The 102,552-nt window shown below is 39.5% G+C and overlaps 12 protein-coding genes and 1 non-coding gene across 19 annotated transcripts; 9 read left to right on the top strand and 4 right to left on the bottom strand.

Moving 5' to 3' along the window:
- The first annotated feature begins 3,405 nt into the window (after positions 1-3,405).
- Positions 3,406-8,010, top strand: LOC116247933 (transcription factor ILR3-like). Its single transcript, XM_031620395.2, has 5 exons — positions 3,406-4,226; positions 5,902-5,964; positions 6,456-6,533; positions 6,946-7,108; positions 7,545-8,010. The coding sequence occupies exons 1-5, from the start codon at positions 4,129-4,131 to the stop codon at positions 7,824-7,826; spliced, it is 684 nt and encodes a 227-aa protein (XP_031476255.1). The 5' UTR covers positions 3,406-4,128; the 3' UTR covers positions 7,827-8,010.
- Positions 8,011-9,687: 1,677 nt separating this feature from the next.
- On the top strand, positions 9,688-11,749 carry LOC116248545 (protein STRICTOSIDINE SYNTHASE-LIKE 13). The gene is made up of 4 exons (XM_031621393.2): positions 9,688-10,204; positions 10,342-10,626; positions 10,709-10,876; positions 11,193-11,749. The coding sequence occupies exons 1-4, from the start codon at positions 9,837-9,839 to the stop codon at positions 11,605-11,607; spliced, it is 1,236 nt and encodes a 411-aa protein (XP_031477253.1). The 5' UTR covers positions 9,688-9,836; the 3' UTR covers positions 11,608-11,749.
- Positions 11,750-12,665: 916 nt separating this feature from the next.
- LOC116248448 (transcription initiation factor TFIID subunit 15) lies at positions 12,666-23,233 on the bottom strand. Of its 3 annotated transcripts, none has more exons than XM_031621241.2 (8): positions 23,097-23,233; positions 16,584-16,744; positions 16,135-16,469; positions 15,811-16,005; positions 15,026-15,109; positions 14,540-14,621; positions 14,344-14,470; positions 12,666-13,267 (listed from the first exon to the last, which is right to left on the bottom strand). In XM_031621241.2, the coding sequence occupies exons 2-8, from the start codon at positions 16,701-16,703 to the stop codon at positions 13,002-13,004; spliced, it is 1,209 nt and encodes a 402-aa protein (XP_031477101.1). In that variant the 5' UTR covers positions 16,704-16,744; positions 23,097-23,233; the 3' UTR covers positions 12,666-13,001. The 3 variants fall into 3 exon arrangements, with proteins under 3 accessions (XP_031477101.1, XP_049932294.1, XP_031477100.1); XM_050076337.1 differs by lacking the exon at positions 23,097-23,233 and adding an exon at positions 17,869-18,064; XM_031621240.2 differs by lacking the exon at positions 23,097-23,233 and adding an exon at positions 17,899-18,064.
- Positions 19,367-21,142, top strand: LOC116248447 (pentatricopeptide repeat-containing protein At4g36680, mitochondrial-like). The gene has a single exon (XM_031621239.2). It carries the CDS (start codon positions 19,487-19,489, stop codon positions 20,741-20,743), a length of 1,257 nt encoding a protein of 418 aa, XP_031477099.1. The 5' UTR covers positions 19,367-19,486; the 3' UTR covers positions 20,744-21,142.
- On the bottom strand, positions 22,900-36,740 carry LOC116248445 (pre-mRNA-processing protein 40C). 4 transcript variants are annotated; one of them, XM_031621236.2, is made up of 17 exons: positions 36,583-36,740; positions 34,384-34,696; positions 34,142-34,306; positions 33,822-34,070; positions 33,079-33,733; positions 32,842-33,008; positions 32,710-32,747; positions 28,890-28,968; positions 27,471-27,944; positions 27,180-27,263; positions 26,257-26,397; positions 25,981-26,087; positions 25,761-25,884; positions 24,861-25,004; positions 24,608-24,754; positions 24,174-24,296; positions 22,900-23,556 (listed from the first exon to the last, which is right to left on the bottom strand). In XM_031621236.2, exons 2-17 carry the CDS (start codon positions 34,630-34,632, stop codon positions 23,242-23,244), a joined length of 3,261 nt encoding a protein of 1,086 aa, XP_031477096.1. In that variant the 5' UTR covers positions 34,633-34,696; positions 36,583-36,740; the 3' UTR covers positions 22,900-23,241. The 4 variants fall into 4 exon arrangements, with proteins under 4 accessions (XP_031477096.1, XP_031477098.1, XP_031477097.1 ...); XM_031621238.2 differs by having other exon boundaries at positions 34,160-34,306; XM_031621237.2 differs by having other exon boundaries at positions 34,384-34,634; positions 36,583-36,690.
- Positions 36,741-39,412: 2,672 nt separating this feature from the next.
- On the top strand, positions 39,413-54,303 carry LOC116247844 (synaptotagmin-2-like). Its single transcript, XM_031620207.2, has 9 exons — positions 39,413-41,111; positions 48,113-48,354; positions 49,571-49,589; positions 50,479-50,684; positions 51,193-51,302; positions 51,442-51,540; positions 52,740-53,190; positions 53,616-53,751; positions 54,125-54,303. The coding sequence occupies exons 1-8, from the start codon at positions 40,363-40,365 to the stop codon at positions 53,702-53,704; spliced, it is 1,965 nt and encodes a 654-aa protein (XP_031476067.1). The 5' UTR covers positions 39,413-40,362; the 3' UTR covers positions 53,705-53,751; positions 54,125-54,303.
- Positions 54,304-56,596: 2,293 nt separating this feature from the next.
- LOC116246771 (anamorsin homolog) lies at positions 56,597-61,102 on the top strand. Its single transcript, XM_031618633.2, has 8 exons — positions 56,597-56,801; positions 57,562-57,711; positions 59,094-59,257; positions 59,922-60,026; positions 60,147-60,297; positions 60,375-60,511; positions 60,604-60,678; positions 60,792-61,102. The coding sequence occupies exons 2-8, from the start codon at positions 57,579-57,581 to the stop codon at positions 60,828-60,830; spliced, it is 804 nt and encodes a 267-aa protein (XP_031474493.1). The 5' UTR covers positions 56,597-56,801; positions 57,562-57,578; the 3' UTR covers positions 60,831-61,102.
- Positions 61,103-63,979: 2,877 nt separating this feature from the next.
- Positions 63,980-70,220, top strand: LOC116248733 (protein S-acyltransferase 11). 2 transcript variants are annotated; one of them, XM_031621693.2, is made up of 5 exons: positions 63,981-64,182; positions 66,139-66,272; positions 66,451-66,679; positions 66,917-67,215; positions 69,128-70,220. In XM_031621693.2, the coding sequence occupies exons 2-5, from the start codon at positions 66,246-66,248 to the stop codon at positions 69,605-69,607; spliced, it is 1,035 nt and encodes a 344-aa protein (XP_031477553.1). In that variant the 5' UTR covers positions 63,981-64,182; positions 66,139-66,245; the 3' UTR covers positions 69,608-70,220. The 2 variants fall into 2 exon arrangements, with proteins under 2 accessions (XP_031477554.1, XP_031477553.1); XM_031621694.2 differs by lacking the exon at positions 66,139-66,272 and having other exon boundaries at positions 63,980-64,182.
- A 960-nt stretch (positions 70,221-71,180) lies between these two features.
- Positions 71,181-71,254, bottom strand: TRNAV-AAC (transfer RNA valine (anticodon AAC)). Its single transcript has one exon. It is a non-coding gene; the product is annotated as a tRNA-Val (tRNA).
- A 153-nt stretch (positions 71,255-71,407) lies between these two features.
- On the top strand, positions 71,408-73,162 carry LOC116247465 (pentatricopeptide repeat-containing protein At5g04780, mitochondrial-like). Its single transcript, XM_031619644.1, has one exon. It carries the CDS (start codon positions 71,408-71,410, stop codon positions 73,160-73,162), a length of 1,755 nt encoding a protein of 584 aa, XP_031475504.1.
- A 306-nt stretch (positions 73,163-73,468) lies between these two features.
- On the top strand, positions 73,469-79,035 carry LOC116248152 (probable metal-nicotianamine transporter YSL7). Its single transcript, XM_031620780.2, has 8 exons — positions 73,469-73,834; positions 74,852-75,418; positions 76,133-76,296; positions 76,487-76,584; positions 76,698-76,832; positions 77,088-77,277; positions 77,434-77,735; positions 78,057-79,035. Exons 2-8 carry the CDS (start codon positions 75,046-75,048, stop codon positions 78,868-78,870), a joined length of 2,076 nt encoding a protein of 691 aa, XP_031476640.1. The 5' UTR covers positions 73,469-73,834; positions 74,852-75,045; the 3' UTR covers positions 78,871-79,035.
- Positions 79,036-80,944: 1,909 nt separating this feature from the next.
- On the top strand, positions 80,945-84,976 carry LOC116247784 (glutamine synthetase nodule isozyme). The gene is made up of 13 exons (XM_031620097.2): positions 80,945-81,107; positions 81,264-81,303; positions 81,424-81,527; positions 81,636-81,684; positions 81,784-81,890; positions 82,152-82,239; positions 82,771-82,899; positions 82,991-83,065; positions 83,185-83,238; positions 83,628-83,665; positions 84,028-84,187; positions 84,369-84,429; positions 84,636-84,976. The coding sequence occupies exons 1-13, from the start codon at positions 81,034-81,036 to the stop codon at positions 84,725-84,727; spliced, it is 1,071 nt and encodes a 356-aa protein (XP_031475957.1). The 5' UTR covers positions 80,945-81,033; the 3' UTR covers positions 84,728-84,976.
- Positions 84,977-86,160: 1,184 nt separating this feature from the next.
- LOC116247783 (endoglucanase 5-like) lies at positions 86,161-97,877 on the bottom strand. The gene is made up of 11 exons (XM_031620096.2): positions 97,700-97,877; positions 91,873-92,024; positions 90,151-90,363; positions 89,608-89,808; positions 88,983-89,072; positions 88,510-88,674; positions 88,254-88,377; positions 87,873-88,036; positions 87,005-87,338; positions 86,808-86,867; positions 86,161-86,729 (listed from the first exon to the last, which is right to left on the bottom strand). The coding sequence occupies exons 1-11, from the start codon at positions 97,731-97,733 to the stop codon at positions 86,431-86,433; spliced, it is 1,836 nt and encodes a 611-aa protein (XP_031475956.1). The 5' UTR covers positions 97,734-97,877; the 3' UTR covers positions 86,161-86,430.
- Between the last annotated feature and the right edge of the window lie 4,675 nt (positions 97,878-102,552).

Here is a 102,552-nt window from a genome sequence, read left to right as displayed (position 1 = left end):
TTCTGTATTATTATTTCTTGTTCCTTTCTTTCCCTAATAAGGAAAATGTATAATCTCCTGCTTGTGTCATGGACACCCAAACTCTTACAAGCCTATCAACTAAGGGGTATTGGATGACCTTATACCTGGTATGGGGTGTAAACAATTTGGATTCAGATAATCTAAATACATTGCAAATCAGATGGTTTTGCAGATGTATAAACACCAAAATTCATAAAGGTGTTGAGTAAATCTACAAAGAGTCCTTGGCTAGTATGAGCATGGTTTGTCAACCAATGAAAGTACCAAAGCACTAGAGAGATCTTACAATGGGCCTCTTGTTGCTTGGTAAAGCTAGATGCATTCCATGAAGAGCCAAAGGACCGAAAAAAGTTCCCACAAAATATATTGTAGCCATACATTTTGTCAAAAAGTCAAATTATTGTCTTTTCCTTGTCGCCGACAGTCAAGAGAAAGCTGCTACTAGGTGCAAGGTAGACGCCTGGTAGATTATGTCAACCACCAAGTTCGATTCGAGTGGAGGAGAAACAAAGTCTTGTGACAACTTTTTCATAGACAAGTATCGTCAGTTTAAAAATATTTTATCTTTTTCCCTTTCCCAAGGTGCGGCAGAAAATGGGTTGCCCGTGCCATTCAGTGCCTTCGTTCCCTTGTCACTAACGCATGTCTGGCTATCTAACTAAACTTGGCAATGACAATCAAATAGATGATAAAAATTTTCTCGAACTTCTTTCACTGGGGAAGATACTCTTAAAAGGCACTAATTTAGGCAATCAAACACGTTCTAAGAATTTTAAGTCCAATCGATATGCACATCTTTGCTAACTGATCAAACTGTTTTTGTATTTTTATTTAAAATTTAACTATTTCAAAATATTAAAAAAAAGACTGAATTTTCATCCCCCAAGTTGACCAATCATTCCAGCACCGATATATGTGTTAAAGATTTGGGGGAATCAGGAATAAAGTGAGACCATCAATTTCCACTAGCGCAACATTTTAATGTTGTTTATTCATTTGAACTTTAGCTTTTGCGAAGAGTGGACATTAATTTAATTTTTGACGAATAGGACACCCCTTAACTTCATAATGAGCAAGACCTTTATCTAGATATTTAATCGTTATACATGCACGTTTCTCTTTAATTTATTTATTTTTTAAGCTCGAATTATTTGTTTTGATTGTGGGCATCCTCTTCACGGGTCTCCTTTTAAAGTATTTTATTGTAGACTCAAGAATAGTGCAACAACCAAGTATGCACGGAAGGTTTGAATCATGTGGTCATTGTCATGTTTTTAATGTATCTTTTAAGTCGAAGTCTCGAAACAAGTCAAAACCTAAGAAGCATAATGGGTTTAACCTTAAAAGGTTTTATGTTAAATATGGTTTCCTAAGTAAACATTAACAATATATATGTATATATATGTCTTACTGCGTTCTTCTTTTTTATAAAAGGATTTATACATAATACACAATTATATTACATTTCTACAAAGTCAGCCCATAAGGTCTGGTAATGGTAAGCTCCTTCATATATCGATACGATACGGGTCGATACGCCACGAGTACTTACGACCTTCAACTAGCAATTGGCGCACCTCGGTTTAACTTTGTGTTCTTGACATGAGATGAGAATTGGAAGCTATGGAAGATGTTGAAGTTTTGGAGAGGAGTGGTGGAGGAAGGGGGCCTTATCCCTTTTAACCCCATCCTTCTTGGACCTCATCAAATTTGGTCCACTAGAAGGGATTCTATGAGCTGTGCACATGGATATCTCCCAAATTCTCTCTCTCTCTCTTTCACTCAAAATTTGGAACTTGTTCCTTCTTTTCTTGGGGCTATACAAGCAAACCACTGGTTGGTGTGCCTCATTGATGGGACCCACTGTTTGCACTTGGTCCAGATCTGTTACTCTTAGGCCCATTTTGGATCCAAATCTGTTTCAACGAGATCCAAATACATTGCATGGATTAGATTTAGGGTGTCTTGTGGGGGTTTTGTTTTGGATTTGTTTCCCAATCATGGGATCCAGAACAGTTCTGGGTTAAAGTTTGGATTTGGAATAGGCTCCATTTGGTTGGATCAAATCTAGCTCACTTGGCCCTTGTTTTATGATGAAATTGATGTTGGTTCCCCTTCTATGAAAGTTTCGGATACCCCTGGGTTCGGGTCTGAGGGGTGTACTGAGCCCGTAGAAGGAAATTGGTACTGGATCAATTTGGATCCAAGCATTCTTGACCACAGTATCGGACTTTAGACGGGTCGAATAAACCTGATTCTGGATCTGACTTGACCTGGTTCCGGCATGTCCTTGAATGAACTTAGCATTAGAGTTGGCAATATTCAGATCTAGATCAGCCCAGTGTTGGTACGAATTGGCCCGAATCGGTCTACTCGAAACCGATTCAATTCCATGGTCGATTCAAGAATGCCAAGTGTCAAGTTTCTATTTTTTTTATTACTTTAATTGTTTTAATGTTTAATTTTTATACTTTTATTTCATTCATTTTCATTCTTTAATTACTTTTTAGATCATATTTCTCTGATTCACTAGCTATTATCTTGAATGGGTGGATCGGTTATTTCATGGAATTGGCAGCCTCGCCGCTTCGGTTCACAAACTGGTACTTTCTTTTCAACACAGGATCAGCCAATACATCAAAACTCAGATTCTCTGAGATTTTTTTTTTTTTTTTTTTAATAATGGCGACGGTGGCGGCAGCAGCGGCGGCGATGGCGGCGGCTGCAGCTGCAACCAATGGTCTAACATAAACAAAGCTGGACCATCATTTTCCAATATATGTTTGACTTTTCATATCTTCATTAAATCATTACGTTACTGAACATCATCATCAGTTACAATTTCGACGAAGGTAAGATCTAGTCTTCTTTCAATTAAAAAATAATAATAATGTGGATACAGGAAAAATGTCGTTATAAAGTTGTTGTCATTTCTTCTTTAGTAGATGTTCATGTTCTGATTTAGATATTTGTTTTGGAATCAAGTTAGTTAGATCAATTTGATATGTTAATTGGAAAGAACTCGAATACAATTTAGACCAAATTATCCAATAAAGTTGCATGTTAACACATTTGATTAACTAATTTGGATTTCTTTATTTTGTCAAATTTAATTTTCTAAACTAAAAAAAAGGAATTCAAAGATTAATTTTTGCAACATTGGATTTGAATAGATGATTTAACTTAAAATTGGTGAGCATACATGCGGTCCAACCCTGTGTTAGATTTGAGACAATTGGGCCGGAAGCCGACCCGAACCGATATGATCATTCGGAAGGACTTACAGGTCAAATGAATCGAATGATGAGGACAAGAAAGACTTTTTGGTTTTTGGCGATCAGTGAAATTTCTTAAAATAGAGAAAAAGATGAGAAAATCTTCCTTCCTTCTTGCAGGGAACGGTTAGGGCCTTGCTTCCTCCTAGAAGAGGATAGGGAAAGAAACCCTTGATAACGATCGGTCCCTGGTATTTCCTTCACCGCAGTCACCTGGAAATTAGATGTGCCGGGCTGAATCTTGATCGGTTCCGTGAACTTTCATGGTTGTTTGAAGGATTCGCGGGAGAAATTGGGGGAATTCCCGCGCTGCATCGAGATATTCCCTCGTTTTTTGTCAGTTTCGAGACGAAGGAAGGCTTCGGTGTATTCTGGTTTTTTCCTTCTTTTTTTTTTTTTTTTTTTTTCTCGGTGGAGGTTCTTGTTTGTTTTAATTGATAGCGAAGGGAAGAGGACCGTCGGCGTTCATTTGAGTCGTCGATCGAGAAGTACTCTGCCTCGGAAGGGTTCGGAAGAGTGGTTTGGGGAGAATCTGCGTACGTGCACCTTATCGAGGCTTTTCGGTGTTGAGGTTGTGCCTTAAAACGGTGAATTTTCTTCGTTTTCGGAGGATTTGAGATATCTGGAGCAAGGCTGGGATTGAAGCGGTGGGTCTCTAGTGGCTTTGTGGTTCTTGAAACAGATCGTTTTGGTGTGTGGAATTTGTAATTTTGGGGAGGAAGGTTGAAGAAGGTCCTTGGAGGTTGAGGATTTTAGGTACAGAAAAAACCGAGCAGTGGAAGTGGGTTGACTCTATATTTTAGATTTTTGTCTACGGCTTCTTATACGGAATATGGGTTCAAATCCGATATTTGACATATTTGACGTGGGGGGCATAGATAGTGGAATATATCTGAACTACGATGGGTTCAATGATCCATCAAACGCTGGGTATGCTAATGGCTTCTGGATCTTGCTAAACTATTTGTTATTTTATTTACTTTCAATTTCCGTGTGCTTCTCCTACTGGCTTATAAGACGGCGTGTGCTTGTTATTTTCTTTCTTTCTATTTCTCAAAAATGATGCATGGTGTCCGTGACACAGGAATAACGTGAATATTTTGATTTGGCGTTTAGGCCCATACAGATGTGGGTATCCTGTAAAATTTCTTTTATTTTGTCTGCTCTAAAGAATCGTCGAATTATTTCCCTGTTTACCTGTCTTTCTTTTCAACAATCGAGATAGAGGATTAAGGCCCTTGCTATATTAAGACTGGCAATTTAACTTCATTTTGGTCATGTTCATTGATTCATAATCTCGCAGCTCTCAGAAATGCTTTATCCTGGGTGTGTAGTTTTGCTATGTTTTCTCTAGATAAAGTCATTTTGAACTAATTTTGGAGGGTGTGCAGTTATCCTCTTGTAGATGGTCTCGTTTGATGTTTGTGAACCGAAATTGTAAAAGCTATCTTCACCAGATCTGCTTCCAGGTTGTTAAATGTACAAGGTCGTATCGTATTGATAGTGAAATGCATTGGTTCTCCTTAATAAAGAGTCCATCCTTATGGCTATGCAATAAAATTTTGTGCCATCAGGTTGCAATAATCGACTAGTATAATGAACGTGCTGTGTTTGAAGGTGTTGCTTTTGAGGGTTTTCATTTCACATTTGCAGTGTTAGTTTTCTGCAAGTTTCTTCCTTCAATGATTAGTTGATCATACAACTGGTGCTTGTTTCTTTTGTGTCTTTTCTTTAGCCCATTAAGTTCTTCTTGATTACTTTTTACTTTATATGTAATAGATCTTGTCTATTTAAGCTTGTTATTTATGGTGCACCCTCTCAGTCTGTGTAGTTGAATGATGAAGGAGTGATTTCATGCAATTTTTGTTATATCTCCTATATATTATGGCTCGTTGGACCTTTTCCATTAAGCTGCAGGCCTGTATGTAGATTATTTTTTTCCATGATTTGAAGGGTGCCTCTCATTCATATATATTTGTTACTTTGTTATTATGTTGACTTTTAGGTTATATAATCAGAAGACAATGTGGAACGACTGTAGTCAGTAGTTCCAAGTGTCTCTAAAAAACTGCAAACAACTCCTTTTATATCGTCTTGATATCCTGGTATAATGTTTATGATGTGATCGAGACTACTTTTTATTTTTTATTGCTGTGCAAGGGGAAGAATGTTTTCATGAACTGTTCCTTGTTAGAGTCATCTTTTAATCTCTTATTATTGATTTGGGACTTATTATGTAATATGTACACTAATGATCCTTATTTTAGCAGCGTTTTATCTTGAGCTAGCCAAGTCATGTCATATATTTTTTTCCCATGTGTTTAAGACTTTAAGTTGCTTTAGGCACTTGGATCTTGATAATATCTCATCATAAGATTCTTGGTTTTTGCATTTATGGGCATCATTTTTTCTTGCACCATTTCTCTAAATTTTGCATTAAAGTGTTTATCTATGCTTGGCCGTTTGCTCAAATAAAGGAAAAAGGATGTGCTATCTTTCTCCTGGGGAAATTTGCTATTGATCACTGGCACTTTTTTACCCCTTTTTTCTGCAAGTCTCTGCTTGTAATTGTTACTTATGTGGTGTTCCACGTGTACTGTGCCAGGCTGGAAATTGACGATTCATTTGCAGGTGCATCTGGTTCTGAGAGGATGGGTTCTAAGAAAAGGTAATACCCCAACAATACAACATATTTAGTGGTTGTTGGTTGTTGTGCATCTTCTCTATTATGAGTGGCTGAATCGTCCTTTTTCTGATTGTCTGCCTTACCTTTTCGGTCCTTCCTCCTGTTACTAATGATGTGGTTATGATGAATATCGGCATGTTGACTTGCTTGTTAAGTTTCTTTTTTTGAAATAAAGGGTATTTGTGATTTGTTACTGTGTGCATGGCATGTAACTGTCTCAGGATTTCAGCTTCTTTGTTCCCCATTTGATTTACCCATCTTACTATTACCTTGTAGAACTTCAAAAAGGATTTCGCAGCATAATGAAAAATAACAGGCTGTATCTGAGGCAACTTATCATACTACACATACTCTTTTTGGGTTTGAGTTATTGTACTTTCTGTCTGCAGTTGCTGTGTTTATGTGCTGTCTACAGGTTCAGTTTCCCTTTTGCTAAAAATAGCTAACAGAATGTGTGGTATAAATGCTGACAGGGCTAGGGATGAGTCATGCAGCAGGCCTGGATCCAAAGCTTGCCGAGAGAAAATGCGGAGGGACAAGTTGAATGACAGGCAAGCTGCTCTCTCCCTTCCCCTCCTCTCTGTGCATGCAGGCATGTGTACAAGTAGGAAACATGGAATTCCTCAACTCATACACATGTTGTAAGGGAAAGTGATGTTGGTGCCTGAAATTTTTCTCCTGCTTTAATTTGACCAAGGATGGCTAAGGCTGTATTGCATTTCTTTTCTGTAAAATACATGCGTGCATGTGTGTATAGTTTGTACAGAGTAAGCATGATTTGTGTTACCATCTCATGCGCTCCTATTTGGCATTTTATTTTGCTGATTGTTGTGCTGAATCTGAAATACCTGAAGCCTGTAACTGTTCATATTTCTAATTGTTGAAATGCCTGAATGTCTGCTTTTGTCTGAAAAAGAAACGTACCATTTTCAAAGTGCTTTTTTTTATTGATCATCAATGTAGGTTTGTGGAGTTGGGTTCAATCCTTGACCCTGGGAGGCCCGTCAAAGTTGACAAAGCTAGTATTTTAATTGATGCTGCTCGTACATTGAATCATTTACGAAGTGAGGCAGAAAAACTGAAGGAGGCTAATGAGAAGCTTCAGGAAACTATCAAAGATCTAAAGGTCTGGTCTCCTATCCCTGCTTCAAGTTTCTCTAGAGACTTGCAAGTTCAGTTTAGTTCCTCCTGCTTCTTTTGTCAACAGAACCTAGATCTCTAGAGGGCTGGCACAATAACCTATTTTTACCACTTTGAGGAGTCAGGTTCTCAAATCTATATGGGACAATTTTCTCAACAGTTGGCAGCATATTTGAGAAAACAATAGCTCCGTTCCTTTGACAATTTCAGTATGATTTCTCACACGTTCATGACCAGTGCTGTATTCAACTGTTCTCCTTTTTAGATGATTGGCACTCAAATTATTTCACTACCATTGTAGAATTTAATTTTACTTCTTGCATATAATTTGAGTCGTCTGCATAGAACGCTGGTTTTAGAATGCTGTGCATTATAGTACTGTTGGTGAAATTTCTGATTACTATAACCTGATCATTTTTCAGGCAGAGAAAAATGAACTCCGGGAAGAGAAAACCAAGTTGAAAGCAGAAAAAGAAAAACTCGAGCAACAACTAAATGCGATGAGCATGGCTCCTCCTGGATACATGCCACACCCAGCAGCTCTCCATGCCGCAGCTGCTGCAGCATTTGCTGCCCAAGCCTCTGCTGCTGGAAACAAGGGCATGCCTTTTGCTGGATATCCTGGAATTGCTATGTGGCAGTACATGCCTCCAGCTCATACTGATACCTCTCAAGACTCCAAATTGCGCCCACCGGCTGCCTGATCCAAAAGGTTGCAGCTTCACGGCTTCCAAATGCTAACAACGTGCAAGGGTTTCATCCTGCTGTTTTTCTTTCAAATTTTGTAATGTTGTGAATAGCAGATCCCTCTCAGTGCATGTTTAAGATCTCTATGTCTGCCCTCCTTAAGTCCTCATTAAATGGGAAAATCTGGAACCTGTTGATTTCTTTGTTGTCACCGTTACTGATTGTAGAGCCGCACTACATGGTTTGTTGATGTAGAATTTTTAAGTAATAAGTTTCGTGTGCTCGTAGCTTCACAACAGGTTTTGCAGCGGCATGTATGCTTGGCAGCAGAGGAGCTGTGCTCTTAAAACGAGCCATCTGAGATGAGACATACATGGCCAACAAACGATGACCTAAAACATTTAGATTGGCCTGTCTGCAGGTTTGTGGACGACCTACTCATTTTTGAGTGCGCTAGATTGCCTGTTAGCTGTGACATGGGCCAATCAAGCTGGCCGTGGAATCTTTTAAGAGCCCCACAAACAGCTGATAATTGTCTAACCTTGCTCTTTGGCTTGGGATTGCGCTTTGGAACTCATTGTCCGGTAGGCTCTTCTTGGTAGTGGGCTAGCATGATCCCCCGTCTCCTCCTCCAGATTTTGCCTAACTTTTTGTGTTAGGAGTCGAACAGGCTCATGTGAAGCCTATTGGTGCAGACATCACCCATAGGTGACCTTGTGAACGTGAAACCGTGGTAACCAGCGAATATCTTCCTGTTCTCAGAGTTCATGTCTTCGTTTTCGTCAAGTTTATGCTGATGTTATATTTTTCAAAATATTCTTCCTATTTTGAATTGTTTTCTGCATCCTCTTCATTGACTGATGTCCATGCGAGAAGCTTGTCCTTGACGGCCCTGGACGTCGCCCACTAGATAACTTGATCTCCACATGCTGGAGATGCTTTGGTTTATAAGAGAAGAAACGGGGCCCTCAGCTTACGTTGGGAGGGAAGGGGACATGGTTCGCCATAAAATAGTCTCTGAAAATTGAAACTAAAGGCGTTTAAGTGTAGTCAGGATGATGCGTCCGGAATTTGTTCAATCTGACACTGATATAAGAGAAGCATCCTTGAATGGAGTTGACATCTTCATTGTCCTATGCAAACATTTATCATATAATGGTGGAAGGCTCACTTACAAAGACGGTGGAGATACTATTATAAGTACCAGGTTGGACACCATTTGCTCAAGCACTGATGAATGTAGTGAAGAGTGCACAGGTTCCAAATTCAGTGGTCTTAAACTTTTACAGCTCAAGAGTATAAATCACTACGGTCTGATAATTTATGTCAATTCTTAGTTTTAAATCTACAGAATACATTTTATGGTTAGATTTGTAAAACACAAAGTCAAGAATTGGATGCTTAAGGACAGGGTTCGAACCTACAGAGGCATCAATCTTCTCATTTCAATATGCGCAAATAGCTGGGCTGCTCATTAAATGATTGACTAACGAGCTTAGATGAGCAACTGGACCAACACAATCTCTTCGTCCACCAGCTCATGTTTGTTTCGCGTGGCTTATTCAATTGAGACGAGACGAGGTGAACCAAGTGCGAATCGTGAGTGACTGGGTTCAATTCCCAGACCCCACGCCAATCAACAATATTATGAATGCAAAGCGACGGCAGCCAAATCCTCAGGCCTTTTTCTTCAAAGGGAATGCCAACCAAGAAGTCGATAGAAAGTTAAGCAGCCATTCTCACAAATACAAGCTATTTTACTGACAGGCTAACTCCATGTGAGTTTCTTAAAAAGAGGGTGCCAGCGGGAGTAGGTAAAATTTGATCATGCCCAGAATAGTAGATGATCCCCATGACCAAGAAAAACAATACCAAAAACGAGGCCGAACTGATAGTGGACCTACCCTGCAACAACCAACCTTTCATGCCTATGCAATTACTGCATCTTATAATGGACGAATCACTCAAATGAACACCAAGATCATCGTTTCTCCAAAAGCATCGGTGCTCCTTCTGCCTCCTGTTCAATGGAGAAGAAGAGCCTCTTTGCTGATGGAGTGTTCTGCAATCACCCATTCCAAGTCTTACTCAGTATTTTATTGGCTCTGGTTTTCACAGATCCCCTCCATATTGGACCATTAGGAGGCCACAACTTTAAGCCAGTTCAACACACCATAGCACCATATGCAGAAGTCATGGCCTCATGGCCCAGAGATAACCTTAGCAGGCTTAGGCTCGGAAAGCGCCAGTTCGTCAACGAGGTTTATGGCCCGGAATCCCTGGAATTTGACCTCCAGGGTCGAGGGCCTTACACAGGGTTGGCTGATGGCCGAGTTGTCAGGTGGATGGGAGATTCTGCTGGGTGGGAGACCTTCGCTCTGGTCTCCCCTAACTGGTATGTTTCATCACCAGATAAAGTTGCCTCGTTCTATTTTCTGGTAATTGGTTATATGATTTTTGAGATTGAGTGGTCTTGTGAACTTAGTATACAGCATGGTGTTGATGACTGATGTAGATATGTTACTGTTTTAGGTCTGAAAGCGTGTGTGCAAATGGAATCTACTCTACAACACACAAGCAATTCAAGCACGAAGAACAATGTGGCCGACCACTTGGTCTGAGGTTTGACAGACAAACTGGGGATCTCTACATTGCAGATGCATACCATGGCCTGTTGGTCGTGGGTCCAAATGGTGGAATAGCAACCCCTCTTGCTCCACAGGTTGGTGGAAGGAGGATCCTATTTGCAAATGACCTTGACATTCACAAGAATGGATCCATCTTCTTCACAGACACTAGCATGAGATATAACAGACAGTAAGAATTTCAAATCAGTTACCCAGCATTTGATGTTTACTGAAACTATGCATGCAGATGTGACATCAAATGTCTGATGCAGGAACCACTTCTTTATACTGTTGGAAGGAGAAGCAACAGGAAGGCTACTCAAATATGACCCATACACCAGAACAACTTCTATTGTTTTGGATGGCTTGGCATTCCCAAATGGAGTACAAATATCTAAGGACCATACATACCTTCTCTTCACAGAGACAACAAATAGCAGGTATTAACTTTTCGAAAGTGTATGAAAGGGCAGCATTTGGTATGGTGCAGCTTAATTAGATTTGTTTTTGGACAAAGTGGAAAACTTAAAAGGATGCGACTTTGATAATCTTTTGCCCAGATCAGGCATGTGTTTGCATGTATTATTCAGATTTTCATAGATGTTATAGTTGGTTCTTTGAAATGTCCCGACAAGGATCTAACAGGTCCGATTTTGATCAGTCTCATGCATTCAAAATAGCGTCTAACCAAACCAAAGTTCATTTACTATCCTCAAGTGAATAAGGGACAATGACAAGGCTGCTTCCATGACTTAGGATAATGAAGTACTGGCTGGAAGGGCCACAGAGAGGCAACCTGGAGGTTTTTGCAGACTTGGCAGGGTTCCCTGACAATATAAGATCAAACAACAAAGGCCAATTCTGGGTGGCAATTGATTGCTGCAGAACACCGATTCAAGAGCATCTCTCCCGTCACCCGTGGATCAAAAGCATCTACTTCAGATTGCCATTCAAGCTGAGCATCCTAGCCAGGCTAATGGGAATGAGGATGTACACAGTTATCACACTCTTCAATGAAAACGGAGAGATTGCAGAAGTTATGGAGGACCAAAGAGGTGAAGTAGTCAAGCTGGTCAGTGAAGTTCAAGAGTTTGATGGCAAGCTATGGATAGGCACTGTTGCCCATAACCACATTGTGACTCTCCCATTTCCCCCACGTTCAAATGAGTAAACATTTGGTTCTTATTGTATGGTCTGTTCATCAGTATGAAAACAGTTCTGAAGGAAATAATTGGCCGCTATTGTATGAGCTAGTTGCCAATAGGAGTGGCTCCTAAGCAACATAGTGTCTTAGGCTTCCCTGACATAGTAGTACTTTTACAGCCTCGCGTAATCAATGTAAAATTTTGTGTTAAAATCTTAGATGACTGTGATTAATCCATAGTAACAAATCTTTGGATGTAGTCCACGGAGAAGTTTCAATATTTTTTGAGAGATTTCATTGAGAAGGATCGAAGCCTACGGCACGTGCTGAGTTGGCCAACTAAATACATCTGGGTAGTTAGAAAATAATATGTTTAAGGAGAAAGGAAGAAGGAGAGTTGAAGGAAAATTAAGAATTTAAAAAGCCAGAAGGAGTTTAGTTTGATGGAAGAATTGACATATGAAACGCAATATTAAGTCGTACGATAAAAAATTCTGAATGATCATCCATGCAATAAAAGTTCGCATAAGCAAGCAACTAGGCAACAACTAATTCAGTTTTATGAAGTTGCTTGACCCTTTGATCCTCTAGGTTGCGTACGGTTATTTATCAACCGTTGTCTCAAAATATCAACCAGATTTCTTATTTCCATATAATTAAGATGCAATCAAGATTTTTAGTCACGTGTAGGTTTTTGCTTCTTAACCAAAAAAAACGAAAGTTTTCAAATATTTTAGACAGTTTCCTTTGAGAAAGATGCAAAGCATGCCAAATAATCCAACCTTTTGCACAGACACCGTGTGTACGGAGATCACACCAATTCCTGCAAGTTTCCGCAGGTCATACCTAAGGAAACGAACTATCTAATCTACCAAGTAGTAGCTGATGGCAACATCAGAAGAAAAGCAAGAAGCTTCACAGCTTTTCAAGTTATACCAAATATGAAACCACAGGAACTTACGAACATCACTAAACCAGCCCAAAAAGAGGAAAGTACCGTAGCAGATTTGCCATCAAAAGTGACCAAGATACCCAGATAGCACTTACAATGCTGAGATGACCATAATTCATTATACGATCAACAATTTAATTCCCAAAAGACCAGAAGAACCAAAATGCATTGGCAACTTTCCATAATCCAAATCACATAGCTCGGATATTATCCACGAAAATGAATCACATATCTCAAAATACCAAGCAAAACTATGGTGCCTCTCGCTTAGACAAGTTCTCATAAATAAGGAGAAAATTGAAAAACTTCTGGTTGTAAGTTCCTCTTCAACTTCCAACAACATATTCACCAGAAAAGCCAGAAACATCAAAAGGCATAACTCACCTATTGAATAAGTTCTCTAACAACCTGCAGCTCAGCACCAAGGAAAGAGGCTAGATCACTTGCACAAAGAGCAAGATGAGCCATTTCACCGATAGCGGTCCCGATCTCTCCCATGTTCTCGTACTCTGTCAATATCATACTCGTAACCTCTGTCTCTCCCACGGTCATAATCACGATCTCTATCCCTGCCTCTGTCCTTCTCACGCTCCCGGTCTCTTTCTCGACTCCAGCTCCTTCGACGATCCTTCTCATGATTGTATGCATCTCTTTCTCTGCTTCTGCTGCTCTCCCTTTCACTATGGTCCCTTCCTCTATCTTTGCCTCTCTCTTTACTATTCCTTTCCACCATGCCTAGCAACATCACAACCGCAAAGAAGACGTTTTAAGTAATATAATCTTCATTACAATAAGACTGTGTACTTTCCAAAGGAATATGAACAAGAAAAAAAATTGAGAAATCTACGATGGTATAGGAGACCTTTTCTCTCACAAATAGTTCCATTCTGAACCCAAGAGTCACCAACAGTAATGAACAAAACGGAACAACTCCATAATCATTTGGGAAACAAGATGCAAGACCGAATCTATTTTAAACACTGTTCTACCATCAATTTTGCACTCTCTCGTTAAGCTTTTAAAAGCTCTGTTATCTAATCAAATGCCCACCCAAATCAGATGAATTTCAATATCCTTATTTTCTTTTTATAACGTTTGTCTCTGCCATCATTCTTCTTTACAAACTGCTTGACATGTAACCCATGCTAATTAGTAGCTACAGATTGGTAAATACAACTTCCAAACAGATTTTTAGTTTGTAACTAAAACCTACAATACATGCTCCCTCCTTGCAAGCTGGTTGTTCACTATTTCAAGTCGAGTGAACTTGTGTTCTTTCTCAAGCAGCTATTACATAAACAATTGTTTTTTGCTCCTTTTTTTCGAAAAGCAGTGGTTTCATCAATGCCTTACGCAATCTGCTCAAGAAGACTATAATATTTAAATGAAGAACTATATCAGAAGCATCATTTCCGAAAGAAACTCTTAGAGAGGCAAAACCTCAGGAGTTTTTACAGCCTTTTAGTTTTTTGAGGGAAAAGAAAAGAAATATTGGCATATATACCAGATACGAAAAATAAAAAATACAGATGATGCAAAGACACCAAGAAAAATGTTGTTCTTATCTTGAAAATTATAAACAAATTATAAATGACTAAAAAGCCAAAGGAATTGCATTTATCAGGATGATATCACAAGAAGAACATGATCTTTTCAAATTAATAATTTTTCCTGAAAATCTCATTTTTTCTTCAAAATTCTATCGGTTGTCGAAAATCACAATAAAAGAGCAGATTTAGTAAATCAGCTAATATTGTTATCACTCATAAAACATGTAAATTGCAATTGTTCTGTATCCTGTTCTGGCATACCTAGCTCCTCGACATCCCATCCAGCCCGTCCTGAACCTGGAAGTGATTGTGTGGTCTCTGCTTGTTGTGTCTTGGCACGGAACTTCTTCTTGAGATTCCCAAACTCATCATACATCTCACCATCATCCTGAAAAGAAAATAAGATCAGTAACATGCCCACTTCTAATGTGCTGCACATGCTAAGGGAAAGACATACTTCTTCAGCCTCTCTACGCCTTCGTTTTGTTTCCTCAATTTCTTCTTCATCTAATTCCTTGTAACCTCCTCCACGTCCTCCTCTGGTGACAAAGAAATATTTGATTGCTTAGCAAAGGTAGAAAATAAGATGTGTAAAGGTGATGACAGGATGACTACTCCAAGATTTTTTTTTCCCCTCTTCATCAATAAGAAGTTGAGAAATACAGTTTAATGCATCAAATCCTGCCATCCTTTCCTTATGCAATGCCAGCAATTGTTTTCTCAGATCTTGCTGCATAGATGGCACAGATGGGACAACCTTCTACAACTGGGCAACAAACTGTTGTACATATTATGACAAGTCCACTACAATAGTTTTGGGATACTAACAGTAGCGATTTATGGAGTTACATTTAGAAGCACAATTATTTTTTTCCAATGACCAGATCTAGAAACTAATTTTGGACATTCATTCATATAAAACGGTGTACTACTTAAACCTCACCTAACACCACCTTCATTATGGCCAGGCTTGTTGGTGTTACAGATATTGCACTTCGTGCGTTTTGCCCAATTGATGTTTCCACACCTGAAAAAAAGCAATCTGATGCATAAGAAACGAATATGCAGCAGATTAAGCAAGTAAAAAACTATGTTCATAATAAAGTCAAAGAAATGTTAATGCATGTAGTACAACACAGCATCAACTATTTTAAGAATGGCAAATGCAATCACACCTCTATGCAGTCATTTCAGTCAGAAACATGCATTAACAAATTTCCATCAGCTTTTGAACCTTCTTCAAATAATATGCAAGTCAAATTTTTTTATGAAGATAATAAGAGAGTACACAGAAAAAGATGCACAACATATATTCAGAATTCCATCTTTAGGGGCCCCAGCAAGTCAGCAAATTTTAGTAAAAATACTTGAGATTGATTAATCGTACCATCGTTATCACATGAAATGCAATATGCGTTCACCAGGTTAATGGAAAGTTACAAGTCAAAGCAACTAACGGATTACAGTTCAACCATAAAAAAAAAGGCTCAAAAAGGGAAAGAGCAAAATAGTATTAGCAATCACCTTAAATGTGTGTGAAGCGTGCTATGTGCAAGGATATACAGGAAGAGGCAATAGTGATATGAGGGAGAACAATGAGCAACAAATTACAGTATAGACTGAAACAGGTTGGTGTTTTTTTTTTCATTTTTCCTTTTCTCCAATCCCTTGGAAAATGGAAAACCAGTGGATGAACCTTAAGGCAGAAAATTGAAAGAAAGGGCTTACATAGGGCACGGCCAGTCATTTGGACCAAAAAGTCCAGTAGGACCACCAACTGTACGACCACGGCCACCTGCATCACTGGCACCTCGGCCCCTCCCACGACCACCACCTCCAGTACCTGTGCCAGAGCTACCAGCAGGACGGGCAGTTCCACAACGATTACAGACACCACGAAATGCAAAATTTACATTGCCACAGCTGCTTAAAACAAATGTTAGACAAAAAAAAAAGAACATTAAATCTCATATACAAAGCCATTAAACTTTTCATGAAGAGAGAAAACTTTAAGTCAAAGAAAGGGCTGCTCACCAATATCACATCACAGACCTTGTATTTGGACACATCCAATCTCCATCTTGTTGCCATGCTTTGGCTGAAGCATCACCCCTTCCTCTGCCTCTTCCAGCCCCTTCATTGGGATCTGTACCATCCTCCCCTAGCTCAGCACCCACTCCATTTACAACTACCTCAGGTTCCTTGCTTTTAGACTCGGCTATAAACACACCAATTCTACTTCCATGGAAATCCTTGTCATGAAACCATTCAACTGCTGCCAATGCTGCATGTGGGTCCTCATATGTTACCGTAGCATCACCTTTTGGCTCATTGGTCACTTTGTCCTTGTATAACCAGATCTTGGGACGACCTGTTCTTTTGTCCTTCTGCAAGATTTTTTGGAAACAAAGAGACCTATATTATTAGATACTTTAACAGTACTGTAATTATTGACATGCTGCCATCATCAATTTTAATAAGCAAACCAGATGGAATGATACCTTCAGCAGACCTATTGTACCAAAGAACTCTGCCAGCATATTCTCATCGGTCCCTGGCGGCAAGTCACACACATAAACTGAACCAGTGGAGGGGGCTGCCTTTCCCATATGGCCTGCCATTTTATATGAGTCTCTCCAGAGTCATGAAATTTGGAGACGACCTGTTGACAATTGTAATGCATATAAATATTTTACCCCAATAATCTGAAAAACCATAAGCATAAAAAAGCGCGCACACACACACACACAAATATATGGATATTTATACAGATCATGTTTCACTGCCATGCAACGGTTCCCATGTTTCAACCTAACCAGCATCCAGTTAACAGCTCAGACAAATTTTTGCAGCATTATAGGTAAGCACAGATTGGCAATTGTGATAAAGTGTAATTCTTCACGACCACATGAGAATCAAACATAGACTCTTTCCCTAGTGGGTGGCTCATGACAGCTCTGTGTTATCTTCAGAAACCCTTCTACTGCAATAACGTTGACGGACATCAAGCGACGAATACTACGACGCAAAACCATAAAACATGCACGACTTATCTGATCGAGCAACGAAGCTCAACGTATGCAGTATCCGATTAGCACGCCAACATCAAGTGATTTGTCAGTTCAATGGAGAAGTTATTAAAGAGCTGCATACCAAGGAACTAATCTGAAGCCCTCATAATACAGGTATGAGATGCAAAACCAACAATCTAGAGGGATATCCAGAAATTTTGAGAGCTCTGAGAATTTCGACGCAATAACCTCCCTAGTTTGAGCAAAAAAGACGATTCCAACGCATGATGCTAGAGACTTGAATCAGGATCGATGATAATGACGAAGCAAGTTTTATGAGGTTGAATAAATGCCCACAAATTTACACATTAAACAATGCTTACTTGCTTACAATAACAAGAAATTTAGCTTTCTATTGATTTCTACTGACTGGTCCAAAAACATTGAGAAAAATGGTTTCTTCTCTCAAATTCAAACACATTAAAAACATAAGGGGGCATTGTCAACTAGTGTCAGACATCATAATTCAATCAACATTTTCACTACCAAAGAGAAGGTAAACCCTAACCTGCCACAAGGCGCAAACAAAAAGCGCACATGACCAAGGAAACCTACCAACAAAACCCCCAAGACAATCCAATCTGAGACTAGGATCCATATATTGAAAGCAGTAAAATCCTAAAACCGCATCTCTACCCGAGTTGCTCAGTTTTTACAGGAAAATATAAAGAACGAGAGAGAGGAGGGGGGACGGGAGAGGAGGTAGAGACGGAACATGCGAAAGGACGGTAGAGATTGAACTGACTCAGAGTCTCAGATATCGGAGGAATAAGACGGAGAAGCCCGAACGCTCGATGAATTCCGGCGACGAAAGGGAGGACTTCCGGCGCATACGCAGAGAGGACAAAACCGTAATTGTTCGTGAGAGCGATCTGGAGAAGAAAGAAGGAGAGTAGCCCTTTTACGCGAAATAACGCGGCCTTGGAGGCCGACGGATTACTGTAATACCTGTCAACGGAGAATAGTTCACGAGGACGCCACTGTTCGCCACCAAAATGGATCGGATCATGTCGACTTGTACCAATGTCCTGGCTTTCCATTTTGTATCGAGCATTATTCTGCAAATCCGGATCCAACAACAGATCCATAATTTTGAGAGGCAAGGTTTTGATACTTAAACCCGAACCGAATCCGACTCCAAATTGGATGAACAGGCTTGCACAATAAGTCATACTTGAATCTGACCTATAGGATTTGGCACTCGTCTCGGACTGGAATTTGATTTGTTGAAATAAGACCGGATCTAATTAGTTTAAGATCCGACTCTTACACAAGTAAATGTATCAGGCTTTGCTCAGGTTGAACTGGGAACCTAAATTCCATGAGCAATCGAATCCAAAATGACGCAAGCAACTTAGTTATGGTTTAGTTGATTCTATTTGGATGGGTATATTGGATTGGATCCAAAGTCACAATCCACTTTGTGCCCAGTAGCTGTTTTGACCTGTTTGGCAAACAAAACAATATGACCTAAAGATTAGGATAGGTTCATAAAACATCTTAAAAAGTGTTTTATAAATCTACCTCAACCTTTACTTAGATTCATAAAATAGTTACAAACTATTCCATTAGCAAATTGGCCCATAAAAATTTCCTTTTGGAGTATTTAAGAAAATTTGTCTTTAACAAACTGTTTCTATTGCCAAACAAGACCTAATAATCTTAAGTTTAGAATGAGAAAGTTTATGAGATGTTGGAGAAGAAACACATTGAGTGTCTTCAAGCGCTATCGCTAGAACCAGGAAGTTGATGATAGGTTGCATTGTCATATTGGGAGTCTTAAAAACTATTGCTGTAATACTTACCATGATGGCACAATATGTTTCCTAAGTTGGCATTACATGTTTGATGCAACTTGCAAGTACTACATGCTTTATTGCATCAAGTGCATTGCATTAGATTAGATGTTTCGCATTAAAAAACAATCAACGCACATAAGAATGCTTCAAGAAATAATTACATGCTCGAGAGCAGGTGGTAGATTTCAAGTTGAAAACTCTAAATCAAGTTTATATTTTCTTCAGGTGGTGTTCATGAGCTGACATCTTAATGAGAAAAAAAAAATAAGAAATGGAAAATATATTAGATGTATTTTGAATATTCATTCGTGTTTGAAGTATATATATTAAGTGTAACTACAACGCGCAACAGTTAAACTGAACTCGGCTCTAAAAAGGTTAAGAGGTAAGAGGTGAGCTTCAAAGAAAGAGAGAACGGAGCTAAAATATTGTGTAACTCTTAAACCCTAAACCCTAATGTCCAAGGCCCCATTCTCAAATGGCAGAGTAAAGTAAGGGCCAGTCTTCCTCTCTCTCCTTCCCTCTGCTCCGGAGATGGCCTCCTTCCTCCGACGCCGCTGCGTCCTCAATTTCCACCGCCATTTCTCCTCCCATGCGGCTGCGCCGCTGCCGCCGCCACCACCACCGTCTGAATCGATTTCGGCGTCATTGATCCGGACCAAGATCAAGTCCGAGCAGGACCCCGATGCCATTGTCCGCCTGGTCAGTCCTCTTGCCGAAAGCCTCACTGCCACTACCTCCGTCGCCGGCCGCCACGCTCGCGACATCGCCGTCCGGCGTCTCGCCAAGTACCGGCGCTCCTCTGATGTCGAAGCCTTCCTGGAGGGGATGAAGAAGCACCACCCGCAGACGGCGAACCCAGAGGCCTTCCTGTCGGGGCTTATCATATCGTATGGCAAGGCCGGTATGGTCGACCACGCTGTCCGGTCTTTCGACGAGCTCGAGGGGCTTGGGGTCCGCCCCTCCCTTGCCGCCTTCAACGCGTTGCTCGCCGCCTGCGTCCAGGCGAAGCGATTCGACAAGGTGCCGGATCTCTTTCACGACATTCCTTCAAGGTACCCGGAGATCTCGCCGGATAAAGTATCGTACGGAGTCCTCGCGAAGGCTTTATGTGAAAAGGGCAAGCCGGAGAAGGCCTACGATCTCCTGAAGGAGATGGAGGAGAAGGAGATAGAAGTCACCGGAGTCACCTACACGACGATCCTCGACGGCTTCTACAAGAAGCGAAACGAAAAAATGGGCGACAAAATTTGGGATTTGATGCGGAAAAAAGAAGGCTCTCTGATCGATTCCACGGCGTATAACGCTAAAATATTGAACGTCGCCCACAATGGCAAGCCAGAGGAGGTTCTGAAGCTGCTTGAGGAAATGGAACGTCTTGGGTTGAAGCCTAACGTCGTTAGCTACAATTTCCTTCTCACCTCTTACTGCAAGAGTGGAAACTATGAGGAGGGGAAGAAGGTCTATAGGCAGATGAGGGGAAAAGGGTGCCACCCCAATGCGGCGACGTTTAGGACATTGTTGTTCTTTTTGTGTAAGGGTGGTGATCTGGAGTCCGCCATGAAGGTCTACAAAGAGAGCGTTAGGAGGGATAGAATTCCTGATTTCGGAACCATGAAGATCTTCGTGGAAGCATTGACGAAGGGATCGAGAGAAGCCGACGCGAAATCGGTGATCGCGCAGATGAAGAAGAAGTACCAAGATTCATTTCTGAATGCGTGGAGGAAACTTGAAGTTGCTCTTGGTTTCACGGAGGATGACGGAGGATCATCAGCCGTGGCCTCTGCATAGTGTGTGTATCCGAGGATGTTGGCGTTTGTTTTTTCACAAGATTAGAGCAAAAACCAAGAAAGAAATCGTGATACTTTAATGGGTTTGCTAGAGGGAGGAGTCATCATGCCAAGGGCTCGTTGTCTTGAATTTTCAAGTTCTGCAACTGTGGTATGCTGATATGTGATTGTTCTGCTGAATTTGGACTATGATCAGGAAGGATAACATGGATAAGTAGAGCTCATGCAACTCTGAAATGCAAAGTCTCCACCATGGAGGGACTGCACCTTCATTGTGAAAATCAACCGTTCAATTTTCTGGATGATCTTTCATGCGGTAAATTTTCAGTTGATGCTGTAGACATTTTGATCTACTCTGTAACCCGACTTACCCCATAATGAGAATAATATTATTTTCTTATTTGGTATTTTATGAAATAATAGAAAAAGATCGATCTTGGGAATCCAGTTGTGGTTGCAAGTAGATACGGTTCAACACAATTTAGTTGGCAGAAGAATTTTTTTTCGCTTCCGGACAGTAAATTTCATTGCCAACATCGAATGAAAAATTGAACATTTGGTATGAAACTTAAATATGGAGACCGTCAGTTTGCTCTCACTACCATGGTTTATACTTTCGATTTTCTATTTGTAACTTGACTCAATTATTCTTTCAATTCAAGGGCAGTTACAAAGTTTCAATACTTCTATCATAGCAACTCGTTTATAAATATCTTACAAAGAAGTTTTCCGAGATTTCCTTGATCAGAGGAGGACAATGGCATGTCCAAGCCAATGTGACCATCATTCTTCCATCAAACGTTAATTGGGTTCCGATTCGGGTCACTAAACATAACAAAGTGAACGCCGTACCGGCTCAGATCCGCAGTAATTATTTTTGCAAAATGATCCATACCAACCATATTACAAACTGGTATATGATTTGCATTTTTTTTTTAACGTGGTACTTATCTGTCTGTTAATCTTTCAAAAAAGGCTATAAAGTTAATGCTGTCAAGTATAATATGATAAGACGACACTGTGTTTGCCCTTCTTCGTGAAAGTTAATATTGCAATAAGGTGAATTTGCCTCATAATCTTCTTTGCAGATAAAATTCATATTTACCGCTCACCTTTTGCAAAACTGACTAATCGAACTTGTCAAATGCTATGAATCAACATATTATGTTTGCATTTTATAAAATTCATATTGTAAACTGAAGGAAAAATCTCTTCGTATTAAACCCTTATAGTTTATAAGAACTGTGTGCATCTTTATTTTATATTTTGTCGGCTCCATGGCAGCATACATTGTTTCAAAAATTAAATAATTATGACAAACTTGTGAAACTACAAGGCAGGGATGTTTTGCCAGTAAGCTTCATAAAGCAACAGTCCTTGTACTAAAAGGAAAACCAGCAAAATAAAAGCACAACTTATATAATGCTTAATCTACAGCCGGCGTGCTAATAAATATTTTACTGAAAATAACTGTTTTTGTTGTCAAAAACATTTGCAATGAGCCAGACCGGTTTGTAAGATATTCGATTGCAATGGTCATTGAAAGGTGAACACGTCACAACTGTTCAGTCTTGTGGGTTTTAATTTTGGAGTCCCAATGAGCTCGTGATTGGCATTTGTCGAATATCGAATATGAGCATTATAATATGCACTCTTCTCAACCATTCAATCATACTGAAAAACAAAACTGTCAACTCGAGAAGGAAACTACTTAATGTAACCAACTGCTACCTCAAGGGGCTCAGGTGATAAAGCCGCTCACACTCAAGGGTTTGAAGTTCGATTCTCATTATCACTGTCACGGTCTTACGTGTTACTCCTTTGATATATGTAAAGGGTGGCAAAGTGACAACCGAGCTAAAGGATGCATCATATCCCCATGCAGATCACAAGGCAAGCAAGAACCTGAGTAAGGATATTGGCCTTGGGGGTTTTATGCTGCTGACGGCAGTTTCTCCTATAGAAACGTTAAAAAAAAGAAAAGAAACCGAACAGTTGTGACATTTGTTCACCTTTCAATAAACATAACCATCGATCATAGGATAGGTACACCAGAAGCACCTAGTCACTGCACACGCATGCACATGCGAAACATTTCCATGCAGGTAATGTTGACCATTCTAGTGCAAATTTACTTTACATAATCTCGCAACCATGAAAAGAATGAATCGAAAGCTATCATGATATAGATTATATAAACATTTCCATCTAGACATTTTCCTACGATCATATCTTGTACTCAAAAATAAGAAAACAAAATTGCGCTACAAGTAGAACTATAGAAGCAAGGGAAGAATGAATTTATGTTACTATCACACTGGGGGAAGCGTAAGTTACAAAGAGGAAAAGACTACCTTTTTCGCCATGATTCTCTTAAGCAGGTGAACTCCTCAATGCCAGAGAACCTTATAGTTTCTTCCCACAACATTTCTCTTCTCGTCCTGTGCATCAGATATTATATTATTGCAAAAACAAGGCGGAAGCAAAGGTGGGAAGCAATCATCTCCGGCCATGGTTTCTCCCCGGCACTGGTGAACTCCTCGAATCCATGGGAGTTTTAACTTTCTCAATAGGATTCGCTTTCTCATCCTTGGTATCATACTTTTTTTGCTTTCGAATTATCTCATCAACATGTCGACGCCAGAGAGACTCCCTCTCTTTCCTAGGCAATTTTGAATATCTTGGGTCAAGTTTTAACAGTTCCTTTGCCATAGTCCAGGAATTGAGCGCAGTCTTCCCATTCTCTGCTGCTTGGGATGCAGTCTCCCCTGTGATAACTTCAGCTAACAAGGCCCGAAATTCACGAGCACAGCGCTGTAACAGGAAAAAACCAGAAGAGAAACTAAGTACTGTGAATGGTCATGATATCTCAAGTTCATGGATAACATGAGTGATACAGGCAGTGAGTTGTAAACCATTCTGATGATGGGGGCAAAAGATGCATTCTTGGAAAACCATCACCAAATCTTTCAAGATTGAAACTGGGAAAAGAAATGCTACATGACGATTGGAGTGCTGCAGATATGCACTAATGATGAATCTAGGTTCACAACTCATTATATTTTTGTTGGCAGGAACATGTTCAGTTGGTATGAAAATTATTGTGGAAAGGCATCAAAGAACATACCAAATTCACAAAACAAGACTTGGCAAGATGGTAGGAACACCATATCACGGGTTTAGCCACCTAGTACAATGCCATTTATAAAAGAAAAACCCAATGCATAGAGAAAGAGAAGCACAAAAATACTTGTATATAGAAACCTATTAAGTCGAAATTATGCTCCTACCCAAGCATTAAAATCAGAAAAAATAAAATTCTGAAAAGAGTAGCCAATCAAGAATGATAATGTAACTGACACAACCAACTTATCCAGAAGTTTATTGACATAAAAATTTGGCCCACTAAAGCAACATATTCACATTCTCACCTCATACAGCATCTTCATATGCTCCCGAAATAGTTTTTCCATGTCAGTTTCCTCGAGATCAGGGTTTTTGGTACGACCAAGTGGATCTTTATCCAATTTAGGTTTTGATTCAGTCCATGATGCCTGAAAGTATGCAATGCAACATAGAGAATAGCAAACATTTTAGCTGATGACCAACTCAGTTCAAACTTAAAATGCCCTTATATGAGGGATTCACATAAAACAAATCAGTTGGTAGATAAGAACAACAAAAAACCCTTCCAGGACACAACTATGTTGCTTACATCTATATGTGCCTCACAGGATCAGAAAGTCAAAGATTCCATTTTAAGCTTCAATTGTTAAGGAAATTTGCACTTATCAACGATTAGCAACTGGTAGTGACAAGCAAGCCAATACCTAATGAGTATTACCAACTTTAGCTTGAGAAATACCTGAGGATCCTTTATCTTCTCTGTGAGAAGGGCTTGATAAGAAACCACTGCGTCCTTTCTACGCGCCTTCAAGCGCACTCTTTCCATTTCTTGTTCTTCCCTTTCTTTTCTCTTGCGCATTTCACGTTCTCTTTCTTTCAACTTCTCCTGGATGCAAATGATAAATCTTAAGTGGACCAAATAATAAAGATATATGAAAAATAGCTATTACCAAAATACTCAAAAGGCACAAAAAAATTGACTATGTCGCTACCTCTTCCTCCTTTTTTGCCCTTGCAGCTCTTTCTGCTTCTTGTTCTGCAGCTTTTAGTTCAGATATGTATTCATTGAACAAAATTTCCCTTTCTTCATGCTTCACTGATTTGTATCTTGGATCACCCCGTAAGCTATCCTTCATCTAAAGAAACAGCAATTCATTGGAAGGGGGGGAAAGAATTTTATCACGTGATAGTAGAGAAAAGAAATGCCTTCTTCCAAGAATACAACCTTCATTCATATATGCACTCACAAACAGCCATTTACATTGTCAAAGGCAACCATTACCACATCCATAACATATCCAACAACGTAATAGAGTACTGGGAGCAACTGGAAATACATAAATTCCACAGGCAACCATGAGGACCATCATGATGTACCTTGGCATTTTGTGGATGATATTCACAGTGGATGTAATTATATACATCAAAGAGTCACAAGTGCTGAAACAAGAAAAGCCTGTAAGGAAGCCTTTGCAAGCCAAAATTTTCACCCACCTAACATACATAATATTTGATACTTGTAATGACAAGACGACTATCATAATTCACAAACATTACTAAAAAGTGGGAGGAATTCCCAGTTCTTCCTTTCTTCAGCATCAAATTTATGATTTGTTTAAACTTTAAACCATGAATTGCTAACCAAAAGATTTTTCCAATAGGATTCTTGAAAAAGTTTCCTCGTTCCCAAAACAGTCCATCCTTTTGTTGTTTCAGACGTTAAAAGCATTATAAAGCTAAAGCAAGGAGACAAAGTCTAACAATGACATAGCATAGTGAAACTTAAAATATGCTTATTTTATAACATTATAAAAAAAACAAGGGAAAAACTCAATCCTTTGAAATTCTCAAAAACAAACAGTAGAAAGTTATTATTTAAAGCCTAAACTTACCCTGGACCAACGGCTACTGCTGTTGATATCTCGATTATCTCGAAGCATAGACTTGAAGCTGGAAACTGCAGCTGCACGGGCAGCCTGGACATTCTCTTCATAAGCTTTCCTCAGAGGATGAACCCTATAGCAAATTACATATACGTCCAACATGTAGCACAAAGTTAAATATAATTAGAAAAGAAAAACCTATGGGAAACTACAAGGAAAAATATTTTACTTCTCATTCAATAACTGCTCTCGCTCCTTGCGATCCAAGGCCAGAAATCGTGGATCATTTCCCCATTTTTGTTTAATCGTTGCATAATCAGTTTTGTGATCAATATCCTGATGTGGAGTAAATGAAGAACATAAGAAACAAAAATAGGAGGTAGGAGAACAAAAGATGCCGTACGAGAGCACAAAGTCAAGCGCAAGAATCTCCAAATCTATAACTGTAAGGAAATTGTCACCTAAAGAGTTGCAGTGAAAATTTAAGACAAGCCCATAATATAACCTCTGAAGCTTCTTCCAGCAATTGTTTGAAACCCTCAACCGCAGCCTTTTGTGCTGCCCGTTTCTCCTTTCGTGCTTCTTCGGCTCGATTACGAACATAGTGCTCAAACAGAGACCTCCTTAATGCATAACCTGGTACAGCCTGCATGAAAGCAAACAGCTAAAAAGACTAGCAGCAAAATCTAAATAAATAAATAAATAACAGGGATTGACAGAAGATCTGGATGTGACCACAAATGGTAGATTGCCCATGATGTGGTAGACTTGCAGTCAACCTAACCTACTATACAGAAGCACCCCTCCATCATTACCTAGATGATGCGCAAAAACGTTAACAGAATCTATATGAAAAAACACAAGTTAACAAAGATGACATTCCTAAGTCCATAAGTTCAGGGTCATTCATCTTACAGGCATAAATTCAACGCACGAAGTAGCTTCCTTCCTGAAGCTCAAGAAGTAGCACAGAAAGTGTAGAGGCCAGATATAACTTATCCATAAGGCCGGCACCAAATGGGCACAGGTTTCAGAATGCATAGGAGTGACCCCAAGGTAAAGCAACTACACCAGAAAAAGTAAAGATGGCAACTGCAAATAAGTCAATTACCAGGACAAGCCAGATTTCAGGATCATGCTAGTAACACTAGTTTCATAAGCATCTAAGAGCTATTCAAAAGTCCAACACAAGACAAAGTGTTTAAAAGACAAGTAAAACCAGTTAGAAGAACAATGAATCTTTGCTACAAATAAGTAGTGGCCACTGTTCATGAAAAAAAAAAACACCAAACGGAGCAATAAATGCATGAACACCAAAATAGTTTCACCCAGCACCAATTAAGATGCTCGTGCATGTTAAACAGAACTCTCAACTCATAGAGCTTCATCCATCTGTACAAGGTAACAGATAGTCTTGAGTAAACAAACCTTAAAACGTGGATCAAGAATAATTTTTGGAAGTTCTTTATCCCATTTTGAAAAAGGTGCAATTCCTTTTTCTTTCAGCATTTCCTGGAGACAGAAGAACAGCTAATTTTAGTGCAGAAATTTAGTTAAAAAGTTAAAACAACCTAACGGATATACTGAATGAAAAGAATGGCATTTCCTGTTAAATACATATGAAGATGCACTGCATGCAGTTGTCACATGTTGCAGCATCAAGTAGGAAAGCATTTCTTCCAATTATGGACAAACAAATCATTTATAATCTAACGATACCTTGAACTCCATGATATATTTATCCTTGGATGGTCCACCATCATTATCATCTGAATCGGAGGACGAGTCTGACATATTGCCATCCCCATTAGCATCTCTAATTTTTTCTTTTAAATTGTCAAGTTGCTGGTCCTTTGCAGTATTCTCCACCATGTTAGGGTCATTCACCTCAGTTGCAGAAGAGACTGATGAAGCTGGAAGAGGAGATGAGCCAGCAGGTGTGCCAGCATCCTGCAACTTCCTCTTAATCAGATCCAGTGCAGATGAACCCACTGGCACAGCAGAGGGTCTAAGTGTCATTGCATCACGACCACCACTATTAACTGCAGGAGCACTCAGACCGACAGAAGAAGGAGACTTTTCTTCCAATCCACCAGAATTTGGAGCAGATGGTGCACTCATTTTTGAAGAAGATTCAGATTCCTGCTTCTTTCTTAGTTCCACAACCTCAATGGGTATTTGCCAGCTACTTACCTGGCAGATGCACATATTCAGACATGTCAAATTGTCAATGCATCCAACAACATGAATGGCAGAAACCAATAAAAGGTAGCCTTGCTGATAAAATCAACTAAGCACAACATAGCACATTAAGATATGGCAACAAACAGACATATCAGGAGACTATCATTGGTAAAATTTCAGTATAGAATTTATTGTTAGGTTCATAAATTTTATTTTTAAGGACAAGAAAGAAAATTATTTTAGTAGAGAAGGTTGAGATAGTGGTAGAATAATCTACAACCAGCAGTCACTTTGTAGGGCATCAAAGAATATTGCTCATAAGGGCCACAGTCAGGCTATTCCTTTTTCACTAATTATTTTTTCTTCAATGTTATCCACATTTGACATGTTCCATTTTTTATCCAGAAATTCAATTTATTAGGGTTTTTAGACCAAAAAATGATCACTACTAAGGAGCAGTTCCAGTCAAATTTCAGTTCCATAGTAACAGTTTCTTTTAGCTCAATCATATATTGTCACATACTAAGCACCATAAAGCAGCTCTCAATAAAGTTCCAGAACAACAGCAGCATCTGGAATTAGGCATACTGCAGCATAATCCCAAGATCATGCACATTTTTTGTATATGACTTCACTTAACACCTTTCAGAGAATAGCGATAGCATACTCATAGCTCATCTGATGGTAATAATGACACTGATCAAACAGAGTAACTGGACACTGAAAATACAAGACAATGTTCTCACCCCTTCTGTGCATGGTAGATTTCCGTGATTGTGGTTCTAACTAAGGCTGTTAAACTTATGAACATAGACCTTACTTTGGAAACTCACGTGTCTTGGGCATCCAACGCTTGAAATTCAAAAGGAAAATCTATGTTAACAAGTTCAAAAATCTTAAGTAGAATTAGAATCACAAAATAACTAATAAGACCTAAACCAAGGAATAAAATACCTTGCTCCTTGTATTATAGTAATATTTCTTGCCATCATTAGTGGTGACCAGGGACCAATCTGTACTCCCCAGCTTCTCCCTGAAAGGCAATCAACCATCACATATTGGCAATATAGCAAATCAAACATGGCATCTAATCGGCTCTCAACAAAAATTGATCACAAGTATCCTTTTAGTTTGGATTGGATCCATGAAATGGTACATTAATTGTATATGCTAACCCACATGAAGGACAAATCTGTCTCGGTGAAAGACATTAGATTAACACCCTGAGGTTGGATATGGTCCTGGGCAATATATAGGGCCTTGTGGAAACCAATCCAATGACCGCATAGAATAGAATGATGGACCGGTTAGACCTGTACATGGACGATCTGAAGCCCTACATTCCATTGAACACTATCTCCAAAATGAACTAATCGTTCAGAATTTCAATTAAATAACATGTGGAAAAAGTAAAAATTGAAAATCAGGAATATAATTACACATATAAACAAGTCAAACCGAAATCTCTGCATCACAAGAGTGAATTACACCAATTTCTCAAAGACAGTGAAGGGAACTTGCCAAATATGGAATTGAAAAGAAGGAAGCTTGTAAGAAACATCCTGATCTACAATGAAATTCTGACAAAACTTAAACATGACAGATTATATTTCATATGAGATGCATTGCTAAGAGAACCTCCTCTACCAAGAAGAAGAAAAATGCTTGTTGGTTTATGTCAAATGGCAAAATAACAAAATTTGCTACCAAAATGAAACAATTCCAGCAGCTTCCCGACCAAAATACTGGTAAGGAAATTTGTATCTGAATGTCAGATACATGTCCCAACTCCCAATTAAACCTGCTATTCACTAAAAGATTGGCCTTCAGCAAAACAGGCCAACCTAGGCAACAGGAACCAAGAAACAAGGGGTTATTAATGAAGCACTCCATAGAAGTTACATACCTGTAACTAAATCCTCAAAGGTTGTCAGGCTTTTGGGTTTACCACCCTTGGTATGAATTCTCTCTTACTTGGAGCAACAATCTAGCTGTCAACCCCAGATAGGGCTGCACACGAGCCGAGTCGAGCCCGAGCTTGGCCAGCTCGAGCTCGACTCGGCTCAAAGAGCTCGAACTCGAACTCGAGTCGAGTTCCCTAACACGAGCTCGAGCTCGACTCGCCTATTATAGTCGAGCTCGAGCTCGACTCGTTTAACTCGTTTAGTTTAGGCATTGTCCCAGAGCGTCGGCAATGAGGTCGAGTCCTTCGCCGGTTTGGAGGTCGAGCCTGAAGGCGCGTGGTGGTGAGGGGAGCAGCGCCTGGAGGAGGGACGGCGGAGGATTGGTAGCACTGTGGTATGTGAAAGCTACATCATACGGCTTTTCGGTGAGCTCTTGAAGCAGATGTTGGCCCAAGTAGCCTGTTCCCCCCACCAAGCTGCGAAGGTTTGAGGGAGAAGAGAGAGAGAGAGAGAGAAGGAGCGAATTTGCGAGGGTTTGAGGGACAAGAGAGAGAGGCGAGGGTTTGAGGGAGAACAGAGAGAGAGAAGGAGAGAAGAGAAGGGGCGAGGCTGCGAGGGTTTGAGGAGAGGGAGAGAGAGAAGGAGAGAAGAGAAGGAGCGAGGCTGCGAGCGAGGGTTTGAGGGAGAAGAGAGAGAGAGAAGGAGAGAAGAGAAGGGGCGAGGCTGCGAGGGTTTGAGGAGAGGGAGAGAGAGAGAGAAGGAGGGAGGCTGCGAGGGTTTGAGGGAGAACCCTATTTCTTCCTTGGTCTTCTTCACAGAGCCATAACCAAGCGCTTTTTGGGCGCCTTCTTCTCCAAAAAAAATTTTTGGGCGCCTTCTTCTCCAAAAAAAAATCAGACGCTTCTTTCTCCTTCTTCTTCTTCTCTTCTGCAAAACAAAGTTAGAAATCATTGGGTTCTTGAGACCCTCTCTCGTTTGAGGGAGAGGGTTTCAGTTCTCTGATTTAGGGAGAGAGGGGGAGAGAGAGATAGAGAGGGAGAGAGAGAGAGAGAAGGAGAGAAGAGAAGGAAGGAGGGTTTGAGGATTCCACTGGTCGCAAGAAGGAGGAAGAAAGTGAAGAGAGAGAAAAAAAAGATGAGAAATGAAGATGCGCGAATGAAGAAAAAAATAAATATCCTTTCTTGGGTTAAGCGAGCCGAGTTGGGTTAAGCGAGCTTCCTTAACCGAACTCGTACTCGGCTCGATAAAATAAACGAGTTGAACGGACAACTCGAGCTCGGCTTGTTGAGTATAAAAGCTGGCTCGAATTCAAATTTGAGCCGAGTTCGAGTTACTCGGCTTGTTGTTCAGCCCTAGCCCCAGATGAACATCAAAGCTAGTGCACTTCCAAAAGCTCCAACTGAGTCTTAACGAAACACGCACACCCAAAAACAAAGACAGAGATGGAGACAAAGAAAGAATTGGGGGAGAAAGAGGGGGGGGGGGGGGAGGAGGAGGAGCGGTGTTGTGGGTGGAGTAGCAGCACGAAGAAAAAATAGACATTGGTGCCCATAATCTCTCCTAAGCTAAATTGCCAACACGGAAAGTCAGACGTAGGTCAGTCAAGTTCCTAGAAAGACTAGTCAAGATAGCTAGTTGGTAATTACCTGAACCAACTAAATTAGCTAGTTAAGAAGCAATCATAACTAGGTGAAACAACAAGGGGAAAAGAAGAGTAATAAATGCACCCTTCAGCAAACAACTAAGGAAGTAAATGAACACACAGAGATATAAAGAAAAATAATAACCAGAAAGGAGGAAAAAAAAAGACTGTAATTGCATCTAAGATCTAAGAACCTACCAGTCAGTGAAAAACAAGTATGGACTAGCCAACCAAGGCAGTCGACTAGTCCATGAGCCATGGCCCAGCCAACTAGATGGTCATGAACTAGCTGTCTTGTTGTCAATTATGCAACTAGTCAACCAAATAGTCTCCTAGATGGGCAACAAAGCACCTAAGTTACTTAGTCTTGCCTAAGAAAAAGAAATGAAATCAAACCGACTAAGACCAAAGCCTCAAAAGTCAAAACTACATGAATCAAGAATTGCTCTGTCCTTACAAAGTTGAGCTAAGATGTCTCCTTCATCTCAGTAATAACCAGCTTGAAGACAAAGATCACTTGCTCAATTGTCTTTTTTCTATTCTATTTTTCTTTGAGATTCACTAACAATGCTATGAACATCAGAATCACCACAGCGTGTACCCAGATTGGCAGTGAGATTACTAACTTCTACAACCAACATGTCTGTATGGCCTTTTGCTCTTTACTACTCCAGCATGCCGAACATACAACATGACTGGGATCAGAGATTTGGCACGTTAGAAATGACATTCCATATGATAGGTACTTGAGGGGTATATATTGCAAATATGAAAAGAGATCCAAGTATATGGCTATTAGGCACTTTAATAAGCCAGGTCTGGATCATCAGAGTCAAAAGAACTCTCCGACCCGTATATGTAAGTGATCACTCTATTTATAGTGGAGATGGGTGAACCCCAGATTATGAACGAAATTAAGGAGGCTTTCTGGTTAACCCCAATTCTTTAGTGGTTAAAGTGTGTTTGTGTTCTGTTCTTTTCCTTGGTTTAACCCTTGCAAGAGTACTTTGGTAGCCCGGCAGCTATCACAATGAGACACAAAAGCAACCATCAACTGAAAAAAGCCAAGAGAATAAGAACCTAAAGATCAACCATCCCACATGCACATTGAAACAATGAGGGTGTTCCTTTTCATTGAATAAGACAAGCAGGCTAACTTTTTAAAATATCCACATGAAAGAATTTCTTTCACAACATTATCCATAAGCATGAATAGACAAGCACATACCATGAAATTGGAATTGGCTGGCCAATGGCTTTCTCTGGCTGCAAAAACAAAAGATTTTGTACAACAATATCAGCAGCATATGCACATAAGCTGATAAAGAAAGGGTATACAATAAGTCAAAGCTGCTCTTACCTCCCCTTTAAATGCAGAAGGCTTAGTATAGGTTGATTCTCCAGTGATAGCATTATAATAATAAACAACCCCTGCTTCAGTCTTGTGTGCTGTCCAAGCATCATCACCATCACTGCTAATAATTACCTCATCTTTCTTAACTGAATCAGAAGACTTTGTTTCCTTATCTGCAACAAAGAATTTCACCTCAAAACTCAATCTTACAATCCAAATAATATATCAAGCAATATAATGTACCTATGCCTGGAGGTGGTGATTGGGTCCCCAGGGGGCTTGATTGCTGCCCAGCCCCTCCCGCAGTTAAGGATGTTTCTGCAGGAGGTCCCACAGGAGAAACACCAGGAGGTTGAGATTGTTCAGGCAAAGTAACTGGAGGAAATGACACAGGACGTACAGGAATAGGAATTTGACCAGGATACACGGGTGGGTATGGAAGGAAAGGGGGGTGCTGTGGGCCCCCAGCTTGAGGAGGACGCAGCCACAGTGCCTGAGGTGGAGGAATTATTGGAGGTCCTGGATATGCGGAATACATTTGCTGTTGAACATTTTGAGCAGCATTCACTGTGGCTGAATTTGATGAACTTGGAGGTACAGAGGGCAAAGTAGGTCTTGCAGATGCAGATGAATCTAGTGCTGGTGGCCGTGCATTAACATTAGAAGATGATGATGGGGCAGGCATATGTATCCCAGGAGGCCCAGGGGTTCCAGGGGTGCCGGGCATCATAGGAGGACTAGGAAACATTGGTATAGCTGGCATCCTCACAGTATTATATGGATTTGCTGCTGGCACAATATTAGGAATTGAAGATGTATGAATAGGCACATTAACCATTGGTGAACTACAAGCCGATGTTATGCCTGATGATTCTTGTGCAACTGCTGCGGAGGTGCTCTGTTCATTGAAGTGCTAATAACATTCAGGTCATCAATATGGAAAAAAACTTCCGAAAATGTACCGAATTATGGATCAGAAAACATACAGCACTGGACTGACTATTTTGAGAACCTTCAGAGGCTGCAGGCACTTGCAAGCTAACAGGAAAAGAATAACCAGATGCGGCCAACAGAGGAGGTCGTAATGACAATGGTGCATTTTGAGCAACAGTTCCTGAATCCCACGAAGCTGGACGCCCAGCAACATTAGATTGCCCAGGGGCTGGAGGTTGTAACGATGCTGCATTGGCTGGTGCTATGAACTTTCCACTGTCCAATGAACTAAGGGCACTAGCCTGTAAAGCAGATCAAATTAAGTCATTAAAAGCTGTAAATATGAAAATCCAAGGTAAAGGAGGATACAGACACTGGAAGGATTGACCACCGTGGAAGAATGGGACTGCTGAGAACTTGAAGAACCAGCACTAGCATGTGCACCAATTCCATATGAAAAAGATGGTCCACTTGATGGCTGTGTTGGAACTGGAGGCTGCATGGGTGCTGTAGCAGCTGGCAGAGCAAATTTCACGCCCTGCAATATTAAGATACTTGAGAACTGAAGGAACCAATATACACATCAATAACATAACATTAAAAAAAGATGCTTACATCGGTAGAACCCTGCTTCGAGCTTCCAGATGTAGCACTAGTTTGTGAAACCACTCCATAAGAGAAAGAAGGAGGAGGGATAGCATATGCAGGTGGAGTAGCAAACTTTGACTGAACAGTTTCTTGTTGCTGATTATTTGAAACATCATTAGGATCTCGAGATGCTTCAGGACCAGCAAAGAGGCCAGCTACAGGGGGTCTGACTGAAACTACAGCTTGAGAACTTGCTCCAGGCATAGAAGATTGCATCTCTATAAGATGGGTTTCAGTGTTATATTCTCTTGCCAATATAGGAAATTTGGGATGAGAACACCTTCCATGAAATAATAAATTTCCAAAAATCAAAACACAATCCTCGGATAATCTTCAATGTTTAGCTGGCGTATTATGCTAAAATTCTTGCTTTAGGTACCATCAATACCATGGACCATCCAAAGCAAGATTATGCAAAAAAATCATGCTTTAGTTTAGGTAATCATAGCACTAGTACAATTGTACAAATCATGCAAAAATTGAACGATCTCACATCCCTAAGAAGCACATTCCTAAGAAGGGATGTGATATATCATATATCACACTGTTTCCTCTTTTCCTCAAGCAATCTCCCTAAAAGTCTTGAATTTTGGAAATGTAAGGGGAAAAAAATTCATGACAATTTACAACTAAGAACAATGAAAATAACCCATATTACAATCAGTGCACTGTTCAACACAGGTCCTCCTCTAAGTGATTGGGCAAGCTAAAATCCTTATATAATAAAATAAAAGCAAATAATATATCCAGAAATACCTGGCCAACTATAAATGAGACCATGACTGCATCAACCAAACAACTAAACCTGCAAACCACACAAAGAGCTGAACTGAACAAAATAAATAAAAGACAATCAATGTGGATGACCCGTTAGGTTCTGCATACAATTTTGAAAGTAATTAGACTATAGCACCTATTCCATTTCTTCACCACTCAAAAGTTTGTTACATGTTCTCATCTTACATGGATACATATTGGATTATGAGCAACTTCTTTGGATTCTCTTCGTCAATAATAATAGTTAAGTTCAAACTATTATTTATTGGTTTCCTATTGTTGCCCCTGGGCTGGAAAGGAATTGGTTCCAACGAGATGACCATATATAAAGAGATGAGATATGATGAATACTGGTGAAAATTTAACAATTACTATGCAGTCCAAAGAAAATGCATTGCCCACCAATCATTGGATAGTTACAGAAGCGATCAATACTATTTCACCAGATATCAAATTACTCTCATCCCTCGGGTGAGTATTTTTTTTAATCGTATCACCAAGAAGAGAAATGGATGGGAACAAAAGATTTAAGGGAGCAAGTAAGAAAAACAAAGTCAATAAATCCTGTAACTGCTGATAATTTGAGAAACATTCCTTGTCAGATTTTTGTCAGCCAATATCGCTGGTTTTAGAAAATTTACTATCTGAGTCTCTCCTTTCAATTTTTCCTTAACCCTGGTCCCCGCTACCATCGTCCCACTTTCAAGTGCATAATAAACTTTCTAAACTTGAGAAAATGGCCGTCTACAACCAAATTGGAATTCGTTTTCCACCATGATGCCAGCCTCCTGACAAACAATAAATATGAAGCGAGCATAAACGTTATTCCAGTATGTGTTCCCATATGAAGACATGCTGGATTTTAACACAGTGGCATGTTTTTGCACACCCAGATGAACGAAGATCGATAGCAGAGTCGATGCGACCGGAAAGCTATTAGTCATTGTGCTGAAAATGAAATAAAGTTGTTCTACTAACGCCGCAAACCAGTGAGAAAACTTAGCACGTAGCGAAAGGAAAAAGACTGTCTGATTGAAAGAGAGGAGGAGGAATCACAGCTTAAACGGTTTCTCTGTGCTACGTAGTCCTATCAAAGTGTTCGTCTATGCTTTGCCTCGCCCCTTTAGAACACTACTAGGGTTCATCCGCAGATACAATACGTATGACCATGAGAGACGCGCCAGCAAACGTGCACAGGCTCCTTCATTTTGTACAAAGATCAATGAGGAAGATGGTGCTAAAACACATAGAAAACGAGATTCATATTTTCGCAAGTGACACTAAAATCTTAAAAAGTAGCAGAGAGAAACGCGATCGAATGAAACAATGGAGAAAAAACGAACTGAGAAGTAGGGAGAGAGAATATAGGTGGGTCGAGCTCCTACTCACCTGACAGAGGCAGTTGAACGGTGCCGGAGACGTCGCCGGAGGTTTAGCACCGGGCGGAAATATGAAGGGAAGGGCTCAGAAACGAGTGTGAGGGAGGGAAAGGGCGAACAAAGGTCGAAGGGGGCACTAAAACGCGCTCTCTCGCTCTCCTTGTCCAAAATTTTCTTTGGTACCACTAAAGTCTGACTATGTTCCATTTGGGTACACATAATTTGTTTCTATAACAAAAAGGCGCTCGTCTGACGGTGTCCGTTTTCCTTTCATTCCACAAGAAAATTTGGTTTTTTTCAAGTTTAAATAAATATCGTGAGTAAAAAATTACCAGCTATTTCAGTCGAAATGTGGATAAAATTTATATATATTTTAAATTTTTTAGTTTTCTCACAAACAAAAAGGTAGCACATCATAAATAACCCGATATGTAATGGAAGTAAGAACAATATTCAAACACAACAGTTTTGTTGTGACCGAAATAAAATTATAACATCACTTGTTATTATATAACAAACTTATGGTTTCTCGTTTCGTGTGGCATTAGAAAGCCAAACAAAACTCAACACCTTGTCAAGATATTTCAAAATAGTTTATTTTTGTTGTGACTTCTCCAAAGCATTCAATATCATCATGTTTTTTTTTCGCTAACATGGTAAGCATGTTGTAGCTCCATTGGATATTTTTTTCACTCTAGTTCAACTTATAAGCAGCTAGCTCAAACTACATGAAAAGATTTAGCGAGATCTTGGTTTCATACAACCTTTTCTTCTCTCTCCGTCCAAACAAAGCATGGAGAGTGAGTTGACATTCATGAAATCAAACTAGGGATCAACCTTTTACTTATTGTTAGTCTGACCAACTATGCTAAATCCGTTGATAATCAACCAATGCTTGGTTCAAACTTGAGTTTGCTATGTCCATTTGTTTCCATATATATATCAGCTTAAGTTTGAGATCGCATGTTTCTTTTAACTATTAATTTTGTATTAAGCATCTAAAGGAAAATCACAACCCTAGCCACTTTAGGCTGGCCATATGAAACCCCAATTCTATGTAACTATACCATCAATTCTTTGTCATAATTCATCCTGCATGCTTTATTCTAATTTATTCGCTATCATTCTTGTTATTTTCATAAATTCCACCTGCATTGCGACAATTTGTATCATTGATGCAAACATGGTTTAGATTTTTCCACACATTCAAACCACTCTAATCATCTTTTATGCAAATTTTGTCATGAGACATGTGTTCTAATGGGTAGATGGAGTGTTCAATAAAAAACATGATTGAGTGCATTGTTTTCAAAAGGGCGTAACATAGCTGGTTGGGTAAGCATGCATGTACAAGACAGATCGCCCGTTTGATTTTCATGGTGCTATTGTCGTAGACTTTAAAAGGTGAGATCACTACATTAAAGTCGAATGGTTTTACTCCATCTATGTTCCAACGCAGCCCAAGACCTCAGAGGCAGGGTGAATGGGAGGGGTAGAGACTTAAAGTCTTCTTAAAGCCATGGGTTATCCAAATGAGTGTATTGAAACGCCTTTTTTCTATCACAATGGTTCTAATGAAACAAACACATACACCTTTGCTGTATATTTAAATGTAGTAACTTGTGCACTTGCGTTTGATTTGAAAAATCCACATTTTCACCATAGCATATGCATCTTCGTGACTTTTGTCTGTTTACTTCTTATTTGTATTATTTGTGTAACAATATTGATATGATTAATACGACGTCACCAAGTTTTCATGTGCTATTGCACCTGCCTTCTATTCGGTCTGTTTGTTTGACTTGATGTGACTATTTGGTATATTTGTGACTTGACTACACTCTTGCGAAATGGATTATTTGGGACTACTAAATAACTTGACAACATTTTTATTTGGAAATATATATCTAACTGCATACATATGTATATGAAGTTTATGAAATCCATCCATCTAGTAAGTATAAAAAACATGTAGGCTAATTGTGGGTTACTTATCAATCAGATCGGTGAGTTCACAAGGTGTGAGATGTAAATTGAGTCAAGTAGTGTTTGAACGTTTAGTAGGTTCTACCACAAACAACATTTTCTATAAATGTTTCCAATGGCAAGTATGGCAAAGGGGGTTTTATGCATCATAGACCAAATGTTTTATGCTTTAAGGGACAAGATAAAGCATATTATGCAGTCTTATCAACTGTTCTTCAATGAAATGAACATATGTCAGACATTTTGGTTGCTTTTCAACCAATCTGTTTATTGACCCTCGTACTCGTGCTTTGTTTATAAACCAATTCCCAAGAGATGTTACATATTAGCATAGTTTGTTGGTTATAATTCGCATGCAAATGTTCTTAATGTATTGAATGATATAATTTTTTACTTTTGATTAATTCACTATACAAGTGTCCTCAAACTTATGGCTGCACAAACAAAAACACTCAGGCAATGACTTGTCTGTATTATGTCTCCAAATCAATGATGGTGACCGATTAATTTGGGTTAGGGTTCCAAAGGGTGCATCATTACTGCGCATCAGGCACTTTTCACTAGCTATTACTCATGAACTTAGGTATATTTGTTTGCCATGAAAAGAGAGAGAGAGAGAGAGAGAGTACACTGAATATTTACATTGTCTCAATAAACAGAGCGGTGGGTTGTGTCTTGAAAGTTCTAATTGCACATGTCATCGACGATATAATTAGTTGAAAAGATTATCAAAGCAATGCAATGTCACTATATCCACACCTTTTGCGGCAAATGATACGTGCGGTACTTTGATGCCGCTGTGGACTCTGAATCCGCAAGGAGGTCGACGTCGCACGTGGTTCCTCGCTTTCCCACCCATGGCAGCACAAGCGAGCGCTATCCAAAGAATTCCCCCTCCAGGTTTTCCTAGGAACTCCAACTCCTAGCCACATGACGGAAACAACCAAAAGAAAATGCCGAGAAGCCATGGGGTGGGCGGGGAGGGGGGCGAGGCAGGCCTTTCCCCGAAGGCGCTTCCCTCCGCGAATTCCCGCTCCCTCTTAGAGCCGGGTATTCCTTCCGCTTTCCCGCCGGTTTCTGTAGCGTTCCGGAGTTGATTTTTTTCATTCATCCCTGTCCTTTTTCTTCTTCTCGTTTTTAAATACTTATTTATGAGTGAGGTATCCGTTTCCCGGGAATCTCCCGCTCCCCTTATCTCTTTCATTCGTCACAATTGCTGACTTCTAATCCGAACGTTCTGACGGTTTCCTGGACCAGTCTTCCCTCCCCAACACCTATCTATGTCTCTAATTTGTTAACTCCTTCTTTCTCTGACGAAGAGTCTAATCCTCAACCTAGATCAGCCTTTTTTTCCCTCCTTTCCTGTTGGGCTCTCTTTAACAAGGGTAGTTTGTTTTTATATATATCTCTAGTAGACGCAGGTCTGGCATTTCATATTATTTTTCTTTGGGGGTTTATTGTTTGGTACAGTATAGGCCAGCTTCGAGTTTCGGCGTAATGTTTCTAATTTGAGATTGAATTACACGAAGATTGCTGTTAGCTAGACTGCTGCATCTGGCAATCTTTTTGTTGCGCCATAGAAACTCTTATTCACGATTACTTATCGGGGTTATTTATTCTCCATATAGTATTCATGTTCTTCTCGAGATTAGCAGCTCCGTTCCTTTCTTGCATTCGCTTCCTTAAAATTCCTATCCTAGTTCACCACCGCTACCAAAAGGTTTTTGTCCTATGTTTATTAGTCAATCTCGTGATAGTTCTGTAGGCCCATTCGAAATCAGGGCTACCGACTTACTGGTTTTAAATGTTGGAAGTGTATTGGTATTCCTCAAGTTGTTCCTCGTACTTTGTGCCGGCTTTTCTTCCACGCGATCGAATTGATCTAGGAGGAGAAAGGAAATGTAGAATTAGAGGAGCTCCCGGGGTTGCTCGAAATGGTTTTCGAAGAAGATTGAGATGTCACGGTCTAAACAAGGATAGCTCGAAGCTGGATTACGAGTTTACAGAGCGAATATTGGACTCACATAAGCAGAAAATTGTCAAAAGATTATATGATGAATTTGAATTGGTTTCAGATTTTAGAAATTTCCGGGAAGACCCCATAGTAGAGAAGTTAAGAACCCAATTGGGAGAAATTCACCCTATACCATCGCCACCGATCAATGGGCGAGTTGTTGGACTATTCGTAGTTTTCTTTTTTGTGGGAGTTATTTGTGATAAGCTGTGGACCTCTAGAAAGAGGGAGAAATTGACTCGTGATTCTAGGTCAGGTATATGGCCTCAAGTTCCAACCAGTCTGTCATTGTTTCTGGAGAAGGATCTTCAAAGAAAGGAATCAGTCGAATGGGTGAACATGGTTGTGGGGAAGTTGTGGAAGGTATACCCAAGTGGGATTGAGAACTGGATCATTGGATTGCTTCAGCCCGTTATCGACGATCTCAAGAAACCTAGTTATGTTCAACGGGTTGAAATCAAGCAGTTTTCTCTTGGCGAAGAACCATTATCAGTTAGGAATGTGGAGCGCCGAACTTCTCGCCGTCCTAATGACTTGCAGTAAGTGCTTTGATTTTCTATTTCGATGGCATATCTAATATCTTCGTGTTAGCATTTGAATTAATGACTTTGGCTCATTATGTTGAGTATCTACTATTTTTGTCTGTGGTATTATAGGATGCTTGAAACTAAAGTGGAACAGTTCTTGTTCAGTTTATTCAGCTGATGTTTCTAATTTCTATATGTCATGCATGTTAGAAGTGTCTGTTTCAGAGACTGAGATGAGACTAAGATGAACATGACTAAAGAATATTTTGTTAATCTAACAGCAGTCTTTACCTCTTTGAGCGGGCAAGGAAGTAAAAAAAATTACCATTTTTTCACATAAATTGGTTCATTTTCCACGTTTGTAATAATCAATCCCAAATATGATATGTATTTGTCTCAAATGAATGAGAAAGTAGTTACTGATTAAAGCCAAGAGAATGCCGTTAGAATCACAATCTTTGCACTCTAATTTACCAGAGAAGCAATCTGATTGTTTTAGACAAGCAGCGTACCTATTTAATTTTTCTGTGTCTCATCATACAAACAAAAAAGAGAAATCACAGGATTTTAGACGCTATGATTTATTTTTGTATGCTATTATCATAGTCTAAGACTCTAAATTGGTGTGTATGTCTGTTATGACTGTTATGAGTCACTGTTTTACATGTTATCTCTTTTCTAGAGTGCAAATTGAACTGGAAGGGGGCCATTGTGGATTTTGAACTACCTTCTCAGCTGAATGATCTCAGCTTCATATTTCACCAAGAGCCATCTGCTTTATTTTACCTTCCAACAGCAGGAAAAGGGGGGAAAACTTTCTCTGCCTCTCTCTGTCTCTCTACATATATCTGGCCCCATTTTGGGACTAGTTTTTTCCAGTGTCCCCTCTTCCTCTTTTTCTTTCCTCTTTCTGATGCTCTCTCTCACCATTAAATAAGAGGGCAAGGATGCGGTGGGTGTTCGGAGGAGGGTGGTGGGGGGGGGAGGGGGGAAGAACTCTGGTCGGGTACCAGATTCGCCCATTTCCACATACACACATATCTATATATAGCTATAGCTGCAATAACTTTGAACACGCTGTGCAGAATGGTTGTTATATAGAATGCAAGTTCCTCTCCACCAGTTTAAAATTTATGATGCTTGCCTACATCTTGGTGAAAAGAATTGGGTTAAATATCTTGAGGAGTAATTTTTTTGGATCAAAGGTATATTTGTGGATGACATGTACGAGTTTGTATTAGGCTTAGATTATGCAAACTGGTATTCACGAGCTTAAACTATTTTGTGAGGATTATTTCAACGTTTATTTTGATTACGACACTGTAAAGTGTAAACCATGCTTTTAGTATTTCAGTTTTTTTTCAATAGTTTGAATAAACAATAAATGAAGACAAATGGGAGCACTGTAAGTTCTGTATGTCAATAAGAGGAATCGATTATTTCCAATGCACAACATAGTTGATCAAATCATGATCCCATGAAGCAATTTAACATGTGATGAAATTTGTTTTGTTGTCCATCCCTTTGCATGTGTAAATCAGGCCCAAAGAAACAACCTCTTCAAGTAATATCAGCCTTGAAGCTTTCACCAACAAGTCAATCTCACAAACCCTCAAACAAGAGGTGAAGAAGAACTTAAATTAATCACACAAAGAGATACAAGAAGTAGGCTAAAAAGCCATACCTAAAACAATGGGAAAGCTGCCCTATTTATAGAGGAGAGGGCCAAAGAGAAGAAGGAGGAGGCAGTCCCAACGGCTAGAAATCTAGCCGTTGGGACTAGTCTCCCTCTATGAAAAATAGAAAAAGGAGAGGGATAAAAGGGGAAAACAGAAAATAATACATAAAAAAAAAATACATAAAGAAAGTGAAAATTACATAGGTGTCCTAAGTACCCAAAATATAAAATATATATATATATACAAAGCATATATTAGATGATTAATATATGTGATATATATAAATGTATATATGTATACATATGGGATACATACATTCTAACACCCCCCCTCAAACTTACGGTGTGATAACCGAAAGTTTGCCAAGGAGAAAATTAAATCTGGTAGCAGCGAGAGCTTTAGTGAAGAAATTGCCAAGTTGATACTCTGATTGGACATAGGAGAGATCTATGTTTTTCTGAAGGAACTCTTCACGAACATAATGGCAGTCCATCTCTATATGCTTTGTTCTTTCATGGAATGTGTGATTGCTAGCAATATAGATTGCACTTTTGTTGTCGCAACAAAGCTTGACAGGATTCGTAATATGAATTCCCATATCTTTCAGTAAGCTTTTGAGCCACACTATCTCCATTGTTGTAGTTGCCATTGCTCGATATTCAGCTTCTGTTGATGATAGCGATACCTTATTCTGTTTCTTGCATCGCCAGGAAATTAAGGAGTCACCTAAAAACACACAAAAACCAGTGGTGGAGTGCCTATTATTGGGATCTCCACCCCAATCAGCATCTGTATACGCAACTAATTCTAATATAGAAGAAGAAGACAGAAATAGTCCTTTGTTGATAGTGTTTTTCACATAACGGACAATCCGCATTGCCGCTCCCATATGTACTGAGGTGGGTTTTTGTTGAAATTGGCTTATCACATGCACAACATGAGCAATGTCAGGTCTGGTGTTGGAGAGATAAGAGAGAGCGCCAACTATTTGCCGAAAAGGAGTGGGATTCTCCAATATCTCTCCATCATCAATTTTCATTTTTACTCCCAGTGCTGCTGGAGTATCCACAACTTTGTCATCTGAGATACCTGTTCTGTCAACTAATTCACTAGCAAACTTCATTTGAGAAAGAAGATAACCTTGTTTGCTATAAGCAACTTCAATTCCAAGAAAATAAGTTAGTCTTCCCAAATCAGTCATTTGAAAACATTTGCTAAGAAAGTGTTTTACCTCTATAATCCCTTCATCATCACTCCCAGTAATAACCATATCATCAACATACAGTAATAAAACAATTACACCTACGGAGGTAGTTTTTACAAACATGGCAGTATCAGAGTAGCAAGATTTAAAACCTTCATTAAACATGACACTACTAAACTTGTCAAACTAGGCTTTGGGAGCTTGTTTTAAACCATAAAGAGCTTTCTTAAGGCGTACAACTTTGTTTTGGGGTAGATCAAAACCAGGGGGAGCACTCATGAAAACTTCTTCTTGTAGGTGACCATTTAAGAAAGCATTTTTAACATCCATTTGAAAAATAGTCCAATGTTTAACAGAGGCAATGGCAATAAGGGTTCTAACAGAAGTCATGCGAGCAACAGGAGCAAAGGTTTCTTCATAATCAATCCCATATTCTTGAGCATATCCCTTGGCAACAAGTCTGGCCTTATATCTTTCTAAGGTTCCATCACTTCTAGTTTTGATTTTATAGATCCATCTACAACCAATAGTCTTTTTCCCCGTTGGTAGAGGCACAATATCCCAAGTTTCATTGCTTTCAAGAGCTTTAAGCTCAAGATTCATGGCTTCAATCCAATTGGGATCTTCTTTAGCTTCAAGGTAAGAAGATGGCTCATGAAAAGAATGATGTGCCATAATACAAGCTCGAAATTTTAGAGAAAAAGACTCATAAGAGACAAATCTTTGAGGAGGCCTAATGTGCCTTTGGGATCTCCTAGGAAGAGATTGATTAGTTTCTTGATTTTGGGGGTCTCTTCTTCTATAAACTAAGATCTCTTTTGGAGGGATGATATGAGTAGAATTATCATTGTTGACTTCTTCAATTGGTACCTCTATACCTTTATCGGGTTCATCATCATCAATATCATCATCATCATCAATATCATTAGTCCAAAGAAAAGTATAATCTTCTAGTTTCTTGAGTTCATCTTTGAAACCATCTTCATTTTCTAAAAAGATCACATTTCTAGAAACATAAACTTTATCTTTTTTAATATCATAACATCTATAACCCTTTTGAGTTTCGGAATACCCAATAAAAACACAACAAATAGCTTTGGAGGAAAGCTTATCGTCTTTGTCACTTAACACAAAACATTTGCAACCAAAGACTTTAAGTCTATTGTAATTAGGTTTAACATGATGAAGTTTTTCAAAAGGAGAAATATGTTTCAAAAGTTTGGTAGGCATTCTATTAATTAAATAGGTTGAAGTCAAAACAGCCTCGGCCCAAAAGTTTTTGGGAACATTTTTAGATAAAAGAAGGGCTCTAGTAGTTTCAATAATGTGCCTATGTTTACGTTCGGCCACTCCGTTTTGTTGTGGAGTGTTAGGACAAGATCTTTGATGAACAATGCCTTTTTCTTTTAGAAATTGTTGAAATTCATTTGACATAAATTCTCCTCCCGAATCACTTCTAAAGACTTTGATATTTGAGTCAAATTAGGTATAGATCATGTTGTAGAAATTCTTAAAGTTTGTGAATACTTCCGATTTGTGCTTGAGAAAATAAACCCAAGTATGCCTAGAATAATCATCAATAAAGATCACATAGTACAATAATCCTCCTTTTGACATAATAGGAGCGGGTCCCCACACATCCGAATGCACCAAATCAAAAGATTTTTGGGCAATAAAATTTCTATTATCAAAAGGTAAGGCTTTCATTTTAGCCTTAATACAATCATTACAATCAAAGTTCTTTTGACAAAAATTCTCCATGAATGGAAGATGAGACATTTTTTCTATATTGGAATGTCCAAGTCTTTGATGCCGAGTTTGAATGTCACATTCTTTGGAGATATTGCAAGATGGTCTTGAAAGGTCCAAAAAGTCTATGTAGTAGAGATTATTTGTTCTAAAACCTTCCCCAATCATCTTCTTGGATATCCGATCCTGTATCAAACATTTGGATTGTGAGAAGATTACATCAAAACCAAGGTCGGCTATTTGAGAAACGGACAATAAATTTAAGTTTAATTTAGGAATATGACTTACTTGAGGTACTTTTAAAATTTTGGATCCAAAAGCTAGGTCAAGATTTCCAATAAAATCAATTTCAAGAGAGGTACCATCCGCCGTTTTCACAAAGGAATAAGAATCATTTTTAGTGCATTCGGTGAGAAGGGATTCATAAGGAGTCATATGAAAAGATGCACCCGAATCAATAATCCAAGAGTACTTACTGGAAGAAGTAGATGCCACGGTCGCTCCCAAAGTCGAAGGTGTGCTTCCTCCTTTTAGAAAAGGTTGAAGAGCACTTATGAGTTGCTCAAGTTGGAATGAACTTGCTTCTTTCTTCTCTTCTTGAATTTGAGCCGCAACATTGCTTCTTTTATCAAAAATTCTAAGTTTTGGACATCTTGGCTTGGTATGTCCTTCTTCTTGACAATGATAGCAAATAATTTTTCTCCTTGTTCCTTCATTTGTACGATTGAAGTGAGGAAGTCTATAAGGTCTCAAGTGGGCCCCCGGCCTAGATGTGGCAAGCACATTGTTGACTTTCTCTTTATCAAGACAAAGACGATTTTCCTCCATTTGAAGTTCCGCAATAGCCTCATTCATAGATGGTGTTTTAGAACGATGAAGTAAAGCGGTTTTGACACCATCAAATTCCGGTCTAAGACCTATGATAAACTTGTAAAACTTCTCACGTTGTATTTGCTTTTCTCTAAGAATAAGATCTTGTGTCCAATGTGGTTCAAAAATACTCAATTCATCATACAATTGATCCATTTCAGCCACATAATCTTTAATGGATCTATCTCCTTGTTGAAGATTGTGAATTTTGAGTTGAACATGATGCATATAAGCAACATCTCTCATGGTATGAGTTTTCTTTAGATATTCCCAAGCTTCTAGGGCAGAATTTAATTTAGAGATTTGCCCGCTAGTAGCATTGTCAACACAAGTCAAGATCCAAGTAATGATTTTGTGATGACCAACACTCCATTCTTCCCATTTTTTGTTGTATTCAGCCATTACCTTCTCTTTTTCGGTTGCATCCAATTCCATAGCCCTTCCATCAACAACTTTCGTAAGGACTAGTTGTGGTTCAAGTTTTGTCCCATCAACTAGTCCCCAAAGGCTTTTACTACGAATAAAGTGTTCCATAGTTCTAGCCCATTGTATGTAATTTGTTGATGAGAGTTTGGGAAAAGGAAGAGAAGAGACTTTGTCATCCATGGGCACAATCAACAAGGTAGATCCACTTACAAGTTATGAAGAAGATGGCAGCCACGTGAAAAGAAGTCCACGGCAAGGATAAAAACTCAACAATGATAGAAACCAGTCACCCTTTCAACAGCCACGAGCTCACCACCAAGGGAGCTAGATTTCGTCAAGAAATCACCAAAAAGAAGCCAGCAAAAACACTCTTCTTCTTGTGTAAAACTGCAGCAAGCAATATCTCGAACACTTGGAGTGCTTCACAGCTCCAACGCAAGAATAAAAACTGAACCTTCAATCTTGAATGGCAGCAAGACAAAGAGCCAAAGACGAGGCTCTGATACCATGTAAATCAGGCCCAAAGAAACAACCTCTTCAAGTAATATCAGCCTTGAAGCTTTCACCAACAAGTCAATCTCACAAACCTTCAAACAAGAGGTGAAGAAGAACTTAAATTAATCACACAAAGAGATACAAGAAGTAGGCTAAAAAGCCATACCTAAAACAATGGGAGAGCTGCCCTATTTATAGAGGAGAGGGCCAAAGAGAAGAAGGAGGAGGCAGTCCCAACGGCTAGAAATCTAGCCGTTGGGACTAGTCTCCCTCTATGAAAAATAGAAAAAGGAGAGGGATAAAAGGGGAAAACAGAAAATAATACATAAAGAAAAAATACATAAAGAAAGTGAAAATTACATAGGTGTCCTAAGTACCCAAAATATAAAATATATATATATATATAAAGCATATATTAGATGACTAATATATGTGATATATATAAATGTATATATGTATACATATGGGATACATACATTCTAACAGCATGAACCTTCTTATTTTTGCTTAAAATTTTGATTTTAATGACTTTAAGGCAAATGTTTCTTGTTCTTTTTAGATTAATTGATATGGTTGATATTACTACTCAGATACCATATTGGCCTTCGGTATACCGGTGGAGCTCGGATGTTGCTGTTGCTCTCATTGAAGTTTAGCCTCATCCCCATTGTTGTACCAGTTGGTGTTCGTCACTTTGACATTGATGGGGAGCTCTGGGTCAAACTAAGGCTTATTCCTACAGAACCTTGGGTAGGGGCTGTATCATGGGCTTTTGTTTCATTGCCAAAGATAAAGTTTGAGTTGGCAGCATTCCGTTTGTTTAATCTAATGGGTAGGTTCTGTACCTTCAGGGACCATTCTTTCCAATTAATTCATATCATTCAATTTCTTCAACGATTACTAGTGAGTCCATATAATACTACAGCTCCAAGCATATGAATGCATGCAACCTATGTATTATAGATACAAAAGTCACCAAGGTTGTTACAGAATTAGACATTACTAATCAATGTGTTTAGAATTGCATTATAGATGATTGAGATTTCTCCATGTTCTGTACTTCTTTAAAATAGTTTCTTTTTTACTGGTTTCTTGCATTTAAAAGTTCGAAATTATGAACAAGGATTCCTTTATGCTTTTCTGTAAAATAATGTTGTACATGCTTATGAAATTATCATCACAGTTTCTTATATGCTTTTCTGTAAAATAGCGGACACAGAAATTCTTAACTGGAAGAAATTTAGGGACCATCCGAAGAAAATGTAGTAACAAAATGGAAAAAACAAAAGGAAAACAGAGAACTGTTGATTTAATATTTTAATCTCATACTCACATTTGGTGGCTTAGTCATGAATCTCATCAAGGGTGGTCTTAGAGATTATTTGCTTTAAGCTAATTTGGTTGCCATTGGGTTCCAATGTGGTCCAAGCTATACCTAGTCTTGTAGTTTTCCTAAAGGGAAACTTCTATAAGTAATTGGAGGGGAAGTGAAAGTACAAGATTTTTTTTCTCATAAGTAATGGGCTGAACATTTCAGAATTTCCAGTGGGGGCTATTTCAACGTGCAACTTAAATATTTGAAAAGGAAATTGATCCTGCCAACCAGTGCTGGTTGAATTTTAGACCTTCCATTGTAGGGGAGGATGGAGTATCTATGGGCATACTTATACCTCCATGGAATAATTCTGAAATTGGAGTTCCTTATGGGTGTACTTATACCACCATGCAATAATTCTGAAATTGAGAACCCTTAATGGGCTCAGCTAACAGAATAACATAATCTCAAAGTAGGTGGATGCTTGTCTTTATAGGGGAAAATTATTATTCACTGTTAATATTGTGCCTCTTAAACAAAGGCTCCAAAACATTCAAAGAGACTATGGGTTCAGATTGAGATTTTTCTGAATTGTGGGATTGTCGATGATTCTTATCTTTTTCCTCATTAACTTGTTTTTTGTATATAATAGTTTTGTTTAAGCATGGTTACCATAAAGAGTTCTCTAATATGTATTTGGCTGCTTTGTATGTAAATGGAATGCGTTTACCAGCCATCCCGGTACTCTCAATGTAAGTAACTTTCTTCTCATAAATTGTAATTTTTCGTTATGGACTTATTTCTTGACTTGATATTTACTATTTGAGTAATTTCATTTGCTATCTTGAGGATAACTGCAGTCGTCTTGTTGATAGTTGGTTATTGTAATTATCTTGCTCTAGTGTGATAACATTTTATTTCCTATAATTTGGAAAAGATCATGCATTGCAGTTATATTCTCAATGATGCTTCTATAGTTGTCATAGAGAAAAAGCGGCAAGTTATTGGAGAACATGATAACTGCACAGCTTTATTATGTTTGGTATATTATCCACAATTTGAACACAAAATGAAGCATCTATATATATATATGTATGTATGTATATATGTATGTATGTATGTATGTATATGTATGTATGTATGTATGTATATATATATGTATGTATGTATGTATGTATATTCACTTTTCATTTCAGTCATGTTGGTTAGTTGATGGTCTGTTTATAGGACTAAAAATGGAAATAGCTCACCAGATTAGCTAGCTTACATGGAACTCCATTTTCAGTACTACTCTTAAGAAACTCTCTGTCTGCCTCTCTGTGTACACACCCCTTTGGTGCAATGGAGGTTATGAATGTTGGCTTTTCTTCAGGGCTTGAATTTCCTGATGTACCTTTAACATTTTCTGCTTGAACAATGTTTTCCGTTTTTTATAGGCTATAGCTACTTATTATGGTGAAAAAGTTATTATCTTCCATAGTGCTCCAAGATTAGTGGGATTGTTTTGTATTGTATGGCTGATTCTTTGTCTCTAATGAAATTGGTAGAGGAACCTTTATCCTGTCGGTCATGTGTTTTATAGATGTTTCGTTTCAAATTGGTTGACATTTACATTCTCAATTTCGATTGGTTTTAATCCAGGTTCTTGACAAAACTGCTGACAGAAGATTTGCCTCGATTATTTGTGCGCCCAAAGAAGATTGTTCTTGACTTTGAGAAAGGGAAAACAGTTGGTCTTGTTCCCGAGGATTTCATATCTGGTGAAATACATGATGGGAACAAAGATTTTGCTGGTGAACTTTCAGTAACACTAGTTGATGCACAAAAGCTTCCCTACATTCCATTAGGTTTGTGATTCTGTTTGTGCATTTGTGATGTCCCAACAGTATCCATATATAGTCATGACTGGCCTTTTCTTTTTTACTTGAACATCTGTGGGTATATTTGCTTGTTTAAAGAGATATCATTTATGCTGGCTATGTTTTTGCTTAGTATATCTGTGGAGAAGTGCTACTAGGCATACATGTCCGAAATTCTGGTCGAGCAATTCACAAAATTTTGTTTGTGCATTTATGATATTCCAGAACTAGCATTATGGAAGTCATACCCAGGGTTTTTTCTTTATCATCTGTGGTCATTTAAAGGCTGAAGATACCATTTATGCAAACTATTTTTTGCTTAATATAACATTGGCATAGTGCTACCAAGCATACATGTCCAATATTCTGGTGTAGCTATTCGTTGTTGTTCATGTTATCTTCATACATACTCGGAATCTACACCATATTAATCTTCTAAGTTTATGACATTTAAAATCCAAACATTGAAATGACGTGGGGTTTAATAAATTGTCAGGGAAGACAGATCCATATGTTGTGTTGACATTGGGAGATCAAGTAATTCGTAGTAAAAAAAACAGCCAAACCACTGTAATTGGGCCCCCAGGTTCTCCAATCTGGAATCAGGTGAAAATTTCTTTACCTTAGTTTTTGGTTTTTGCTTCAGCATTTTCTGTTATCGGATACAAAATCCTGTTTATGTCTTTCTAATAGCAGGTTGTTTCTACAAGATAACCTTCGTTCTTGCTTTATGCTTGGTGAGCAGGATTTTCATATACTGGTTGTTGACCCAAGAGAACAGCGACTACGTGTGCAAGTGAAAGATTCATTTGGCTTCACAGATTTCACCATTGGAAGAGGGGAGGTAAATTAGTTTTTTTATAATTTATATCCACAAAAAGCATGAACCTATATTTTCTAGTAAATTTTATTTTGATACCTGAAAACTGAAATTTTTGCTTGATTTCTGATGTTAGTAATATATGTGCAGTCTAACTCTTAAATTTGGGTCAAAAGTCAAAAGTTTATGAACATGCCACTAATTTAGAATTGGAAGTTCATTTGAGAGGTTATTTAATAAGTACGATAGAAATTCACCAGAATATGTAGGATTTAATGGCATGGCTTGCTTAGAAGTGATCTGAGGTTCAGACTCCAGAAGGTTATCCACTGATTTGCCTCTTTGTAAGAGGGAAGCAAAGGGACACAAGAACTTCCTTTTCTATATTCTATTTCAAGTTGAACATGGGTGTTGATTGTGGACAACAAAATTTTGGAAGTTAGCATTCTCTTTTCGCAAGTCCTTTTGTAAATCCGCAAAGATGATTTATTATAGGTGAACATTAAATCCCTGGATCAAGATAAAAGAAGAATCTTGATATACCTCGGTATGGTGATGGAGGATGCTGCAAATTAGTGCACCGGGTCATGGTGGCAAGATTTAATCATGAGAGTAGACAAACTTGAAAGGCCAATGGCCTTTGTTTTGATGGGCAAAGGACATTCATTAGCCTGTCCTTGGGAGCATTTACATCACAGCTATGGTCAAGATGCCATGGTGTTGTGCACCATGAAGGCAGCCCAAGAGTGCTGGAAAGTTGTGCATTGTTATGCTTGCAATCGACTGTTGTATAAATGTTGATGTCAAAGTCATTATTGTAGGCAAAGTAATTTTGCTGTAGGTTTTATAAAGGGCCATGCATATTTTTTAAGGAGTAATATTCGTGAAACAAGGCATGAAACTATAGTTTGTCCTACTGTAATGTCTGTGCGAAGTTGGTGTATATCTTAGTGTTGGAATATGGGTGGCTTTTGCCTGTCGTACAGATCTTCTATAGGCACATGTATGACTGACGTTTATCAATGACTGCACATGAATTGCTTACAGAAAGAAAATCCTTTTGTGTCTAGCTTTTTGCTTCTGGATGTGCTCTGTTGTAACATGTATACTTTAGAATGCCACGAAGTTAAAATTGTAATATTTTGTTAATCCTCAGCTGCTTTTGATGATTGCTTTTCCAATTTTTCTTACATAATGCTAATTCATGTACATATTTGTTCCAGGTTGAGCTTGCTTCCCTTAAAGATACTGTTCCTACGGATAAAGTGATCCCCTTGAGAAGTGGCTGGGGGATTTTGAATAAAGGTTCATCTGGAGAAATATTACTTCGCCTGACATATAAAGCATATGTGGAGGATGAAGAGGATGATACCAAAGTGAAGCAATTGGAAAATTATATGTCCGATGATGAAAGTTTGAATTATGAAGAAGCTGAAGGCTTCTATGGACCAGTAGAAAGAAATTTTTCTGATGGAACAGAACGAGAGTCTTTTATGAATGTTTTGGCTGCTTTGATTGTGAGTGAAGAATTTCAGGGAATAATGGCATTTGACAGTGGAAATATGGGATCATCTGAGGAAGCTACTAAGACAGACACAAACATGCAGAGGTCATCTGGTCTTGGATCCAAAGCTGATGCTATTGACCCTGAGAGCAGCTTCAGTGATCCTGGAGGTATTAATTAAGCTTATGGCACTTTTCTTAACCTTCCGTTTTCTCCTTTTTTTTTTTTTCTTATTCTTGAATATTATCGGCACCATGAAACTGAAGTCCGGTGTGCTTTCCCCGCTCCCCCCTCTCTCTCGTGCGCATTTATCATCTGTATATAGCATTATTGCTTTCCAGTTTGATGTTGATTGTTTTGGTCTCTCAAAGTCTGGTGGCTGTGTTTGTCATTGGTTATAACTTGAATTTACATTTATTTTTGCTTCTTCTTTCTATCTTTTTTAATGCCTGTTACTTTTTTTTGTTTTTTCTTACAACTTCTGTATTATTTTATAAATTTAATGTGAAATTTTCAAATATTTCCCCAACAAAACATGAAATGTCTATTGATAAAATCCTATTTAACGAAATTGTATCTATGATACCTTGAACAGGTTCAGAAATATCTTGGCTTGCTGTAATTACGAGCATCGCTGTCTTGATTGCCTCTAGTGTGGATGGCTCAAATGTATTTAATCCTTGATCACGGAACTTCCCGGGAACAACAATTGGTGAATTTCTTGGCCGGAGGTATGTAAACCTTCTCTTTGCATTATTTTTTCAAATTTACTGAGAAAAAGAACAACTTTTGGTGGTACAACGAAACTTTACTTTAGTTTGAGTCTCTTTCCTTATCCACCTTTGTTGTACATAATCAGGCGGTTAAACTAGAAAGACCAAACTTAAGGGTGTTTTTGTTTCCTTTTCAAATGTTGAATGTCTTTTTGTGATTTTTCTGCAATCCCAGATGGGACCTTTGGCTGGTTGACACACACTTATTATATTGTCATTTGACTAGCTCAGTGACCTGTTGGATGATTCACATAAACTCTCTTTTTGCCTCACTTGTGCTTATAAATTGTATGACTGTCATGTTGAATTCTTGTTGTCATGTTTTATTCAGGTGGATGGATATGTCAGCAGACAGCCTGCTCATTCTGTCGGTCCGACAACATGAATGATAGTTGTATAGAACTGATTTTTCCAGTGGAAGTTATCAATTTCAGAAGTTTTATGTATGCATCTAGTTGTCAATATATACATATACATATGTATATATCTGCCAATATTTTTCCCCCCTCCTTTCCTCTCTTTGAGTTCCACTTATCTGGCTATAGGAGCTAACTTTAGTTGACATTATACCATAAACTGCTAAACGAGAGATGGACTATCGCAGATCCGTTTAGCTTTTGGGGACACTGAAGGCTAACCTGAAATACTCCCATGGATTGAATGGGCTTATTTGTAGCTGAAACTGGATTCGATTCAAAACTGCGTAACCATGGATTTGTCAAACTTGTTTGATGGCATTACTGCTGTCACTATGGACCATTACCATGAAGGAGGTTCTCACCCATTCCTGCTTTGGCTGCACAGAGCATTTGAATGCTGATTTACCCGTCTGATTCCATCTATGAATGTTGCTCTTCCGGGAAAATGCGGGCGGAATTTGGCTTTTCAAGACCAATTGCTGTGAACAATTTCTCAATTTTTAATGTTCCTGAAAAATGTGTGGCACACTTAAGCTTCTGCATCCTTTGGTTGTATGAAGCATTCTAAAAACATGGTGAATGAGAGAGCAATACAGACACTTAGCAAATGACATACAATATCGGTAAGATGTTTCTTTACCTCTAATCGTTGCACAACATGGAATCTATGTAAGCAAAGCTGTTGCCGTAGTCGTGTGGTCCGAATCCACTAGTTAAACTGTAGAATTGAGATTCCTTTTATTTGCCAAATCCATAGGCAGAGTGAGAGAGGGGCTTCAAATCCATAGGATAGAGATGCACGAATTGCAGATTTCTGTCGCAATTCATGAACCTCTAAAGAGTAGAGCTAACGTGCGTGTTGAAATCAATGGACATGAAATCGTGAGATGTAAGAGCTCATTAATTCAAATCACCTCGGATCTGAGATCGGAGACATTCAAACAAGGACCAATTTTTGGAGGTGGAAATTGGTATCTAGGGTTTTGTCATGTTCTCGACTCCCTTTATTGAATCCCGCCGCCACTATGTTAAGTTGCCTCGGATTCGACCTGTCTCTGTTCACCTTCTTCACCAGATGGCTGCCTTTGAAGCTCTGATCCAAGTGCCAATGTGGATGTCCTTCTTTGGCTTCACCAGTCCACCAATCAGTGGTCCTCACCATCCATTGGTTGATGCCAATTGTACAGAAAGACAATGCATAGCCCTTGGGTGAAGCAGATGATACACGTGGCATGCTCTGGTGCTTCCTCACTCCTTCGAATGCACGCCACGTTGTAGGGCAATGAACCCGCCTGATTACCACGTGTCACTTTGTCCACGTAGGATTGAAGGGCCAATCCGCGTGGCAAGGAGAATTGGGAAGCTTTTCGGCTAAATTTGGATCCAGACCCGATCAGGCAATCTGAAAGAAATTGATTTGGACTTTGAATGCATTAGGTGGATCCGTTTCTCGTTTGGGGACAAATGGGTCACAATTCTCAAATGACCAGTAACCCTATGGATCCTACTTAGGTCTAAACCAGGAGCTGGATCCTAATCTAACCCGATACAGGCAGCGAACAAACCCTAAAACTGGATCTGACCCGTTTGCTTGTCTAAGAAAGCATGAAAACGGAAGTGGGTTTATTTGATCTCGTCTCCTAGAAAAGCAAAAGGCGTGTAATGGTTTCTAAGCTAATGTTAATTTACTAATTCAAAAACATGTTGGACTTTGAATAGAGTTAAAAGGGAGGCTCAATCATCAATGAGGTCACGTTCATTCCGTTGAATCCATTTTTAAAGGGACACATAACAGCAAATCCTACCAACGTTTCAATATAAAATTTATGTTCAAATTCATCAAAGGGGTCACAAGATCTATTGATATAAAAAGGAGGAACATGTTCACAACACTCTAGTTGAACTGAACCCCGAAGCAATGAAGACATGAAGGCATGATTTTAAGAATTTTTTGCATATTTTTTTAATTAAACATTAAAAAAAAAGGTCAAAACTTGATAATGATTTAAGAATTAATTTTTATAGAGCCATTCATAAACATGACGATCGTTTTGAAGAATACAAAATGTGGTTCATAATTATTTTAAATATAGATTAAAATTAAGTCATAAGTTTGCTGGGAATTTATTATATTAACATCGAGGTCAGTTTTGGGTTGCCATTACATCTCGATTAACAAGCTTTCTAATTGGTAGAATAAAAAACTCTGACCTGAATTCCCTTTAAGCTTTAGCCACGTCAGCACTTACGTGGCCGGCCGGTAATTCGGTGGGTTGGCGGGGCCCATAGTCTTCCGAGGTATTTTTCTCCCGCTTTTTTCTTTTTATATTTTTGATAATTTTCTTTTTTCCGCTGTTCGTTGTATAAATACATTCCCTCCGCCCTCGTTTCGCGTCAAAACTTGATACTCGTGAGGAGTTCTCTTCTTCTTTTGAATTCCTTGAGGTCGGCGATTTCTTCAACCCTAGGCGCCGAACGCCGGAGAGATCATAGTTGGCTGCCGTCTCGAGCTATAGGCACGAAGAGGGTAGGAGGCGGCTCGAGTCTTTCTGTCGGTGGAGTGGGAGATCGATTCACTCTTTCTGATCCGTGAGTTGACTATCTTTTTGCTTTTTTTGTTTCTTGGATGAGTTTCGTTTTGAAATGGGGAAGATTCGTGAAGGTTGGTGGGTTTGTGGTTGCCACGAGAGAAAGCGAGGGGATTTGATGGGATTCGATCTTAACGTTCGGAGTTTACGAGTTTTTTTTTTTTTTTTTTATAATAGCGTCTTCCATGGTTTAGTTGTTTTCTTTTCTGGCGTTTTTTTTGCCGATTTTGAATCTGTAGACGCTTATGGTGTGTGTCCGTCGGATTTTGCTTCTTCATTTCAGAGGTAGGGCGAGAGGTCGTTAATCTTTTTGAACCATGGTTTTTTTACCCGAAAGATGGAGCTGGGTGGCCTTTCTTTAGCACTTTTTTGTTATAGCCGTTCTATCTCTTGGATAATGTAGGAGTCCCGCGTTTCTTTTGGTGGATCTCTCTCTCTCTCTCTCTTGGGACACCTTGGAGTTGCTACAGATATGATACGTTTTCATAATAGTATGCTGAATATCTGACCTTTTGCTGATTAATTACGGGAACCCTTGTGTTTAACCCTCTGATCTTTTTCATTTTTTCTATTTTTATTGTGTGAATGTCTGGGGGCTTCTGTTTGAGGTGGTTGCCGTTTGCGGTTAGTCTGTCGAGAATTGATGGAGCAAAATTTGTTTTTTGTTCTTGTATGGTTTTATGCCTTTAATATACTGCTTATAGCTATGGCATGTTTACTTTGTTAGTTGTTACCAGCTAATTGTGTTTGTCTTTTCTCAGATCTACAGAAAGTCGAAATGGAAGTGTTGTTGATAACAGATGATGCCATTCTGCCAATCAATTCAATTTTGTCGAAAATTTGTGATATAGAGCATAAAGAAATCACAGAAGTAAATGTATCGGTCATTACTCAAGTTTCTTCCCTCAATGGTAAGCGTGGCCCTTTGATTTTCAGATTGTTTGTGTCCCAGTTGTAGGAAATCGTTTGTTTTTCAGTTATAGGATTTTCTTTTCTGTCGAAGAGTTGCAAATGCCTTTATATTTTTTCTCTTACTTTGTTTGGGAAGATGGGCCTCAGTTGTTGCGAAAATTTTTTAGTAAGTGTTTGAGACAACTGGGAATCTGTAAAGATATATTCTTGATAAACAGTCTGTTGTAATGCTCAGTGTTGTTGCGACTGCCGTTAAAATTGGATAATGAAGTTAACTATCTCTAGTTGTCTAACGGTTCACTATTGTTTGTAAAGTCCTTTTCTTGATGCCAGTAATCATCTGGTTTAGTACAAAAAGAGATTTTTAGTTTTGGTTTCAAGCTGCACTAGGCCATTTATCACTTTATAGAAGGAGATTTATCTGAGTTAGTTGGTCTAGCTTATGTATGATAGGCACAATTTTAATGCTCGTTATGCCTCCTTTGAGAGGTGGATGGAAATCTGATGTAACTGACATAGGGCGGAACTAACCTTTTTCCTTTTTGTTTAATTGAATAGATCAATGTACATTGTAGTGTTTATCCCCCCGCCCCCATTCAGACAGTAAATTTTGATACTTTTGTGCTCTTCCTTGATATCATGTAACGCATGCCTCTGAAAACTATGAGACCTTAAAGCAGAAATTGCCAGCTCCAATGCATGTATTATGAGTGTTTTTAAAACATATTCCTTGTACAATTTTCAATGGAATTGTTATCCATCAAAGTGGGCCACACTGAGACTTTTAGTATTTGGTGAGGGCCTGATTCCCTAGATAACTATTTCAGAAAAGTTTTGCATGAAGTCTGGAAAACTACACATGGAGTGAAGCTTTGTATTGTGCCAATCTCGTGAATGCCTGTATCATTCCATTATCGCTTTCAAATATGGAAAAAAATGTTTTGAGGAATTTGACTCTGTGAAATCCTATTCTTCTTAGAATTATGTTGACTTAGTAAATATGGTGAAAAGTGTTTCATCAGGCAAATAGAATAGTAAGCCATGTAAGTAATTGATGGTAGGGTTCAGGGATGACCACATTTTTATCTCATTAGATGGTTCTGCATAGCTTGTATGTTTATATTGACTCCACTTGTGGTCCTCTAATGTGAAAGTAACATTTTGAACATTTTTGATCCCTAAGCAGCTTTTGACATCATCATAACAAATTAGTCTTAGACTGGGAAAATGCGAGTTATGGAAGAGAACAGTTAGATATTTATTCATTCTATCCATACCTGATTAGATGTATCTTAAAGAACTTTTGCAATGAGAGTCACAAAGTACCTGCATTGATTTATATACTAACTAACCTGTCTGGTGAATTATTCATTCGTTACAGGAAGATTGCCAGTTGAATCTTCATCCATCGACATTGTTGTTTTGTTGGAAAGGGAGGTTGAGGTCCAAGTAGGTCAATTGCTAGCTGAGATTGTTAAGGGATTGAAAGATGGTGGAAAGGTCCTTGTGCAGAAACTTTTGCAACCAACTGGAACAACTGAAGAGGTGTGGTGTTTTCCTTTCGTTTGTTAACCAGGATAGGTGACTTTTGGACTATCTCTGTACCGTGTGATTTTCTTGCTATGTGCTTCTGTAAAGGTTCTCTGGAACTTGGAGTTGTTGATATTGACAATAGTGTTCGACAGCTACATTTATTTATTCCAGGGAAAAAAGTCGGACATGATGGTGTTGTACTGTTGTTTTTAAATTATGAACGTTACACTGGCATGAGTAGGCACGGTCACACGGGTGTAATTTTGTGTAGGGGAACCTCAGGGCTCTTATCTTTGCATTATTTGGTCGAGGCCTTCAGATTAGGAAATCCATCAGACAGACAAGATGGGTGTTTTCAATCTTAATTAGCATCAGGGAACTTTCTGTGGAGATTCTTTCAGATCATCTGGCAAGATTTTTATGTTGGTCTTATTGATCAAGGTTGATGCTTGATTGCAGTTCGTCGTTTTTTTTTTCAAACAGAATATATTGAAACTGCTACCTCATTGGCATGTCTATTCCCATGGCCCTTACTATTTTCTTTGGTTTGTCCTATTTGTAGCATGTGGTTTAGTTCTTGTGATACTCCATATTCAGGTAGGATCGTACATATCTCCACTGTTCGCATTGTAAAGCTGTATTCTTCATGCAATTCATGAGAAGTATTTTGTCGCAGGCACGTGCCACACTAGAACGTAGACTGGTCATGTCTGGCTTTATTGAAGCAGAAGTTGTTGCACTGGGACAGCTACTGCCAAGAGAAGATGCTCAATGTTTGACGGTATGGAATGCTTGAATGGCATTCTCTCTCTTAATTTCATCTGCTCCATGCAAATTATTTTTTCATTTGAATCCTTCAGCGCTGTCATTTTTCTTATGAGTGGGGCTTATGATTTGGCAGGTGAGAGCCAAAAAGCCCTCCTGGAAGGTTGGTTCATCATTTTCAATTAAGGCGGCACCAAAGAGCTTTCCAAAGATTCAAATAGAAGACGATCTCATCGACGAGGATAGCCTGTTAACTGACGAAGACTTGACGAGACCTGAACTACCAAGTCAGTGTCATATCTTGTGATCACAAGATTTAAAATTCTTTAAAAATTTTACTTGACCCTTGAGCCTTTCTATGCAGTTGGAGATTGTGAAGTTGGAAGCACTCGGAAAGCATGCAAGAATTGCACGTGCGGCCGAGCTGAAGCAGAGGAAAAGGGTGAGAAGCTGGTGCTGACTGCAGAGCAATTGAACAATCCTCAATCTTCCTGTGGGAACGTAAGTTTCTAATTCTAGATTTTGGGTGTCAATGATGGCAAAAAAGCAAAAGGTAATTTTCTCTACGTTGCTAACTCTAAATCCTTCCATAGTGTGGTCTCGGAGATGCATTCCGATGCAGCGGGTGTCCTTACAGAGGTTTGCCTCCATTCAAGATGGGGGAGAAGGTGAGAAAATTTTGACCCAATTTTGTTCTTCGTTGTTGCCTCTTCCTCAAGTTTATTATCCATTTGACTTGACTTGGTTTCCTTCTAACTTTCATCGACAACTGATGCTGCAGATCACAATCCCTGGTAACTTTCTAGCGGCTGATATCTAGCCGACTCCCCAAGTGAAAGAGGACTACCAGCATCAGCTAATAATATACCTCTTCTTCTTTTCAACTCATCTAGAAAGTTGTATTTGTCGGGGCGTGAGTTGCTCCTTTTTTTTTTTTGTTATAAAAAGTTGGTGGAGAGATGAGAGTAGGTTTTTAGCAGTCAGGAAAGCCGCTTGCCGTTGTTGACCAGCAGTCATACTTCTCTGGAAATTTACGTTTGATGATTTGATTAGACACGTTGTATCTGTGAATGAAACTCTTTTTCCTTTCTACTTTTTCCTTCGCCTGCCGCTCGGCCATGTCACAAAAACAAATGTTTTTGGGAAAGCATTCAAAATAATATTACTCGATCATGATCATTACACGGATCAAGCAGACCCAGCCCCAGCCCCAGCAGAACCCGACGTCTTGGAGTGCCTATTTTATATCAATTCTCGTGCTGATTTAGAAGGTTAGGAAAGAACCAGTGGATCATATTAAGATCGACCTCTCTTGCAATGTACATCTCACAGGAAGCGAAGCGACAAAGAACTTTTCTTAGCCATTTCAGCCGGAGCACCGTACCTAACTCCTGAACTTATTATTATGTCTTCGTTATTTTCCCCCAAGAAGCCATGAAAACTTTGTCCCTTTACAGCAAAAAGTTGGCTTGGTTGGTGCAGGGAGGGCTTTCCATTTGGCTTTGCTGTTGGTGCCGTCATGGTCCTGTTTATGTATGTGGTTGGCTTTTAGTCGTGTCAGTGCCGTGGGAAAGAGAAATTCCTCCCAGGGACAGAATTGGTGTATCGTCGTTTTACATCAATTTCCAGCAAAAACAGGAACAGCACGAAGGTTGGCCTAACTGGAAAGTGATTATGAATTCAAACTTCACCAGGTGCGTTTTCGTGAAGGTTTCATGAAGGCTGTTTCGTTGGGAAAGAGTTCGCAACTAGAAATGGGGCAGCAGCAAATTTGAGTGCACAACTATTTTGTTGGTTTCTGTTTTACAGAGTCTTCAGAAAACGAGAAACAGAATCTCCCATGACCAGGAGAAAACTTCATCTTCGTAGAAATTCGCAGAGGGATCTCTCAAATGAGAGAACTTTGTCTTCGTGGAGATTCGGCAGAGACGAGATGGCTAATATATGTTTCCCATCAACTTATTGTTAAGATCGTCCATGCAAGGTTAGATTACAAGAAAATCACTTTAATGGTCACATTCAAGCAATCAGGTGCTTTGTCCCTGACCTAAAGGTCATGGTGACAAGTTAAATCCTGTCATTGTAAGCAAGTAACGTACTCGCAACTTTTTGTTTCCTGTATCTTGTCTTCCACTTCAAGGCTTCAAGCCGATTGAACACAAACTTGGGCCACTTACACTATTGAAAGGTAAATGATGCAATTGTATCGATATGTTTGGCTACCAACACAATTTTCATCAGTACGAAGTCAAAAATTTCAATATTCTGATTTGGAAGGAACAGGCAGCATACGTTAAAGAGTAGCACTGCGTGCCAATGAACGCAGTATTCCTGTTCTGAACGTCTCGTAAGAAGTAGCATAGCAAATAGTGAATGATAACAATGGATGGGGTAACAAATGAACATCTTAGAAAAAAGTAAAAGATAATTTCCGAAAGTAAGGATACTTCACTATAATCACCAGGTTGCCTCTCTTCGAATGTTTCGGATGCAGGTTTTCAAGCTTCCAAGGTGTATCATTCCTACATTAGAGAAGATCAAGCCGGTTTTCTTTGGGCTGAAACTGAGAGTAGTAAGAGACTTCAACATGTTGCTTGGAATATCCTTTTGTAAGCCTAAGAGACAAGGAGAAATCGGGCTAAAACGAACAGGTCTAGTGCTTGGCAAAGCCTTGGACAAGGATGGAAGAGAATAGAGGCCTGGAAGATAGGAAATGGTCAAAGAATAACTACTGGATGGGTAGATGGAAACCTTGCATAAACATTGATGGGGTGAGAAGGGAGGATCATGGGGAAGTGATTTTTTGTCTTGGCTGGAGAATAACTGATGCCAGAGATGAAATTCAAAGAAAAGATTTGCCATTGAGAGTATAAGAGAGGTAACTGAAGTAACTGACAATGGGGGAGAGGACAAACTGATCTGATTGGGCACAAGGAACAATGCTTTTCAAGTAGGGCCATTTGGGAAGACATCAGGGAGAAAGGTGTTGTTCAGAACAGGTGGGCAGGGATATTGAATTCTTGTGCACCAGCGAGAACACGCTGCTTTACCTATGCTGCGTGCGAGAAGAAACTTCTCATGCAGAATAGAATTCAAAAGATGGGGATCAGCCTTGTCAACAGATGCTTCCTTTGCCGATGCCAAGAGGAGAGTGTGAACCATCTATTTCTGGGCTGCAGTATAACTTGGGGCATACGGCATTCAGTTGTTGCTCGCCTTGGGAGATCTAGAGTGCCATGGTTAGTCATTCAGAAAGAAGCAGAGTTGTGGTTCAGAGCTAAAAATCAGACCCATCTGGTTGCTGCGATGCTGGAATTTGTGCTTCTTAGTGACAGTATGGAAGATAATGGTGATGGAGGAATCAGGTAGTTCATAATGGCAGCTCCGATCTGTCAACAGGAGGCGGGGATGGAACAGAAGTGAATTTTCTGTCAAGGTGGATGGTGGGTGTGGATCCATTTTTGTTGTATATATTGGTTTTGCTAATAAAGGAGGGTAGCTAACTCTCAGCAATACTTCATTGGAAAGATTCCAAATGAAATAGCAGATACAAATCGATCATGCTTTATATGTGAAAGTGATCCAAAATTGAACCATTTGGATTAAAGAGGATTCCAATTTCCACAACACAATTCGTCTTCATACGTGCACTTCTTCAACAGTAAATCTTCTTTGCAATTGATGGGTGTCCGACTAGGTGTTGTACTAAACCAAGAAAGACTGAAATCTTACTAAGATCTCGAAATCTTCAGCATGATGAATCGAATGGGTAAGCTTATAATTCGGCTCTGGCGTTGGGAATGGGGTTTGTAACTTGTGAGTCCAGCCAGTCGGGGCTTGCGGAGGGCGCACAAGGCGATCGGTACGTCAAATTTGGATCTGAGTCTGGACCTACGGTCTTATATGGGTCTGACCCGTTAATATCGTTGGTGCTTACGGTGACCAAGTTCTTGAACTCCATAGCTCTTTGATGCTGCAGATGTGTGACTACGGTGACCGAGTTCTTGAACTAAAAAGTTCGATGCCACCACCTAAAGACTGTGCCTGGAGACCAAGCAAGGAGTCAACCGCCCAACCACAGGAGGAACAAAGAAAGAGAGAGAGGGAGTGAGGACTCTACGCCAAGTTTGACAAGCGACGATCTGGGGAGCTCGAATCTTTGCCTGGTCGAAGTATGCCTCTGTCTTTCTCCCTCCCCCCCTCTCTTCTGCGACTTTCTCTTATGATGATGGTCCTACTTTGTTTTATTGTTGCGTAATTGGTTATGGTGTTTTTGATTCTTTCCTCTTGTTTGTAGTCCATGGACCTCAGACCAACCTATGTTAAGTTGGTTTTTGAGATGCAGAGTGGATAGATAGAAAGTCTTACTATTGGTTTGATCAAGAAAAATTGGGGCTGTATAAGGAGACTCATCACCTACTATTTTTTCTTGACGTTGTTCTGCGAGAAGAAAGGGCAATTTGGCTCGGGTTCGCGAACTTGGCTTGAAAAAAATGAACAATCTAATTTTTGTTTGTTTTAATAATGTGAACTTGATGCTTTTATTGTTGGCGGTATTATCTTGTTGGATAGATGAAAAACGGGCTCATGGAAACGTTTAGCTTTCTCATGTTGAGTTTGGGCTTACATGATCCTGTAGCGCAGTCCATCATCTTTGATGCATCATGCGGGGGGAATTTCGCTTGATAATCTATATCACATTAGATGATGGCATTCAGCAAGTGCGTCAGTCTCTTTCATTATGTTGCTTAGGACCGTTTATGGCTCTGTTTTGGGAAAGGATGATGGATTCTCCAGCGAAGATTTGGGTTTAAGGTGACTGAAATGGTAGCTACTGAATTCTAACACAAGCTCATAAGGATAGACAGACCAATTCAGACGGGAGCCTTTTAGTGAATCTTAATTGGTAGGCTTAATGCCCTGCCAGTTAACAATTTGCGAAGTTTGAGGACCTTTCGGGGTTTGTAGGTGATTTAGAATATGGTCTTAGGATATTGGTTAATTTGGTTTTGTCAATCCGATTTATTATTATCTGAATCTGAACCTTTGACATCCCTAAGTACAAGGATAGAAGAATTAAATGATCTTCTATTGCTTGTGCATGGAAATTAGTGCGTAGATGTTCCTTTATCACGAGTCCTTGTCAGTCCTGGCTTAGCGAGGAAGCAATCTCACTGATTTCTTATCTGTTGGTTGGAGAAGAACAAGATACCCATGTTAAGATGCCTGTTTAGCTTGATAAGTGCTTATACAGTTGCTTTTAGCTCATCTATTGGATATGGTTATGTATGACAATAAAGAAATAGATTTTCAACTAGGGCTATCTGTAATATTTTCCATTCTAACCTTGCAGTCAGGTTACGTTTACAGATGAACTCTGTAAAGCTTGAGTGCCAGTGTTAGGGTCTACTTGCTAGTGGGTGGAGGGAGGGTCAGTAAATGACTTGGTTTCCAAGGAAGGTTCCTTCTCATGAAAAAGGGAGAAGAAGAATAAAGAAAAAAAGGAGTTTTTGATTAGTATTTCAAAATTGAATTAGACAGCTGAACGGTTAGGTTGCTCTGTCATAAATAGAAGCCCTAGTTTCTAACCTTAAACAGGTGATAAAACGATGTTATTGATTTATTTATTTAAGTTGAACTTCTGTCATGAAGAAAATTATGGATACTGAAGTAGATGGCTCGTGAGATGCATTAACCTTTGGAAATTTCTCTGCAGATGTATGTTTTCTTGTTGTCTCTCTGTGTGTGTGTGTGTGTGTTTTTTTTTTTTTTTGGGGGGGGGGGGTGGCGGTGTGGGTGTGGAGGGACATTAGTGGATAGTTAAACATCATGAGGATATTGTTCTATTTTTTTCTAAGGAAACAGGAAGGTGTCCTCTTCAGATATTCTTACATTTATGTACCTCTTGCTGCCTTTTTTCTTGGGATTAAGAATCTTCTAGTTCAACACTATCATAAGTAGATCCCTAAAGCTGTATTAGGAAAAGCTTTATATGGCACATTTGGTACCTCGATCTAGAAGGTGTTCTGGCTTTGGGTTGTGAATTATGATTATGTTTACTTTGTTAAATTAAATTCTCTAGTGAATGTTATTCTCATTCTGTTATTTTTGCGTGTAAATGATTTCAGCACCCAGGCCTGAAGACATCTCAGGTTGGTGGAAGGTTTATTTGCAGAGAATGCAGACCTCTATTCAGATTTTCTAAGCACAAAACTGCTTGTGCTCATCTGCAAAAATGGAAAAAGCTAGTAATAACAATCAGGTGTTTGATTTAGTACATAATTTGGTCAAGAATTATTTTGTGAAATTAATTATTTTTCTGCTTTTGTTTTATGTTCCTTTATGACTTGGAAGAAGGCTATGAATCAACTTGCTTGTAATGTAAATAACATATGGCTGGCTTAGAAAATGGAAGCCTGACCTGCACTTTCTTTACTCAGGAGGGACATTATGTGGCTTACATGCCTCAGAGCCATGAGACGATTTGTTGGGGTTGTGGTTTACGTCTTATGCTTCCATCCTTTTCTCCTGTGTTCAAGTGTGGATGGTGTGGAGCTATCACAAACCAAAACCCATTGAAACATGACAGTCGTTGTTGTTCTTTCTGGAGAAGAGTGCGGGACCGGTCATTTCTCACTATTCTTATTGTGTTCATGCTATTAATTATATGTATGTTCGGTGGACCTTATACTTCATTGTCACTCATTTTAATGCTGTTTGATATATAATATATATGTGAATTTGTGAATTTCATTTAGTCAGGTAAATATGGAATTGTCCATTAGACCAACAATTACTGATGTTAGTTTCTTTGTAAATTTATCATTTCTTTTCCAATTTCTAAATTGTTTGTCATTCGAAAATATTTTCGTTACTAGTATTTTTTTTTTTGCTTTAAATCCTCAGGTGGTGGCGTGTGGGCTTCATTTCCATTTGTATTCTCCTTGGGATATATATGGGCAGCTTTCCATTCTTTGTCAACAGTATTTTTTGCAACCGGCACCATGTATAGCTTCATCTTGGTAGCATTTCGTCATGCCGGGGAACAGCCATCTGTCTTGTATGGCAGTTATGAAGTTGTCAGGAAAGACGGACTGGACAATTATAGATTTTGTCATTACTGTGAAAAACCGAAGTCACCTCAGACACATCATTGTAGGTCTTGTAAAACATGTATTTTGGACATGGACCATCACTGCCCATTTGTGAGTGTTTTTTGCTTAAGTTCGGTATTTTTTGATGCTCTGAATTGATCTAGATTCATATTCCTTTTACTGGGGATTATTTGGCATCTTAATCCACAAAAGTTGAAAGCTTATATATATATATATATATATATATATATATATATGTATATATATATATGTTCATGTTTACATGTGCGTAAATGAGCATATGCATTGCGAGTGTGGGGTTGGGTCACTACATATGTATGCTGCACAGCATACTGTGTGTATACTCTTGTCTACTGCTTCTATGTAAGCATCTTACTAATGTATTGCAAGGTTGCTGATGACACCTAACCATCAATTGCTTGATCTTGGTTGTTCTCATGTAACCACTATATTTCATTTTCCATGAATCTGATATCTCTGTATATTTTTATTTCTGAATCTCCTGTTTGATGTTGAATGAGATACTTTTCTTCCAGAAAACCTAAAATGCAGGATTCTGCATGCATGCCCATGTGCATATTTTCGGGCGTATGTGTGTGCATATGTATTCATGTTGTTTGAGGTGACCTACATCTACTCTATCTCTCTGACTCCTTTATCATGCTACAAAAACCATTACTTCTTCTGTTTGTTCCTTTTTACTGGTCCTTTCTTTTGTCAATTGTCCATTTACATTATTCATTTATTTCCCATGCTGGGAAATCTTAGACAAGGATCCTACATACAAACATTTCTGACTGGAAAAGAATAAAGTGGAAATGGTTTCTTGTTGGTGTTTATATTTCTTTTAAGATGTAACCAAACATGACAAAAATAATTGATAATTGTCAAAAAGATCGAGCCTAAAAATAGCATAACTAAGCAACAGAAAGTCTTTCTTAGTGGGCAAGGGAGGGGTACCTAGAGGTTTTACATTGAGGGACATATGGTAAACCTTCACCTCCCAAGTCAGCAATCATACCCATCCAGAAAGCATTGTCTTATATCCTAACTGAGAAGAGGATATTCTGGCTCAGGTTTCTCTTAGTTGCTAGCTTAAACTGCTTTGCATGTATTATTGATATTTCACGGTGGTGTAAGTTTTTTGATGTCTTAACTAGCATCTGTTTTTGAAGGTTGGTAGTGTGGAAAGGATGGAGATGATCTTAGTGTGTTACCATAAATCAAACAATAGAAAAGAAGAAAGCTGCAAACTATCTGTGAAGTACAAGGAGATATTTCTCTTCGTGTACCTTCACTCTGCCTAGAGATTTATTGCGGCTGGCTGTTCGTACATTGTCTCCCTTCGTAAATTCTCTCTATCTGATTGCTACCAAGCCCTTAGTTTCTCTTCTACATGTCCAATTCAGCTTCAATGAAAATAAAGACAAAACAGAAATTAGAAATTTTCTCTCGTAGGATATTGGTTTTTCTTTTCAATGCCAACTAATTTGTTTTGTCGTAAGTTTGTTCTAGTTTTTGTATCATTTTTTCCTTAATCTATTTTCTAACTGATTTGCCTTCCTGTTCAAAATTTTGTAAGATGTGACCGTTCCCATGACTAAACCAGCAATTATGTGTTCTTTTTTTCCTGTTTCTTGCACAAGAAAATCACACCCAGGATTTGAGACATATTGTACTCCGGTGGCATACAACCCCATGGACAGTACCCTGTCCCCAGTCTAACACAAATATTATGTATTTTGCTTTAGATTCTGGTGATTTCTTTTTTGTTCCTGTAATAGTTGCTTCAAGGGAGACGAAAAATGTTTTCTTTTTGATCTGATAACTTTGGTTCCTATTGAATTTCTTTTAAGAATTCTGTAAGGAAAAGTCATATAATCTCTTTTGTAACTTTTTATTGTGGTCCTCCAACACCAGTAATATCTCAATGCACAAACTTTTTTTGTTATTAATTATGTATTCTCCTTGACAAGTCTGACTAATTTTTCTGTGCATGCAGATTGGCAATTGTGTAGGAGCAGGAAATCACCGTCTCTTTGTTACATTTCTTGTTTTTGCTGTTATAAGCAACTTCTATGCCTTTCTGATGTCTATCTATGTTGGTTGGCATGTTTGGCCACCACTAGTGTATGATCCAGGGTATTCCTTGGAAGAATTAAGCAAATCTTCTGTTGGAAGATTTTCAGCCGAAATTTTACATGCTTTAGCAAACACGGCATTTCTCTTGTCAGCTCGAGGCATAGTTTTAATTTATTTGTGCATAGCAAGTGTGTCAGTTGAAGTGGGCATTGGATTATTGCTGTGGCAGCAACTCCAGTTCATATATGAGGGGAAGACATACTTGGATCACCTAAGTTCAAGGGATGGTGAAGTTGGTGAAAGTGGGTGGCACAACATCTCTGTGTTCTTCGGTTGCCCATACCCAATTTCAGCTTTGCGACTTAGTTCATCACATACTGGGAAGAGCCATAAAAAATAAGGAACTGTTTTCTAAACGGTTTTGAGGTTATGTAGTGATTAGTCGCCTTCTTGGAGCTGCTTGTGCCATCTATTTGATAGGACACCGTTTCTGAAGGACTACCTGGAAGAACAGTTGAAACTATATGCAAAATTTTTTCGTTCAGCCAAAAACTGGTGCTGATGTATTAGGCAATGAATTTTCAGTTGGAAAGCAGATGGGATTAAAGCAACTCTCATGGATTACTTTGGAGGTACATGTAGCTCTCCCTCCATTCGATAGTAGTGCATGCAGTGGACATTCTCTGATCATTTTTCACCTTCTGCGGCATGCAGTTGCCTTCATTAGCATGAGAAGAACTAAAAAGAGAAGGGTCATATGATTCTCCAGTCCAACCATTGTTCCTATATCAATTTTGTATTAAAATTAATAGTCAGTGTCAAAAGCTTCTGAGTGTGCCTTCTCTACCGTACCTTTTCTCACATATTGCTGATATTTTGGTTTGGCTAGAGTTTGTTTCTACGCGTTTCTACTTCTTCCTTGTATTGCTGTTTGGATGGACTATTTTTTGTATTAAGTGGTCACTCACGATGACTATTTTACTATATTATTCTTTATAAAGGTCTATTGGGCACCTAAATCTGTTATACCCTATGCGAGCTATTGCTGTTAATCAAAATTATGAACTGTATATGCAGAGGCGGAGCCAATATTTTTTTCAGGGGCGGGCCAAGAGGAGCGTCAGGTGGGGCCAAACTAAAAAAAATTCCTGCACTCATTCGGGCCATGGCCCAGGCGCCCTCCCCCCCTCGCCCCTGTGTATATGAGAGAGAGAGAGAGAGAGAGAGAGAGAGAGAGAGATCTAGCATTGTTCTAAGTTCTAGACAAAATTCTAAGGAAAAAAGGTTGGCAGAGAACTGTTGCAGACTGAATCTAGTATTTCTGGTTTGGAAATATGCATTTTGTTTCCATTCCACTGATTTCTGAAATTTTATTTCTGGAAACATCTTTCCAGTTCCACAACTCTTGGCTGTCAAACAAGGCCTGAGAAAAAGATGAAGACTACCAGACTAACCGGATGGAACGGCAGGAAGCAGAAAAGAAAGTAAGAGTTTCAGCCATTTTTGCTACCTAAACTGAAGGCTTTCTTTTTGTTTTCAAAAGGAACGTGCTAGACAGCACTCTCCATAACGGTGTCAACTTTGTGAGCAAGCGTGCAATCCGAACTAGATAATTTGGAAACAGTTTACCAAAAAAAAGGATGCAATGACGTGAAAGTTATCTTAAACTTCTACCATCCATCTGCATCATGGACTGCGACTATCAGAACCATTTTTCCGGTGGACTATCTTAAAGCATTTTTAAAAGATACGATTCTAAAACAGATACAGTAAAAAAAGTAAGATGGCTTAGACTTGAAAGAGATCTTCTAACTTCGACCGTGCATGTCTGCAGTAGATTGTGGCCATTTCCTAAATGACACAGTTATGAGAACAAGGAACGAGAGAAGGAGATCTCCTACAGAAAATAAAAATGTTCGGAGCCGACCTGGAAGAGAAGAAACGAAATAAAAATGACAAGATTTATTATCGGCTGGCGTCGCCCGGACTCGAACCGGAGACCTTCAGTGTGTTAGACTGACGTGATAACCAACTACACCACGACACCGTAGGTGATGATAACGTGCACGATAAACAACAAATAATTAATTTGTTTTATGTCCTCACAAAATTCTATACATGTAGAGGCCGGTTCGCCCCTCGGTGAGAGGACAAGGACATTGATCACGGCTGCATGGGCACGCCAACCTTCCTCTAAGTGATGCTTGGCCGAACTGGCGGCCATTGCATCCCGTTGATTATCTCTTGGAAGTCTCTCTTCAACAAGCTGTTCTTCATTTCGCCGGAAATTGGCTTGAGAAGGTGGAGTTCCACCAGCCTATTTGATGCCCATCAGGCCTTCGCGGAATCGCCTGAGCAAAACTTGGCCTCTTGGGCGGCCTTAATCACTTCACTTTATCGAGAGAAACGGTTTGAGGAAGTCATTTCTTTGTTTCGGCTAATTCAGCGCAGCGGCAATGGTCGTTGGGACTCCCGCCCGGTAATGCTTTCTGTCCTGAACTCGTGCGCGAAGTTGGCAGCATTGCCGGAAGGCAGACAGATTCATTCGCTTGCTATAAAAACTAACTCCGTATCGGACGTTGTGGGTAGGAATGTTTTGATATCGCTATACGGAAAATGCTGTAAGTTAGAGGATGCGGTGAAAGTGTTCGATGAAATGCCCGAAAGAGATTTAGTGTCATGGTCTTCAGTTCTTTCCGGGTTATCTCAGAACGGGTTAGCTTGGGAGGCTCTGGAGTTTTCCGTGGACATGCATAGACAGGGTGTGGGGTTTAACGACTATGGCTTCTGTGTTGTGTTGAAAGCTTGCATTGATTTAAGTTCTAGTTATAATGGCATGTCCGTTCATTGTCTTGTGATCAAAACTGGTTTTGAAGATCATGTCTTTGTTGCCAGCTCCCTTGTTGATATGTATGGGAAATGTGGGGATACCCAATGTGCTCGTCGAGCATTTGATCAAATGAAAGAGCCAAATGTGGTTTCTTGGACTTCAGTTATTGCAAGTTATGTTCAGAGTGACAATGGAGAGGAGGGACTTCAGTTGTTTCGTGAACAAATGAGAGTTGGGATGTCTCCTGATCCTTTCTCCTTTTCATGCATACTTAGTGCTTGTGCTAATTTGCCTGCACTTGATCAGGGGAAACAGATCCATGCACAAGTTATTAAATTCGGATACGCAATGCAGGTCTTTGCTGGAAATTCTCTTATTGACATGTACTCTAAATGCGGTTGCTTGGCAGATGCAAAGCAAGTACATGTAGAGATGCCAATCAGAAACGTAGTCTCATGGACTGGAATAATTTCAGGGTATGCTCACCATGGATTTGGTACAGAAGCACTACATATGTTTGAGTTGATGAAAGAAGCAGAAATTAAGCCGAACTCTGTGACATTTGTGTGTGTATTACATGCTTGTAGCCACTCGGGCTTGATTGAAGAAGGAATGAAGCACTTTAACTCGATGAAAAAAGACTTTGGGGTTGAGCCGTCTGAAGAGCATTACACGTGCATGATCGATCTCCTTGGGCGCGCTGGGCATGTGAAGGACGCAGAGGAATTCATGAAGAAGATGCCATTTGAGCCTGGTGCATCCTCTTGGGGTGCATTATTGAATGCATGCAGGTTGACTGGGGATGTGGGTCTTGGCGTGAGGTGTGCAGAACAACTCTTCAGGTTGGAGCCTCATGTTGCTGCTAATCATGTGATGCTGGCTAACATGTATGCTGCAAATAGAAGATGGCAGGATGTAGCTAGAGTTAGGTTGCTGTTGAAGGACAAGGGAATTAAGAAAGACAGTGGGTACAGTTGGACAGAGGCAGCAGGAAATGTCCATGTTTTTGGTGTGGATGATAACATGCATCCACAGAGTGAGCTCATTTACTCTACTCTTGAACATCTGTATATGGAACTGAAAGATTCAGGGTATGCCCCTGATTTAACTAATTCTTTTTCTTAGCAAGAACCTTTCATCAGGAAAAGAGGGATTTCCTTTTCATCTCCGGACTATACTATGTGTTATGTCTTGGGGAGTTGACAATCAAAATGAAATTGACATAGAGGCAGATGTTCTCTTCTTTTGTATTTCAGAAGAAAACAATGTTCCTTCCGGTTGGTGTTTGCCTGAAGGTCAGAGATCATGTTTTCTTTATTCATAATCTAAAATTTGATTGGATGATGCGCTCCTTTCATGGTTAACTGGAGTCACCATATTTGGATCGAGATAATCTATGATAGAACAACATTTTAAAGTAGCCAAGCTCAATAGATTCATTGATGGTGGTACTAAATGGTATGAAATATTGCATATTGTTGGTTCCTTATTGGATGTAAGCTTCATAAACGTGAGCGGATCGGAGATCGAGTGAAGAAGGGGAGATATCAACGTAACTGGATCTGATGAAAGAATGGGCAATTGGAAACATAAACTCTGTATCTGGGGACTTGGATCCATTCGGATTAGATTGACTCGGGTACCGTCTGACGCCAGATCCAAATCCAAACTGTCGACACGTACCCATCTGTCTCTCTTCCTATTTTTGCTCCCGATCATCCAGTGGTTCTACGGTCAGAAAATCGCCACGTCAGTGAACTTCTGGACCGACGATTCTCTCCTTCTCCGGGAAAGCAGGTCGGAATTTTTCTTTGAGAATCCTGCGAATTTGATAGACAATTTTTAATCAAATACTATGGAGTTGATCTTAATAGCTAGAACCCTTTAATACTCTTTCAATTACTTTGCACCTCGCCATATAAAGTTCAGAGGAACAGTGCCCAAGCGAATCAAATTAACGAACCAACTTTCTCCAACTAGCCAAGCTCCACTATGCACTTGAGAAAATACAAATGGGCTTTAGGATCCAAACTTCCCAAATTTTACATATCTGTATTTACTCTCATTTGAAATTTTTATTTCCGCTACTGGCTCAGACGCATATTATCTTATTGATCTTGTGACCCGGCAACCAATCCAACAAATGTGCTGTTATGCTAAGAGTTTTTACATTGGTGAAATGAAATACCTGGCAACATGATTTAGCAAGTTATGTAGGACACACTCAACTAAATTTCAGCTTCACACACACTTTATTTGATAGTTATATATATATATATATATATATATATATATATATATATATATATATATATATATAAGAGAAGTTGGTATCAGGGATAAAAACTAGACTATTTGATTTTGATTTTTAAAGTGTTTTTTTGCAATCTAACTTTATTGATATGATGTTACATTTAGTTGATGCAAAACAAACATTAAGTTGATCATTTGTTAGACTTAATGGTGTTTTTATAATAAGAAAAAAATGAACGGCCCCCATGGTGTGATAATAAAAAAAAATCAATATTTTGCATTAAGACAACTTGAATAATTCAAAGTATGTTTTTATATCAAATAGTCTTTATAAATATATTAAGATATTTATATTATATTTAAAATAGTTTTTAAATGAAAAATCAACACGATTGGTATTTACCAACTTTGATATATAAGGGAAATTTTTTAAAATATCAATTGGAAAGAACATGTTTTTTTGTCTTAAATTAATAGTTTAGAAAGTATCATGCATGCAATTTAAGCGATTTAGTTATGGTCCTAACGTGAGTGATCAGGTCTGTTCGGTTCGTTTTGTAGGGTCGTTTGTCTACTTCTCTCGAAACCGCGCGACGCCCTCCCGTCCCTTCATTTGTTCAGGTCTCTGTCTCTCCTCTCTCCGGACCTCTTCTTCGTCTTGTCTGCTTTTCCCTCCCTCAACGCAGCGAGAGAGAGAGAGAGAGAGAGCCGAGGGCATCCTCTCTTTCTCTGGTGTTGGCACAGGTTGGTCTGCAATGGAGGAGCCGACGGAGGTGCAGGAGAGGAGGGAGGGGAGGGATGAAGGGGAGGAGGAGATGGACGTGGTGTCAATGGAGAGTAACTTCGAAGACGAGGTGGTGCTGCCGTGGAAGGAGCAGCTAACTTTCAGGGCCTTCGTCGTCAGCTTCATTCTGGGGACATTGTTCAGCGTCATCGTGATGAAGCTAAATCTCACCACCGGCATCATTCCTTCCCTCAACGTCGCGGCGGGGCTGCTCGGCTTCTTCTTCGTCAAGACGTGGACGAAGCTGCTGGAGAAGGTCGGCATCCTCCGGCAGCCCTTCACCCGCCAGGAGAACACCGTCATCCAGACTTGCGTCGTCGCCTGCTCCGGCATTGCCTTCAGCGGTATGCGACCCCCCACCTTCTCTCCCTGACTGGAGAGCGGTTCAAGCGACATTTCCTTTTCTGCTTTCTGTTACTCCCGTGTTCTTTGTTCGTTTCCTTTGCCTTTCCCTGGCAATGAGGTAGGCTTTTCCATTCGTATAAGCAGAATCATCAAATCTCGTGTCCTGAAGGCTGATTCCGTTCTCATTCTGTCTTCCCGAACATCAAGCTTTTCCATCAAATTTTTAACAGTAAGAAACTGTTCTCTTGCATGGAACTGTTTCTACCTCAACAAATGCATTCTCCAAAAACCTGTATTTTCCCGAAAGAAAGCGGCCTCCCGACGTTTCGACGACCTGTTAGAAACTTATGTACGTGTTCTGAGATTATATCTCCTTAAATATGTCACGGAGAGTATCTCCTAATGTTTTACGTTTTTCCTGATAAATTTAACGAGATAAATATACGTAAAAGTTTGAATAACTAACAGTGAGAAACCAATAAAATTTTAATGTTTAGATTAGAATTTATGAGTCGAGGAAGTTAAGACCATTAATTTTAAAACCTTGCAGAATTTGTGTTACATATTTTATCTTTATAATCTTTAGATCTTATGAACTTGAACATTTTACAGGTATTTATATTGTAAAATTTGTTAGAAACAACAGAGGCATTGTCAGGAAGCCCGAGCTAGAAGATGCATACTAAAATTATCTGTATAATTGTGGGTGGCAGGTGGATTTGGAAGCTACTTGTTTGCAATGAGCAAAGTTGTGGCCTCCAAGTCATCGGAAGGTAATAATCCCACTAACATCAAGGAGCCAGGGTTGGGATGGATGATCTGCTTCCTCTTCATAGTCTCCTTCATCGGTCTCTTCTCTGTCGTTCCTCTCAGGAAGGTAATTAAACAGTTAATGTATTAAGCACACATTCTAAAACCAAATCATTCATTAATTTGAGAACATTCTAGCTGAATTCCATGTATTAACCCTTGGAGTTAGGCTGCCCACATGCATTTTTAGTCTTTTTCTTTTTTAATGTTTTTTGCAATGTAATATAATCTTATTTCTTCTTTTTGTTAATTTGCAGATCATGATCATAGACTTTAACTTGACATACCCGAGTGGCACTGCTACAGCTTACCTCATCAATGGCTTCCATACTCCTACTGGAGCAAAACTAGCGAGGTAATTTGTCAGAGCATTCTCATTCTGTTGAAATCCGAAAATAAGAACGGCATTTGATGTTGAAAGCAATCTCAGTGTTTTTAAATTTAAGTACTTATTTGTAAGTTTCACAGGAAGCAAGTGGGTGTCCTTGGAAGATTCTTCTCCTTTAGCTTCTTGTGGGGTTTCATTCAATGGTTCTACACTGCCGGCGATGATTGTGGATTTGCTAGGTTCCCAACATTTGGCCTCAAAGCCTACGCCAACCGGTGCGTACTTCCTTCCATATTCCTTTAGCTGCGTAATTCAAAAATCTGCCAAGAAAAGGTTCTAGATTGAGTATCTCCAAGTCTGTGCCTTTATGAGAAGTTGGTGAAGTATCAGTACCTGTTAGTTGCAGAGAAGAAAAACGCTGTCTAAAAAGTTGATGTTAGTGTGCAGTATTCTGCTGACCTGATCTTTCTAACTAGATTCCAAAATGCCAAAACCAAATTTGACAGCAGCAAATGGGGATGAAACTGCAGGTTTTACTTCGATTTTTCTTCAACTTACGTTGGTACTGGGATGCTTTGCCCTTACATAGTAAACATCTCTCTGCTCTTGGGCTCAATTTTGTCATGGGGAATCCTTTGGCCTATAATTGACGGTAAGGCAGGAGATTGGTACTCTGCTGATCTGCCTAAAAGCAGCCTCCACAGCCTTAATGGTTACAAGGTACGTGTTGTATATATTTGTTCTCTCACTGATTAACTGATCCACTCGTCCATTCTTTATGTGTTTCTTCTTTTGCTCTTACATGGATCATTTGTATAGAACCTGAAGGTTTTTTTGCTTATTGTGTCGCAATCTTGTGATATTAACTTTGGGCAGATCTTCATTTCGATAGCGTTGATACTCGGCGATGGCCTCTTCAACTTTGTCACAGTCATGATTTCCACAGCGAACTCATTCCACAAGCAGTTAAAGAACAAGGACCCTGGCCTGGTTACCACCGCTTCTAATGGTGGTGCATCGTCGTCATCGTCCAACAGGAACATGAACTTCGAGGATAGGCGGCGCATTGAGTTCTTCATGAAGGACGGCATCCCGCTTCCTTACGCAATCGCAGGCTACGTTGCCATCATGGCCATTGCTACTCCTATCCTCCCGAGAATCTTTCCCCAGTTGAAATGGTCCCTTCTCTATCTTTTCTCTTTCCTTTTGTAAATAACTAGGAAATGTATCTATATACCTGGATATATAGAAATAGGGTAGCTAGAACAATGAGCAGAGCAAGACAGAGAAGGTCATTTAAGTTGTCCGCAATAGAAGTGAGAAGTGAGAATCTAACATGAGCTAAGTGGAAGTTCTAGGACCGAAAACGGAGCTGTGCATGTCTTTCACACATTTGTCCTGAAAGATTAGAACTGTGGTGTATAAGATTAACAAGGAAAGAAGGGGAAATTTAAGGGGAAAAACTGTGAAATTGCTTATAGATGGTAGTGGCGTCGCAGGTACTACATCTTGGTGATGTATCTGATCGCACCGGCGCTGGCTTTCTGCAACTCATACGGCTGCGGGCTGACGGATTGGAGCCTGGCGTCGACATACGGGAAGCTCGCCATCTTCGTGGTGGGGGCGTTGGCTGGGTCGAGCCACGGCGGGGTTCTGGCGGGGCTGGCGGGGTGCGGGGTCATGATGAGCATCGTCTCCACCGCCTCCGACCTGATGCAGGACTTCAAGACGGGCTACCTAACGCTGGCCTCCCCTCGCTCCATGTTCGTGAGCCAGGTCGCCGGCACCGCCATGGGCTGCGTCATCGCCCCCAGCGTCTTCTGGCTCTTCCACAAGGCCTTCGACGTCGGCTCCCCCACCAGCGAGTACCAGGCTCCCTACGCCACACTCTACCGCAACATCTCCATCCTCGGCGTGGAGGGCTTACAAGGACTCCCCGCCCACTGCTTCCAGCTCTGCTGCGTCTTCTTCGTCGCAGCCGTCGTCTTGGACCTCCTCAAGTGCAGGTTGCTCCCGAAGAAGTGGGCTCAGTTCGTGCCCATCCCCATGGCCCTGGCCATCCCCTTCTACGTCGGCGGCTACTTCGCCGTCGACATGTGCATAGGCAGCCTGATACTGTACGCTTGGGAGAGGGTGAACAAGGCCAAGGCGCGGGCGCTGTCGCGGGCGGTGGCCTCCGGGCTGATATGCGGCGACGGCCTGTGGACGCTGCCGGCGTCGGTGCTGTCCCTCGCCAGGGTGGACCCTCCCATGTGCATGAAATTTCTCTCCGCCGCCACCAACGCCCAAGTCGACAAATTCCTCGCCGGCTGACCTTCTTCTCCTGCGAGATCTTGATAGTTCAGCGGTGTTGCAAATATTAGGACCACTTCGGGTGAGGGTTATTTAAGAAAAACGATACGTATCAGCGATACGTATCGTTGTAGATGAACATGTACCAGCATTTCAAAATAGAATAGAAACAAAAAGTTTTCTTTAGTTGATTTCTCTGCACTTTCGGCCGATATGACGAGCCGAATCACCCTCGTATCGGCTGAATCACGTAAGGGCCTGAATCGGCCCCTGCCTCCTTGCCGAAAGCGGCCGATACGATCCGTATCAACAGACATGAAAAATTACCCAGAAAAGCTAATAAAAAAGTCGATTTGCAGTTCACAGCTTCAGGCAACTGTGTTCGGATCGCAATACCAATTAAGATCCACATTTCTCAATCCGAGAAGATCCAATAATCACTTGTTTAAGGGACAAAAACTAGAATCTTTTAAATTTATAAACATAAACTTCCTAATGTGTTTATAAAACATTAATTTAATAAGAATCATGTTTTAATTCAAGTTCTTTTTATAAAACAATTAATCTTTCTACTACCAAGCTTTTGATATTAAAAGTGCCGTTCATTTTTTGATGATTAAAAAACATTGTCAAATTTAAAAAATGACCAACTTACTATATGTTTTTCACCAAATTATTCTTTATGATCACACATCTATAAGATTAGATTGTAAAGGAATGCTTCAATAATTAATTTTAACGGGTCTGGTCTTTTACATATAACTAATTGCTTTTGCAATAATAAAAAGCTATAATGGAAACACATGCACCCGAGTTTTTCGGGATTCATCAAAGAGGTTGCGTACCGGCTCTCCGAGTTTATTGATCTTTTCGCTTCTAAGTAAAAGGATGCAAGGCAGCCATCCGTTTTTATTAAACTAAAAAGATTATCAAGACTGCAACAGGTTTGGAAGGCACAAAAGAGAAAAATAAAACAAAGAAGGTGAGGAGTCCAATAGTCAAGACACTAGAAAAAGATAAACAAAATCTTTTCTTCATGAATGATTCGAAAACTTCAGTGGCTGTTGATCAAACATTAGTAAATGTGGTTTCAATTATCAACAAAAGCATTTAATATGTTTTCTCCAAACTTCATAAAAAGTTTATGATAATGCTCGGTGCAGTATTTAGTCCACGTATTTCTTTTTATTTCTAAAACATAACTGGTGGAACTAGGGACTAGTAGTATTCCATGGTAGGCTTTGTGCTTGGTTCATTTGGCTTGATGCCTCGGCGAAATTGATCTGAGCTTTGACCATGTCAAGCTCGGATTGGTTCTCAAGTTCATCGAACCCGGCACGAGTCAAGGCCGTCTACTTGGAACCGGTTCAGTTATCAACCCGGTTCGACTGCGACCCAACCGGCGGGCAGCCCCTAACGCCGTGATGCTCCGTCACCGCTCGGCGGACCTACCCATCGGATTTAGTGGAGCCCACCGGAAACCCAGTGGTTCCACCGTAAGAGTTGCTCAAATCAAGGGGTGAGGTAGTCAATTTTCGCGCCACATGTCGGTCAACTGTTGGTTTCCCGTATCTTCCCGCCCGCTCCCTTGCCGTGGGATGCTCCTCGCGTACCGGTACGGACGGACGTCACCGGGTACCGCCTGAACCGGTTGGATCCCGAATCCCCTCCATTCCCACGGTATCGGAGTTGGCCGGGGATGATTAAACCATGGTTCAATGGGTGAAGGCCAGAATCTCCGGAGAATCCAACGTAACCGAACCTACCGTGGTTTTATCATCCGGATTTATCATTAGTTTCATTCATTTTTAAAGGTTTTTTAGGATTAAAATATAGTTTTTTGAGAAATTGATTTTCTACAAGCTTTTAAAAAGTCCGCTGCTTTCTTTATTTTTTTTAAAGAAATTAAGATGGCAATTTACAAGAAAAATGCCGTCATAAGAAATCTCATGGACCTTCTTAATTAGCGATGAAAGGAGTTTAAGGAAGTAGTTCATTAAATATCAAAATCTCAAGTATCTTAATTATATTGCAGAAAAGTAGAGTGGGGGCGAAATAAGTGTTTCGTCTTGAGTCTTTGTGGCTGTTCTGCCGTTATATAGAGGCTGAGTTGGCCCTTGGCATCGCTGCCAACTCTCGCTCCCTCCTTCCTGGTTCGTTTCGATTAGAAAAATCTGCGAGGCGATGGCTCTCCTGGTCGATCTCATGAACCTCAACCTCACAGAATCAACTGAGAAGATCATAGCAGAATACATATGGTATTTGCTTCTGTTTGTGGTTTCATTTTTGTGGTGTTTAGAGATTATGGAACTCATGAATCTTTGTATGACAGGATTTCATTTTCTTCTAATGCCTTCCTCTTCTTCTTTGTTTCTTGGTTTCCTGATTTTTTGGATGTGGGTTTTGTTCAACAGGATTGGCGGGTCTGGGATGGATATGAGAAGCAAAGCCAGGGTAGGTTCCTACTGAGAAGAATCCATGGTCTCTTTTGCTATTGTCAAACGGGCTTTTCTTCGGTTGTTTTTGGTTTCCTGATCTTCTGTCTCTCCCTGTCTCCCATGATCTGCTGAGCAGACTCTTCCTGGGCCGGTGACTGATCCAAGCAAGCTACCAAAGTGGAACTTCGATGGCTCCAGCACGGGTCAAGCACCTGGTGATGACAGTGAAGTCATTATCTAGTGAGTGAACTCTCTTGTCTGTTTGCTGTGCCTATCTGCGTCCCCCTGTTTCTGATTTTATATGGCTTTCCTCATACTGAAACCTTTTTCTCTCTTGGGGGCTTTTAGTCCTCAAGCCATCTTCAAGGATCCATTCAGGAGGGGGAACAACATCTTGGTACTCTTCTTCTTTTTCTTCTTTCACTATCATGGAGTCTCCGGTGGGTATTGGTGAAGATGCTGACCGTGCCTCCATGGATTTTGTTTACAAATGAAGGTTATGTGTGACGCCTACACCCCGGCGGGAAATCCCATTCCCACTAATAAAAGGTATAAAGCTGCCGAGATCTTCAGTCATCCAGATGTTGTAGCCGAAGAGCCATGGTAATTTTGTCCTTTACCAACCGTCTCTCGCTTTCTTCTTTCTCTTTTACGTGTATATATATATATATATATATATATATATATATATATATATAACCTTGACAATATTCCTTTCCTATTAAAAAAACAGTTTGTCAGAACATATAATATATAAATTGTTTTTTCTTTTTGTCTTTCCACTGAACATTTTGGTTTTTGTTGATTTGTTTCTTCCTTTGGTTTTCTTTCTCTTTCTTAATTTCAACGTTTGTTGGGCCCCAGGTATGGTATTGAGCAGGAGTATAACCTTCTTCAGAAGGACGTTCACTGGCCCCTTGGATGGCCTGTTGGTGGATTTCCTGCTCCTCAGGTACTTGTGTTATCTCTTTCTCGGGCTTTGTTGCCGCTGTTACCGTCACCAAATTCACCTTCTCAAATTCCTTCACCTGATGCTTCACCTCTGTCGTTCCCAACGCTACCATCGTAATGAAGCCATTGAACTAGCGTCTGTGACTTCAATGTCTCAACTCGCACGATCGCGTTCAGCATCATGACTCATCAACATTGTCACCGCTTCCACCGCCATCCCCTGTTTCCTTTATCAATGTCCATTCTACTGTCTTGAATACTTGAATATCTTTACTCAATTTGTTCGATGATTGAACTACGAGAATCAATGGCCTTTGGTACTTTATCTGATTCCTTCATGGATCTTGGAAAAAACTGCTGGGCCACAGCCTTATTAGTTCTATTTTAATGCTCGCTGGTCTGTTTGGATTAGATATTGGCCTTGTTCTACTAATGTGCAAAATGCAAGCAGTTGGAGGAGCTCATAAAGAGGTTAAAACTTTTATAATCCATTAAGTCAAAACCAATCAAGATATACTGTGCTGTCAAACAGGGTCCTTATTATTGTGGTGTTGGTGCTGACAAAGCTTTTGGCCGCGATATTGTCAATTCTCATTACAAAGCATGCCTTTATGCTGGAATCAACGTCAGTGGGATCAATGGTGAAGTTATGCCTGGACAGGTCGATCCGCTCTTCATCTAGTCTTCTGAATCTGAAAACGGTTGCATGCTTCTGTTTATTCAATTTGAGATTTGTTTTTCTGTGCTAACAGTGGGAATTCCAAGTTGGTCCGGCTGTTGGTATTTCTGCAGGGGATGAGTTATGGGTTGCACGCTACATTCTCGAGGTATAAAAATCTGCATGTAATTAGATTATTTTCCTTTGTTCCTTTGCATGTTATTTAATCCCACTGATTTCTTTTTCCTTGTAATTTATTGATGCCACATCATTTCTGTGTACAAACAGAAAATTACAGAAATTGCTGGAGTTGTTCTGTCTTTTGACCCAAAACCTGTCCCGGTAAATGGAGCTTCCCTGTTAAATTTTATCTTTCACTGGTTTGTTTCTTTCTTTATTTATGCTCATTTGAAAAAGACGTACTCATGGTCTTCAAACAAAATTTGCATAGCATGTTCCCATATTGGTGTATAAATATTTGCATTACCTCATGCATTCGTATATACATCCTGTTTGATCAATTGCATCAGATGTAGGATGGATGCAAACTTGAGTTTCCTGGTTTTATTTTTTAAATTTCCTCCACATTGAGAGAAATTGAACGTGCATTTTCCATTAATGGGTTCCCCATTAAGGAAAAAAATAATTGTGCCATTGTGGATATATATTTGCTATTTCAGTTTTCATGCATCACTAATGTGTCAATTTCTTCATGTTGGCCAAAACGTCAGGGTGATTGGAATGGTGCTGGTGCTCATACCAACTACAGGTTAGCTTCTTCTCATGAAACATGCAAATGCTGTCAAATATATTGTTTCATTGATTATCGTCTTTTTGTCCTTAACTCTGTGTTCTTGTTGTCTAGCAGCATTAAGACTCTTGTTTCTGCTAGACTTTGGTTCATTTTTGTGACTAACAGGAATTTGTTGGAAAGATTTTCTAGACCACTGCCAAATTTCCATTTTACCTTGTTCTTTTTCTTACTAAGAAGTTACATGATGCAATAGTTCATGACTGTGTAGCAATTGCATTTTTTTACTTTTTCTTTGACATGCATTATTTTGGGCTTTTAGCGATCTTTCGTTCGTCATTTCTTTGCATCATTCCATGTGATTCTTTTTTTTTTCTTAGCACAAAATCAATGAGAAACGATGGTGGGATTGATGTCATCAAGAAAGCAATTGAGAAGCTAGGCTTGAAACACAAGGAACATATTGCAGCCTATGGGGAGGGAAATGAAAGAAGGTTGACAGGGCGCCATGAAACGGCCGATATCAACACTTTCTCATGGGTAACAAATTATTTGTGTATACTCTTTTGAGACTGCTAATTCATTAGATCATCATTGTCATCATCTAAGTCCTCATGCTTTCAATTATTATTATTATTATTATTATTATTATTTTGTGATTGCTACTGGTTCTGCATTTAATGAAGCATATTCTTGCTTTTTTTCATTTCATAAACTGCAGGGTGTTGCAAATCGTGGTGCCTCTGTTCGTATTGGCCGAGATACTGAAAAGGCAGGAAAAGGTGAGAACTTGTCATAAACACAGTTGTTCAGTTTCTCATTTCAGGACTATTTCTACTCACACATACACACACAATTGGTTAGTACTTTCCATGGATGCTTGTTGACAGTTGGAGCTTCTCTGGATGGCTTCTGGACTGAATAACCATGGCAGTTTTTACCTGTGCTAGAAAGGAATGAAACTAATCTTGCTTCTGCGGCTTGGCAGGTTATTTTGAGGACAGGAGGCCAGCCTCGAACATGGATCCTTACGTAGTCACTTCCATGATCGCTGAAACAACTATCCTTTGGAAGCCATGAGAGAAAGAAGATGGAGACTATAATGGTGGTTGATTGGGATGCATATTTAAGGCGATTCTTTATTTTCTGGTCTGCTAGCTTCTGCTGCTGCTTAGTTTAGTCATCTATGCTAGTTTTATGTCTCGTTGGCTTTGATTATCCAATTTGGTGTCTCAAACTCTCATTTTCTGTATGATGAAAGATTTTTCTTGAGTGTCGGATGGATTATGTCCATTGAAATTAAATTGGATATGGGAATAAACAAAATCAGCAAGCTCTATTTCCTCTTCTGTTCTCTCTCTACAACTTGATTTAGGGAATATGCTCTGCCATGCTAGTACTGCTCGATGTGCGAAATGTATTTTTGTTGGACGTGAGAAGTGCAGATGGCAAGTGTATATTAAGATGCAGTATGGGGAGTTGAAGCTAAGCATGCTAATCGTTAGTCAGCCCATCTTGGTCCTTTTTGGTCGCTGTGGTGCTCAGAAAACATACTGATCGCATTCAGTATGCTGTATGTGTATGTGTGTCTGTAGTATTTATAGGACGATGCAGGGAGAAGTCATTTTCCTTTTTACTGTAATTATCTGATTAATGCTAATGCTCACTGCACTTATATTGTTGGTGCTTGGATATGAGAATAATTAAAATGTATGAAATCCAGCCCTCGCTCATGAGCAATATCTCAATGCAGTAATATCCCTCAAAGAGGTATAGTGCAACCAGGTGGCAAGGCAGTTCCCATCTAAGAAGTTCAAGATTTGAATATCATGGCGGCTTTTACATTCTGATGTGTTATTCCTTTGGGCTGCAAATAGCGATAAATCTGACACTTGAACCAAAAGGTGTACTAGTACTAACCAGAGGTCCACACATGCCCCCGAGCAAGCCAAAACCTTGGAAACGTAAGGGCATGGCCTTGGAGGTTTTACACCAAAGGAGGTTTCTCTTAAATAAATAAAAAGTTTTGGCAGCATTGTTTCCAACTCAGTCAGATTATGTTTCCTTAACCTTATTCTTCTGCCTTTGAGGAAGAAGTGCCTTTCTTCTTGATCAATTAGATGTTCATGATTGAGAATTGAAGTTAATCCATCTTGTATCATAACCCGAAGCAGTTGTGTTGACTTGGATCTGTCTTATTTGCGTTTGCTGAATCTTCCTGGGAAACGACAACAACCACGTTGCTGGCAGTTCCAAACAAGGATGGCGTTGAGATCTTCATGGGAAAAAGTTGGGATACGTCTAAAACGTCTTTTCTCAGAAAAAATGAATGCCAAGAAGGAAAAAATGAATGAAGCTAAAATGTTTTAATCTTTTAATCCAATACCTTATAAATATACATAGAATAATGTTTTTTAGATGTGTAAATAAGAGATTACAAGACTTTAAAATCAATAATATCAACTGGGAATTGGGAGGTAGAAAGTGGATCTAGAGAGGGGGGGGGGGTTTAGTAAATATGAAACGCTTTTACATGACAAGGACACTTCAATTTACACATATGCTGTGTCTGACCGCATTAAAAGCGCAGCAACACCAAAAAAAGGAAAAAACAACGTGTCTCGTGTTCTTTTAAGCGTGTCCCTTGTGACATTTTTGAGAACAATTGTGGAAGGAGAAAGAACAATCCGAAACTCAGACACGAATTACTCACACAAACACGGAGAACGAAAAAGCAGGAGAAAACAAACGCCTTCATCTTTCACTTGGAGGAGCCTAGTTTATCAATTGCAGCTGAGAACAGAGATGTGGGCTTGAGGGCCCTCCTGGACGTAGACGAAGTCGAACTCCTGCTCTGGTTTCACCTCCGGCAGCCACTTGGGCAGCGTGAAAACGTTCTTCCCGTCGGCCGGCTGCAGCCCCCACAGGTGCCCCGTCAGCCCCTCGATCTGAAGCTTCAGCTCCGTGATCGTCTTCCCCGACACGTTCTTCACCACCACTCTGTGCCGGTACATCGTCGTCTCATTCTGCCTCCATGAGTTGGTCACCGAGTGAACGAAAGTCACCGGCCCCTCCCCCTCTGCTAAAAGTTCACGTACCAACAATCAAATATTTGAAACCAAACAAGAGTGAGAGACAGAGAGGGGAATAGATTAGTTACCTGGTTTACTGTGGTTTCCTGCAGCACTGGAAGTCTGAGGACCGCCATCTGTAGAGTTTCCTGCAACGGAAATCAGAGAGTCAGGTGATAGTTAGAGGAATTACTTAACGCATGAAGCAATTGCACAGAGAAAGTCTTAAAAGGACCATCAAGTTAATGGCTCCTTCCAAATTGAACCTTCAATCTCTGCAGTTTACCTGAGTTCTTGAACACACTGTTCAGCTTGGCGAACAGACCAACGAGAGGAGCGGCACTGTACGTCGTCGGCTCCGTCTGTTCGTGGTTCCACCTCTCGTCCATGAAGCTGTCGTTCCTGTCCGGACCTCCGACCAGAGCGCCGGCCAACAAGTTGGGATCGCTCTCGTTGCGCTTGAACCATGACTCGAACCCTTCGACGCAGCCCACTGGATCTGGCATAGTCTTTATCGACTCGATCGAAGCGTCCCGGTGGTGGAGGTGGGTAGGGAAGGTGGCGCCGAATCCAACCAGGTAGCTCATGGACTTGGGGTTCTTTCCGAGGATGTAGTCGGCCTGAAATTCCAAGGTTTTGTTCCACAATGTATCACATGGCTTGGTTTTCTGGAGGGCTGAAATCTTATGATGAGTTTGATTTCATAAAAAATGGAGGGTGGTTTATGAAGAGTCTATATTCATCGGAATGAATTTGGTTATGGTGAGCATTTGAGACCTTTAAATGATCTGAATATCATACGTTTTAATTGTGAGATTGGCAAGTGCCGATTCTGTTTGTGTTTGTGTTAGCCGATTTTAACTTACTCCCTAGCAACTTCTGTTTATGTATTAAAAAGGTGGGAAAAATGGAACAACTAATAATTTAGCCAATCATCTTAAGACTAAATTTTTTGATGATCAGAATTCGACTGCAACTTAGTAATGTAAATCACTATTGAAACTATTCATTTTCTTGCGTACTTTCCTCGGCTCCTTGACAAGCCTAACGAAGGCCGTGCAATATATGTGAAGTACCTAATCTCTTGCAGCTTTACTTCACTTACTCAGCAGTCAGACTAAATACCCTGAACAAAGTTTGGTTAGTTAGCCTACCTGTGACTGTGCAAAGGTCAAGATATCCATAGGTTTGAGTTTGGCATCAGCGCAGCTGAGTTCAGCATTAGTTGAGAGGAGATAGTCAGAATAAACTGCTAGAAGGAACGCAGAAACAGAAGCATACTGCATGTTGTTATTTTCATCCACAAACAGCAGACCCCCTGCAAAAAAGAAAGGAAAAATAATAAATAATACTTTTAAAAATAGGAGTCGTATTAATGTATGTTTGATCAAACTCAACAATTTGTTTGGTTGGTTGATATGTCCTGATAAGTAGAAGTATTTCATCATTGAGAGCTAAATCCTCCACACTTTTCTCCATCCCCAAGGTACCAATGTTTGGATGGTTGATGAGTATGATCAGATCTGGACACGAACCTGGAGTCATGTCGACATCATAGCCATTGTTCTTCTGCAAGTTTGCACATAGGAAGTACTCAGCCTTGTCTTGGAACTGAGCCAATGTTGAGTTGTACTGCTTGCCCTGCCCATCCATCATCAACTGCATATGCATGTTCGCACTTGTCACTTCTCTGTAATCATCTCATAGATATAGATGCAGACATATATTTATATATGTCTATGCGTGCACACACACACACACATATATGTTTATATATGTATATGTGCATACCTTTGATAGAAGGATCTGTATGCCAGCATACTTGTTATCCCAATCGAACTTCGTGACGGCCATCCCTGTCCCGCCAAATTCGTTGGCATTATCAACCACATACTTCAAATATTTAGCATCCCCACTTGCCCTAAAGAGCCAAGCTGCTGCCCATAACAGCTCGTCCTGCAAGCAAAGAAAAATGCATTAGATGGCACATATCTGTTTTAGGACTAAGTTACAGAAAATAGTTATGAAGGTACAAGTAGATCTAATGTTGTCAATAGTTAGAATGCAGGTAATGAGCTAATTACATTGGTGTGGTTTAAAGATAAGATGTTTTTATTTTCATTAATTAAGGGGCGTAGTTAGTGCTTATTTGTTGGCTTTGACTGAGCTTGGTTGCGGCCCGGCTCGGGCTCGGTCTCGGACTCGACTCCTGTTTATGCCACAAAGAAATCAAAGAGAAAGCAAGGTGCAACTAAGGAGCTTACCATATAACCAGAAGTAGAGGGATAGTAGTCCTGGGCCACGGTGACTATAGTGTCGTAACGCCCTCGGAATTCATCAGCAAAATCAAAGAGCTGCCACAATTTGAAGTTTAAAAACTCAGTCATCACAAATGTGAAGGAAAGTGCTGCGATGAATTAAAGTTTAGAAACAAACTTATCATGACAATGGCACTAATGCACTAATGCCCAACACATGCACTAATGCATCATAAAACATGAAATTTAACAAGCAAGAAATGCACATGCATTGGCATCAATCACAAAAGCAAATAATATTTGTTAAGAATTCAGTGGCGGAACCAGGATTTTCTAGTTGAGGGGCACTTGAGTCACCAGCCTATGTCCGGTGTAGACTCGTTGACACCAGCCCCCATGTATCTCTGCCACTGGTTCAGATCCTAGATTCGGATCCTCTAGTGAAAGAATGTGATCGCGTTCTACATGCATGCACACATGCTTGATATGCATGCCTGCATGTCGGCATTTCATATCCTCATTTTCCCAAAGAAAATGAAAGAAATAGCATATGCATGAGCCGATGTACCATGTTATAGCTTGTAATGCAGGTAAACTCTATGTGTGTTCACGTTGTATACGTGAAATTTACCTGTTGGGCATGTAAGAGAAGAAGTTGAGAGTAACGCGAGTCATAAGGCTTGAAGGCTATGGAGGCAGCAGCCATGGCAGCTGCAGTCTCTGCAGCAAGGTCTGAACCTGGGCTGTTTGAGTCCAGCTTGTAGGCGGTCCTTGGCGTCGTCATGTCCTCGGCCCGTTGCCAGCAGAAATGGTCAGATTCTCCATTACCAACCTAACAAATTACCAGCCAGAAGGACACAAGGAATATGTTTCATCATCATATTCTCCTTCAAACGAATCACCTTATATATGTACTTAGAAAACGAGTTATAAACCAATCTCATTTTGACACAGATCTTTCGGGTCTCCTCCTCTTTTTAGACATCAAAAGTGGGTAAGAATGAAACAAGAAAGAGATGGTAAAAAATGGTAGAACTTGAACTCACTTCTCATATAAACTTCATGACATATTTGAAAGTAAAATAAATTACAAACTTATGATGAGACAATGTGGGAGATTAAGTACAAAGTGAGTAGACATTCATGAATGTTGTGCTAGATTTAGAGACCTTACCTGAGCCCAGAGGATGTCTGGCTTGTTATGGGCCTTGATCAAGTAGTCTGTACCCCATCTGATGGCTTCAAGTGTGTACTCAAGCTGGCTGGCTGCAGTCAGCTCCTTGGCATACTCCACAGCACCCCAAGACAGGATAGTCATAGTGAAGGCCATAGGGAACCCATACTTCACATGCCCACCTCCATCATAGTATCCTCCAACCAAGTCAACCTGAATCACCATTAACACAATTAATTAGTTTTGATTAGCGGCTTGCCGGTTAGCCATTGACTACTGCTACTAACAAGGTTACCGCACCAGTACCCCTACGTCTTCAGGGTTCAGGGCGGCGTCGCGGCCTGAGTGTGAGGACATTGCACCTTCAACTGGGTGTCATGACTCAACCTGTAAAGCCTAGTTGAACGGACACGAGGTTTTACTGGCGCCGCCGGCCTGACAAGCTATGCTACTCTAACTCCCTTTAAAGCATAGTCATAAAAAACACATTTTTAAAAAAAAAAAAGTGAAAAAATGCAATGAATTAAATTATCGTTTAAAACTAAAAAAAAGTGTTTTAAAAAAAATAAGTTTAAAATGAAAAAAACGTGTTTTTAATGTGTTTTGTGTGTTTTTTTTATTTTTTTCATTTTTTAATGCCAAACATTTTTTTTTCATTTTCTATTTTGTTTTGTTGCAAATCTACTTATCTTTTGATGTTTGTGTTATTAGTTTCTTACTTATTTTATTTTTCTTTCATTTTCATTTTCTTTAATTTTTAAAAATTTGCCACTTTGAGTCTTTTCAAGGTCGCTATATTATACTCAAGAAGAACCTTGCGTTTAAAACTCCAAAACGTTATTTGTGACTATATTGATAACCACCTTCAGCGTGCAGGTTTTAAATGTTTGCATGGCCGAAAAATATGGATCAACTTTTGCATTTGAAATCTGGATTGAAGTTTGAGTAGAAACTGAATCGATCTAAACCCTGAAACAACAGCATACATCCAGGGCGCTCCACTCAACTATATACGGGATCTTCTCTTGCAGCAGCTTCTGGATACAATTCCAACCCCTTCTGTGGCTATCCAGATCCATTACAATTGGGTATCAACAGATCCAGACACAAGGCGTAGCAAGTGATGATGGGGGTTTCAAAAGAATGGCTATATCCAATATATCGATCCAAATCCAAAAGAAATTAAAGCAGTAGAATTTGCATATGAGATAGCGAATTGGGGTTAGATCTGAGATCATTTTTATAATTATTACGTATCTTATATGAATGGCATAATTGGATCTTTGGGAGGTTCACAAAACGCAGTTTATGAGAAAAAAGATCGCACTTAACAAAATTTATCTGAACTCTAAAAGTACAAAGGCTTTGGATTAACATTTTAACTTTAACAATAACCTTATTCAATGTCTGATTAATGCATAAAAAACAATATATACAAACGTACACAAACATATATATATATATATATATAGCAGAGCAGGGAGGCCGACACGAGCCATGGCCTCTCCTCAGATTTTTTAAAATTTAAAATTTTAGTTTTAACCTATATAAAAATTTTGAAAATTATATTTCAGCGCCTTTTAAACTTTTTGAAACTAAAGTTCGATCCCTATAACAAAAAATTTCTAGCTCTACCCCTGGATGTGGTCATTTCTTTCCCAATGAAATGAATAAAAACAAAGGCAGAATACTAAAGAGATGAAGATCAAGATTTGGACTCACCCCTTGTTCGAACCCATCCTTCAGTGCAGAATCGCCACGCCAGCTGACCCGCTGCTTCTCCGGGAGCTTACCGGACCTCTGAGCCTCAAAAAACAGCAAAGTCTTGTTGAGTGCGTCGTTGTAGTCAAAGCTAGCCAAAGCTGGGCTCGAGCCTAGTGGGCCGGCCAACAAGAAGAGGAGGAGGCATGAAGAGAATTGGATGAAACTTCTTCTCATGGTGCCTTTGGTCGTCGCTCAAGGAAGATGAACTGGTTCATGTTTGGCTGTTGTTCTTATATATATATATATATATATATATAAAAGAAGAAAGAACTCAACAATTATGGTCTGCACGTACACACGGTCATGCACGCCACACAAGCCAAGCCGGCTGCTGACATTCACCACGTCTTCTTAGCTCTAAAATAATAATTTTAGGCAAGCAAAGAAGTTCTTTAGAAAAATGCTTCATATTTGTTTTGGGGTCTAGTCTTTTAAATTGATCAATGGTACCCTTTTTTGTAATGGATCTTTTGGTTATGATCCGATTCAATTGAGAAAATTCTTTCAACAAATCTGTAATTTCTAGATGACACAGTGAAAGGAATTCTAACTATTGAGAACAAATTAAAGAGTTAAGTTCTTATATAGAGGAAAATTGAATGGTGATTTTGACTATCTAGAGTCGTTTTCATTCATGAGAGCTGTCCGATTCGGTGGTTGAAAGAAAAATGAAGAGAAAAAAATGAAGGGTATTTTTGTCATGTATCATTAGTTCATATATTTTTCTCCTTATTCTTCTCTCAATTGTCCATTACAATGACTTTTATATGTGAGTTGGATGACGGAGTCTAAGGAGCCAATCCAACTGTATGTGACCAAACCAAGATTAAGTTTTACGAATGAAGTTCAAATCATCCAATTAATTTAGATCTAGTAACATGGGTCTGAACAGACTGACGTCTCTATATTGGGATGTCAAGATAGGATTTGGATCAGATGTCCAGCCAAACTGTTCCTAAATGGTCTGACATTGGAAAAAAAAAATCAGCTTAAGAAATCAGATCATATTTGGATTTAAGAAATGACATTCAATCAGATTTGGATTCAGTTTTAAATAAATAATCAATCAGATTAAGATTCAGATTCTAATTTAGTTTTAAATGTTTATCCAAAATCAAATATCTATATATTTTAAATTTTAATTTTTAATATATTCAGATTTATCTCTGTAAAAATCGGATTCGAGTTGTGCTTTTATAAAGCAGAGTCAAATGTAGTATAGACTTTTTTTCATTCATATTTGAATATGATAAATTAAATATTGGAATATGATCTTCCTATCTCATCTCATTCCAAGACATTGAGCGAGGGGCCCACTCCTCATAACGTCAAAAATTGGTGCCATCCACGAAAGTTGATCGCACGTTCAGGATTTCAGACTTGGTAGGCCACAAATTATTTTTGACCACTCTACCCAAAAAATTATTTCGACATATATTTAGTGGTCGTCCGGCTTTCCGGTTCTTGGGTCATAAAACTCTGACTGCATCTGTCTTCTTTGGTTTTTTATTAAAACATACGTTGTTTTAACATTTGAACGGGAGGTTTTTCAATAAACAGGCCAAAGTAGAAACACATATCTACCCACACCCTCTCTTTATATATATATATATAAGCGCACATTTGAAACTGGCTTTCTAATCCTTTTTCTCAGTCTTTCTCTTACCAAACCTTTTTGGTTTTACTCATCCACATAAATAAAATAAAATAAAAAAGGACAGTGACATAACATAACTGGTTGGACCAGTTATGATGGTTGTAATCCTCTCGTCCACCCGGAAGAATGGCAGGGTCCAGCATCTTCAATCACACCGTACCTTAGGCAGGCAGAACGCAACAGACACAAACGCAGATGCCCACATATACAGAAATAATAAGAAGCAAAAAACACCAGTGGGGTAGCCAAAGATGGACAATGAATATAACTACGAAGAAGGTAGATTTTTTTTTTTATTGCATGCCCAGTTAGTTATTCAGACACCTGATAATGAGGATACAATTTACAAGAGAAATATGACTTGTTATTGCAAGAGAACTAGCCAACAGATCCTGCAAAATTGTCACCAAGTTTAAAATTTGATTCTGTTTGAAAAGCAAGATGTAACAGCTTCAGGAGGGTTGTGGATGACTAATTACAAGTAACCCTCCGATGCTTATAAAAGAAAATTGCCGGGATGAGGAATCAATCCATTTACAGATAATATACAGGAGATTCGACAACAGAAGAACAGATCCTAACCTAACCTAACTGTTAGCCTCCAACAAAGCTGCTCCATGACAAAAGATACCTAGTACCAGAAAAGGAAGCCGATGATCCAAAACTAAAAATAACATGCTACCACCTCCGCGAGAGAAAAAATTCATAATCCGGGTGCCTGTTCATGGTTACTTCTCCACTTTTACACACAGAGGTTCTTGACATCATGGAAGCTACCTTCTCCAAAGTCGCCAACCTTTTGTCTAAAATTAGAGACGGGTCACATGGCTGAGTCTGCCCCAGAGAGATTGCCATTGGCTTCTTTAATGAGAACCAACATTCACCCTAGATAAAAACCAACACGATTGTCTTAAATATAAAAAGGATTAAACCCAGACATGGCACTTAGCACTTGGAACAAAAGCCCTTTTGCATCCTCTACTTGCAAGTGTCAATGCTGTTGAGAATTAAAAAGCAACTTAAAGGGGCAAAATGAATATTCAAATGTATCCTACTGGAGCAGTAGTCCATAAGCATGTGATATCAAATGCTTTGCAACAAAAGAGATGCACCTATGAACCCTAAATAGATGACTAAAGATGCAAAGAAAATCACACCTTCCAGGTAAAGCAAAGCAAATAATGAAGCAGCTGCAATTTAATAAACACAGAACATAAAAGGGTTCGCCAATGTACACAGGAATACAGCATCATCCTACTATCTAGATGGATCCTTAAAAAGGAAATCTCAGTTAAATTCCAGCCATCCTGTTAACCTAAATTTTCATAGGATGTCACTTAGGAAAAATAAAATATACCTGGTCATTATAACGCTGCAAACCAACAACAGGGGAAACAAACTTCATTTCACTTGAAGAATCCAACGAGGAACTTCTATTGATAAAATGGCCAAGTGAATGGTAAGTCAAGAATGCTGTTCGGAGACTATCCTCTGGAATCCTGTAAATAGGATACCATGCTACAGCAAACCTGGAAAATGCACCAAATAAGAATGATAGTTAAAATGCTGTAAAGCAAGTTAGCAGACTAAAAAAGTCAGAAGCTTCAAAAAAGTTCCATGCGATGGCATAAGAAGTTGTATATGGTGCCTAACAGTATCCTTTATCTGTGTGCTTCTGTTTGTGTGTGTGTGTGTGTGTGAGAGAGAGAGAGAGAGAGGGAGAGGGAGAATTTTAGATTTAAAAATACATGCATACTTTTGACATAGAATGCTACATTTTCTGAGATAAAATCTGTATAAAGAGCTTTTTATACTAACTGTTCTATATCCACATCTTTGGGGGATACTTTTTCTTGGAACGAAAAAATTATCACATCGCCATTCTCCCAGCTAATCTCATTTTTTTACTCTCTCAGGAAAAAGATTGCCTATTATGGTGCAGCTAAAGCAAGGACAGCTGAACCCAGTCTTATTCAAAACAACACTAGAAGAAAGTTCCAGAAAAAGAAATCAAGAACTAACCACGATGCAGGATGGAGATCACACAAGGACAAGTTGACCAGATGCGACGGGTCTCCATACATTTGAGAACTTGCCGATGTATCACCCTCTACCAGATCCTTTATTCTGCAAAATATGGTGGAGAAGAGCCCACATGGTAAGCAAGCAAGATGAATATGCTATGTTTTGAAAGATGAACCAAATTTTAGAACTTTCTGTAACCAAATGTTAGTTCCTGACCCCCACGTTTGGGAGATTATTATAAACTGACAATTCTTCTACTCATCTTAGAAACCAAGATACATCCTACATGTTAATAATGTCTCAAGTTCTGAATATCCAGTGAGTCGCCATATCACTCTCCAGTAATACTGCGGTCTCAAAGAGGCCTTTCTTTTCACATTGTAAAGCAAAAGTTGAAATTACTCGAGAACAGAAAATTGTAAAGATGAGAATCCATACTTTTCAAACAATGGCTTCCGTTGCTGAGGTCTCTCAGACTCAAAATACTCAAAAAGAAGCTCTGAACCATCAGAACAAGCTGCACATGATTCTTTTTTCCCAAAAATATTGGGCCCTTCACAATAGTTAGATGCAGATGATTTATTCATGCACTGTGGCCATGTAGGCAACACCACATCATCATCAGCAGCAGCAGCAACATTCTTGAGTGGCTTCGGTAGAAGCATTGACAGAATAGGCAAGCGCCACAATTTAGTTAAACTAGTTGACTCCTCATCTTTGTGGGTATCTGTTGGTTCAGTACTAGAAATCTGGCTATCAGAAGACGAGGAACCTCTAGAATACCCAAATAATTGAACTGCTGAAAGAAGAGGAAGAAAATATGCACAAGACTCATTAACCTTAGCTCCCTGTCTCCTGGAGTTCTGGAAATCTTCTACCTTCACTTTCAGACCATAACACCCAGGTTCTTCATACCAATGCCATAGTGTTCTCAAGGTATAATCAGAAACCTGGTGCTTACACACAAACTCCCTAGATAGCTCATTGCACAAGGAAACCCCATCCTTACCGGCTTGAGATGTTGATAACATAGGAGAGGCAGCATACAGGACTCCCTCAAACTCAGCAAGGTGACTGCCTGTTGCTAATTGATGGTCTTCGGATTCAAGTTGGACCATATATGCATCCTGTACAGCTTCTACCATTTCACCAAGAGCACCTTCTGATACAGATCTCCCTTGACAATCTGGAGAAATGCCCACATATGCATTCCTTTTAGCCAGTATGCTTTTGTCATCTACTCTGCAAATGCTTGGTGTATGATTACTTGACTTATCGGACTCCTCTAAGTTGTTTGAAGATGCAAGACTTGAATTGCTGGTGACAAAGTTTCCCAACCCAGCATGAGTAGAAGAAATATAATCATATGATTGTGAGACCACTCCCGGCTCCCGATAGACATTTGTGTCTTCCAGCTTGATCTCTGGTCCATTATCATCATAAAGCTGCAGTATGTTGCTTGTTTTAGATGTATGCCCCTGGTATATATCGACAGGATCCAAGTCACCAGATTGCAGAAGTCCTTGGCTGACTTTTGTCCCACTGTCTAATTTTACTCCATGATCAAATGCTTGCTCTGTTGAATGGGAAGTTTCCCCCAGAGTGAATCCTGCAGCAGAGTCTGTTTGCGAGTTTTGTGCATTGAATGAATTGTATGAATCAATTACTTCTGCTTTGCCAATATCTGTCTTTAAGCAGGGAACATAATGAGAATATGTAGTAGCAGAATTGGGGCTTCTGTGGTGAACATATTGCTGTGAAACTTCTGCTGCCCCAGCACGAAAAGGTTTTTTCTTAGAAGCCCTAATTAAGCCACTTCTGTCGGGAAGACTTTTTCTTGGCTGGTAGCTCTGTTGTATTTTCAATCCTACATTTAATCCTGCGTTCAGCTTTTCAGAATTTTTATTCTTTGACACATGATCCTCCTTCAAGAATGATGATTCAGAATCACCAGCATGTAAAACAGCCTTCTCAGAACTTTCTTGGGCAGATATTTCATATAGAGATCCGCATTGCCCTGATCTTTCTTGTTTACTTCTTCTTTGGCCCAAATCATACCTAATGCGTGAAGATGTACTCTCACAAGCAACATCTTGTGGAAACTGACCACAATTAATACTTTTTGGAACACCTTCATTACTTGAACTTCTTAATACCTTCTGCCAGACAGTGTGGTTATTCTCCTTCCCAGTTCGGCCATGTGCATTTGCATAACCACTAGATCTACTAGCTATTCCACTAGAACTCTGAACTGATTTGTTGGCTCGCCTTGACTTCCTGCTTGGAATAAATTCATGTTCATTTGTGCTGCTACAGTTGCCACTGCTACACTTGATTCTGTCGGCATTGTCCGTAGAAATATTTGAACAGTCCCCAGAAGCACCATGCAAGTTTTCAGGCACATCTTGACTCGAATCACATGATTTTTCATGAGATAAGTTTCCAATTCCAAGAGGTAAGCTATGAGAAGTGGTGCTACAGTTACTGCCATCTGAAACCACCCCACAGTCTGAGGGACTTATCTCATGTTCCTCCTTGCTGGCTAGTCTGTTATTTATGTCATTGTTGCCACTAAGACTTTCTTCACTGTTCCATCCATCAAATGATGGGTCTGAAATGGAAGCGTCATGCCCATCTGTGATACTTCCAACAGATACGTCACAATGACTATTTTTCCTCTCAGCAGATTTTACATCTAATCCATCCTGATTAGTAGATTGAGTTGATCCTGAAATACTTGTCGCACTATTACTAGAGTTTCTTTCCCCTCTTATGTTGTTCTCAGTCAAAACTTCCGCAGCTACATCTTCAGCTATGGATGCAGAAGATTCTTCAGTTATGCTAGATTCCTCCAGAGAACTTACTTTTGAAGTTGCAGAACAAGCTTCAAAAGACAAAAGCTTAGTACTCTCACCTTCATTTACCAAAGCATCCTTCAATGCATGTTCTTTTGTGCTTAGCAACTTAACCATCAAACAGTTTGAACTTGCACAATCTGCATCACCAGCATCACAAGGGCTCATTTCCTTGACACCTTCCTCTTCAATGGGCACTGATGAAATGATCTCCGAATACTTTTTGTTACGTTTCCCTTTTCTCTTGGGCTTCTTCCGCGAACTCCTTCCATGTTTCTCTACTTTTGTAATATCCTTAACCTGATTGCTTGAGTCAGATGTGCTAGAACTATATGGGTCAGACAAACCAGAAGAAACATTTGATGATTCAGCAATCTTTTGCCAACAATCAGCAGACCGTTTGGTAACCTTGTTTTGAAGTTTTGCTGCAACTCGGTTTCGAACTTGACCAATAAAATTTGACCTTGAGAAATGGTTGGGGGTAAATGGCTTTGCAGAAAATGCATGATCAATAAGATGGGTCCTTCGAAGGTCAACCTGGAATAAGATATTCGATGGAAGTGGCTCCAAGCTATCCATCTTCCCATGTGCTTCAGGAGCCAAGTGGTTTATCGGATCAGAACCACGCACTGGAAGAAGAAAGGGAGCTACAATTTTGCAACGCTCGTCAAGTGGAAGGGCAACAAATGTGACAAAGATATACCTGAAAGCCCAAAAGCAGTGTAGTGTAATAATGATTCAACTAAAAAACTGAGAAACGTATTTCCTTTTGCAGAAAATGAATTACATATTCCATGTCGGTAAAGAGACTCAAAAGTTCTAAATCTAAATGCATACAACAGGGGAAAGTATGAACACAGTAATGCAGTTGCCTTCATTTGCTCCTTTGAATAAACAGAGATGAAATGAACCTAAACAGCACAAGTAAGTGGATAGGCTAATAAATCTCAAAGTTAGAGGTTCTAAGACACTGATGTTAAACAGGAGAGACAGAGAGAGCAGACATCAAAATAGAGATCTAAGCTACACGGACTCCAAAACAGTCTCTGCACCCAAGTTGACATGACAGGGGCGCAGCAACTGATAATTTGCTTTCTTCGTTGTTGAATCATTGATAGAACCATAGCTTGTTAATTTTGTAGTTTGTGGAGAATCTCATAACTCACACACACACAAATATATATAGCCTTGCAGCATCTGCACCCATAATTTTCTGAAAAAATGCAGTATCCACAAGGACATTCTGCGCTTGTTTGACATAGGTCGAGACATGCTTTGCCACTAAAATGGTACAAGGAAATAATAAACAACAACAAGGAAAGCAGTCCGCTCATTTCAGCAAAATAAATTACAAAACAAGAATAGTCTGTATATATTCCTTTGCATGAGAACACAGCCAAGAAAGTGAAACCAGTAAATATAGAGCTAAAAGAACTTTGCATGCCATCCAAACAAGAAAAAGAAACATGAAACAGGTCACCAAAAAAATCAAGCAATGAAGAATAGCTTCAAGAAATAAGCTCCACCTCTGAGAAAAAGAATTGCAGCCTCACCTATGTGAACCGTTCAGCGTTATGGCTGCAACTTCGTGATCCTGAAATCAATTGTGAAGTTATGATCAAGTTAGACCCTGAGAACTTTGAAATTAGACCCTGCCGGTTCCAGAGAAAAGAAAAAGTCCAATTAAAATGCACAACCTTTGAACCGGTATTGCAACTATTTAGTGCAACAGACTTGTTAGATGTCATACAGGCTCCTCCATCAGCATTTTTCATACTATTTCTGTTCGTTCTTGCAAGGGCCCACTGCATCATTAAGTATTACTGTCCAAATTACCAGCACAAATAAGTGTGAGTATTTATCATATGGGACAACGAGGCAAAGACAATATATATGCAATTCCATCAACAAGACCCAAAAAAGTAAAACAAAATTACCATAGATTGAAATATCTTACTGGGTCAAGAAGGAACCCAAGTAACAATGTCAAACAGCAACACTCACACAATGTCAAACAGCAACACTCACACAATTTAACTTCTTCACTATTCATCACCACAAGCCTTTGCAAATCAACCATAGGCTTATAAAGGGCCAGCCAACACTTTCCAACATGATAGTGCATCCAAAACACTATCCTAAATAAGACATAACCTCAAGGAAAATCCAACTATAACACTTTTTGTGACAACATAACAAAAAGAATATGAAGATTAAGCACCTTCTGAGAATGCCATATGCATAGAGTCCTTGTCAACCCAGGAATTGCAGATACCCCTCATCATATGGAATAATAGGAACAAAAAAAATACCAGAAGATGAAACAGAACCTCATTTGCTCCATAAACTTTTTCCGAAATTCTATAACAAAGAAAATGCAACTTGACCAACTTATCCCAATAAACAAAGAAAGTGAGGTCCTAAAGTATACTATGTTCAATTCTTTCAAAGGAGAACATGTACTGTATATCTAACAAATGACACAGTTCAGGGACTCACAGTATCTATGTTCAAATCAAAGAAAACTGAGCCCCAACCTGGATATTTGTCACCAGTCAAATCAAGAACTGCAAACCAGCAACCACACGTAGGAGGGTGACTAAAGGTTCACCATCTCACTAGCATGGCACTAAAACTCTTTCCACAGGTACCTCAGTTCTCATCCGCGGCATCAGTAAGCCATGTCAAACTTTGATGAATACATATACATCAAAGCTAAAACTTGAGACCAGATGACAGAACGAAGGTCTTGGTGTTGGATATATTTTAGTCATCTAACGCACCAAAAAGATTTTTTCCAGTCACAATAATCATCTTAGGGTTCTCACCTCCAATCGTCATAAGCATTGCCATACAAGGGAACTATACATATTACATGCTATAAAAATGTGCATGATACGATTCCACGGTCACGACTACAAGTTGATGGCGCCCATGCACAACTTCTGTTTGTTCCCAAAAGGCAATCCTCTCTTTCAAGAGGATCTATGGTACGTCAAGCACATAAAAGGTTCTTCAATTAGTATTGAATTAATCCACGTGAACCGCAGCTTGTGTGGCCCCATCAATTCCAAGAGGAAGAACAAAGCATTAACCTCGCCATCAGTGTTGGAACCATCACTCCAACCAAGTCAAATTATAGACGCCCATTACAATGCGAACACATGCAGGACCAAAAAACTACCGATTGTAGTCATCCCTTAACATATGGGGCGGACCATCCGGTCACTAAACTTATCCGCTTGTTTGCAGTAAATCATACAACAAGTGAAGATTCATCTGCTTTTCTTTTGATATAGTACGAAAGTTCCAGACCACAAAGAAGCACTGGTCTCAGTCCCCGAACCAAACAAAAAGTTCTGAAAAATATTCGCTACCAATAAAATCTAAAAAGCTATGCATTCAGGATTCGAGGTTCGCATGCACTGAAATGGTGGCACAAATCGGTGAGAAAGAATCAGGAAAAAATATGTCAAAGAAATAGTCTCTTCGTCAACAATCCCCAACCCACCAACAAGCAAAATCCCACGAATAACCATCCAAGGAACCAAAAAAAGATTAAAAAAGACTGGTTCAAACTTTCAAAGGAAGAAAACACTATCGCGTACAGAGCAAAAACAACAGGAGAAACCACATTCCAACCCATGCACCACCAGACGCTTACCAGCAGAGAACCGATTCCCACCCCAAGATGTAAAGAAACGACAACGGAAAAGAAAACAGTAACCCACAAACCCCCAAAACACAGAGACCATGCAACGCGATCATCGCCAAGAGCCTAATTCTCTGAAAAAAAACACCCCCCCTTACTCTGTCCCCTCCCTCCGCCAACCAAAGAAAGAGAGAAAATTAAAATGAAAAACACATAGAAAGATCATAGGCCTACCGATCAGTGATTCGGCCGGTACCTTGCGAGACGACGACGGTCCAAAGCCAATCCGATGACAGAGAGAGATGGCAAGAAGAGAATCAGGGAAAGGACGGAGACGAAGGGGGGCGCAAAGCTTAGTTTGGGGTGTTTCCACCCTAAAAATAGAGCGAGAAGATAGCAAAGACAGCCAAGCGAGGAAAAAGGTGCTTGCCACAGAGAGAGAGATTGTG

This window comes from Nymphaea colorata, chromosome 2, assembly GCF_008831285.2.
Source record: "Nymphaea colorata isolate Beijing-Zhang1983 chromosome 2, ASM883128v2, whole genome shotgun sequence".
NCBI lineage: Eukaryota > Viridiplantae > Streptophyta > Magnoliopsida > Nymphaeales > Nymphaeaceae > Nymphaea > Nymphaea colorata.
This window is presented reverse-complemented; position numbering and strand designations above follow the sequence as displayed.

What these genes read in the sequence shown, in the direction of transcription:
- LOC116247783 (XM_031620096.2), bottom strand. Translation starts at nt 97,733, where the DNA reads ATGAAGGTGTTCCAAAAAGTATTAATTGTGGTCA. An exon ending in CCTCTACTTCTGGTTATATG is followed by an intron (nt 88,675 to 88,982) that starts GTAAGCTCCTTA and finishes CTTTGCTTGCAG; the next exon opens with GACGAGCTGTTATGGGCAGC. An exon ending in CAGTGTGTTCAAGAACTCAG is followed by an intron (nt 86,868 to 87,004) that starts GTAAACTGCAGA and finishes TTTCCGTTGCAG; the next exon opens with GAAACTCTACAGATGGCGGT.
- LOC116247933 (XM_031620395.2), top strand. Translation starts at nt 4,129, where the DNA reads ATGGGTTCAAATCCGATATTTGACATATTTGACGTGGGGGGCATAGAT. An exon ending in AATGATCCATCAAACGCTGG is followed by an intron (nt 4,227 to 5,901) that starts GTATGCTAATGG and finishes GTACTGTGCCAG; the next exon opens with GCTGGAAATTGACGATTCAT. An exon ending in AGGATGGGTTCTAAGAAAAG is followed by an intron (nt 5,965 to 6,455) that starts GTAATACCCCAA and finishes AAATGCTGACAG; the next exon opens with GGCTAGGGATGAGTCATGCA.
- LOC116247465 (XM_031619644.1), top strand. Translation starts at nt 71,408, where the DNA reads ATGCTTGGCCGAACTGGCGGCCATTGCATCCCGTTGATTATCTCTTGG.
- LOC116247844 (XM_031620207.2), top strand. Translation starts at nt 40,363, where the DNA reads ATGTTGGAAGTGTATTGGTATTCCTCAAGTTGTTCCTCGTACTTTGTG. An exon ending in CGCCGTCCTAATGACTTGCA is followed by an intron (nt 41,112 to 48,112) that starts GTAAGTGCTTTG and finishes ATTACTACTCAG; the next exon opens with ATACCATATTGGCCTTCGGT. An exon ending in GCTTCCCTACATTCCATTAG is followed by an intron (nt 50,685 to 51,192) that starts GTTTGTGATTCT and finishes ATAAATTGTCAG; the next exon opens with GGAAGACAGATCCATATGTT.
- LOC116248448 (XM_031621241.2), bottom strand. Translation starts at nt 16,703, where the DNA reads ATGGCAGGCCATATGGGAAAGGCAGCCCCCTCCACTGGTTCAGTTTAT. An exon ending in GGCGTAGAGAGGCTGAAGAA is followed by an intron (nt 14,471 to 14,539) that starts GTATGTCTTTCC and finishes TTTTCTTTTCAG; the next exon opens with GATGATGGTGAGATGTATGA. An exon ending in ATGGGATGTCGAGGAGCTAG is followed by an intron (nt 13,268 to 14,343) that starts GTATGCCAGAAC and finishes TGATGTTGCTAG; the next exon opens with GCATGGTGGAAAGGAATAGT.
- LOC116248733 (XM_031621693.2), top strand. Translation starts at nt 66,246, where the DNA reads ATGGAAAAAGCTAGTAATAACAATCAG. An exon ending in AAGCTAGTAATAACAATCAG is followed by an intron (nt 66,273 to 66,450) that starts GTGTTTGATTTA and finishes TTCTTTACTCAG; the next exon opens with GAGGGACATTATGTGGCTTA. An exon ending in TGGACCATCACTGCCCATTT is followed by an intron (nt 67,216 to 69,127) that starts GTGAGTGTTTTT and finishes CTGTGCATGCAG; the next exon opens with ATTGGCAATTGTGTAGGAGC.
- LOC116247784 (XM_031620097.2), top strand. Translation starts at nt 81,034, where the DNA reads ATGGCTCTCCTGGTCGATCTCATGAACCTCAACCTCACAGAATCAACT. An exon ending in GACAGTGAAGTCATTATCTA is followed by an intron (nt 81,528 to 81,635) that starts GTGAGTGAACTC and finishes GGGGGCTTTTAG; the next exon opens with TCCTCAAGCCATCTTCAAGG. An exon ending in GTTGTAGCCGAAGAGCCATG is followed by an intron (nt 81,891 to 82,151) that starts GTAATTTTGTCC and finishes GTTGGGCCCCAG; the next exon opens with GTATGGTATTGAGCAGGAGT.
- LOC116248545 (XM_031621393.2), top strand. Translation starts at nt 9,837, where the DNA reads ATGGAGAAGAAGAGCCTCTTTGCTGATGGAGTGTTCTGCAATCACCCA. An exon ending in AGCATGAGATATAACAGACA is followed by an intron (nt 10,627 to 10,708) that starts GTAAGAATTTCA and finishes TGTCTGATGCAG; the next exon opens with GAACCACTTCTTTATACTGT. An exon ending in ACAGAGACAACAAATAGCAG is followed by an intron (nt 10,877 to 11,192) that starts GTATTAACTTTT and finishes TCCATGACTTAG; the next exon opens with GATAATGAAGTACTGGCTGG.
- LOC116248445 (XM_031621236.2), bottom strand. Translation starts at nt 34,632, where the DNA reads ATGCAATCTTCTATGCCTGGAGCAAGTTCTCAAGCTGTAGTTTCAGTC. An exon ending in CGGTGGTCAATCCTTCCAGT is followed by an intron (nt 34,071 to 34,141) that starts GTCTGTATCCTC and finishes TCTGCTTTACAG; the next exon opens with GCTAGTGCCCTTAGTTCATT. An exon ending in GCAGTAGCCGTTGGTCCAGG is followed by an intron (nt 25,005 to 25,760) that starts GTAAGTTTAGGC and finishes CTGTTTCTTTAG; the next exon opens with ATGAAGGATAGCTTACGGGG.
- LOC116248152 (XM_031620780.2), top strand. Translation starts at nt 75,046, where the DNA reads ATGGAGGAGCCGACGGAGGTGCAGGAGAGGAGGGAGGGGAGGGATGAA. An exon ending in ACTGGAGCAAAACTAGCGAG is followed by an intron (nt 76,585 to 76,697) that starts GTAATTTGTCAG and finishes TAAGTTTCACAG; the next exon opens with GAAGCAAGTGGGTGTCCTTG. An exon ending in ACAGCCTTAATGGTTACAAG is followed by an intron (nt 77,278 to 77,433) that starts GTACGTGTTGTA and finishes AACTTTGGGCAG; the next exon opens with ATCTTCATTTCGATAGCGTT.
- LOC116246771 (XM_031618633.2), top strand. Translation starts at nt 57,579, where the DNA reads ATGGAAGTGTTGTTGATAACAGATGATGCCATTCTGCCAATCAATTCA. An exon ending in CTCAATCTTCCTGTGGGAAC is followed by an intron (nt 60,512 to 60,603) that starts GTAAGTTTCTAA and finishes ATCCTTCCATAG; the next exon opens with TGTGGTCTCGGAGATGCATT. An exon ending in CATTCAAGATGGGGGAGAAG is followed by an intron (nt 60,679 to 60,791) that starts GTGAGAAAATTT and finishes CTGATGCTGCAG; the next exon opens with ATCACAATCCCTGGTAACTT.
- LOC116248447 (XM_031621239.2), top strand. Translation starts at nt 19,487, where the DNA reads ATGGCCTCCTTCCTCCGACGCCGCTGCGTCCTCAATTTCCACCGCCAT.